The sequence below is a fragment of the Diadema antillarum genome, unplaced genomic scaffold (genome assembly GCF_040938485.1).
Source record: "Diadema antillarum isolate AM-2024a unplaced genomic scaffold, OU_Dant_1.0 scf00000158, whole genome shotgun sequence".
NCBI classification, from domain to species: Eukaryota; Metazoa; Echinodermata; class Echinoidea; order Diadematoida; family Diadematidae; genus Diadema; species Diadema antillarum.
In genome coordinates, this window is record NW_027271047.1 from 315551 (window position 1) to 438210 (window position 122660).

Here is a 122660-nt window from a genome sequence, read left to right on the forward strand (position 1 = left end):
CTAAGTAAACATGGGGTGTAGCTTTCCATTATTTAGATAGGTTAGAAAAGGAAGTCCATTTGTTTTGAGGTATAAGACACATAATTTTAAAGCTTAGAGTCTGCTGTGCTTATAGAATCTGCCCTAAACTGAAATTTATGTCTGGCAACTTTTTGGTGGTTTAATGATGTTGGGTCACAAATGGTGATAATTCTAATGTTGATGGCTGGTTGGTGGCTGAAAATTATGCGTCAAGTCCCTTTACAAATAAAAAACAACAAACAAACAAACAAACCGAACCACATTAAAAACTGTGTGTTTGGAACAGATGTTAAATAACGTTGAGTGGCACAAAAAAAAAAAATCTGTTTGCTGTACTGATTCAAATCAATTTGGAAATGTCTTCTTGATAGACAATGGCTTGAGAAGGGTCCTGTGATGTAATTTTTGGACTGAGAAAAACCAAAATTATTTCAAACACGGATGAAATCATGATTTCAGAAATTTATATTTTGTAGATTTGTAGACTGAACGGGGCATTGTGATTAGGGATGGAAAATTCATGGCAATTTTCTTTAAGCCGTCAAATTTTAGCTTAAGATTGTGAAATCCAATCGAAAACTGAAATAACGTAATAAGATTAGTACAGTATCTGGGCGAAATCCTGTCATGGGTTACATCTTGCGACTACCACTAGACTGACCAGGTATTCGTGAGGAGACACAAATTGTTTAGTTATGAAAAACCTGTTAATGGCTGAGTTTTATCAAACTAAAGCAAGGAAATGATTAAAGGCAGATAGTTCTTGAATTAACAGTGATAACTTGGAATTTGAATAGGAAAGTATATGATACCTTATTGCATACCTGTAAAAATCATAATGAAAAGGTGGGAATATTAATCAAGCAAAGCGACGTCCAAAATTCAACAGACATAACCATGTGATCTACAATATCACTGTGATGTATGTGATATTGTACAGCCTATATGAAATATGTCACCGTGATGAAAATTGTTGAAATTGTTGGAAATGGCCATAGTGTGCAATACCATGTGAATAATTCTGTTTGATGATATTGCTTGGGGGAAAAAAGAAATTGTTCAGTTATGACATACAGAGAATAACTAAATCAAATAGGAGTAATTCAAAATAAAAAGTGAGGTGAGTGTGCCGGCCTACTCGACGGTGTTGACCTACCTGACATGAAAATCTTGCACTCTTTGAAAAAGAAAATGTTGAGGAGCTGCTGAAAATAATATTGTTTCAGTAATAACAGACGGACGAAACACTGCTGTGAGGTGGTTATAAAATGACTTTTTTAACAATTCATTACAGGATTAGTGTAGAAGAGTCAAGTGATACAGATTCCCTTCTAAGAGCCATTGCCACTGATATCACTGACAATGAAGCCATCGAGGCCCTTGGGAAAGAGTTGGGCTTCTCCATGGGGCAAATCAAGAGATTCATACAAACCAACAGCCGTCATCATGAAATTACAAGTGATGGAACTACAAGCATGCTTTGTAAGTGGAGATATAAGGTGAGCCCATCGTCACTTAGATCGGACCTAAGGGAAGCTTTGACGAGAGCCAACCTAGTCTGGATTGCTGAGACACATCTACCATCAGGTAAGTCATCACACTCTTTAATACCCGTTTAAAGATTAGAAGAGATGAAAAGTATGCAATCGTACCATGGTTCCAAAAAGGCCGTCATGGTGCAATTGTATCATGAAAAGATCTGTAATCAGGATTGTGTTTGAACTTTTTGAAGTTCACAAGCTCAATATCGTAGCATCATTTCATACTCGTCTGCCTGAGCTAATTTCAAATTTCCAGCATAAGAAGGCACGCAACAAATAATATAAATGCTTCATATCATATCATATAACTTGTGCCTGAATGAACATGGAGAAGAAATTACCAACACTACAGCTTTGACATGTTTCCTGTTCACTAAAAAATCAACTTAATAATATTCTTATTATGTAAAGCGGATATTAATGTATCGGCGATCCTTTATAGGGTATTTCACTCAAAGTTTTACATCACAATTAGTATGCGGGATGGAAAACCCCCTTTTATGCTAATGAACTGAAATCCAATAGCAAGTTTTTGGTTGAGTGTTGACGTGTACTTCTCTTGGTCTTATTTTATTTTGGTAAAAATCCCGATGTGTTACACTTCAGTGAGCACAGAGATGAGCAATATAATCCAAATTAAAACTCGGGAACTTTGATCTATTGCTAATGAATGTTGATTGGGGGATCAGTTCCTGCTTTTAATCATGAATTCAATTGTGGTAAATATCAAAAGGATGTCAAATTCCACTTCTGTTAAACATCGATATCAGCCGTTGTTGAAGATACGCTCTGACAGTTAAAAGGCAGATATTTGATGAAATTTTCACCCTTTTGTATGTGAAAAACCAAAGAAAACATGCCCAGAACTCGGGTAGTATAATACATAACACATTAAACACGAATAACATGAACAAATGTAGTCAAATGTCTAAATTTTGTCCACATTGAATAAAAGATTAGAACGTATTGAATCGCTGGTTGACTATTTTGTGATGATTATGGCAATGCGACATATATGATATTATATATCATTGACACCTCTTCATAAATGATGAGTTGTCGTGGCTGATTGGATAAGAGCGCTCGTCTGTGAACGACATGAGCATAGTATGGTGCGTGGGTTCGAGCCCATGCCAAGCCCGACACGTTTGCCCTTCAGCAAGGCTCTTTATCCACATTGCTGCTCTCCACCCAGGAGTATAAATAGGTATCCGGTAGGATGTGAAAGCTTATGTTGGTTGATAGCATGTGCGCGCCTGTAAAATGGCTGTGACTGGCTGGAATGCTCCCCAGAGAGTAGAGAAAGAGCACTGTTAGTGCAGGTTGGAAATAATGTATCCAGTGACCGGGGTAATAATAGTCTGTTAAGCGCATTGAGATACTTAACAAGTGTGAAATGCGCTATATAAAAAAACCAGCTATTATTATTATTATTATCATCATAAAAAAATGACATAAACCTTGTGCACTCAATTCGTTCAAAATTTCATCAGTAATAATCTGTCTCACACACGACACAACTTACTATAATGCAAGAATAAAACCCCCTTTTTACTATTGAATTTTGTCATTTTCACAATGACTTCTACGCAACGAAGCGATTAAATTTAGTACAGAGGATAAAGAAGGGGTTTTTCCTCACCATGTGCTCATTGAAGCGTGAAATATTGACTAACAGGCAAGAGGATCACTGTACATGCACATTGGTCCTAAGCGTAATATAAAGATATTATTTCAGTTGAACTAAGTGCGCAAAATCAAAGCTTTGCTTTTAAATGCGATTTTTGGTTTTATAGATTTAAAATAATTATGATTTAGTTTTGTTTTGTAATGTGCTCATTTAACCGTGATATAATTCATATTTTATACAAAAGTCGGAAATGGCTTAGCAAAACATAAATTCTATCTTTGGGGATACATTTACCACAGGAAACGTGTAAGAACTGCCATTACAGCAATTTTCATTCTATGGTCACTCAAGTGTGAAATTTTCAGCACATTTTTTTTTTTTACGGTACGTTAAATAGGAAGTACGTGAATTGATTGTTGCGGGCATTCTAATGCTGGAAATTTGAGATTTGCTCGGATATCATAGAATCAAAATTACAAAATTGAGCTTGCGAACATAAAAACTGACCAATACACCTTTAGGCCATCCTCACTGAAGCGTGACCCAGTAATATCTACTGAATCTCACATGAAATGTAGCTAGGAAATACAGCTATATCGTCGGGGATTTCACGAACCGACGCTATTTCGATTTTTATCAAATTTTGCAGAATTGAGATATTGGTACCAAATGAAAGTGCTTTCAAAACTCTACCAAATCACAAAATTTCAAATAAAAAAATTAATATCAAGCTAAATATCAAAGAAAGAAAAAAAACGACGGTACCAGAAATTGTCGATATTTGAACAAAGACAGTTTCACGAACCGACGCACAGTATGCCAGAGAGATACCAAAGTGCGCCAAAAGTTATTTTGGGCACTTGGGATTTTTTAATTTTTGACATGCGCTCTTGAGAGGAAGTACTTTGAAGCATATTTCCTTCAAATATTGAAATCAGATATGTGACCGTGCACCTCAAAACGAACATAACGTCGCACACACTGATTTTGCGTGAGGACTGAAAATAAGTGAAATGGCTCAACCTAGCCGAACTTGACTTTTTCATATTTTCTGAAAGAGTAGGTCTTCTTTTACATTATGCTAAAATTTGGTATTATAAAACGGGCAGGAAAGTGTGTTTTCTTTAGCAGTTTATGTCGAACAATTTTGGTAGAATAGTGTGATTAGGTGTGTCTTTAGAATCCCTTTTTCATTTCTGAAAAACCTTGTCCACACTCTTCACTTTCAACTCTAATAAGTTTTGAAAGGATAGTGCTACTGCTTTGAAAGTTGGCATTAATTATGGACAGAATGTGTTAATGAGGCATAATTAATTTCAGCTTAATCTGATAATCCCTTCATTGTTGTTACTCTGGTGGTTTACTTCCTGTTTTTTGTCCCATTCATGGCACAGCCAGCACGGTTTAGTAAAGATTAAGCGCTTGAATAAACACTGTACTTCAGAGCCTCTTTTCTCAGTTCACACTTTTCCTGAGTTTGTGCTTTCTTTCCAATATTTAGACAGGTTAGGAGAGTCCATTTGATTTGAGTTATACATCATTTTAAAGCTTAAAGTCTGCTCTTTCAGAACATGGTCTTAACTAAAAATTCATGTCTGGCGACTTTTTGTTTGTTTTGAGGTGCAGGGTCACATATGTACATTAAAGGGATATATTTCCTACCTGAAGTAGCAAAATACAAAATTTTAAGAGTTTCAGAGCAAACTGGAACCTCTTTAATAAATAAGTAATTTCGACATGTAGTTTTTGAGATATCAACCTGTAATTTCTCCCACATATTTCTCGGCGTTTATTTTACGTTATGAATGCCGTAAAAATGCAAAGAAACTTAATCTTCATGAATATTTTCCAGTAAATATCCTTGAAAAGAGGGTAATTATTTGTCGTTTTTTTAAATATCCAAATGAAAAGTTTAGATTTCCACGGATTTCCAACTCAATTCTATTACCACCACATTCCCTGATGTCTCAGCTTTAAGCTGCAAATACCAGATTTGGCTGCCACCTTTTGCCACTTTTCGTGTTAGAGCCGATTTTCCGCGGCACATTACGTCTATTTTGGATCTGGCAGCCGCTTAGGAATTCTGTTATCGTACGGTGCCGCAGGAGGGCGGCATTATATTTTTATTCATTATTTTTTTTTCTTGCACGTTAAAGGCCCAGAAACATGATTAACACTGGATAAGAGGTAAACAGAGTTATGGAATACATGAATAGGGCTAGTTCCGGCACCTAAAAGACCCCTCTTCCAAAGATAAAAGAGTACATAATTGCACATAGCCAAGGTCATGACCATATTGTCCATATTGTCATAGCCACTACTGTAAACAAGCTATTCCCTCTGCGATACATACTGTATGGACACCTAAATACTTAGATCCTACTCTTGACATATGCAGATAGAATGTTATACACCTAAACACAGATATTTTATTCTCATCGGTTACTCTATGGAAGCAAAGTCTGTTGCTATCCGGCTGCTCACCAAAGTGTATCGGATGGCAGTCTGATGAATCCGACTGTGTCGGTCGACTATCAGGTCAGAGTCAGACATTGCTCGTGTGATCCTCATCAGACGATCTTGCCTCATCTGATCATGCCCGACCTGTCTGACATTGACCTGATAGGCGACTAATTGAGCATAAACACACCCTTAATATAAGTCGGATTCATCAGACTGTGATCCCATATACTTAGGTGGGTTGCCGGAAGCAAAACAAACAAAAAAAAAAATGCTTCCGACGACTGACTGATGAGAAAAAAAAATCCTTGTGGAACGGGGATGAATTTATAATTTCACATGATGGTGATTCCGATAGATTTGCATTACAAAATCTTTTATTATAGCTTTTTCAAGTAAAGTAAACTTTCATACACGGCAGACTCATTCTTAGTATTTAAGTCATAACCTTTCATTTGATTAGGCCTACTGACTTCACAATAATCTTTCCAGTAAAATTAGACAAAATGTTTTTTCGAATGTTGCGCTTGTATGAATTGATATGGCATAGACCTAAGGTTATAAAGTAGAGAGATTGAATTTTATATCACGCATTTATGTCCTGTTAGAATAGAGTGAAGAAATTCACCCAAAACTACAGAGTAAATCATAAACTTATATTCTAATTTACACGGGCCAACGGCGTAAATCCGTACTGAGGAGTGGGGGGATGGTCACCATCACCACGATTACAAGCCCATAACCGGACCGGCGCAGCCTTGGGGGGGGGGGGGGGGGGGGGGGGAAGCTTGGTGTCCCCCCCCCCCCCCCCACACGCACACTTTACAGGGATCGGATGTCCACTCTTTTGCATGAAATATAAAGTGGAAGGAAAGTGGCAGCAAAAATATGAAGACTTTTTGTTCTTGTTGTTGCTTTTTTTTTTGCTTGTCAGATGACTTGCGGGGGAAAATCAGACCTTAAAAGCATGAAGACATTTTTTTTTTGTTTTTGAAATATCTGTGAGAGAGAGCGGAGCGACCGGGTTAACGGGGGGGGGGGGGTGTATAGGGGGGGGGGTGTCCCTCTCCCACACGAGGAAGATTTTGCATTTTCAGACCTGAAATTCAGCGATCTGGTGCACACTTTTGGTGAAATTTTTGTTTGTTTTTTCTTTAAAAAACCAATAGAAAATGAAATATTCACAATATGTTATTGAATGACTAAATCGTGGTATTTCAGCTCTTGCTCCGCCTGTGCGACATCACTGCGAAGGCCTACTAAATAGTGGGGCCTATCACCGGCGTAGACAGGATTTGATCTTGGGGGAGCGGTTATGAGATCGTGAGGGAGCGAAGCAAGCGAGAGGGGGGAGGGTATGGTCAGGGGGGTTTCTCCCTCCCACGGTGAAATCTTTTACATTGAAAATTTTGACATTTTACAGTCCAAAAACTGCCGTTTGTAGCTATATTCTTCGCTTTGGAAATTAAGGGGGGCACACCGTGCGCAACTGCTGTCAATCACTGGCAGCAACACCAGGAGAATGGCCTGTGATAAAACGTTATCCGAAAGTTTGTGCGCTCTTTTCTCACGACGGTGATTATACTCTTGTCATGTTAAATACAATTTAAGTAAATAATGAAGCAATCAGCGAATAATCGCTATCATTTCAAGGGAATTTTCTCATCTATGAGCAAAGCTCCTGAGAGAGAGGTCATGTGCACTCTGCTTTTATATCGCAATGGAACAAATCATTTCTTACCGTTTTGCCAGTGATATTACAGAAACACTAAAAACAACAACAACAACAAACTTATGGGTTCAAAGAACTTTTTTTCACGGAGTTTCGGCAGTGTACTCATATGACTCTCCTATAGCTCCTACAACAACATTTCTTTTCATGTTCGTCTTCTATCGCAGCTTGTCCGAAGGACAAGGTGAAAAGTATGATGCCCAAATTGAGATGCTTGGGCGGCCCTATAGCGTCGTTAAATGTCTTCACGTTTGTCTAGGCAATAATTTAAAGCGGGATCTCCGGGGAGTTCGCGGGATGCAAGACGACAAATTAAAACATTTGCGATACAGAGGGGCGTGCTATGGGTGACATGGAAAGAGTAGAGAAGGTATAGCGAAAGAGAAGAAGCGTGAGCTGGAGAGATGAATAAATGGAGGAAAAGGGAGGAGGAAGGGGCGAGGAAGAACGATATGAAAGAGAGTGTTAACCCTTTCTGTGCCAGGGACTGTGGGCAGTGTGTAAAACGCCAATTTAAGGGGTTTTCTGCGCCGACCAGTACTCAAAGCACACAATGGGTTGAAGGGTATCTTGGAATTTATGATGAAAATAAATTGTATAGGCCCTGGATTGAAATTGGTAAAATCGATGTTGTTGAGTTGATGCAATTTGGGCAGAATCAGACGAAAAGTACAAAGACAACAAGAAAAAAACACCAAAACAACAACAACAACAACAACAACAACAACAACAACAACAACAACAACAAAGTGGATGTCATTGTCATGTTATGACATGGCATCATCTTATGCGAAGTAGGAAATACAGTCTTTAACTCTGATCACGTGACCATAATGATATTTTGAATACATTCACTTTGAGTCTGTGTGTGTGTGTGTGGTACTGCATGTTATGTGTGTGATTGCTGTGCATCTGTTTATTGTGTATGCGTGTGCGTGAAGTGTGCACGGAATCAACTCGACCACAAGCAGTAGTACCGTAGCAAGGGGTGACATTCGATCGGAAGAGCTATCTTATACGAAAGGGAAATGACAACGTATGGCACGGAGAAAACCTAGACGGATCAGAAGAAACGCTAGTGGCGTGACATAAGAAACGCACGCTATACATCACGTCTGAAGTGAAGAATATCGGTGTCCTTAATTTCGAAACTAATTTCCTCGCACACTCACGTCGCCTGTTCCTAGCATGTATGTCTTGGATTCCTCATTTAGCAGCCTATCTAATCCCCAAGCAAGTACAACATGCCGTGAATGTGTGGTACTGATGTTGTAATACCCCCCTCCGCACCCCAATCCCTGTTTGAAGTTTTCCGTGAGGTTCTTGTCCTATCGTAGGCGTCACTGTCCTCTACACATCGAGCTGGGGAATGGATCGTGGCGGGAAGAAGATGGATAGAAGCTCCTGAAAGTAACAAGACACTGTGATTGACCAAAGTGGGTATCGATTTTAGGGGAAAAAAGGAAGTAGCGATGTCTCTGGGAGGGACAATTTTCGTTTTCTTGATATTCATAACAAGACAATTCATCTCCAACCATTGACCAATTAAATTCATTTTATCTTACAAAAGTTGATTTAATTCCTGTATAGTTTTCGAACGAACAATCATCAGCATACAAACACATCTTTGAATCATTTCCCAAATCAACTGTACAAAGTAAAATGTCATTTACAAATATTGTGAAAAATAATTGACCTAACAGGGAGCCTTGAGGTATCCCAATAGAAACTTTTCTAAACGCAGACTGGGCCTCATTGATACAAACACACTGTTCCCTATCTCGGAAATAATCAACACACCACTCTAATTCTTTACCACCAATACCATACCTGCTCAATTTTTCAAACAATATAGTATGATTCACTGTATCAAAAGCACGTTTTAAATCCAGAAATATCGCCCCAATAGCATAGCTTTGATCAATACACCTTAACATAATTATATTCATTCAAATCAAGCAAACAATACTTGTTGAATGCAGTGGACGAAATCCCGATTGACAATCGCTTAACAAATTATTATCGTTCAGATAACGATACAATATTGTCCATGAACTAATTTTTCAAATGTTTTCATTATGACTGATACCACAGAAATGGGTTGGTAATTTTCTGATTTTGTCTTTTCACCTGATTTATGTACTGGTGTGACTCTCTTCCGCTTCCATTCACAGGGTATACCTGTTTCAATGGATGCACTTAACAAATGAGTAAGAGGCTGTGTGACAAATGGATGCCCTCTTTTAACAGCCGAGGATGAATGTCGTCTAATCCAGGTGCCTTGTGAATAAGTGAAGTGCTCATTGAAAGCATTGCACTGTAAAAACATGGGTGTTAGATTTAACACCACGGGTGTTAAATCTAACACCGATCAAACTTCAATAAAGGACCACACCCACAGGTGTTGAAAATGCACTGTGATGGTGTTGAAAAGTGTTCACCTGACACTTCGTGATGTTATTTTGACACTGTACCTGGTGTTCTTTTGACACTGTACTGGTGTTAATTCAAAAATGACACCACATGGTGTTGATTTGATATTTGTTGGTGTTGATATCAATGGCTTAACACCCGTCCAGCTGCAATAAGAGACCACACCAGCTGGTGTTACTGTGGTGTAAATTTATTTTCACATTTTTTCAAAAATCTAGTATTTTAATGTAAAATTCTTGATCGTCTTGTTTAAATTAAAAATCAACAAGAAGTGCAGTTACTAAGAAACTCTTCAAAAAACAGTTTAAAATTTTGAAATGACACCCGGAGGTGTTAATTTAACACCAGAAATGAGCACCGAAAATTTAACACCAGCTCGGTGTTCACTATTTAACACCGGACTTTTTGCAGTGTGGCAACGTCACTTGCATTCGATGATTTGGTACCATTGACATTTAGCTCAACCTGTCTAGTCTTTGAACTAGTCGTAAATGACTGCAACGCTTTCCATGTCTTTCTAGAATCGTGGCTGCAAGAGTGAAATTCATCAAACTAATATTGCCGCTTTAACTTCTTATTCATGTTATTAAGTGAATTACGGACCCTCTTATATTTTTCCCAATACATTGTATTACCAGTGTCATCAAATTTCCTTTTCAAAAAATCATTTTCTCTAGCCAATTCAACATATGCATTATTTATCCAAGGCGAATATTTATTCCGTTTTCTTATAGATATCTTAGGGGCATGCTTATCACATGACTTCAAAAAAGATTCCTTAAAAATTTGACATAGTTGATTTACGTCACGTTTCTCACAATATGAGGACCACGACAGCTCATTGCCGTCGGAAAAAAAAAAAGTTCTCTGTCAAACTTTTTAAACGAACGAAATATGCAACTCTGAGAAATATCATGAGGTACTTTGATTTTTAAATTTACATAATATGAACGAATGATCACTGAGCCCCATTGAAATAACGCCTGACTTTACACTTATTGCTGTTCCCATTTGGTACAAGAATAAGGTCAATGCATGTGCGACTACGATCAGTAATTCTCGCGGGCTTGTCAACAATCTGTTGCAACTGAAGGTAAGTACATAGATTACATAGATTATGAATCTTGTCTGACATTGCGTTTTGACTTAACATGTTGACGTTAAAATCACCAAGTATTACAACATTTCTGGAAATATCTAACACTGTTTCTATGCGTGATTCTAGCTCATCAAAAAACTGTGCTGTACTATTTGGTGGTTACTGGTCGATATACCACTCCGACATACCATGGCTGGGATTGTTTTATATGAATCTGTAACCACAGACTAGGAGCTCCAGTTGCTCACATTCTAAATCACATCGTCTTGAATACAACAAATTTGAATTCATATAACAGATCACTCCACCACCACAGAGGTTTCTGTCTTTTCTTTCCAAATCATAACCATTCACTTGCAATTCATCGTCAGATGAGTGTCATCTAACCAACTTTCCGAAATGGTTAGCACGTTAATCGGGTTGTGTGATAAAAAATATCTTATATGATCTATCTTATTTCTTAAACTTCTTACATTCAAATTGCCAATCTTAAAGGGAACCCAAACCCAAAGAGCAATGTGGATTGAGTAAAAGCAGCAAATTTAGTAGAACACATCAGTGAAAGTTTGAGGAAAATCGGGCAATCGATGCAAAAGTTATGAATTTTTAAAGTTTTGGTTTTGGAACCGCTGGATGAGGAGACTACTACAGGTTATGACGTATGAGTGGACAACAATATAAAGAAAATATAAAAGGTAATTCCACAAAAATGCACTTTTCTAACATAATAAAAGAGCACTTAACTAACCGCTTTCAGAAAGCAAGGGGAATAATTGCTACTCTTAACATTGTTTGTCATATCAAGTTGATGGAATATGTAATTTTCAGGCCCGTGCCTTTTAATTCACTGATGACAGAACTTTCATCCATCTCAATCAGAGGACTAACATTTCTGAAATTATTGCTTGAAATCGGTTCAAATTCATATTCTTGATGAGCAACATCAACAAAACGAAGCTCCTTGCATGCATTACAAATCCAATCCTGATCACTCTGATATACGTCGAGCATTATGTCGAGTGGAACATTACGCTTTACTGAATGACACCATTGTATACACAATTCACACAGAGTATAGCATTCTGATTATTTTTTACAGGTATAAAGCTGCATACAAGACGTGGGTACTTAACGTATAGGTTGAGAATTAAGTTGGATACTTTGAGGAATCGACATTATGAAAAAAAAAAAAACCATACCTATCTCTGTATCACAAACTGCATAAATCCATTCAGAGACGGTCAAGATCACGTGTGTTTGCGATGTTTATTACTTTATTCTGCGAGGTGGGAGCACGAAGTATTCTTTTTTATAAAAGTTATGACCTGCCAGTATAGATTCAGCCCGTTTTTGCAATGTTTTAATACTTGTATACAAGCTGCAGTTCTGTTGGCCCATTGAAAGTGGGTGAGAAGGGTACTTTCGTGAACCGTTTATCTCAGTTGAAATGTCGCCCGTTGTTGTTGTTGTTTTTTGTTAGATTTATAAATTCAGTTGTTGTTCATTATTCTTAGTAAGATTAAGTCTAAAGAAATTGCATTTTGGTCTGGTATCTTAATTTCAAAAATCCATCGTATATTATCCGCGGTATAGGGGCCTATAAAAGAGTGGGAAAGAAAACATTACTCTTTTAAAAAAAAATCAATTTAATATGAACAAAATTTCTGGTTGAGCAAACACAATGCATTCATACGATGTAGGGATAATTACCACTAAATTCAACGTTTATTTTGATGCTATAGGCCTTCGATACATTGTATGCCCGCAAAAAAAAAAAAAATAATAATAATAATAATGATAACGATCGCTAAACATGCGATCTTGGCAGATGTCATTACGCTGACATCGAAAATCAACATCAAGGGGAAATAATAATTATATTTTTCATGATAATAGTAAGAAAAAAAAATGTTATTTTTGACCCCTATAGTGGATCAAGAGTCAACGGTGCTCCTCCCCCCCCCCCCCCCACCCAATCCCTCCATTTCAATCACTCGGACCAAACGAATCTCGGGGCGAAACCCTCGGAAAGAAATGGGTTTTGTTTGTTTGTTCGTTTTTGTTTGCCTGTCATTGTCTGTTTTTGTGTTCTTTTTGCAGGCCCGTAAGTTGGATTTTCATGGGAAGGTTCAAAATTAGAAAAAGTGGACCACTTCCGGGTTTAGTCAGCTGACAAGCAAAACAAACAAACAAACAAACGACTCCCCCAGCATTTTTTCTCTTGCCAATTCACCAGACAAGCAAAAAACAAAAACAAAACAAAACAAAACAAAACAAAAATAAAACAAAATCGAAAACAAAAACAAACAAAAAACACTTTTTAAATATTCTGGTGCCATTGATATACAAGCCCCGTTTCATTTTTTTTTTTCCAAAACGGGGGGTTATTTTCACTTCCCTTAATTTTTCTGTCAGCTGGCAAACAGGGGGGGGGGGGATTCCGCAGAACCCTTTGAACACTCCACTTCCTAGTTACAAGCCTATTTGTGTAAGAGCAAAAAAATTGTGGGGGGCTCCCCCTTGGAACACCAGGACCACCTGGCCCACCTATCCGCTACCCGCCACCCAGTACATGTATCGTATTATTGCTCCCGAGTCGCGCTAGAAAAAAAACAAACAAACAAACAACTCATTTTGTATGAACACACAATAATTCTAGACTAAGAAAAAAAAGACCAACTTACATACAAAATCCCATAATACACAGTCACGTGTCACGACCTAGAGGAGATACAATGCTTTCGTGATTCCACCGAATCTTGTAATTATTATGATCAATTCGGCAATGCTAATATTGCAGTGTAGCATTGACGCTAAATCTATTGGCTGACTTCAACCTGCACCTCCAGCTCCCCACTTAAATTGTACACATGATACAGATCGATCTTTTGCACGATAACATGGCGGTGAGTGGAGAGAACTAATAATCACAGTCATGACAATCGTATCCATCCTAGTGTCATGACAACAAATCCCTCATTACTTTCACCGTTATTCATTTGAAAAATTACTGATTAACATTAAGGATGTTGTATTACTTTCAAAACTGATCCCTTTTCCCGTAAATTGGATGTTGAAAATACCGGTCGGTTGTCGGTGCCAGCAGCGGGTATGTTCCTGACTGCTGTGGCTCATATACAGTAGAGCAGTGTAGCTTTTGGGTCCTCGACTGTGCACATGCGACATGATGCACATTTACCATGTTTACACATTACGGTAAATGAATTTAGAGAACACGATCATAAATCTTGTACATGTACTGAAAACTTTGGCAGGCATGATGGCGTAAAGTTCAAATTGTTAACGGGAATCGGTACATGATTATAGAGATCTCGGATTTCCATAAACTACAAAATTGTACACACGCAACAGATAACCCTATGATGATCATGCCTTGCCTGGCAGCAGCAGCAGGGAAGGTAACGCCGCACTACAGCACCGGCGAGCCTGTGTGTGCGTGCCGCCCCGTGCCGCAGCAGCAGGACAGGGGGCAATCCCACGTGTCATTGCTTATATAGGCCTCTTGGTTTTGTTTGGTATGATGGGGACCAGAGACCAATTTTTATTTTTTTTTTTTCCCCCCATCTGAGTGAGATTCAAGTCCAGTAGAGTCGGGGCGCCAGTTTGCTGCAGGGCCAGGGGTCCAGTTTGTGGCACCCCTTGGCCTTGGAATATCTAACCATATCTCCAAAAGTAATGTCAATTACGGTATGGTCGCCACTGCGGTAAGGTCGCCAGACATTCACATCGCATGTAACGCGCGCCGCGATTGGAGATCAGGTTGGGCGATGGATTTTCATCACTCTCAAAATACATTCGTAATTCACCTTTTTCCTCCGTAAAAACAAAAATAATTTAAATATATTTTACCATATGTAGAATGATCTAACAGGTGATAAAACCATTTTTAATGCGAGGATGTTTTTGATTTAGAATGGATTTCAGGTGGCAGATTAAGGGAGATTTTCAAACGCGGTGACCGACAATGCCTCTTTCATCAAATGTTCATTGAAGCGTATGTACAACACACACGCTAATAATATGTGGCAGGCTTTGGGCGGCGAACTAATTCAGTGCCGATATTAGTTCGCCAGCGCGGACATGTATAAGAATTACACACAAGTGGCGACCATACGGTAATTGACGCTAGAACTCTAGAAGGGTATTTTTTTTTTCTTAATTGTTTCATTTGAAGAGCAACTGAAGAGCTAGACAGAAAGATCTGTCTGTCCGGTGGAGTCTTTCATATTTTTCACGTTATCGCTCTCCTCCGTAGACAGACGGAAGGTTGTAGTACCCATTGCTGTGTGGATGTTCTTAACCACTGTCTCTATGGAAAATTGGGTGAGGTACCTCACCCTTCTCGATTGCGTCTAATTCACGGCCCTAGGTCAGCAAATTTAAGCTTGTATAGCAAAATCAACATTTCAAGAATGCACTATACTCACCAGATTAATGAATAATCCAACATTTTGGTAGAATTTTCAACGTAAAACACACATCAACCAGCCTGTCACGTTGTCACGTTCAAACTGCAGAAACATACAGTATGAATCTATTTTATTATCACATGCGAGGTAGTTTCTACGTGGTTTTTTTACAAAGCACATACCCCGCATGTGATTGGCTTACAGCTGATTCAAAATGGCGACTTACAGCTAGCGAACGGCGATGTTGCGATATGGATAAAATTTCTGTACTGTGAGTATTTCGATTGCACAATATGAGAAATTTACCCCAAATATTGCTGCATATTGCGTCATGTCATGTCAAACTTGTTTGAATGTAAACAAGCTGTCTGAAATTTGGTTTATCGTAACGTTTGATCTGTGCGCGACTGCTCCACGCAGGAGCCGGAATCATTGACTTCGGTCTGTATACGGAGGGGATCCGTGAAGCCAGACGCAGTCTCTGCGGAACATTCCCCAATGGCCAGATACAGACTGATCTTTCGGTCAACTGAAGAGCTTTCTTTTGATACCAGAATCATGAAATAACTCGGATGATGGCCTTCATATGAATCATAATTCTAATTTAAACCGTCTGTGTCACACTGTTTTTAAAAAGTATGACTTTCAACAAAACATTAAGATTTTGTTCTGTTACTAGGCAACCACCATCATCCCTTGTTTGTATCTTTATACAAAATCTTACTATGAAAAGAGGCCTGGCATGGTAAGGATTCCTCGTGTAACTGTGTTAAATGTTCTAAAATTCATTTCCTTTGTCAGTTTTTAGGATTGCAACAGTGACCAAAATGTCGGGGATGGATCCGGTTTGCGGCACCCCTATGGGATTTTCTACACATAGCGCCATTTTAGTTTTTACATGGCAAAATTGGTGGAAATTGATGAAATATATGCGATATTGAAAAACTATGAAATCGTGAAGGATCGAGGTAATGAATCCAAATAAAGTGTTCTAACAAGCTGAAAACTAGTTGGACCTTCAAAAAATATTTGGTTTTTGCAAAATTTTAATGTTTGAAGAAATCAGGGGACATTTTTGTGTGGGGTGCTGCAAACTGGACCCCCCTGCCGCAAACCGGGTCCTCTTGGTCGTTGCAAATTTTCTGCATAAAATTGATTAAATTATGACTAGGGTAATTGTCCACCATACAATTCTACAAAATTGTGATGCAGTGTCAAGAGGCCTTTGAAAGCTCTTCCAATAAAAAGAAAAAGAAAAAGTTAATTTCTGTAGTCCGTTTTACCAGAAAACTACTAAATACCCTTGAAAAGGCCTGAACCTGCCGCAAACTGGGTCCGCTACTCTAGGCCAACTTAGAACACTTGTAGAAATGGAGTTTTCACTGTTTGATGCTTTTCGCTTCTCGCAATATGTTGATGGCAGCTGTGATAACTGCGTTGCACAGGAGCAGACAGCGCAGACGGTGTACAAAACACATTCACGGCAGCAAGCGCGATTGATTTGAATGTAGACTCTGGCTATTTCGGCGATCAGAGCAAGTTCATCTATGGTATCTTAAAAAAGCTAAGAATTATTTCCTGCCTTTCAATTTGGACGGAGTCACGGAAGCGATTGAGGAGGTTGTTCGTGTTGCAAGTAGAGTTCTATCTTATTTAATTTACAGATTGGCTGCAGATTTTTTAAAAAAAAAGAAACTAAAATATCCTGTTTTTTTGGTCATTGATCAGTGTGATACTAAGCCATAGATCCATCAACAGGTGTACATAGCAGGTTTGATAAAGTTGCCCTGCTGCCCTGGCAGGTAGTGTTTGGGCCTCCAGTGCCATTGGAGGGCAGGATCTACAGCAAAGCTTTGCTGGAGCATTTCCATTATTGAGGCAGGTGGAAGAGACAGCATTCTCTATCGTCTCTACACTTGTTTACCCAAAGATATGTCTGGAATGTAATAAGAGGCTGACTGTACATACCACTTTAATAAAACAAGAGGCTGCCAAACTAGAGGCAGATTTCATCAGTCAAGGAAAACCAGTGTCATTGTGTGAGGATCTTTGATCTCATTCTTCCTAGTCTAGACACGAACATAGCATGCTGTCTGCCACCATAAGTCACTTTTCAGATCAAGAATGTATTTCTTGATCTAATTAAAATTGTATGACTTTCATTTTCAACAGGACAAAGACAAGGAGAAGAAGAATGTGATGCGTGAGCTGCGTATCCGCAAGCTCTGCCTGAACATCTGTGTGGGGGAGAGTGGAGACAGGCTGACCCGAGCAGCCAAGGTGTTGGAAGCCCTCACTGGACAGTCCCCAGTCTTCTCCAAAGGTGGGTTAGTAGGACTGGCTCACTAAACAAGTGGTCTCTTGAGCTGTTTATTTGTTTGTTTGTTTGTTTTTAAGGAGCATGGTACTGTGTATATCTATCACCAGGTACCTTTGGGAGCAGTGATTTTAAAAATGTTCAAGATATCACATTTGATGTATATGTGTAGGTCTGTTGTATCACAAAACATCCTACCGTATGAAATGTTCGTAATAAAGCATAAAATATGAGGAGATATCAGTATTTTTCTCAATAAACCATCTGTAGACGGTTCAGTCTGGAAGCATTCTTCCTATAAGTATAACTATTGTTCACATTTTGTGTATCGGCCTAACAATACTTAACAGCAATTATACGGATTCAAATTTTTACAGTGGTTATTTATCTCCCCAAATCACATTTTAGAACTATTTTAAAGCACTAATGCTGGGTTTTTGTTTCATCTGCAAGTGGTAAATTATACCTTTAAGATTACAGCTTAACAATTAAGTGCAGTCAACTCTTTTTAAGTTGATGGTGTGTACTGTGTGTCAAGAGAGGTGGCACAACATTTGCTCCTGCAATAATTGCTTTTGTCTTATTTTCTCTAAGGACTTACATGTCGGTAAGGGTTAGGATTGTGATAGGGTTTAAGTTTTAGTTAGTTGTGAGGATTAGGATTGAATTAGAGTTTGGGACATGTTTGTTGGTAGGTTTTATTATTTTAGCCCTGTGTGCAGACTTCTTAGGAGTACTGTACCAGTTGTTGCTGGATCAAATGTCATGGAATAGCCAAATAATCAGCTAAGTTGATGAAATTAAAATGTCCCAATTTACATTCATAGCCTTTAATACAATGTACACTGTATATAGTTATTCCTCTGTATGCACACAAGTTTAATATATTGTGTCAATGTGTTTTCCTCCGTCCTGTCAAGATTGAGTTTGCACTAAGTTGTCTGTACAAAACTAGGTTGAGTTACGATATGAGAAACACCATGATACATGGTAGATTTTTATAAGCTGAAGATACAATGTATACAGGGAAAATGACTTTTTGGTCATGATAAACCAGGATTTATGATTCCACAGCTGTTCAGAGAACAGAACGTTATGTTTCACACAATATCTATCCTTTCGTAGCAATAGGCTTTGGAGTGAAACTACCCCTGTACTTGCACGGCATGACATTGGGAAGTACAAATGTACAAATTGTTGATTTATGAGTACATGACTTCAAATTGGATCCTCCCACTGGTTGTCCGTGTCACCTCTTCTTATTCTTCTATGAGAAAGACTACAGATTTGTAGGGAAACTTTGATGAGATATCAAGTAAGCAAACATACATGTGCTACCTGAATCCCTAGACATAGTGTATGCTTTATTGCCCGTGCTTGTTATAAATTCTCTCTTTTTATGTCACGTATTGGTAGTCACATGTATCTCGTGCAAACTGTCGGTGCATTCACACAGTTGTTGGACACCATGTAATGAAGCAATAAATTCACCAGTTGAATGCATGGTGTGTTTTAATGCATTTATCACTACTGAGGTGCTTTAATAATTAGCTGTAAAAGCATGCTGTTTCTATACTGTGTGACATGCAACCCATACAAAGGTATTAATGTGTGCCGGAAACGGCAAGAAAATAATCACAGGTGAATATGAAAGTAATATTTGTTGCAAGGTAGGAAATAAAAGGGAGGGGGGAAAAAGACAAGGGACCCTCAAGGCTTTAAACATTTTCAGGGTTTGGGTCTCGTTCATAGTGTAGTAAATGTAGTGCACATGAAGCGTTGAGGTAGGACTTTTATTTTTACCTCGGCAGTATTAAAATTGTGCACATAATGACTTCTCTGCTGCAACCCATAGCTGTCATTCTCTTTCATGATTGCTGTGGTACTAGTTCAGAGATACAGTCTGTACATTATTCAGAGCAGTTAAATCTCGTGGCTGTAAGAGGCTCCCAAAAAAAATTGAAATCGTATTATGAACTGATAAGTATTTGAAGTTATGTATGTGATATCTTCATAAAAATATGAAAATGAACACTGTTCTTCCTAAGATTGAGTATACATGTAGCATCCTTATACAGGCAACTCCTACTGTTATAAAGTTTCTTGTTCATTAGTTGTCTTTCATTAATATCAAAATTTTGTGAAGCCAAACAAATTACTGTAAGTGTATTAGGTGAGATGAGGATTCAGGTTTCCATTTTTTTTTTCTTTTTTTTTTTTGTGAGATGAGAAATCTATGAAATGTGAACGAGTGTTTATAATTCCTAAAGGAATTCAGAGTTGATTTGATGAAAATTGGTTTGAAATGGCTGACATATCCAAAACAAAGCGATCTAGGTACTCACCTTTTTATTAGGATTGCTTGTTTTACTCAGTTTCTGGATATCTCTAACTTTAATTGTAGAATTTCATCCAAAATGTGATGTTGCCTTCAAAGAATGTTTGTTGGTGTGCATCAGTATGTTTGTTTGTTTGTTTGTTTGTTTGTTTGTTTGCTTGTTTTTTTATCAGAGGTTAGCGGCCATTAATAATAGAACTTACACAAAGTAAAAGCCACCCTGACTTTTTAGGTATTACACACAATTTGATAGGAAACACACAGTAGTCTGAGAGCTGATGCTGTGACTAGGGCCTTCCTGTATGTCATGTAGCTATGTAGCCTTTTGAAATCGTCTGAGACAGAATCTGAATATTTTGTATTGTGTAGATTAAGATGAGAAGTCCAAAGATGTCGTCTCTTTTTATTCCTTTTTCCTTTATTTTCCAGCTCGCTACACTGTGCGCTCCTTCGGCATCCGTAGGAATGAGAAGATCGCTGTCCACTGCACCGTCCGTGGACCCAAGGCGGAGGAGATCCTTGAGAAGGGCTTGAAGGTACGATACCCAACTGTCCAATTTGTGATTTGGAATGCAGGTTGTTCTTAGGTTATGTAGATTAGGGAAGATATCTTATAAAGTCAGTTGGTGCACATTGAAATTCCAACTAATTTTTTTAACCAAACTCAAGACCTTACAACACAATCTCAAGGCAAATATTAATTTGCATGTTTTTGTATCATATGTGTTGTTTTTTTTTTCTTCTTTTTACATAACAAGCCCTGCTTCTAAATTATTGGATATCCCTGGATTCTGTATTTAACTCTAAAGGCCGTGTCACACCTCTCCGGGCAAGCTACGCAGACGAGTAAGGATTTTCCAGCACGCAAGAGAATTTTCTGCAGGCGGACAAGAATGTTTGCGAGTTTCGCGCTTGTGTCTTACCTGCTAGACAAGTGCTACTTACATTCTAGTTGGGTGTATTCCTTATGACCTGCGTGAGAGCTTTGAAACCAATCCGTTTTCTGTTATGAGCGACTTACGGGTACTGCGAAGTTCCTGCGTTGGAGTTGCCTGCGAGGTGCTGCCTGTAAGGATCTCCTACTGGTGTTCTGCGTGTACCTCTGTGGGCAAATCCCCCCGCGAGTCACTCTGAACAAGTTTTAAGCATGCTCAAGGCCTTGTCTTACCGTATCTGGGGAAGTTTTGCGGGTTGACGTGCGGGGAAACAAATTTGCTACCCGGAGCTCTCCGCAGTTGGTCCGCACCTGACAATACCTAGCGCGTATCTCGCGTGTAGTTCCCCAGAGATGTGCACGCAAGTCCGATTTACCCGCAGCCAAGTTTTGAGCATGACCAAAACTTTTTCTGGGTGAGTCGCGGGGATTGTCCTCAGATGTCCACGCAGAACGCCAGTAGGAGGCCCTTAGCAGCAGCAACTCGCAAGCAACTCCCACGCAGGTACACGTACTTTACAGTGCCCGTATGCGGCCAAGATAATGACATTCTGTGGGACTTCTGCCATTCCATAAGAGGAATTCCTTCACTGAGTTGTCAGCCCTCATGTGCCTGGCATGCCGGTCACACAGAATACCCGCAGGTAGAACTTGAGTAGTACGCGCCCAGCAAGTATGACACATGATGCAAAACTCGCCCAAATCCTTGTTCGCCCTCAGAAATTGTCCGGTATGCTGGAAAATCCCCACATGCAACAAGCCCGCGTAGCTTGCCCTGAAAAGTGCGACAGGGCCTAGACTAGGCCGGGCTATTTAAATAGGTTATACAACTTGTATATACATATATATATAGGTTATATAAATAGATGAAAGACCCGGGGGGCGGGGGCCTTCCAGGCCCCCCTCCAGATCTCGGCTGTCGACCGCTTGATCGTGACAAAAATTGGCACTCACATTGCCTGTGACGTAATCTCAAATACCGTGAAGTTAATTTTTCATAAAAATTATCATTTATGCTAAATTATTATAATTTATACATAATGATGCATGAAATCAGACTTTTTGTTATAAACACTTAATCTCAAAACAGGCACATTGTTCGTGTAGATATTCTTTTTAGTGTCCTTATCAAATGTAAGTGAAAAAAAAATTCTGCCATCAGAAAAATTTAAGTATTTCATTGTTTTTTGAATTTCATATTTAGTTTTTGTTTTTCCGACTTTATTGTATGTTTTTCGTTGTTTTTCTTTTTGGTGAAATTTGTCCGCGACACTGTTCTGAACAGGAACGTTATTGGTTGATTTTAATCAATATAACCAAAAAGTAATGATGCTTTTATGAAATTTGCATATCTACGTACGCACAGATTGCATTGAAATTGTACATGAATTCATGTTTTTGAGCAATTTTTGGTCTGACGTGCATACTGATGTACGTATTTATGAGTAACTTTGGAACTGCATGCCCAGGCATAGCAAATTTGGTGTCAATAGATGCGGGAGACTCAAATGAAAAAAGTCATGAAACATCGCGGCGAAAGCTTTGTGATGGCGATACATCGTGCGGAACGTTGTTAGGGTAGGCCTCGGAGGCCCCCCCCCCCCCCCCCCCAGCCAAGTTAGGGTTTAACCCTATTTTTGTCACATACAGTGTACGCCGTAGCCAGACTGCTCAGACATTTTGCAGTGTGCAGACACAAGATTGTTGATGGCCATTTCTGGTTATTATTATCAACATGAATGTGTCATGTTATACATCATTTAAAAGCTTATGGTCTAAACTTTCATATTACATAATAATCTGAGTGAGGGCGCCCTTCAATTTTAAGTAGGACGCCCTCTTATTTCACATAATTATCATTGCAGACTTACTTCTACTTGTTACCACCTCATTTTTTCACACAACATGCTCTTGCATCATAAAAAAGGTCTCACATATGTTGTAGACAATTTATTCAGCTTTCAGATGATATGATTTTTTTCCTCAATAGCATCAGTACTTTTCATTTATGAACAAAAGTCTGTGGCAGTTACAACCTAGATTTCACACATTTTGTGTAATTTCTGATTTAGTGAATGTTGGCCTGAAAGTAGATAAAGCGTGTTTGTATCTTGTCAAGCTGAAAATACAAATTGAATTGTGCTTTTTATATTAAATTTGGATTAATCTTGTCCCATGATATTGCCATAATGATAAGATAGGATAAAAATTGTTATTGAAAATATTCAGACTTTGGAGTGTCCATTCCACTTGATCATAGTATGCTAGTCTACACTATCTGCACTCTCCTTATTGAAACAGAATTATCTATCACAGCAGTCATTTTCTTTATGATAAACCTGCATTGAACTGAAGTTTCGCATAGTGATGGTTTTCCATGTAACGATTATAAACAGTCAAACATACCCCAACATCAAGACTGTACAGCTTCAGGCAGCCAGCAGGAGGCTACTGTAACCCTATTACTCCTTACACCTGCCCCGCTGGCTCTGGCTAATTAGAGACCCATTGCACTGCTGTTAGTGCTGAGTAAACAGTTACAACTGCTGCACTGAATGTGCAGTGTTCATCTATTCTACAGATCATTTATGAGGCCGATATTACTGGAACTACAGTGTGTACATGTGTACCCCTTCACAGAATTCAAAGATGTTAAAATCCCCATCCTGAATGTTTTCACTTCATACTTTGCTATTTTGACTTTATAGATAAAATAGATGAAAACTGACCCATATGTACGATCTTTTCATCGCACACGGCGATCTCTATTAAAGTCCCACATATACAGATTCGTGTAAGTTCTCCACACAAGAAACCTATGGCGAAACTGTACACAATACATTGAATGCAAATAAACATGGGCGGGGCCATCACAATTTCTTGGACTTTGAGAAGGCTTTCCTGATTAGTTGAAGGTGGGGAAGCTTTTTTCAGAGTGGATATCGTTTCTTTACACTATTAGCCAATCACAAATGAGTTTATAGAGTGAAAGTGTCATAGCCTTTGAAGTAATCTGTCAATCAAAATAGGGCCGATGAGATCGGCCCGTGACACAGATAGGGTTAAGTAGCAGGATCATTGATGAAATGAATGGATGATGGTGATTGAAGATGATGGAAACAATGATTAGAGGAACAATTAGAGCATCCATTGATCACATATCATCATTGTACACCAATTTAGAAAGAGAAAAACTCAGCTTCAGCCATTTAGATTTCTATCCATTTTTATGTACCCTCAGAGCCAAGTGTAAGCTGTATGCTTAATATGATGGAAAACGGCCATGTGCATAAATCATTGTTACTTAATACCCAACATAGGCTGGGGAGGGGGGCCTCCGAGCCCCCTCGACGTTCCACGCGATACATCGCTATCGCGAAAAGCTATCACCACGACATTTCATGACTTTTTCTTTCAAGTCTCCCACATCTTTTGACACCAAATTTGCGATGCCTGGGCGCGCGGTTCCGAAGTTGCGCATAAATATACACGTAGGTACGTGCATGTCAGACCAAAAATTGCTCAAAAACGTGAATTTTTGTACAATTTCAATGCAAACTGTGCTTACAGGCAAATTTCCTAAAAGCATGATTATTTTGGGGTTTTATTGATTAAAATCAATTCATAACGTATTTTCTTGAAAGAAATACATAAGAAATTTAAAAAACAATAAGATACTTAAGAAATTTTTTTCAGATGACACAGTTTTTTTCTTACGTTTGCTAAGGGCACTAAAAAGAATATTTACACAAAAAATGTGCCTGTTTTGAGTTTTATTTATTGATTTATACCAAATTTCATGCATCATTATGCATAAATTAGCATAATTTAGCATGAATGATAATTTTTTGAAAAATTAACTTCATGATACCGTAGATTATGTCAAAGGCAATGTGTGTGCCAATTTTCGCGCAGTCTACAGCCGAGATCTGGAGAGGGGGCCTGTAAGGTTGGCTGTGTGTGTTCGATAACTTACTTTGCAATGTACCCACTGCATTTACACTATCTGTGATTTCTCCCAGGTTCGTGAGTACGAGTTGAGGAAAGGCAACTTCTCCGACACTGGCAACTTTGGCTTTGGCATCCAGGAGCACATTGATCTGGGCATCAAGTATGACCCCAGCATTGGCATCTACGGCATGGACTTCTATGTGGTCCTGGGCCGGCCTGGCTTCAGTGTCAGCCACAAGCGACGCAGACGGGGTCGCATCGGCTTCTCCCACAGAGTCAACAAGGAAGAGGCCATGAAGTGGTTCCAGCAGAAGGTATGTCATAAAGGGTCACCCTCTTTTTAGATCTGATGAAACATTCAAACATTGATAGTATAGATCTTCTGTACTTTGTGCAGACAGCTTAAAGGACAAGTTCACCTTCATAGACATGTGGGTTGAGTGAATGCAGCAATATTAGTAGAACACATCAGTGAGAGTTTGAGGAAAATCCGACAATCCGTTCAAAAGTTATGGATTTTTAAAGTTTCTGCTCAGTCATGGCTGGATGAGAAGACTATTATAGCTTGTGATGTCACATGAGTACAACGGTATAAAGAAAGTATAAAGGAAATTCACCTTATTTTCACTCTTCGCGCATAAGAACACTCGACTTCTCTCTTTCAGAAGGCAAGGGGAATAATATTATCCTTAACATACATCAGTAACAAGTCCAAGAAATGTGCACTTTATTCAAAAAGTAAAATTTTGTGAAATTCTCTTTTTATTTTCATTATATCGTTGTATGCATGTGACATCACACACTGTAGTAGTCTTCTCATCCAGCAGTAATTGCGCAGATACTTAAAAAGTTCATAACTTTTGAACGGATTGTCCGATTTTCCTCAAACTTTCACTGACGTGTTCTACTAATATTGTTGCATTCACTCAATCCACATGTACATGAAGGTGAACTTGTCCTTAAATTATAAGTAATCCACTGTTGCCCTACATAGATTGTGCATATAGGCTCTTTGAAGTCTTAGTGAGAAGAAAAAAGTTCCAAGTCTAAAAAATGTCCACAAAGGGCAAAAGGAATAATAGCAGAAAAATTTTCTCAAGATAGGTAGGCCTCAGTGTTGCATCATATGTAAAAATATATAAAGCAAAGGAATCAAAGTCGTACAGTGCTGTTTTGGGAGTGGTCTGGTTGGCTGGTAGACAACAATTGAAACCTTCTATCTTTTCCTTGTTTTATTCAGAATGCATGGTAAGATTTAGTAGGAATTTTCCTTTGGGCTAAAGAATGCAGATTATTCCGATGGCACATGTGGTCTTCTTAGGGACATTTCCTATGCATCCATGAAAAAAACGTTCTTATGACTAAAAATTGCAGTGCTTACTAATGGTTTAGTCAACAAACGTGAAAATTTGGTTCCATTTACTTGAAGTATGAGAATTTTACATCTGAGTCAAATTACAAATTCTTTGTCATCAGATTGTGAGTGGCCAAGTTTACTCCAAATCTCACACCTCAAAGATGAGATAAAACTGCTGCACAACTTTGTGTCCTCTTCTTGTTTTCTGAATGTGTACATTAGCTTATGCACAGAGTTTGAATACAAAGCCTGAAAGTGTGAATTTTTTTATGTAAATGTTTTTCTTCTTTTTTTTTCATGACAAATGAAGCATAGTAAACTACACGTGTATAATATACAGTACATGTACAAGTATAGTGTCACATTTCTTTACAAGATGAATAAAGATAAAGAACAAATTTGAAAAGATAGTACAGTCCACACTGTGTACTAACAAGTTTAGAATCGTCTGCTTACTCTTTCATTTCTGTTTGTTTCTGTTGTCTTTGTTGTCTTGTGTTATCTAGTATGACGGCATCCTCCTGCCTGGAAAGTAAGCCCAGCCTGTCTCCATACCGCCCTCTATGGCTGCTTTGTCAGCTTCCTCCGCATCAGTGCAACACCACTCTTCTCATCATGCCATGAAAGCTGTATTGTACAAATAAACTCAACAACACGCCAAGAATGTACTCCAGTCTCTTTTTATTTGTAGTGTTCGAGTTTGTAGAGCAGTATTCTCTGTCATCTTAGCTTTAAACACTAGCCAGTCTCAGGAAGGCACCAAAAACTTTTTCCTCAAGGTTTATGAGTCGGGAAGTCTGAGTAAAATCTAATTCAGTTCAAGCCTTGATGATGGATTTGCATGGAACATAAACAACCTTTCTCTCAGTTCATAAACACTGATGAAGATTGTGGTCTGAAAAGAACAAACGAACAAACAAACCCACACACACTTACATCCACCCCAAACGAACACAGCCTTGTACACATTGGCAGACGACTAAGGTACTGTATAAGCTGTCATTTTTATGTACAGATAATTTTGCGAATGACGAGGTCACAGACATTTTCACGAGATGTCACTTTCGTAAAATGACACCGAGGCTTTCGCAAGTGCACTACAGTATTTTATTAGCGCATGGCGACATTTCTGAAAATTTGTAGTCTAACTGCAATATACAAAATTTGTAGAAATAACAGTTTTATACAGTATACAAATTACTGTAATTTATATACACTCTGTACATAAACAGTGTTGTGTGAAAGCACAACGGAGGACCTTGGGGGTGTTTCATAAAGTTGTTCGTAAAGTTACGAACGACTTATGAGCGACTGGTGATCAGTTCTTATGCTGAATTATGGAAATTCTGATATGTACAGCACATCAGAACTGATCACCAGTCGCTCGTAAGTTGTTCGTAACTTTACGAACAGCTTTATGAAACAGGGCCCTGGTCATAATAACAGGATTCGACTGTACAGTGTACAGTAATGTACTGTATACAACTGCTGTACTAATTTTAATGTATGTGGTCGAAGTGTGTGTGGAGGGTGTGATTGGTTACAGCTCGTTATTCTGAAGGTTCTTCAGTCCGAAGATTCGTTATTCCGAAGATTCGTTATTTCGAATTTCATTTTCAGATTAACAAATCTTCGGAATAACTCCACAAATGTTCGGATTAACGAACCCTTTCTCATTTTCGGATTAACGAACCTCTAGGTATAGGGAATTTGTGTGTTTCGGATTAACGAACCTTCGGAATAACGAACCTTCGAAATAGCGAACCTTCGGAATAACGAACAGCACCCGTGTGATTGATGGAGCTGGTGGCTAGATTAGCAGATGCGTCAACTCCTGTATGGATGGTAGAAATCTACAAGATACCACAAAATAATTTTATCATTACAAACAAGTAGCCCTCCACTCCCCATCTCTATTCTACACTGTATGTACACTCGGTAAACCTACAAACATAACTAAATACAATACATGTATTTGTACAGTAATGGAAAGTTGAGTTACCGCCCCCATCTATGGAGTGAATCTCCGAATGATATCCTTGGGGGGAAATCACGAGCTCTTCTTGTGTTTTATTTTTCTTTTGAATTTTCTATTTCATTTTTTTTTTTTTTTTAATAACGCCAAAGGGTTGGGTATGCTACAGCCCCCACCTCCCCTGTCCCACGGCCGCTGATATATATGTTACAACCAATGGGCTTCCATTTTAACAATATTTCTTTGTTCAAAACAAAAAATAAAACAAAAAAAAAAATCTCGCTGGCCCGAGTATCTCGTTATAACCAGGTTTGCCTTAAACATGGTAAAGAATGAACTAGAACACTTCAACTGATGAAAACATGCTCCATTTATTTGATAGATCACAATGACGACAGATCATACATTAACAGTACACTTGTATATTCATGGACAAATTACTTATCTCGATTCCCACAACAAATGATTGTATTACATACTATGATTGGGTTATGCAATTATACATGAGGATAAAATCCGTCTAAATGTGGCAAGAATAGCTTTGATATACAATAATTGGTAACATGCATACCTCACAATGTAAATCAATACATAACCAACGATTTAGTCCAGCACTTACTAGCTTGTAACAAACTGAGAATGTACTAAAAAATGTAGATAGGAACATTTACATTATCCCTCTGCGAGATACAAGCTACGACCATCGTGATAGCTGCAAAAACTGGACAAAATGGCGAAACTCTTCCATCAATGAGTGATAGAAAAAAAAAATCTTGCATTTCTAACTGTGCACTCTATACATGCATCATGTTTTCCTGAAGTTTGCGTACCGATTCGTATTCATGAATGTGTACTTCGTGAATAATGCCCCCCCCCCCCCCCGAATTCAAGCTTGCTAAATAGCCCAGGTAAGTTAGGGTTAAGAGCTAGAAGGATCAACTAATCTCTGCATTTCTTTTGTCTTTAACGATAAATAAAGGGGGCGAGCGCCTTTTGCGCCCCCTCTGGACCCTCCACTGATTTTGTGTCAATGCAATCCCTGCTAGACTGATATTATCATCATACAGCGGAATTCAGTCAAGACATGGAGTGGTTTCTCAAAAGACCTATCAGGCTATATACTCGAGAACAACATGGGAAATTTGAAGACATAGGCCTACTTCCCACTTGTAGAAGAAGAGAGAGCTCATTGATGAGGACTACAAATTAGATCGTGTCAGGTCGCAAAGGCGTTGCAAAAGAAATTGAAATAGCAACACAAGAATTATGTAAAACTAATACAAGAGCCTCATTGATATAGCTGGAAATATCAGGTCTTTTCCTACACGATATTAAGGTCCCATCTCGCTGTGTGGTGAAGTGTCTCTCCAACGTGTCTATAGCTGGAAATTCTTGGTCTGAAATTGTGTTACCATATATCCGTTATGCAGTATTGCTGTTACATTACACTATGAGACAAATGACAAGAAAATCATGCTAACATAAAATTATTTATACTTCAATACAAATTTTGTGACACAATTTGCTCGTATGCTTAACTAAACGTTTGAAGCTGATCCTGCACGAAATGAAATCTTAGAAAATGATGAAAGAAGGCTTAGACTCATGATTTAAGTGAAGGCTGCAAGTGAGTAGCAAGTATCAGCAAGTAATAGTGATTAAGATCAGCATTTGAAGTTGGAGTAGATCTCTTAATTGTTTTAAAGAATCCTTGCTCTTAGGCTGTTAGGTATAAGCCTTTCCGCAGTTTGAAACAAATCCCTATATTGTTTGTTTTCATGACAAGGCAGTAACAAGCTAAGAGCGAAAATATAGATGCATATTTACTATGAACGAAGTAGACAAAAAGTTATGCAGATTTATTCATGTTTTTCGAAGTACTGTATATAAATGTGAGGCACTTTGTGTGAGAAAGGTCCGATTCTGATTTTCAAAAATGATAAAACAGCGATGCACATAATTATAGACCTGAACTCTGTTTTCATTATAATTAGTTATGAGTATTATTATGATTATTCTTATTATGACTAATATACAGACGAAAACGTATACAAGATTGCAAAATACAATACAAAACTAGATAACATTAGTGATGCCTACATTCAAATAATTAATATGCAAACAACACTTCGTTTATATTTTGCCATATACCACAACGTATAAACCAGCCATGTTTCCCTGTAAATCCTTGTTAATGATAATTAGGTTATCCCTGTTACGCTGAATTTTTACCGCATTCACATTATCAAAATTGTGCGTCATTTCTTTTCATCTGTGACAATACTGCAAGATAATCAGAAGTGTTATCAATGATGAATAAAATCTTGGGCACATTATACCACACGATATAGTTTGCATTATAACATAATTATGCTTTATTGAGATACCAACACAGTGTCGTAGGCTTGTAATAATTGATAGTATGAAAGAAATGTGTGCCTGTTTAAAAAAAAAAAGTGCAGGGTAAACTCTATTCCATTCAGTAGAACAGCTCATGTACAGATATAAGAATGGAATGGTCTTTGCTAAAACAAAGCGATTTACCAAAGTGTGTGGCGCAAGTAAACTTATAACTCAGTGTTGTGAAGGGACTGTTTGAGATGGGAATATCAAACAAGAAGCCATTATAGACATGAGAACGGTTGTTTCCTTCACATCTGGAGGTATAGAACATTCCATAATTGAAGGGCTGGAAGTTGAAAGAAAAGGGCCCGAGAGCAGGAAGTATAATGACAAAATCTGAGTTCTATTTTTGATATATCTCATAAGCTATGTGGACTTGCTTAGTTTCTCCTTTGTTCTATTAGCGATGCCATGAGACCTATACGTCATTGCTGCCGAGGTGAAACATATAGCTCAACCAAGGAGGTCCTACAGAAAGTGGCAAAATTCACATTGACAGCAGACTTTTTTTTCTGTAGGCCTATACAAGACATTAAGTGTCTCCGTTGATTATTTCACATGAAGAAACGCGTTTACTGCATCATTTGGAGAGGACCTCCCCCGTTCAGGAGGGAGAAAAATGTGATTGTATCATCTTTCTTTACTGCCACCGAAAGGCTGTACTACTAAGTCTCAATTTTTACGTAGATTTTACGTATACAGCATTGTGTCAAAACCTCGTGTTTCTTGTTGAATTAGAGGTGGAAGTACATTGTAGATCTTTTTTAGCTATTACTTATCCTATTGTTTTGTAAATACGTGTTCAGGTCGGATACTGATGTCATATGTTGCACATATAGAGCATTATCTTAGGACAATGTGTGCACACTTTTGCTGCAGCATGACTAATTGTCAATGAGATATTCACGAAAGCAAGGTAATATCAATCAGAGGGGTAAAGGTGTGAATTTTCTTCTGTTTATTTCCCTCTACAAATGAAAAAAAAGAAGAAATTTGTAAGATCGCAACTGCTGATCTATATAGCAGTATAGATGACAGGTTTAATCTCTTGATTCCTTCTTTCCGGTATGATTGTTAGATTATAGACCAGTAGGGAAACGAATTGAAGAAATTCACACTTCAATATCATTCACGTCATGTCTTTATAACGGAGTTGGTCTTTCGTCAGATCTTGTTGTGAATGTGCTTGAAAGTAATTCGATATTGGCTGCATGAATTATGATAAGGGTATCAGATACCGTTCCTATACACCTATCTTCGAAGACCATGATGCCTAGTCATCTTCGTCTTCCCTGATGTTGAAATATGTCAGCTGATTGTCGTCATCGCTCTGATTGCCGGCATCGTCGTCGTTTGGCGCTGAGAGGTTGTTGACCTGTTCCTCCAGGTCACTCAGGTCAAGCTCTCGGATCGTGAATGGCACCTCTTTCCATTTCTTGAAGAGCATCTTGTATCCCTGTTGGTTTATTAACGTGAAATTCTTCACAGCAATGAGGGGCAGCTCGTGTCCTCTGTAGACCACCATGGTCCCCCATTTCTTTTGGCACTTGCCGCAGAAGATCTCTTGACGGTGCTCTATTTCGTCGAAAACCTTCACCTTCTCAAAATCCTTCAGCTGGATGTACTGAAGGAATTGATCGTTGCAGACCACGTGATGGGTATTTCTGAATGATCTAATGTCATCCGAAGTGCAAGGCACGGTCAAACACTTGATGCATTTGAACTTTATGGACATATCGACTCGCCTAGCAGTCTTGGCTTCCAGACTCCGCTTTTTCATCAGGCGTTCTTTCTGGTCTTCCCTCTGCTCCTCTTGTATCTTAGAGAGACAAGACACAATAACGGTTAAAAATAGCATCAGACTACAAACTTTCGAGGACATTTAAGTTAATTTGCTCGCACAATCCGAGAGCTTTGGAAGTATGTATGCAATTTTAGTTTGGTATAGTTTTATGAAGGCGTAATTCGTTTATTTCATTTTTTATAGGGTTTTACCGTGAAGACAGGACAAGTTACCCTATAATGACAGTGGTCATATCATGGCATCATTATTTCGAGGTTATTGCCATAGCTCTGCAAAAAGTTCTCATTATTTATCGTTCCCATGAATGTTTGCGGGCGAATGTCCATCGACTGAGCTGAAAGGAACACCAATCGACACTGGGGTTAAATCGTGCACGTAGTATAACATGTGCTGTCATTTTTGCTAAGGGCCTATACATGTATAGTTATGGTGTGTGTGTGTGTGCGTGTGTGTGTGTGTGTGTGTGTGTGTGTGTATGTGATCGTGTGCTTGCGTATGTGTTTAAAAGCTACAATGGGGGAAGGGATAGAGAGAGTTATATAAGATGAGGAAAAGCGTGTTGTAGTTGTATTGCGTAGAATATTATAGAGACTTTTAATATGTACATTGATGGAAATGTACTGTCTATTCCTTCATTACTGGAAACAAAACGACGCCAGTTTCCGAAATAACTTCTATCGACCCACAAATACGCTGCCCTGCATCATTTTTACAGGATTTCCATTGTTTTTTATTATCAACAGAGAGTGTGCTAAGAAAGAAGTTGGTCTAACAAAAGACGCTTTGGTACCTTTAATCGGTTCGGCTACATGATACTTTAACCTCCGACAACTGTTCATAATTATTCTTATCATTCGGATGAATCATTCTGTATTATTATGTCCCTACCATACCATGAATGTTATCTATCTGACTTTCGTCGAATATGAACTTTGTTCATACATCGATAGTTTAACACTTTCACTACCCTTTGTCTGAATTTCAAAGTCAGAAATTTTGAAATTCGAAACTCTCGATTTCCTTTCATGTAGCAGGTTAGTAACTTTTGAAAAAAAAACAAAAGGAATCCTAAGGTCAAATCTTGTTGCGCCCGATTGCATCCAATGATCTTATTGGCCACTTTTATCAAAATACAGTGTAGCTGCCGATTTCATACCATTTTCGTTTGTCTTAACATACTTATTTTTATACAGAGTATCATTTTGTAATTCATCCGCTCTCATGTAAATTTTGTTTTTAACATGACCCATACGAGAACGCAACCGATAGAGATTTTGAGTTATCTACAACATACACAAAAAGCTAAGTCTTAAATTTGAGAGGAGCATTCAGACGGGAAGTATGACACAGGAGTGGAGGTGAAAACAAACAGAGTAAGTGAGTGAGATAAAGAGAGAACTTACCCGCCTGGCTAAGGCTTTTCGATCCATTTTGGCCAGGTTCTGAACCGAATCTTTCATCATGGCGACCCGCATGATGTTTTGTAGTTCCCGATACTCGAGCTGGAGATCAGCATTGACTACCAGGTACGACTTGCCGTTGAACGCTCGACTTCGACCTGTGGATCACACATTAAGAATTCGGAAAAAATATATACGTATCACACACAAAAACACACACACATACACACACACAAAACTGACTTCAAGGGATAATATCTGTTATCGACATCAATTATGTAGATTGTGTGGATTGTTTTACATTTAATTGTGTATTGAAGTAGACCTACGTGTATATTCAGTCACTTTGATACATGTGTACACTGTATATACACTTATCTAGTGATAAGCCTGTGGATTATGGTGGGAGCATGAGTGATTTCGGTGAAGTTTACGATGATTTCACGTTTTTATTTTATTTTTTAAAGTGCATGTCAAAATTTTCTACAAACTGTATAGCAGGTATAATGACCGCCATTGTGATAGGATATACAAATAGATACGATTCACCCCCTTGACCACGCCCCCTCCCCAATTTACTATGTATGCTCTTCTTCTTCACCCATGGGTCATCGTCTGCAAGAAATGCGTGGAAGGTTAACTTGCGATATTCGGGTGAGCGCAAGACCCCGGGTCTCTTGTTTCAATGGAAAATTGTGAGGTGATCAGCTCATGCACTAATTTGCACATTATATCTACTGCTCGAAAACTTTTTGACATAGATATTAAAATCTTTAGAATATATCATAACTTATTTTTAATCTGATTACGGTAATTTTTTTCAGGCTTTTCCATATAGATTGTTTGCATCTTTTAGATTTATTTCAGGTCCAGAATTTGTCCTCTAACAGTTTTGAAATGATTCGAAGCAAATTCGTCTTAGGATAGATTCTCAGCTTTCAATATTGACTTTCAATTGTAATTTCAACAACGAAAAAACAAGCAAACAAATAAACAAACAAACGTGGCAACATATTTTAGAGGCATGTCCGTCGAATTGGCACTGATGGGTTATAGAAGCATTCAATGGTTCAGGGGCAGCAGAATGGGGTGGGGGAGGGGCAAAAAAAAAATGACTTCCCTAGTGTTGAAGCTTAGTAAAAAAAAAACAACAACAACAACAGTATAGAACAAAATTACTTGCCATGCAGCCACGATCGCTGAACAAAACTGCTTATGAATGGATTATGATAATAGTATATTGATACCATGCAATTACAATCACATCACGAAAGAAAAAAAATCGAAGAAGCCATTTCAGTTTCGATTCTGAAACGCATTCAATCACAATTTTGTTTACGATCGTATCCCGAGTCGTCCAATTACCTTTTGTCTGCACGTGTCCTACGTCACTTGTCACGTAGTTGTATCTGACTACAACGTTGCACTTCTGGATATCGAGTCCTTCTTCTGCTACTGACGTAGAAACGACGATTTTCTTTTCTCCTTCTCTGAACATCTTGAGCAATTCAGCCTGTGCGTTAGAAGTCATTCCTGTTGGAAAGACAAGCAGACAACACAACGTGGTCAATCGGAAGCCTAGAGCTGTGATGACAGCAAGAAAGTATGATATAAAATGAATACATTTTTTTAAATCTATTTTTAGAAAGATAAGAAAGCTGAGAAGGAAAAAAAATAGTCTTCGGAGAATATCAGTCCAGCGTGTATTGTATGCTTTAGCACATTAATTGAGGATTGACATAAGGAGAACATAACAGAAATAATGTATACATTAACCTTTTAGGCATTCCACACGATTTTCATAATATTTCACATGTAGACCCTACTAAAAAAATCGACAGCTCCATGTCTAGATTCGTGGAATTTATTGTTGTCCTAGAGCAGAGAAACCAATAAACTGAAAATCTTGAACAAATTACACTGAACAGTGTTGATGACATCACAGCCTCACATATTATTTCAGAAATGTAGCAGAGTAATTTCATTGCAATACCTGACAAATTCACCTGTGAAGAATATCTATGCATGCCTTATTCTTTTGTTCTGCTTCCTTGACCCCGACTCATGCATTCTTGTGGCGAGGCTGCCATCATCCTCGTTCATTGCAATTTGTTATAAATTTTGAAAACATTCTCATTCCTCGTCCCAATCACTATAAATTCTGAAACTCCATAGTCAGTTTAACTAATTATAGATGCTCAAATGTAAAAGTCTGAAAATCATCTGGAGATCCCCTTTAATATTTTGCCTCATTCATGAGATTTTCAATATGTAGTGTATATATTTCTCCGAGTTGTCTGCCGTGCTGTTAAATGGGACTAGCCTGCGTGTTTTTGGCCAAGGATTACTAACATGCGAAAGTACTAAGGGCATGGTATCATGAAATAATGACCACTTTTGTTTTGTCCATGTGTGCGGTTAACGACAATGAATCCGATGTGCTTTAAAGAGAACATGATTGTGTACCTTGATCACCACTTCCGATAAGGAAACCAGCCTTAAACTTCTTCAGGAACGGTTCCTCATTCAGCCATTTGACCAGAGCGATAGCCGACTGGCGAGTCTTGGTGAAGATGATGGTCAGAGATTCCGGCTCAAGGCGGTATTCGTGCTTTAGCCTTCTCCCCAGCTCGGCCAGCACGGGGTTGCTGCTCAGATGCAGCTCGGAGGACTGCCGCAGTTCGGGGAGAGCGTCTGTGAAAAATCATAACTCTGTGAAACCTCATTTACTTTGCTGAAAAAAAAAAGGGCTGAGGGATAACACCAAATTATACATAAACAGGCAAAACACAGACACACCGACACACAGACATGAGGAACACACGCACACACACGCACAAACTCACACACATTCAAGAATCCATTGTTGTCATATCACCTTAGAAAAATATTGATAGTGAACTGTCTTTCCACACCGAACTCCCCGACCATTCCAAGTGTATCACAATTCTATCGAATATGATATCACATAACATTCTGGCTGTAGAAAATGCCAACCTCTATGGCTTCTTTGTGGCAATTATTGCAGTATACAAAAAAGAGCAAAACAGAGTACTAGTAGTAATCCTTAAATCTTAGTTGGTCTTTTGTTCTTGTTATCTTCGTAATTATCTTTATTGTCTTAATTATCTGTACAGTACTATACATTGTGACTCTACAACACGATGAAAACTTCAAAATGATGTGGGTCCTACCTCTAAACTGCTTGGCTAGAATCACATCAGTCAGGCCCGAAGCTATCTCTCGTTCTGAAGTGGCTAGGAACTCCTCCATGTAGTCGATGGCGTCAGTGGTACGGACATCACGGTTGATGAACAGGCAGTTGTTGTATTTCTGTATATACCACGTGCACAAATTACAAACCTTTAATAATCACCATCGCAGAGTGAAACCAATAATATATTTACAGTCTTTCTCATTTCATTAGTTTTGTCAGTATAAGGAGCTTTTCCCGACATAAACGTGAGTGAATTATACAAATCTTGATGGAAATGCAGAAATTCTGCCCCCATAAAACAATATCAATGGATTGAAGCACGCAATTTTGTCACCTTTCATGTAATTAAACGAAACATGATTATCACGCATTTGTAATGTGCCCACGGTCATTGACGGTGAAATATACAGAGGTTATCTGCAGGTGACGAAGTTGAAATACATGTGATAGCACAGGTATCAATACGTAACCTATGTTGAGATATATTGGTATATTGGTACATTGGTATATTTGTATGTTGGTATGATGGTGGTATATTGGTATGTTGGTAGGCCCTACATTAGTATATTGGTACGTTGGTATGTTGGTATGTCGGTATATGTTGTTATGTATGGACATGAGAACAGCCTGTGCTACTGCACGGATACCCAAGGGTAAGCGGATTACTGGTCTTGAACTACTTTACATGACAATATACCACATTGTGCCTCCGCTACGCTCCTCAAGACTCATTAGGCGTGTCTTCATCAGCCCGAAGTTCAAACTAGCGGGACATTTTGCGGTCTTAGAAAATAGCCCGATACAGCGAATGTGCGTCTTCATCAGCTCGAACAGCCTGCTTCGGGAAATAAGTCCGAAAATTGACGCATGCGCACTTTGCAATATTACTCTGCCTGGCTCGCGGTTCGAAAGTGGATTTCCCCGCTCAAAATCTCCTATATCACCGTATGTACGATTCTACAACAAGGGAGGTGAGCAGTACAGCAAATTCTCTCCAAAGGGATATTAATAACGCTACTCTTTCTTCTGTCCAGTGAGGCATCTTATATGAAATTAACGAATTACAATGTTTAAACAAATCCAAAATGCACACAATCTGCAAGAATCTTCAGCTAAGGTAGAGTGGACCAGAAGAAGAAGTTAAAAAAAAAAACAGCTGGCATGCACGGCACTGAGTTTTAATAGGGAGGTGACAGAAATAACCTCCCTGGTTTTAAAGATGACAACAACAGTAGGCCTATAGTACACACATTGTGATCCTTGAATACACCGTGCGTGTAATGTACTATACACAATCACTAGCTGCTTGTACATGCGCTTTCCATTGCCAGCTGGCTAACCAGAAGCGTGGAGGGATCGAGAAAATTTCGGGCTGATGGAGACGCACCCAAGATAGCGCGCTATTTCACGAATTAGCGCTCTAGTTGACGAACTAGACCAAGATTTTGGGGGAAATTTTCCCGATCAAATAGCGCGCTATCTGCGTCTTCACTACACAGATAGCGCGCTATTTTGACATCGGACTAGTTTGGTAACCGCAAGATAACGCGCTATTTTGAAACTTCGGGCTGATGAAGACACGCCTATTATCTTGTACAAAGGCTCGTCTCGAAACTTGCTATTCACAAGAATCTAGCGCCTTACGTATATCTGCATAGGAATCAAAATGTCGAAATCTGTTCAAATGTCCACCAGACAGACAAGGCAGTCGCAAAGTCAAAACCAAGTGTCAAACGACAAGCCGATGAATGCCGCCACGACAGATTTCTCTCAAAATGATGAATTTCTCACTGCCGTAAAAGACGCAGTCAAACAAGCAGTGCGCGAAGAAATGAAGGAAATCAGACAGGAACTTTCAATGATGACGACGCAGATTGAACTCAACGAATCCAGAATACTTTCTCTAGAAGTTTGCGATGACCAAAAGACAAAGAAAATAGATGAATTGGAGAGAAAACTACTTGAACAAAGAGAGCAAATACAATCACTGGAAAACAAAGCGAAAGAATCGGAGCAATATTCGAGAAGAAACTGTTTGAGGGTATTTGGAATCCCGGAAGTCAGGGGTGAGAATACTGACGATATTGTCCTCAAGCTCGCCAAAGAAAAGCTCGGTATCGAAATCGACATCAATGACCTCGACAGGAGTCATAGAACAGGACCCCATCGAACCTCAGAGCGATCGTATGCCCACAAAAAAGCAGAGCGTCAACAAGCGCACTCGCAAGATACAGCGACATCGACGTCATCATCGTCATCGTCATCGCGCGTGAGTGAAGCCTCGTCTTCTTCCAAGGCGAACAGCAAGCTGTATCATCGGCCCATCATTGTCAAATTCGCAACATACCGTGCACGGCAAGTCGTCATGAAAGCTAGGCGCAAACTCAAACAATCGGGAATCTCTATTGCAGAGGATCTCACGGCATCAAACTACAGAATTCTCAAAACAGCCAGACAATCCAAAAACGTCTCTGCTGCGTGGTCTCAAGATGGCAGAGTCTATGTTACCATTGTTGGGAAAAGTGAAAGGAAGCACGTGACCTCTCTCCAGGACGCGCAAAAGTTGTAAAACATGTTAAAAAAAAATCACGTCAGACACGATGAACAATGAGGGTGCTTGTTGTCATTATAATTATTCCCACTGGCGGCACTTTTCTGTTGTTTTAACTTTTAAATTGATTGATTTTTTTTTTTTGAAGTCATAATTTAGATGTCTTGTAATTCAGTTGAATTTATGGGTAAAGATTTTTTATGTGGTTTATGTAATAAGTCAGTAAGGGTAAATCAAAAAGGTTTGAAATGTACTCAGTGTAAGAAATGGGTTCATATCTCATGTAATGGTATCGCAGAGAAGCTGTACAATGATGTAACAGAGCAGTTTGTAGGCTGGGAATGTCGTAAATGTACTATGAGGCGTATGCCGTTTTACGGTGAACAATATGAATATGAAAAGAAAACTGCAAGTGCATGTAATCAGAAAAGTCATAATTTAGAAAGTGTAAAGAATGAAAGTTTAGAAATTTCGCATATGAGTCCGAATGGACTAAATTGTGCACATTTAAATGTTGTGAGTTTAATGAAGAATTTTGATGAGATCAAAGCTATACTCTGCAGTAATGATATTCATATATTTGCTATAAATGAAAGTCGGCTTGATGAAAGTATTCATTCTTCGGAAATTAAAGTTGACCATTATAGATTGATTCGAAAAGATCGTAATAGGCAAGGCGGTGGTGTTGCTGTATACATTCATGAAAGCTTGAATTACAAAGAAGTATCAGATCCCTCCATTAATGAGTTGGAGGCGATACTGTTATTGATTGATGTTACAAAATGTACACCCCTACTTTTTGCGAACTGGTACAGACCTCCTAATTCAAAATGCAATATTCTCTCTGCGTACGAAGATATGTTGGTTTTTATTGAAGGGTTCGGAACACCTGCGATTTTGATGGGAGACATCAATCTAAATATTATGCAACATTCATTAAGTACTGATTGCCGAAGGTATTGTGAGATAAATGAAATTCATGATCTTCATCAAATTAATACATGTGAATATACGCGTATATCTCCTGATTCACGGTCTCTCATAGATCATATGTTGTGTAGTCAACCTGATAAGGTAATATGTTGGGGTATACATGACATGGGATTCAGTGATCATTCTCTGAGCTATCTCTCATGGAAAGTAAAGCAGATGAACAATACAAACAATTATGCAAATGTGATTATGTTTAGAAAAACTTCTGGTGTTGACATAGATGCAGTTAAAGATGAAATGCGGTCACAAAATTGGTCTGAAGTAGAAGAATGTGGTTGTTTAGATGATGCAGTGTCTCAATGGGAGAAATTGGTAATGGAAGTTGTAGATAAGCATATGCCAGTCAGAGTCAAGAGAGTAAAGAAGAAACACTCTCCATGGATTAATGAGTTTATTTTTGAACTGATGAAGAAACGGGATAAATCGAAAAAGAATGCGAAATTGCACAACAAGGTCGAAGACTGGAGAGAATATAAGAAAATACGAAATAAAGTTACGTTGGAAATAAAAAAAGCAAAAAAGAAATATTACGTTGAAAAAATATGTGACAGTCAAGGTCGTGAGCAATCTTGGAACATCCTCAAATTATTCATGCCTACTAAGTCTTCAGAAATGGTTCATATTGCTGGAGACGGAAAAAATATAGCTGAGGAATTTAACAGTCACTTCTCAAATGTTGCCAACTCTATTCTTTTCGAGGAAAATGAATCGCAAGATATCTTACTAAATTGTATGAATAGAAATGGAAACTCATTTGTATTAAGTCCAGTGAGGGAAATAGATGTATTTAAAGAAATTTCTGCTCTTGCAAACAAAAAGTCGGCAGGCATTGATGGTATAACTTCTTATGTTTTGAAGTCATGTGGCTTGGAGCTTGTTAAAAGTATAACGCACATTATCAATAGATCGATTCGTGAGGGACGAGTTCCGAAGCGATGGAAAATAGCAAAGATCACACCATTGTTTAAAAAGGGAGATAAATCCGATCCCGATAATTACAGACCTATTTCTCTCTTACCATGCGTCTCGAAACTCTTAGAAAAAATCGTCCAACGTCAACTGATCCGATTTGTGTTAGACAATGACATTATCGCGCACCATCAGTCTGGATTTCGAAAATTGCACTCGACAAGCACTGCTGTAATTAAGGTAACAGATGATTGGCTTATGTCACTTGACCATGGCATGTACACTGGAGCTGTTTTTGTTGACCTCCAAAAGGCTTTTGATCTGGTTGACACTGACATTCTACTGAAGAAGCTTGCTTCTACCTTAGGACTTACGGGTAAATCCTCAGACTGGTTTCATAGCTATCTAAAAGGCAGACATATAAGAACTGCTGTTAATGGTACGTTATCATCAGAATTACCGATGACTCATGGGGTACCACAAGGATCTATACTTGGTCCGATATTGTTTTTGTTATTCATAAACGATTTGCCAAACTGCTTCGAGAAATGTTCGGAACATTTTTATGCAGACGACACTGTCATCTACTATTCAAATAGAGATCCGAAAATAATAGAACATGTACTTAATGAAGAATTACAGAAATTAAGCGTGTGGATGAATCATAATAAGTTGAAAGTAAACTGTTCAAAAACTGTTTCTATGTTAATCGGCACAAAACATATGCTTCATAAACATAGTACACTCAACTTAAGAATAAAGAACAAATTTATATCTCAAGTTGAAAGTTTTAAGTATCTAGGTATTATCATTGATTCGCAGTTAAAATGGGACTTACATATTGGGCAATTGTGTAAAAAGATTAGTAAGATGATAAGTTTTTTGGCCAGGGTGAGAGGATTCGTCAACGAATCAACTATGAAATTGCTGTATAATTCAGTAATTTTACCTCATTTTGATTATGGTGATATGATCTGGCACTCAGCAGCCAAATCCCATGTAGAAACGTTACAGAAACTACAAAACAGAGCAGGCAGGATAATACTCAAAGTAAAGTCGTCTGAACATAAATCAATAAGTGAAATTCATGATAATCTGAAGTGGGAAACTTTACAAAGTCGCAGCACAAGGCATGTTTATTTGATGATGTACAAAATTCTTCATGAAATGGCACCTACCTATTTACGTGATAAATTTATTTACAAAGAAACCGGTTACTCTTTAAGACAATGTGAGAAACTGATTTTACCGAAACCTAATTCTCAGAATTGCAAACGTACATTTTTATATCGTGGTAGTACATTGTACAATGATCTACCTTTGTCTATTAGACAGTCGAGCAGCCTTACTGATTTCCACAGAGAAATCAAAAATCGTATGTGTAGATTTTGAACCGTAAAATAGTACAATTATTGAAAATGAATTGATGAATATATGTTGTATGTATTTACATGTATATTACCCTATGTTACCAGAGATCTAAGATGATTCGGGGGGGGGGGGGGGAGGGGGTGTTTGAGGGATTGTTTTGTGATATGATTTTAGATATTATGTTTGGTATGAATGAAAGACATGTTAGTTATTATATGTTTATAAATCTTGGACCCCATGGAAGAACAGATCTATAATCATGTTGACAGATCTGAAATGGGCTATCCACCGTTACATGTTATCATCATTATCACATGTCAACTTGTTTTCATTGTATTTTGATACTTCAATCTTGATTCATGTTTCAGTTATGTCATGTTCAACACTGTTTATCTTGTATATGATTTTATTGTTTCGGAAATAAAAACAAACAAACAACAATGTTGGTATGTTGGAATATTGGTATATTGGTGTTTTGGTATGTATTAGTATATTGGACATCAATGTGAGGAAGAGATTTCCTCTTTATATTGATCCAGGGTTTGTGGGATCTTTCTTGATTTGTTTTGTTTGTTTTATTATACTAAACAATAGGATTGATTGAAAGTTTCCAGTATTTTTGTCGAAAGCAATAGCTATTTCCTTTATGTTGTGATCGCGTACTAAAAGCAGAGATATACAAATGTATGTACTTGATTAAACATCACCTACAAAACCAGTATACAATACATGTAATTCTTTCTCTCATTGGTTTTTTTTTTTCAAGAAACATCATTGCTTTAAAAGTCTGACAAAATTCCCTCACCCTAAGGAACTCAACGTAGGTGAGAAGTTTCTGATGCTCTTCGCCATCGTTCACTCGAAGTCTGATTTGCTTGGTGAAATCGACCACCCAGTTCTCGTAGTGTTGCTGACCTCGCTTTGAGCGTGCCGTTGTCGAGGTGCTGTCAGCAGACAGTAGTCGCGAGCCCTCTACGGTAAGGTAATACAAATCGTGCACATTGCAAAGAATCAGTCAAGTGGCGTCGATGAATCCTAATCAAAGAGATTTTCTCCTCCCCACCACTGGGGAAAATCACTTTGATCCTAATAGGGAGCTTTAGACTTTGACGCGCGGACGTTTGAGACGACGAAGCGCGCTGGACGTTCTCCTCTCCCCTACGTCGTGTTGAAAAATAGCTTTAGATTACGCTGGGACGCAACCGTGGACGCAACGTATAAAAATGAAAATCGCGCCCCCATATGATCGGTGCATGAAGTAGTTCTCTACTTTGCAAACTGTGCGGACGTAAAAATAGGCCAGTACGCGTAGTGAAAAACTCACGCGACGCAAGCTAAAAATAGATCTACTTGGCACGTGCTTCTGCGCACGCTCAGAACATGTTTTTTTCCCTCTGAACGTCCGCGCGACTAAAATCTAAAGCTCCCTATTATATTACTGCTACATTCAAGTATATTTTGTGCGACGAGGGCCGTCCGGTTAAGTGTACGAAATTACATAGGCCTACTGTTTACCACTGGAAATATTCATTTGAAGTTTCTGGCATTTAGCTTTGCACCACAATGATTCCTGCTAGTGAGAGTGTCTTTCATTTTATTTCATTTCATTTTACGACGGAGATAGATTAAGTGAATAATATCACAGACTTTGCCGTAGATATTCTCGACAAATAGGTAAAATTGTTCCCGTATCACAGCCTCCTTTATCATTACTATGTGATATGCTTCCCTATAAAACAAGAATGATGAATGATTACAACTCTCGTTACGATAACCACAAGGATGGCATCACTTTAACAGTTATTCTCATTATACTATTGTTGCGATACGGATACCTATCCTGTTTCACGATACATATACATGTACTGTAGTCAATATAAGCCCTGTGTCGAAAAAAAAAAATGGTTTGCACAAGACTAGTATGTGACAAAATGAACTCCCGTTATAACGAATACAATTATAACAAAATTTTGGCTACAACGAAGTAGAAATTAGGGTCCAAAATTATCAGAAATCTTCATACACTTTATTTGTGTCGGATATTAGGGGATTCCGATATCAACGAACTATCAGTCCCGAGGACATTATAACGGCTGCCCAGTCCCCTGTACATCAAAGCTCACCTCTCGATTCAGCAATCCTCTCCTCGATGTCAGCCATGATGCCAGATATTTTCCTGAAGAAAGGATCTCTGCCGGAGCGTCCTGGAACTATCCTCTGAACTGTTATAGATAGATATAATAAAAGAACCAATTCGCGTCATTCTCATTAATGTAGGATCGCTGATACATGCTAGGATAGAATTTGACCAGCAGATTTCAAACATGCGAAAAAAACCAAAGACGCAAAGGAAATTGTACGCATGGTATGAAAGTTATGTAGTTTCAGACAGGGTGCACGAACCTTAAAGTTACTATAATGACTAGTCATTCAGACTGAGATGCGTCGATTTTGTTACTTTTTGTTCTATACAGGTATTGTTTGTTTGCTAGGCTTGTTTCACTGTAAGTCCAAGCAGCTATTATTTTTCTTTTTCTGCTCTGACCACACACATGTCTAGCTTAACGTGAAGAGAAAGGAGAGAGGCAGAAAATAGACACTTGATTTGACAGTTTATGATGTCTACATCAATAAATAAACTATTTTGGTCAGTCTATCGTTTATTTCGAACGGGTGTCATTGGCTTGATGTAATACTACTCGTCCTAGTTGGCTTCCCGCGGCCAACGGGCATCTTCCAAGCGGTCGAACAAAACAGATGAAAAGGGTCACACCTCCTTTAAAAGGTGTACACAAACTCAAGTTAGCATGTTGAAACGTCAGAACAATGCTGGACACGGACGGCCACAGACCTTAATGGCGGTCCACCCTCATCGCTCGTGAGCTCTCCAGACTCGACATAGACATAGCTGCTCTCAGCGAAGTCCGTCTTGCAGATGAAGGTAATCTCAAAGAACATGGCGCGGGCTACACACTCTACTGGTCTGGCAAGCCTCGATATGAACGTCTATCGAGTTGGTTTATGGTCAAGAATTCCATCGCCTCCAGGCTCGAAAACCTTCCAACAGGCCACTCTGACCGGATTATGTCCATGTGTCTCTCCCTTCGCAACGGTCAATATATCACTCTGTTCAGTGTATATGCCCCAACCCTTCAGGCGGAACCAGCCGAAAAGGATAAGTTCTACACTGATCTGCGCATCTTCTCCCAACAAGTTTGGGAAGACAACAAGTTTATCATCCTTGGTGACTTCAACGCCCGCGTCGGGAAGGACTCGGAAACCTTGTCAGGAATTCTTGGTAAACATGGCATCGGAAAGTGGTATGACAACGGACGCCTCCTGCTGGAGTTCTGCACAGAACAACAACTAGTCATCACAAACACCCTTTTCCATCAGAGGGACATTCTAAAGACTACCTGGATTCACCCCGGTCCAAACAATGGCATCTATTGGACTACAACGTGACGTGCATCACACCAGAGTTATGCCCAGTGCTGAATGCCACACTGACCATCGGCTTGTTCGCTGCAAGTTAAACCTTCATTTCAAGCCTAAGCTGAAATACAGAGGGGCTCATCAGAAGAAATTCAATGTTGGTTACCTGCTGTCAGCTGAAGTGAGATGTAATTTTCAGACGAATCTCCAAACAAGACTTGAAGATAAGATCTACTTCAAGGACATTTCTCCTGTTAAAGTCTTTTGGGCTAGGATGAAATCAGCCATACAACAATCCTATAAAGAGGTACTGGGACTCTCCTCCTGGAAGAACAAGGATTGGTTTGACGAAAGCAATCAGGAAATCAAAAAGCTACTTGTTAAGAAGCGATCTGTCCACCAGGCTCATGTCACGAATCCATCCTGGCCAGTGAAAAAAAGTGTCTTCCGTCTTGCATTCAGCCACCTTCAGCGCAAACTTCGAGAGATCAAGAATGAGTGATGGACAAGCCTTTCCAAACAACTCTACTTTGTGCCGACACTGGCGACCTGAAGGGTTTTTATAAGGCACTGAAGACTTTCCATGGTCCCTCACGCCAATTTCAAAGTCCTCTTCGTAGCGCAGACGGCGAAATTCTCAACGACAAGACCTCCATCCTCACCCGATGGTCAGAGCACTTACAGTCTTTCTTCAGTGCCAACCGCACAGTACGAGAATTTGCCCTGCTCCTGATTCCCCAACAGCTCTTTAAACCTGAGCTGGATGAGTTCCCTACCCTCGAGGAGACACTTAAATCGATCGGACAAATGAAAATCGGCAAAGCAGCAGGTGTAGATGGAATCCCCCCAGAGGTATGGAGGGCTGGTGGAAAGCCCTACATACCAAGCTTTACGAGTTCTTCACGCTTTGCTGGAACCAAGGCCAACTACATCAAGATCTTCGCGATGCAATTATCATCACCCTGTACAAAAACAGAGGAGAGAAATCAGAGTGCACCAACTACAGAGGAATCACGCTGCTTTCCATCGCGGGCGAAATCCTTGCGCGAATTCCTCTCAATAGACTAACGCCTAGTGTCGCAGAAAGTCTTCTCCCAGAATCGCGTAAGTGTGGTTTTCGCGTAAACAGAGGAACTGTTGACATGGTCTTTGCCCTCAGACAGCTCCAGGAAAAGTGCAAGGAACAAAACAAAGGACTTTACAATACCTTTTTTGACCTAACTAAAGCCTTTGACACAATGAGTAGGAAAGGACTCTGGCAAATTCTGGAGCGCCTTGGTTGTCCCCGAAATTCCTCAATATGATTATCCAACTGCATGAAAACCAGCAAGGCCGGGTTAGATATAGAAGTGATTTCTCCCAACCCTTCCCAATTGACAACGATGTAAAGCAAGGCTGTGTTCTTGCACCGACCCTGTTTACCATCTTCTTCAGTATGATGCTCAAACAAGCCATGGAAGAGTTCAATAACGAAGATGCTGTTTACATCCGGTACCGCACAGATGGCAGTCTATTTAAGACGTCTGCAAGCTCACACCGAGACGCATGAGCTACTGGTCCGTGGGCTACTCTTCGCAGATGATGCCGCTCTTGTTGCTCATTCAGAGTCTGCTCTCCAGCGCTTAACGTCCTGCTTCGCGGTTACTGCTAAAGCATTTGGCCTTGAAGTAAGGCTAAAGAAAAGCGAGGTTTTTCATCAGCCGACTCCTCCACAGGATTACCAATCTCCCCACATAACCATAGGGCAAACAGAACTCAAAACAGTTGATCAATTTACTTACCTCGGCAGCACCATCACATCCAACGCAAGAGTCGACAAAGAAATAGACAACAGACTTGCTAAGGCAAGCAGCGCCTTTGATAGACTGCACGACAGAGTCTGGAAAAACAACCACCTGAAGAAACAGACAAAGATCAGCGTGTATAGAGCCGTTGCCTTACCAACTCTCCTGTACGGCTCTGAGTCATGGGCCATCTACCGGCATCATCTACGCCTTCTTGAGCGCTTCCACCAGCGATGCCTCCGCTTCATCTTAAACATCCACTGGAGTGACTTTGTCACCAAATCAAAGTTCTTGAGCTGGCAGAGACTACAAGCATCGAAGCCACACTGATGAAAACTCAACTGCACTGGGCTGGCCATGTCTCGAGAATGGAAGACCATCGCCTTCCGAAGGTCATGCTGTACGGTGAGCTCTCTTCTGATCACCGAGACAGACGTGAATCCAGGAAGAGGTACAAGGACTGCTTGACGAGAACCTTGAGCACCTGCAACATCGATCGCCGACGGTGGACTGCTATCGTCTCCGATCGCACATCTTGGCTCCTTACTGTCCGACGAGCAACAGCCGCCTTTGAGGATGATGACAGAGCCCACCTCAATAGAAACATACAACAGAGGAAAAACCCAACACCCAACACCAACCAACTGATTTTCCCGTGCAACCGCTGCAACCGTGCCTGCCTGTCCCGCATCGGACTCATCAGTCACTTTCGAGCCTGCAGCAGACGTGGACTTCCTTGAATCTTCGTTCGCGAAGCAAAGCCATACATACATACATACATATTACTTGTATCTTTTTATTTTCTGCGTATACAGCACGACGGTTGAAAATAATATTCAAGTTCATCTTTCTAAGGAATAAATGATTTCCACCAAGCAAATATTCATGTTGCAATATTCTCACACGACAAGCATCGCGTTAATTTAGCCGGGCAAGGAACCGCCTATTGGCTCTCGTATTTACATGCTTTAACTTTACCATAAAATGGCGTTGTTTTGCGTCATTGACCATAACGAATATTCCATCCGACATAATGTCCAAGGTGTTCAAGATTATATTGACGCACTTTTAGAAAAGAATCCAACTCTTGGTGGGAGAACGAATGTCGTGACAAACCCGAATGAAATTGAACTGAATTCTGTTACCGAAGACTGTCGAATCGTAATTCCTAGAGGTCAATATTGATGAATTGATATTATACCATGTTTACTGCATCTACCAATCTATGCTACAAGACCAGAAGAAAGTGATTTACAGGTGACGAATATCGAGTATTTCAGACTACGATCAGTATCGGGTATAGCAATTTTGCCAAGGTCCTCTCACTGTATACATTGGTGAAAGAATGTGGGCGAAAGAAGTGAGGACAGCCTACTGTCGCGCTCGGCTGGGCTTGCTTCGCTCTAGTCGCCCGTTATAGCCATCATGCAGCGAGAGGTCCTTGACAAAAGGCTATGGTATAAGTGACACAAAAACAAAGGCGCAAATACTCAATAGTGAATGACGCGCCTCAAACACAACAACAACAACAATGACAAAGTATAGGTAAAGGGCTCTGGAGGGCACCCTACTCACTTTGGCTTGGACCGTCATCTTGGTCATCGAAAGTCACGTCGTTGGTTTCTCGAGGTATAATGGCGTCCAGGTTGGCACACAGCCTAATGATATGCTCTTCTGCTTCCTTCAGGTTCTTCGCGTATCCAACACCAGGAGAAGCTGTTAGGCCTAGAATCTGACCACGAAAAGAATGTTTCATAAGTCGGGAATAAGATTCACTTAAATTAAATTCAATTATTTCTTAGGTTCATGTTCTTTTCGCAGAATATTGTATTAATTTTTTTTTTTAAATGAATAGGGCATAGGGCGTACAGTTCGTACCAGTATACACAAAGAGAAATAAGTCCGTTAGACGTTTTTGTGCAATTTCCCATCGCATTACAGTAGACCTTCGTAGTTCGAGAAAATGCAGACAATTGTATTAGACAAACAAACTGGTGAAAGTCTCATCAAAATCACCCATAGACAATAAAAATTACGGAAGGTTTAAGTGTCATATTTCAATTGATGTAACTTTAATCATAACCTTGTATGAAATGCAAGGTTTTTTTATAACTGATTTGATGCTGTGATGTCAAAATAACCGTCTCGACTACGGTAGTATGGCATGCAGAAAACTCTCAACGTCATTTCCGTCTTTATCTCTCGTTTGACAGGAACTGACCTGAGGTCTTTGAGCCGTTGGTCGATTCAGTTTCAGGTCACGGTATAGAGCCATGAGCACATTGTACGGGTCCGACTTCTGCAGAATGTCAAAACAATGATAGAAATGATCGGGCATTGTTTTATATTGACTGATTGGGCAACGGTAAACATTTTATGTGAAGTGCTACCATAACAATCGAACAGAAGTGATATGTTAAACCTTGTTTCGGTAGGCTTGTTTAGTGGAACTCTGCGACAAGCATCGAAAAATACACATTAAAGACGAAGTAGGCGTGGTTTTGTTTTCTGTTTTTAAACATGTGAACAGATGACTTACAAATAGAAGCGAGGGCCATTAGGAAGAACAATGCTAACACTAGCGAGGCTGCCATAGTTAATTTGTCCATGTATTTCTAAGATAGACTTCTTATAGGTCACGTAGGAGATGAGCTAGGGAAAACGAACCTGACAATGATGGCATTCGTCCAAGACAAGTAGATCGATTTGAGATAGACTAACTCCCGACGTGCTATCCTTCAGTGCGTTGACCAGGATCTGTGCTGTTAGCACGATGATGTCATTGCTGTCAACGACAGTGTCCAGCGGTGCCCCAGCAATCTCTTCCCCACTCACACCGGCCACCCTACACTTACCACGAAGATACTTGAGGCAGCGCTCCTTCTGCTGTATTACAAGGGGGACCTACAAGAAGAAAGTGTCGGACTTTACTCTTGGAAAATGTCCATGAACAGAACATTCATTTTCTGCACCTCTCTTGTGCGCCAATCAATTTTTGTCAGGAGTCAAAGTTCATTCATTATTAGAAAAAAAAGTATTGTAGCAGCCGCAAGAGCACATAAACAACATTTGAAAAAAGTTTCATTTGGCTATGATTTATTATACTTGACACATAAATGATGTGAATCATATCTCCACAAATAAAAGGCAAAATTTCTATTTGTATTCCTCATATGGAATTACTATTATCACTGCCCATCCTAACTTCGTAACATCTGTAAATCCCAGTTTAAGCCAGTTATGTGACCTTTGACTTTAAACCCTGGTGGCTAGCTCTAAATCTAATCCATTGAACATGTTTTTTTTTTAATCCTGGCAACGAGATCTATGTGGACAGACGGACGAACGTACAACCCAAAAGCATTATGCTTCTAGCACCCTTCAGCATAAAAGCCAATAAGTCATTGCTATAAACAGAAGAAAATATGCCACATGTTGCATGTCATATTAGTACGTAAGGGAAGAATAGTAAACTAAGTTAGTTGATGAAGCATAAACATTAGTCTGTGCTTATGTTCGCTATATTATGTGAGAGCGGTTTTCTTCAATAGAAACCGACCCAATACGTACTTTGTTTACCACGAAGACTATCTTCTTGTTTCCATGGCTGCTGCTCGCACCAAGTTCACTGTCTGACGAATGTAAAAACAGTCGCTGGATCACAGCAATGGCAACCTCAGTCTTGCCCTTGCCCGTCGGGAGTACAACCAGTGAGTTCTCACCACGAAGAGATTGAGCTGCAACCTTCTCCTGGTAAGGCCTCAGTATGAGATCCTGGGGTCCCTCATTGACAGCAGTGTCCACATCCATTGTCTTCTCGTCAACCACCTCTTCTGTCTCGGTTGTTTCCATTAGGATTTCTTCATCTGTTGTGCAAGAAATGTGAATTGATATGATTAGATTTGATTATAATTACGAAAGCTTTGCTGGTTTATACATAGTTATCATATACAAATATGAATTTATCTTTCCGTTAAATCTCAAGTTTACACTACAAATACAAGAACAATGCGAAACAATCGACGCTTTATCATAATATCTGGTAGAACGGCAACAACATTTAGTTTGGGTTTTTTCTTGGAAATGTTCACAGCCCTATATTCCACAATGCCCGAAGTACTTGTTGGTGACTTGTTCAAAAGAAGAAAATACAAGAAGAAACGAAAGGGAAAGATTTAACGATTTCGTAAAATTAATAATATTAATAATAATAATAATAACAATAATAATAATAATGATAATGATAACAATAATAATAACAATAATTAGAATAATGATAATGATAATAATGATAATAATGAAAAAAGAGAAGATTGATTTTCGCATCTTTGCTATGTGCTCTGTCTTGGCAAATATATGACACCAATCTGTTCGCCACACCGCACCCATGACAACTTACACCAAAGTGTGTATATCTATTCTGAAAACCGATTTAGGATAGCATTTGTCAAAACGCCTTGATCATATATAACCATACAGTCCCTCCTAGCTGTAGCCATGTCATTTAAACCATTTGAAATGTCACAAGTGTTCAATATGGAAGTATGAACACCATAATTTATTGTAGTAGATCATAGGTAACGAGCATGAAAAAAAAGACATGTCTAATTATTACAGTTCGCCAAGAAAAGAGAAAACGTACACAAGGGTTCTTCTACCACACTTTTAAAGTGTTATAACCTCGGGAATAAAACGGGAAGAAAAAAAAAGTGATAAAGTGAAGGTTAAGTATTAAAAATTGCAATGGTTTTACTTTGGTCAGGGTCTGCATCCTCTATCCCAAGGGCAAAGTTTTTCAACTGACGTAGCTCATGAGCGAGATCTTTCGACCCACTCTCATCAAGTCCCTTCACAAGGCGGTCAAAGAAATCTTCGTCTTTTCGCTGGAGTCTCAACATGAGCTCCGTGCAGGCAGCAATAGGTCCGTAGTTCTCATTCTAACATTCGTTGAGAAAAGTGACGGGAGAACAAAATCATACTTTTATATTCATAATATTATGTCTATGTCTAATGTGACATTGAATGAGGAGACGTTTGCAGAATTCAATACGTGACATAATCATGGGTGTGTATACACATATAATATATTATATAAACATACATATCTAAAAGTAGAGGCTGAAGTGGAGCCACTTAAGTTGAATATCTACAGAGAAAGCGAGCGATAGAGAGACAGATAGGAAAAATAAATAAAATGGCGAATCATCTTTAATGGCCCAAAACTTTGGAATTCTGTAAATACTGACATCAACTAAAACCCAGTGGATGTTCCGAACAAAGTCAAACTTTGTGACAACTTATAGAAATTCCAGACATTATTTTGCGGAAAGGGGAAGCATATCGATAGGTTACTGTTCCATACTGCTTTCCACTCTTTGTGCATGTGCATGCTTAAATAGTTATGAACTCTGTAATAACAATTCTACAGGGATAACCAGACCCCTTTTAATCCTTGAACACTCATTATGCGCACCTAATTCATATACTTTAATCCGTTCCATACTGAATTCTGAAATCCCCATAGACTTAATACACAGACCACAGGTTCCCGTGCGGAATGGGTAAATAATTCATGTACTTCATAGCATCAACGCAGACAATTCAGAGTCTGAGGGAAAATTATGGGTGTATAAAAGTATAAAAACTTATACATTTTGTACTATCAAGCAGGTTTTACTATTCACATGCTTTTTTAATGAGTAGAATAAATGCAAATAATGTTAAGTCTGTAAACTGAATGACCCATATTTTGTGGTGCGCGGTAACAAAAAGGAGTTTATACGAAGTTACGAAAACATATACACGATAGTTACAAAAAGAAAATAAGTAATTGAAGCAGAGAACCAGAACAGTCCGCGTTATGTAATGTTACAGAGTTGTATATTTTGTGCATTCATGACTACTTAAGAATATCAAATTATCATTCATTAACATTCATTTTTTGCAGTAAATCATCGCAGATGTTTTATGTATACGCCCCATCATCTTCATAGTTGAGATATGGAAAATAATTATGTCTTTTCAGATATGTTAAGATTATGCTGTGCGAAAATCCCGCTGAAACTTATGGGTGTTTTTCCTCTTTTTTTCTGCAGATGGCATAGTGTTACCTTTCGTCGAATTTTTTCGATGTCATTTGAATTCAAACAGGATCCTTCTAGATGCTTCATTACATCCATTGTGCTCATGTCTTTCAGCTTCTCCAGGTAAACCTTCATGAGGAACTTGTAGTAGTCTCTTCTCTTCGAGGTCAAATTCGATGTCCCTTCAAGATGGTGGCGAAGATATTCATTATCTGGGAGGGAAAGTATCACGTAGCCATGGTGACAGTTGAATCGACTGGATCGATTTGTTTTCAGTCATTACTCACATAATTTTTAGAATGATATTATTGTATCATCCGTGATCACTGCTTATGCGTGTTGAGATATTGTCATTGTATTTGCGCATAACTGTCTACATTATTTTCGCAAGAATTCCTCGTGTTGAATGACACCTTAAAAAGGCATTCCAGACGATTCATGTAATTTCACATCATGTTTAGTATACATAAATTGATCGTGGCATGTATAGACTTGTGGAATTTATTGTGATCCTTGAGGGGATACACCATTTTAAAAACTAAAATATGATTCACTGTAACAAGGATGATGACATAGGGAGCTCACATATTCCAGTAATATACCAGCGTCATTCCACTACAATACCAGTTGCTAAACAAGATGCTTTTTCTTTTGTTCTGCTTCATTGAGCACCTAACCATGCACGCTAATGCGAAGCTGCTATGTCATCATCCTCATTTATTGTGATTTTTTACTTTTTTAATAGTATTATTCCTCATCCCAAATATTACCTATTCTGAAAATCTTTACCAAGTATGATCATTTATATAGGCCTACAGACGTTCAGATGCAAAAGTCTAGAAATTGATATAAGTCAAGCGCAGGATGTGTGTTATGTTACACGAATCTTTTTCTTTCACCGCTTTTTTTTCAAACCATTCTTTTGCTTTTTTTATGTCACCATTATGCATTATAATTGTGGTAATAAAATATATATACAAGCACACATAATTATATTCGAAGAGACGAGTCCTTATTGAAAGGATATAAACCACTAAGATTGTCATGATGCTGGGAATTGCAAGAGAAGAAGTGCCCATAGATAGTACCTTCATGGTTAGTGGTTTTGAAACGGCTGATATCCAAAACATAGTAAAACAAATCGGTATTAATAAAAGTTGGGACCCTATAAATATCATTGAATAAACGTATCAATTATTAGCAAAAATATAGATATGAGCACAAAAATGTAACAATACGAGATAACTCTGAGTTGTTTCTTTGGTGTATTTATAGTATATCCAAGGACGTTGACTCTGCTTGATGTGTATGGCTCAGTATGATCAGGGAGATATCGTCTCACCTTCCTGATGTGCAATAATTTGAATGTGGCAACATGGTAGTCTTGTAGAATATTTTGAGTGTGAAGTTTGTCGTACAGGTGTTATGTAATTTCCTTAAAACATTGTGATGCCAAGAAATGTCATATTATGCACGTTTAAAACAGTGCTGTATGAATCTGTGTACATCAACATCTCTCCATGAAAATGCAGTATATATACGCAAATCAAACGTAAAATCAACAATTAAATACAAAAATATGAAAATACATAAATAGATGATTCGATGTGATGAGCAAATGGGTAGTTATAAAGAGATATTGTTATCAAAATGTCGTTGAGAAGAAACAAAACAAAGGAACAGTACTAAGTTTAGTTTACTGAAATTAGAGGATTATCTTACTGTGCATGCACAAAAAGGTCATGAATTAAATCATATTCTGACCGAAAGTTTACCAGATTTGTCAAGAGCTTCCATGAAGGCCTGGAAGATTCCTCGTTTATCCCCCACCTTCTCCAGCATGTCTAGGAACTTCTGCACCAGGTCTTCACGAGTAGTGTTACCGTTAAGGCATCGCTGCTGTAGTGCCTCTATGTCGACTGGTGTCAAAGAAAATAGTGTAAAACAAACAAACGTCAAGGGGAGGTTCAGTTTCCGCTGAGATGAGCTTTGAGGTTTCAAACATCTTTTGATTTTTTTTTTTTAGATAATGAGAAACCTATAATGAAATTTGAAAGAGTATGTAATTCTACAAGGAATTCAAAATTAATCTTATTTGATGAAAATTAGATTTAAAATGGATATCCAAAACAAAGCAATCCCAATCAAGTTTGGGACCCACCTTTTGTCATTTATAGGATCCCATTGTTTTACTTTGTTTTTGGATATCTCAGCCATTTCAAAACCAATTTTAAGCAAATAAGATTTAATTCCTTTTAGAATTTTATGCTCTCTCTTTAACATTTCATAGAGTGATTTCTATTAAGTATCTCACAAAAACTTAAAAGCTAAATTCTTACCGAATTCAAAACCACACTATCTCTTGATTAAACAATATCATCACTATGTAGCATCAGTCAAAGTTTGCACTACACGCATTTCTTTCAGCAAAGAAACATACAGCTCTATAAAGAACACCAACAACAAAGAATGAGTGATTTTCAAGTGCTCGTGCTAGTGCTGTGCTATTGGTAGTGCTATGGTGCTAGCCCCCGAATAACAGCGTTAAATCGAGCTCCAACACCGACGGTCAGATTAACGAGGCGATACCGATCAAAATTATCGATCACCAGCACTAAGTGTTGGAATCACAGCACCGCGAGCCCCGCGGGAATTGTCCGACGAAAAAAGTGATTGCGCGTGATTACAGTCAAATATTAAAAGATGTAGCAAAAATTGCTTAGTTTTAGAGACATAATGAGGAAGACAGATTAAAATGCCACAAATCACATCCACTCCCCAAATTACAACTATCTTAATTTTGCTCTCAGGCTCAGATTTATAAAGCCATGTCGAGAGTGTTCGTGTACGTTACGTGGGCGACCATTGTATTAGCATAGACTTAGCACGTAAAACGTGCATCTATTATGGCAGTGAATATGAGTCTTGCACGGCAATGCTAACACCAGCACCGAACTTGAAATGACGAAAATGTTAATCCCTACTGGCTGCTGTTAGTCAATGGCGAAAAAGCACGTAAATCGCTAACACAATCGGCCGAGCTCGGTTCAGCAGACGACATTCAACACCGAGCCCAGCACCAACTAGTACCGGAAATACGTCACAATTTTGAGGTCAACTCCAAACACCGACGTGATTTCAAGTTCGGTTTTATCGCCGGTGCTAGTGTTGAGATAGCACTAGCACTAGCACTATAAAGCACCGAACTTGAAATCACCCATTCTCATTTATCTAGCTTCATGAAGCACACAAACACACACACACACACACACACACACACACACGCACACAAATCGATCCGTGGAGACAAAGGTTAAGATATCCAAAACTCGATTATCACAGTGCTGATTGTTATATACACTCAGCACAAAAAGAAAGTAAACACTTTTTCAAGTTGATATTTTTCATAGAAGACTTTAATGAAAATCAAGGTATTATAAACCATAGCAAGGGGGTTTAATTGGCTATCAACTTAGCAGGTCAATATAAAGGGTGATTTTACGCATGAGTGAACACTTTCATTTTTGTCCTCAAAAGCATAAAAGTAAAAAATTGCAAAGATTGGCATGTTGTCTTTCATTTGCATGTGCCCTTAAAGAAAACAACGATAACAAAAGACCAGTTTCAGACAATGAGAGACATGAATGAAGTAGCAAAAATAGGTTTTCGTTCTCTTTATCTCTTTATGACCTCAAAAAAACTGTCAAAGTGGGAAACATAACAGTGCATAAAGGGAGAAAATAAGAATTTTCTGTCAACTCAAGCTTTAAATGACACAGGGAGTAAAGGCACAAAGATAATGAAGTGAACAATATCTTTATTTCATTCATTTGCTTTAGTATAATCTAAGAATTCACGAGACAAATTCAAGAACCAAAAATTATTTACAATTTTCTTAATTTGAAAAAAAAAAATCAGTTCAAATTTGTATCATTTTTGTTGATATTGCTTCATCTCATTTCATTTGAATTCGGATTTTTCATTTTCCTCCACTATTTCTTGCATTTATTGATCTTTTGGGCTTTAAAGATATTACAGGGATCACAGTTTCATTTACAACCTATTTCATGTTTTGGTTGCGTTAAATGTGTCTTTTTTTTCTCATTGTTACATGTCAGAGCACTTGCGCATGACTGATAACGTGTACGTTTCTGCAACTTGTACTGCTGTGCCTTCAAAGAGAAAAACAAAGGTGTTCATTCATGCCTAAAGTTTCCATTTTTATTGACCTTCCAGGTTGGAAGCCAATTAAATTACTAAGTACTTTTCATATGGTAAAGAACAGGGTCTAGGGCAATTACCCCCTGGGCAATTACCCCGCACCCTTCCCCTGGCCCTAATCCTAATCCTAATTCTGAACCTAATCCTATCCCTAACTCAAACTCCTAACCCTAACCCTAACCCTAACCCTAATCGTTACTCTAAGCTTACCACTAACCAGTATTTAGCCGGGGGGTAATTGCCCTCTCGGGGTAATTGCCCGGATACGCGCTACCTGTATATGGTATGGTGCGAGGTGCAGTCATGCATGTATAGTGTATTTCATAACGTTTGCTCAGAAGGCACAAAATTATGTACAGTGCTAATTAAAACGTGCCACTAAAAACTGCTCCTTCCATCTAGCGGAGCAGGAGATGGTTCACCTCTTCCTTGAACATTAAAGGAGAGGTGCCGTTGATGGCTTGGTCTGGTAGGCTGTTCCATGTATACTTTTTTTTCTTTTTTTTTTCTTTTTTTTTTTTTGGTGAGTGTATATACCACTGGAGTGAGTTCAAGATTTTAAGTGAATGTTGAAAGAAATCTTCTAGGGTGGAGCCATAATAGTCAAGTTTTTGAGTAAGGAGGTACATTTATTGAATCCTGATGTGTGTGTATGGGGGGGGGGGTATGGGATCATGCAGTATACGAAATTTCTGACTGTATTTAGTATTCCACAATATTACACATATCATTATTTTCTGTTAGGGGCGCGGACTCAAGAAATTCAGACGACAATGATAATATACTCTCCACCTCAATTCTCAACTTCCCCACAAGTTTTCTAAAGACATCTATTTTGGTTTTCTCTATTCCATGCCCATCAAAATAACTCTTGAACTTTACTGACTCACTCAGTTCATACACACCCACACACAGCTGCCACAAACACAACTCAGTAGATATTGGTATTCAGTCCTAAATTGTCACTATAGGACAATACCAATATCGACTGAGTACACAGTCATGACGCTGGATGCGGTTGTAATACTGTATGTTTGGAGGTGCCATCACGGCCTCACTACGCTCTAGTCTCCAGTCTAGAAAACTGAGTGAAAACAGGGGGAAGCTCTCACTCGAGATCTCACTCGAACATGACAAGGCATATCGTTCTTTTCGTGTAATTTGATTAAAAAATAACATAAAAACAAGGAAACAAACAAAAATAGATTCCATGCGACGATTTAGTGTGTGCGAACCGGTAATCGCAACGTTTCTGTTTGGAATTGCAGACTACTATAATAACAGTACTAGTATGCGCCGATAGTGAACCGTAACGCGGAAGAACGCATTACTGTGCGACTATATTTTTTATATATATCTAGCACATGTGGTGTGTTGTTGTTGTTTTTTTTTCTCTCTCTCTCTCTCTAATATTTTTTGCACACTTCTTTGTTGAAAACGCACATGAATACTATCGTGTAATGAGGGATTGGTTTTTGCGGCTTAATAAATTCGGATGAATCCGTATACTTTCCCATTCACTTTACTTGAGGAGAGTATGGATCAGATCTGACACACATATACATGTACTGACAAAGTTAAAATACAAATTTTTAATCCTCACCTTTCTCAGGGCCCGTGAACATCTGAGACATGTAGGGCAGGACATCGTCGGGCTCTAAAACCTCCAACAAGACAGGTCTGTAGACTACCGTTACTACTTTGATGTTCCGTTCTCCGTCCTGCTCTCCTCCTTCGGCCATACTTCAAGTCGATTCCGCGTATCTTTTCCGTAGTCGTGTAGATAATAGTGCTAAAACCTCAGCCTTGCTCACACCGAATGATTTGGCCAATGTTGTGGCTCAGTATGATTATTTCCTCTGGTTTTCTATAGAGGCTGGAATGTTACTCTGCACTTAATCATCTTTCTAGCCACTGCACTGGTGTGACGAGTGCATGTCTATGTGCATTCCTGTGGAGATTCCCTCCCCCTCTTTGTTTTTGGAATAGCGAAGGAGCTGGTAGATGTAACCAAGTTGTCGGTTGGTTCAATAGCTGCATAGTACACGAGTGTAGCCAATCAGCTGTGGCGAACTATTCTGCCTGTGACGCTTTAATAGTCAGGAAGTGGGATTCCCACAGGGTAGCTGTAGATGGGAAAGTGGGAATTCCCCACACTCTTGCTCGCTTCGTTTCGCAAGGGCACACACAACGCTCACAGCATTACGACATAGGTGAAATAGCCGCAGCACTCTGCAAGTCAACAATGCAATCATGGAATGAGCCACATGGAATATAGACCATTGAACGCAACAGCAGCATAATGAGAAGAGCTTTCCTTTTCTTTTCTTTCCTTCCTTCCTTTCCTCAGTATACAGTATAACTATTTTGTTACATACGAATATACAACTTATGGCTGCCTCTCTCCCTCTCTCTCTCTCTCTCTCCCTCCCTCATCTCTTTTTCCTCCCAAAGTAGTCCAGGCTAGGCTCCATAGAAAGTGCACCTAACCTTGTTTTTTTATATATACAATATTTTTTGATGGTTTCTTATCAATTCGAGGGTGCTGATTCCAAATCCGATTGATGCCACTCGCGTAACCTTGAGCATTTTCGGCAAAACGCAAAAATACAAAATGGCCGCCAGATATGCTAATTTGACCATGATAATCCCAGTTATGTCAATTTTATGAAAAATTATGCCATCAAAGTTTTTTAAATTTTTGTTCCTTGAGTAATTCTACTTGCACATGCAAGAAATTTTTCATTTGAAGAGGTACATTTAGTATTTTAAGCTTATTTTCAATTCAAAATGGCCGCCACTCCTATACTCATGTACTATATGAATGGCAAAAAAATATGCATAGAAATAGAAGACGAATTTTGCATGTGCAATGCAAATCTGATGAGTGCCACTAGCAAAACAAGCAAACAAACAAGCAAACAAACAGAAAGTTTATTGTTTTTACGCTTATTATATTCTTCTTAATACAAAACTTCAAAATGGATGCCACTCATACCCCTGCACAATATGAACGGCAGAGCGTGTGAAATAAACAAATTTTCTTTTTTTTCTGTCACTCAGGTACACTGTTTACCAATTTGTGTGCTGATTATAAATCAGAAGGTTGTTGCTAACAAAGGCTGTTTTATTTTTTGATGCAAACATCCAAATTTGCTACCTCAATCTGAATTTTTCCCTAGGTATTTAGAAAAATCCACCAAAACTTGAATTGACGCCAACATCAAGATCGTTTATCAGGAATTATTAGATATGAACATTTGATACTTACTTGCCTTGAGATGGTCAACATCAAAATATTCATTCTGATTTACTGAATTAAAAGGCTGAATCCCAGATGATGACACAAATGAAATTTCCAATTAACTGTCCTGTTCTACATTATCTAAAAGCGATATTATACAAACTGTTCAGTCCCCTCATCCGAGAAAGAACATGAGGCAGAGGAAAGTGGAAAAAAGGGACCACCTCACTTCCTGTTGTCAAATCTCTGAAATGAAAACAATGCCCCAAAGTTTTTAATGTTAAGCCAGATGAATTATATGGTAGCTTAATTTTACCACCGTTTTTTCGGAGTGAATGTGTTTGAGTATAGGCCTATGATGTCGAGGGAGACTCTGAGATCTGTACAGTGCTGCCTCATTCTGAAAGCAGTGTTATAACAACTTCACACTGCTTGTCTTTAATCTTCAGCATTTGCAGATTCAGGATTGCTCTCGGTAACCAGACCAGCTGTGTAAGGACTCTGAATGATGGCCTCCTAATGGTGGCTGTAAACTAACTCCACTTGAGGTCTTTTTAACATATATGTGGTGACATTACATTCACTTCACGTATAGGAAGTTTGCAGATGATCTTGCCTTTACGTCTCATAGAAAGTCCTTGGATGACATGAGCCGAGTACTGACCCATCTGAAGACAATAGTGGAGTACTTCATCTTCTGGAGACTTTGCCCCAACCTTTATTAGATTATCATCAGACCCATGTCTTCCATCTTAGTAACCATCTTGCCAACGCTATGTTCAAGGTAGAGCCCTCCGTGGCAAGCCTTCCAAGTATAGGCTAAGGAAGTCCACCCTCCTTCACTGGCACTCGATCACTCTCCCTCACACTGGAAGGAAAGGATGGCAAGTGTCACCAGTGCCGTCAACGCATACCCTGACCCAGTGGCGTATCTAGGGGGGGGGCAAGGGGGGCACGTGCCCCGGGCGCCACTTTTTGGGGGCGCCGAAAACGAAAAAAAGAAAAAAAAAAAAAACGAAGAAGAAAAAGAAAAAAAGAAGGGGAAAAAAAAGAAGAAGAAGAAGAAAAAAAAAAACTCGCCCGGACCGGGAAGGAGGGAGAACGGGGGTGGGGGGGGGGGAGAAAACCAAATCAAACAAGATGAAAACAAAAAATGACAATGTTTATTGTGTTCACACAGGAATTCCATGTTTTGTAAGCTGAAATTTTGGCTCGCTCGTTGCGCTCGCTCGCCAAAATTCATATAAAGAGAAAAAAGAAGATAAGAACAAAACGTGATGATGACGCGGACAAAATGACAATGTATATTGTGTCCACACATGCCATCGTTAGAAGGCAAAATGTTACACGGAGCAGCGGCTGCAATTTTATTTCTTTCGTTCTTAAGCGATCGCCTATTGGATCAAACGAGGGCGCCAAAGGTGTCGAACATAAGGGGGGGGCGCAAAAAACCAAATCAAACAAGATAAGAACAAAACGCGGAAATATACAAATTTCGGCTCACTCGCGCGTACTAATTTAGAGTATTTTTTTTTCAAGTCCTCAGTTTGTTGGTATAAATCGTTATCTATAAGGCCGTCACCATTAATTTTCTTGATTAGAATTGTAAGATTTAACAAGCAAAAAAATGACAAGAATTCCATGTTTTGTAAGCTGAAATACAAAAATTTTCGGCTCGCTCGCTGCGCTCGCTCGTCAAAATTTATCACAAAAAAAACTAAGAACAAAACGTGATGATGACGCGGAAATATACAAAAATTTTCGGCTCGCTCGCTGCGCTCGCTTCGCCAAAATCTATCTACATTTATTACATTTAAATCACCCTCATCTATAAGGCCGTCACTATATCTTTATTAGACTTGTAAGATTTAATAAGCAAAAAATGACAACAATTCCATGTTTTGTAAGCTGATATACAGAAATTTTCGGCTCGCTCGCTGCGCTCGCTCGCTAAAATTTCTCAAAAAAAAAAAGAGATAAGAACAAAACGTGATGATGGCGCGGAAATATACAAATTTCAGCTCACACGCGCGTACTAATTTGGAGTATTTTTTTCAAGTCCTCAGTTTGTTGGTATAAATCGTTATCTATAAGGCCGTTACCATTAATTTTCTTGATTAGAATTGTAAGATTTAATAAGCAAAAAATGACAAGAATTCCATGTTTTGTAACCTGAAATACAAAAATTTTCGGCTCGCTCGCTGCGCTCGCTCGCCAAAATTTATCACACAAAAAAAGATAAGAACAAAACGTGATGATGACGCGGAAATATACAAAAATTTTCGGCTCGCTCGCTGCGCTCGCTCGCCAAAATTTATCTAAATTTATTACATTTAAATCACCCTCAAAAGACCCCTTTTAAGTGCTTGAAAAAGCATATCATGTAGACTTTTTTAAAGTCCCTACCGGGATGGGCTTGGGGTTGAACACTTTTTCAGAAATTAGGGGCGCAATTTTCGCGCTTGCCCCGGGCGCCGTTTTCCCTAGATACGCCACTGCCCTGACCTTCCAAACACGATAGCATTGGGGGGGGGGGGGCATTTCATGAAGCGTTTTGTCTGACAAATTTGCTCTCAGCCAATCAGATGCAAGGAATTTAATAGCTTATAACAGTTTGTCAAAAAGAAAAGATCTGACAAAACACTTCATGAAATGCCTCCTTGAACAACCTGCCATCAATGCGCCTAAAATCCCACAAGCCTAGATTTCCCTACTGTAACTTGAAAGCTTTGACCCCAAAACAGGTTGGTGCAGATGCTGGTCTGATGTCATCTCTGATACCACCCAAGTTACCTACAACACTGTTTCTGGCCTGGCAACAAAGCCATAGGGCTTCAACGGGTGGTGATCAAGCAAGTCTTCATGTCTTCATCCTGTTTCTATGGCAAATAATCGCCCTCTGACCCCTGAGGAAGTGCTGAACATCACCAGATGTGATTGCAATTAAAACAATTGCAGGACTAATATGCATAGCCTGAGAATTCTGCAAATTTGGGGCTGATGTCGCCTGCTGCTAAACATACAATTAAAGGGTTCTTTAAAGACAATAAAAATGACGGTTTTAGTTTTAAGACAAGACTGAATGAGATCATGATGTCAAAGTGTATATTATCAACACCTGGGAACTGTGAGAGAACTGAATGGAAGGACAAGTTCACCTTCCTAGACATGTGGGTTGAGTGAATGCAGCAATATTAGTAGAACATATCAGTGAGAGTTTGAGCAAAATCGGACAATCCGTTAAAAAGTTATGAATTTTAGAAGTTTCTGCTCAGTCACGGCTGGATGAAAAGACTTCTATAGCTTGTGATGTCACATGAGTACAACGATTTAAAGAAAGAATAAAGAGCATTCAACATATTTCCATTTTTCTCCCATAACAAAAGAACACTCGACTTCTCTCTTTCAGAAGGCAGGGGGAATAATATTACCCTTAACATACGTCAGTAGCAAGTCGAAGAAATATGCACTTTATTCAAAAAGTAAAGTTTTGTGAAATTCTCTTTTTATTTTCATACACTGTAGTAGTCTTCTCTTCCAGCAGTGACTGCGCAGATACTTAAAATATTCGTAACTTTTGAACGGATAGGTCAATTTTCCTCGAACTTTCACTGATGTGTTCTACTAATATTGCTGCATTCCCTCAAACCTTATGTATATAAAGATGGACTTGTCCTTGAAAAAGGTATCTCACATTGCTCCTTGGTTGATGTTTAATGAACAGTTTGTACGGTATTGCATTAGGACAGTTTCGTTTATGCCTTCAACAGTTTTTGTTGTTGTTTTAATTCAAGAAGAAAATCAGGTTTGCTCGATAATATCAAGGCGGCACTTCTAAATTAAATCATGTCAAAGTGATGGAGGTTATGATCCATTTAGAACTCGCCTCAGGACTGCTCCCTCCTCCCCCCCCCCCCCCCCCCCAACTCATTGCTGGAAAAAAAAAATCTACAATGTAAAGGGTTTTTAGTTGTGTTTTTGTCTGCAACCATGTATCTCTGCACTTACTGTATAGGATTTTTTTGTACTTTGTTAATATGGTTTCAGGGGAATGCATATTACAAGCTTTGCTTTCTAACTTCCCCTCCATTTTCAACATTATTTGATAAATACCATGTATCTAGGCTCCTTAATATATTGTGTTAGTATTATATTTTTTATATTCAACCTGCATGTAGAATATGATGGTATATTGATTCCTTGCAAGACGTTTAGTGAACTTATATTGTGAGACTTTTGTTGAGACAAAATGAAATATATAAGAAATTGTGTTCAACATCGTAAGGTTTATGAATATTAACTGCTCATATTAATTATGTAGGCCCCTATATATTGTAAGTGACACCCAACATATTGCACATGCAACACTTTATGATAGCGTAGGCACGGGACTGGAAATACAGTAAATTACTTCTATATTTCCATGCATATGTTTTGCCATTCATATAGTACATAAGCATAGGAATGGCGACCATTTTGAATATAAAAAAAGATCTTTGAATGCTAAATGAACCTATATGAAATGAAAATTCGATTGCAAATGCAGATGGAGTAACTCTAGGAACAGAAATGTACAAAGTTTGGTGGAATAATTGGTCATATAATGCACATTATTGTGTTTATCACGGCCGAATTAGCATATCTGGCGGCCATTTTGGATTTTTGCATTTTGCCGAAAATGCTCAAGGTTACGCGAGTGGCATCAATCGGATTTGGAATCAGCACCCTCGAATTGACAAGAAACCATCAAAAAACATTGTATATATCAAAAAACAAGGTTGGGTGCCTTCTAGCCTGGACTAAAGGACTCGTAACACCCTGTGGCATACACGAATTCGATCAACATGAAAATTGTTTGGGAGGGGAACCGTTCTTGTTTCTTGTTTTATTTTAAAGGGGATAGCTAGTAACTGGGAATAATGGGGGAAGATTGTTCCTATTCTTGTAGGATTCATTTAAGTCTTACCAGTAATAGAGTACATTACTATATTTATTGTTGTGTAAAAATTATTTGCTTCAGAATGGTGTCATATTCACGTAATGTGCATTTTAATGTTTCCAGGTTAGCATACCTGTACAGTGACGGGGCATTAAAGTGCACATTACTACGTCACTGTACAGGTACGCTAACCTGGAAACATTAAACTGCACATTACTTGAATATGACACCATGAAGCAAATAATTTTCACACAACAAGAAATATATAATGTACTCTTAAATGAATCCTACAAGGATTGGAACAATCATCCCCCAGCATTCCCACTGATTTCCACTAATCAGTTACTAGCCACCCCCTTTAAAATGATATCTCCTGATATCTCCAATAAAATGCATGTCGGGGAACAGATATTGCTGGCTGAATATGATTTTGTGGGATATCCCTCAGCTTGCATAATGGCTCGCCATTGAAGTGCCACTTAAACTCCTTCATTATTATTTGTTTTGAGTATAAGTATATTGAAAAAATTTGGGGCAAGGGATCAATAAACTCTGAAAAATGGGTGTGGCAAGCTGCTGGTCCTCTTGGGTTGTTATACAGTATGTTCCAGGGAAAAAAAATGACAATCAGATTTTCGCATTGATAACACCCAACAGGGTTGAATTGTCTATAAATGCTACTTCAGGGTCTTAAAAGATAATATTTTGGCTCTATTTTGCAGAAAACCCCATTCAATTTGGTTAAGCGGTCACAGATCAATAGGGATTGTTAGCATGTCATGAGTCTGATTCTTCCAAGTTTAGCACTTCGATGATCTTGTGTGTGAACACATCAGACAGAACTTGGAGGGAAGAGATTTCTGACATCCTCTACAAAATTCCTCATTTCTCTTTGACCACTGAAGCAAATCGAATGGGGTTTTCCTTAAAGGGCAAGTTCACCTTCATAGACATATGGGTTGAGTGAATGCAGCAATATTAGTAGAACACATCAGTGAGAGTTTGAGGAAAATCCGACAATCCGTTCAAAAGTTATGAAATTTTAAAGTTTCTGCTCAGTCATGGCTGGATGAGAAGACTACTATAGCTTGTGATGTCACATGAGTACAACGGTATAAAGAAAGTATAAAGAAAATTCACCTTATTTTCACTTTTCTTGCATAACAAAAGAACATTCGACTTCTCTCTTTCAGAAGGCAAGGGGAATAATATTATTATCCTTAACATACATCAGTAACAAGTCCAAGAAATGTGCACTTCATTCAAAAAGTAAAATTTTGTGAAATTCTCTTTTTATTTTCATCATATCGTTGTACGCATATGACATCACACTCTATAGTAGTCTTCTCATCCAGCAGTAATTGCGCAGATACTTAAAAAATGCATAACTTTTGAACGGATTGTCGGATTTTCCTCAAACTTTCACTGATGTGTTCTACTAATATTGTTGCATTCACCCAATCCACATGTACATGAAGGTGAACTTGTCCTTTAAGATGTGGGCAATGAGTTATCATACCCTGAATTTGTATTGAGATTGATTCAATATTTTAAAGATATCATTGCGGAGGGTACCGTTGTAATTTTCTACTTTTTTTTGGGGGGGGGGGGACATACGACACTGTTCGAAACAGGTGGGAGCCTTTTTTGTTGATTGGCATGCACTGGATTGTAACCTAGTATATGAGCACATTGTTCCATGTGATGACTGTTATTATGAAATATTGACATTGAATTTTCAGTTTTGTTTACAGCCTAATGTGAGATTACATAAACCGTGTATAATAATTTTCCAACTGACTGATTTTATTTGTAGCCTGTTGATTCTGGATGCCTGACCTGGTCGGGGAAGAAGTCCTCGAGCCTTGGTGATTAAGTTTGCCTTTTCCTCCAATGGCAACCAACGGCATGCACCTGGAATCACCACAATCTTTATACCATGTAATACGAGTTTCTACATGTGTTTTTTGTTCAAATGCCGTAGGGATAAATACATGATTTAGTAATGACAATGATAATGATAATAAGAAGAAGAAGAAAAAAAAGAACAAGAAGAAGAACAAGAAGAACAAGAACAAGAAAAAAATTATCTCAGTAGTTTTTACCCGCTCTGACGAGAGTGGACGTACTTTTAGGATCGCTGCGGCGGCTCATTTTTATCCTAAAATATCATCTTTTTACTCGCACATCTTGTTTGCTTTTTATGGAAATCTTGCCTATTAAATGTTTGTCGTCGAAAAGTGCACCGTTTTGATGTCTTTTTTTTTCACTGGAAGGAGAATTTTAACGTCTGAAAACCACCCTCCGTTTTTACCTCGTGCTGTGTCACCACTATTGCCTACAACGGGTATGGTACATCGAGCACCGCGGGAATTTCAACATCCACAATACACGACAAGCTTACCACTGTATAATGGCGAAATTAATGTTCAGAAGTCCAGGTTTCCATGCACTACTTGGATTACTCCTTATTGCAAAACGCATCGTCAGTGGAGATTTACGGGTGAATGAGACAGCCAGCTTTCACGGTAGGAACTTTCCATTTCATACTGATCTTCAGTCGGACACAGCAACTAAATACATTGGTCATTGCCCAAGCCGACATACCTATTCAGACTCGTTTATACCTACAGTATTATATATCGTACCATTGTGCAGCCCACACAGAACGAGCGAGAGGTCTGCAAACTACAGTTGTTATTCCTAAATTACCGAGAGGTTTATACGCCATTGTGCAGATCACTAGCATACTTGCTGGAGATATAGAACTGAACCCTGGCCCCATCATAGGGCCGAAGCGTATGAGTATGAGTAAGAAAAGAGGAAGAAAGCCTAAGTACCCATGCACACTATGCAACTACGCAGTGAAGAATAGGGATAAGGGAATGCTTTGTACAAACTGCAACAAATGGTCACACAATAGCTGTACAGGTTTGACAGATGAGCTGTATGAATACCACATGAGAAATTCCAATGCCATCTGGTACTGCCCAGCATGTGAACTTATGAATAATGTAGCATCGAATCCTGATGACAGTGACTCACATCGAAGTATTAATCAGTTTAGTGTGTTAGATCCAGACTTGAATAATGACAATAGTATTGAACCCCTGGATTCTGAACCACTTTCTTCTTCAAGCCCTAAACGTACTGTTAAACAAAGGAAAGTGGAGAAGAAACGAGAGAGTATCATTACCAGGAAATGCAACACAACTGTTTGTAATCCAGTCAACAGATCAGTGCATTGTAACCCACCCAAGAAATTAAAGAAGAACTGTGTTAAGATAGCTGTAGTTAATTTTCAGAGCATTAAAATCAAAGTATCAGAATTTTATGCATTCTGCTCTGTAAAAAATCCTGATATAATACTTGGCTCTGAATCCTGGCTTGACGGGAACATAACGTCAACGGAGGTTTTCCCTACCAATTTCCAGGTTATTCGAAATGACCGTAAGAATAGTAAGGGAGGAGGAGTTTTCATCGCCGTCGACCAAACAATACCGATAGTTGAGAGACCGGATCTTACCGAGAAAGACAGTGAATTAACATGGTGCCAACTCCTCATGAATGACGGGAGCTTTATATATATTGGCTCCTATTACAGACCACCGACTGATAGGAAAGATTTGGATAACCTTAGTGAAAGTTTGAATAAAATTCAACAGGAAACTAAAACGCCCTATATTTTATTGGGAGGGGACTTCAACATCCCAAATATGTCATGGTCTTCATCTACAACCACCACTCCAACCCAACGGGAAATTTTAGGAATTGCTGACGAGCACAGCCTACAACAACTCGTTAATTTCCCAACCCGTCGTGATTCAAGTGGAACTGAAAACATACTAGATCTGTTCTTCACTACCCACCCATCTTTAGTGAAGAGCATCCATCCCCACCCAGGTTTCTCTGACCACAGCATTGTTATGGTGGAAATCAATACTAGAGCACCCTTACCAGCCAGACCCCCAAGACAGATTCATCAGTGGAATAAGATGGATGAAGACAAGCTTAAAGCAGATGCACAAATATTTTGTGAAAATTTTCTGAGTTCAAACCCCATCAGTAAAACAGTTGAAGAAAATTGGTGTAACTTCAGAGATAAGATGCATGACCTGATCAACCAGCATGTACCTTCAAAAGTCACGTCCGGTAAACCACATGTTCCTTGGCTTACGTTAAGCTTAAGAGACTGTGTCGTAAAAAGGAGAAATGTTATTTAAAGGCAAAAAATCTTGGAGGGCAAGATAGATGGGACAAATACAAGCAGATTAAGAGGACGGTCAATAAGAAACTCAGAAACGCACAACGGGCATACATATCCAAGCTCTCTGAGGCAGGTAGTAAGCAGTTTTGGAAGTATATTAAAACTAGACGGAAGGATAACATAGGAATCCGAAGTCTTAGATCTGGAAACCGCACTGTCACTGATGATCAAGGGAAAGCGGACATACTGGCCGAACAATTCCAAAGTGTCTTCACTAAGGACAGTAAAGAAGTACCCAATCTTTCACCAAGTAATGTACCAGAGATGCCTGAAGTTGATATTACCGTCAGTGGTATTATCAAGTTGATGAATAAATTGGATGTTTCAAAAGCAGCAGGCCCGGATAATATCCCAAATCGTATTTTGAAACTTACAGCCGAACAAGTAGCCCCAGTCCTCCAGTTTATATTCAAACAATCCTATGATCAAGGACAGCTACCCGAAGACTGGCGTAAAGCCAATATTGCTGCTATCTACAAGAAGGGTGACAAGAACGAACCAGTTAACTACCGTCCTATATCTTTAACTAGTGTATGTTGTAAACTGATGGAACATATACTGGACAGCCAACTGATGAAACACCTTTCTACAAACTCAATCATCACTGATTACCAACATGCCTACAGATCAAGTAGGTCATGTGAAACCCAACTGGTAGCTACTATCCATGATCTTGCCTCAAACTACAACAATAAAGATACATGTGACATTGCCGTCCTTGACTTCAGTAAAGCTTTTGACGTCGTTCCACATCAGAAACTACTACAGAAGCTTCACATGTACGGTATCCGCAACAAGAACCTTGCCTGGATGAAATCCTTCCTGACATGCCGTCACCAAAGGACAGTCGTCAACGGTAAATCATCTGACTGGAAGCCAGTACTGAGCGGTATACCACAAGGCACTGTGCTCGGCCCCCACTTGTTCATCTTATACGTCAACGACCTCCCAGAAGCAGCCAACAGCACAGTGAGGTTGTTTGCAGATGACTGCATAGTCTACCGTACAATATCTAACCCCTCAGACGAAAAATCCTTGCAAGAAGATCTCGACAATCTAGTCACATGGGCAAACACATGGGGAATGAAATTCAATGCAACGAAATGCTCCGTCATGAGAATCTCTAGAAAACGCAACCCAGGGCATACCAAGTATACTCTCCTTGGCGAACACCTCCAAGAAGTCGACAATCACCAGTACCTACGGATCTACATAGACAATAATCTGAAATGGGATAAACAGACCCAACACTCCGTCAATAAGGGTACAAGGGCTTTAAACTTCATAAGAAGGAATTTCCATCACTGCTCCAAAGCAGTTAAAGAATCTTTATCACACCTTAGTAAGACCCCATCTTGAGTACGCATCCATAGCATGGCACCCCGGCACCGCCAAGAACACCAAATCACTTGAAATGGTACAGAGGCGTGCAGCCCGTTTCATAACCGGAACCTACTCCAGAGAGTCTAGTGTCACTAACATGATGACCACACTCGGCTGGATCCCCCTGGAGGACAGAAGACAACATCTACGCCTCATCAGCTTTTACAAGCTCATCCATGGTGAACTTGACCTAGATCTCCACAAATACGCCTCAAAGAAAGTAACCAGGCTACGGCGGACACACGACAAGCAGTATGACCCCGTATCGACCTTCATCTCCACAAGTCAGCTAGCACACTCATTCTTCCCAGATGTAATTTCCCTCTGGAACAACCTCCCAAAATAAATAATATTATCCAAGAGCACAGAAGTCTTCAAAACCAAACTAAAAAAGTCAAAGCTCTCATAAAACAAAAGAAACTTGTGCTACCACTCTCGTCAGCCCTGAGTTACCCTTCCTAGCGGAGGTCTTCGGGGATAACAACTACAAGGCTACAAGGTACAAGCCCCCCCCCCCCCCCCCCATGCCATCACCTCTGATCACCCACACAAGTGGTCCACACCACCCATTTACGTCCCATCTAACTAGTACAGTGCACTCTTCGCCCGCAACCTACCATTGCTTCCCATTACCAAGTTATCATCCTCCCGGAAGTACACCACAATCAACGCACTCCAACAACAATAGAGCACCTGGATTCTGGGTCTCATCAACGACCGTTGCGGCAACGCAACACCTCACACGCCAACAGTCGACGCCAGCAGTCAGCTCGCTTCTGCCGACGATCTTCACCTAGTTCCGCATCCACCATTACAGCTGGGCCTCACATTAATGACAAAGGACAGTCAATCTGCCCGAAACGTCAAGTTCTCCGAGTATTTTATACAATAGACTCCCCTTATAACGAAGTCCTCGGGACCGGCAGTTTTCTTTCGTTTTATCGAAATTTCGTTATAACCGAACAAGCCAACAATGAAAATACATGGTGTTGTTAATGTTGCGGCCTAAATTTTTACTTCGTTGTAATCAGAATTTCGTTACAATTGTGTTCGTTATAACGGGAGTGCACTATAGTTATTCTATATCTCGTTCTATCTTAACTAGTGTTCTTGCTCAATCATTTCCACTCCACTTTTTTTTTCTCTCTCTCATACTGTAGTTTGTTTCTCCTCCAGAGACTTCTTTATTTCTTGCTTCCTTAAAGTCTTTTTCAGGACCATCTCATTTTATTACAGTTTCTTTACAGGTAAATTCTCAGTGCCTTCTCCCTCTCAGGACTATCTCCCTTATCCTTTCTCCCACAGGAACCTTTTCAGGACTAAACTCTATTTATTTTCCTCCTCCATAGCATTCATTCCGGCTAGGATCCACACAACCCCCTCACCTTCACTCTCCATAGCTTTCATTCGTTTTTCTTTTTCTCTCTTTCTTTTTTTTTTCTCTCTCTCCCTCCATTGTCTTACTCTATAATAGTCTCACATCTCCTAGACTCACCTCTTTCCTTCCCGATTTATTTGATTTCGCGTTCCATAATCCACATCGTTCTTTTCTTCGCCTTTGTACAGACCTTGGTTTCTTGAATCTTGACCCCTCTCTCTCCTATCTCTATGATTTTCCAACCTTCAACTTCTCCCTGTACCCCTCCCTTCTATTCCACCTTTTTTCCTCCGAACGATGACTGAACCTTTTAACCCGATTTTCACTCTATTCTCCCTTGCGACTCTCTATGTCTCTTTTTTCTAATTCCGTCTCCACTATGATTATGTAACTTCAACTTCCAGCTCATTTCTGCCCCCCCCCCACTTGTCACTATTTTCCTTCCTTACACACTCCCTATGCCGCTTCCTTCCTCAACTTTCCTCTCTCTAGGCTCTTTACCATACTTTTTTTTTTCTTTTTTGCCAAGCGACGATCCCTGCAAGGACTACGTACACATTGTTAAAATTGAAATTGATCTGGTTTATTGCCATCAAAACATGCAGAAAAGTCTAAAGACTTATCAAATTGTACATTGTAAATACCGTATATAAAGATGCCTTATACCATGCATAGAATATCATTAACAAAAAAGAAAAAGATGAAGGTAAAGAAGGATCGCTACATACTTTTTTGTTTTTGTCAATCTTTTATTTTTCTTTCTTTCTTATATTAGCAATATACAAATTAATTGATGACAAGATAACACAAATTTCATTATAACATAAATTTCACATTGTCAAAAAGAACATACGCATGCATACGCACGCACAAACAAAACACACACACGCATCACACACACATACACACACACAAGCAAAACAGGCACACCAACCAACCACAAACATCTCATGCAAGAGACTTATCAATCCCAAACTGAGGCACTCTCTCTCTCAACAAAAAAAGAAACATTTTAATGAAGTGCATTATTAAGAGACTCGTACACACACTCACACAACCCGTCGTAATATGTAAATCCATGAGCAACACTATATAAAAAGAAACAAACACACAACAACAACAACAACAACAACAACACATACACTCCACTCAAAACCATTACAACTTATGGCTTTCAAGACACAATCATTCAAAAATAACAACACAGGCTGTGCAAATTGCATATCATAAGCTATTGGAATTATATAATTATATATATATATATATATGTATATATATATATATATATATATATATATATATATATATTCTATAAACCATACTTACTACATTCACAGTCAGAAATACACAGCAGGGAGCATATTGCTTATGCTCAGAGTTAGGCAGAAAATCTACCCAAAACCTTTACTCTTTGAGTAGAACAGCATCTCTTGCAAACTGTTAGGAGGTCGGCAAACCCTCACTGGCTGTCTCCTTCTGAGATTCAGTTTTATAGTACATTTTATCAGATTTCAAAAATATCCACATACTACCATTAACCTGTATGTGCAACTACCCGTCTGAGTCATGCGTCTGCGATGGCCTGGCTGACCATGTTGCAGTTACAGGCATAATCTTCATGTCATGCAGGTAAAGACTAGTTTGCAGGCACAAACCCTTGTTGGTCGAAAAGGAGTCTGCGTCAAGACTACTACATGCACCACCCTGGCACAGTGACTGTCCCATCATGGACCCTACCACCAAAAAGGGTCCATGGTCCCATAATATAATAGGCCCTGTCAATGCCTGTGTTGTAGCTTCTTGGTGCACGCAGACTCCTTTACGACCAACAAGGAATTGTGCCTGCAAACTAGGTAAAGACAGTATGGTTTTACCGCAAACCTTTTTACCTCATAAAATTCATCTTCTCATAAATTATTTTGGGGTCCTTATATTTGAGTATTACTTAGTCACTAAATAGACACGTATCATCTGCATACAGAGACAATTTGAAATAATTTACCTTCACAGGGAGGTTGTAGTTAAAATAACAAGGGCTCAAGGAAGGACCCTGGGGTATACCTCACATGTTACATTTCTCACAAAAGATGAAATACCATTGAAACGTGAAAATTGTTGTCTTTGACTACAAAGATGATACAGTGTATTCAAACCACTTCACTGCCATACCATCAAAGCATTACAATTCAATTTATGCAATAATAATAGTCCACGATGTCAAACGCCTTTTTCAGTTCTAACAACTATATACTAGTAGTTGAAAGCGAATTACTGTGTTGAAAAAAAAGACTGGTAATTACTGAGTAAATATTGTTCTCTGATTAAATACTTTTGTAGGCTACCTGGCTATAAATATCTTTCTGCATTATCCAGGGGCGGATCCAGGAATTCTGTAAAGGGGGGGGGGGGGGGCAGGGCGTGACTAATATTTCTGGTGCCACTTCCGGGTTTCATTTCATTGCTTTTTTTTTTATGTCTTTTGTTTTTTTACGAAAAATAAAGCGGGGGCGTGCGCCGGTTGCGCCCCCCTCTGGATCCGCCATTGTTATCGACACCACCTTTAGATAGGGATCACTCTAGCTATTTTCAATTGATATGGTTAAATGCCTACGTCAAGAGAATGATCGATAATATGAGTAATAAATGACGCAATAATACGTGATATGGAACGCATAAATTGGCTGGTACACCTTTGGGTACAGTCCTGGTACCGTATAAAAACTAAAATTTGATTCAACCTTTTTAACATGATTATCCAGATTTGTTTTATTATTTAGATTCTTAACACTAGCACGTGTACCGATGTCTGTGAAATTATACAAGATTTCAAAATAGACACGTAAGTTCGAAAGAAAATAAAAAGACAATATTCTTCGTTGGAGAGCACTTTGAATACAACTAACTGTATAGGAAAACGATTTACATACATTGGACTCGTTTCATGTTGAATAGTACGATGTAGATAATTTGGAGAAGTTTTGTGTCAGATATGCATATATATATATATATATATATATACATATATATACATATATATATATATATATATATATATATATATATATATATATATAATTATCCGGAAATTAACACCGAATAAAAGATAGGGAAAAGGGGAAGACTCATACATTGATCCATGAGCTTCTCATGCAACAAGACAGTGCACAAAGTCTGATGTAACAATATGTTCAACTGGTATCGGGATGTTTTGTCTGGATGCTCTCATATACATACAATGTATGAACATACGATAACTATTAGTGTCTGAAAGCGGTCTTATGTACGTCCTGTTAGGTAGGTGGACGTGATGTTGACAGTTATTTTTTTTCCTGTACTGTCCTGATTGATATTTTCTATGCAATTAGTATATTCTATATATTTATTCAAGAAGTGTTTATTGCGTAATTTGTACACAACCTGCGTTCACAACAAAAATAATGTTGATTGCATCCTTATACTTCCGCCATAAAGTCTGTACTACCACGGAGGCAGGAAGGGATCCCCATGCAGCAGAAGTGAGGTTAGAAGAGTTTTAAGATCCAATTTGATAAAACTTATAGGAAGTCAGCATATTTGGCCCAATGTTAAGAATATGGATGTCAGACACGATATTCCTATCCACGAAGACCATGATGCCTAGTCATCTTCGTCTTCCCTGATGTTGAAGTACGTCAGCTGATTGTCGTCATCGCTCTGGTTGCCGGCATCGTCGTCGTTTGGCGCTGAGAGGTTGTTGACCTGCTCCCCCAGGTCACTCAGGTCAAGCTCTCGGATCATGAATGGCACTTTGCTCCACTGATCGATGTGGGGCAATTGGCGTCCCTGCTGGTCTTTCAATGTGAAATTCTCGACAGCAATGAGGGGCAGCTCGTGTCCTCCATAGACCACCATGGTCCCCAATTTCTTTTGGCACTTGCCGCAGAAGATCTTCTGACGGTGCTCCATTTCGTCGAATATCTTCACTTTCTCGCAGTCCTTGCGTTGAATGTATTGAAGGAAGCGATTGTTGAAGACCACGTGATGGGTATTTCTGAAAGTTCTGATGTCATCGGAAGTGCAAGCCAGGGTCAAACAACTTTCGCAGTAGAACATGACGGACATCTCGACTCGTCTAGCGGTCTTCTCTTCCAGACTCTTCTTTTTCACCGAACGTTCCTTCTGGTCTTTTCTTTGTTCCTCCCGTATCTTTGATACACAAGACAAAACGGTTTAAAAAGCATCAGACTACAGACTTTCAATGACATCCAAGTTCACTGTTTAAAGACAATCCTATAGCTTTGGAAATATTAGTGCAGTTTGTGTCTTTTTTTATAGAATTCTAATAAAAATATTTTCCTCATTGCCATCTGAAGATATTGTATCTATTTGAAGTTAAACGTTCTTACGTCCTATGTATTTCCGTATAGGCCCTATGTTGAATGCAATGATTTCATGAATATGTGGTGTCATGGAAAATCATGTTCATGCCTCAGTTCAATATTGTATATTCTTATAAAATACCTGGACTAATTGTGACATTACGTGACATTTTAAAGCCCATATCATATCTTCCCATTTTCACATAATTACTATGGTTTATAATCACTTTAACTCTATGAAGCACAAGGGGAGTACATTGTGCCCCACCATATTTTTATTTGCCACTCCTACGCCTTTTACCCAATTTCAACCATATATATAATTTAGCTATATCCGACATTGCTGGTCACCATGGCAACTGTCGACTGACAACCATATTTGTCAGATATTGCACGTTTTTCTGTTCCAATTTAAGTTTACAATATAATACATGAAATGGAGGATTTCTTGGCTGTACTTTGCTAAAGGACCAAAATGTGAAATAATTATGATCATGAATTACTCAGAAATTGTCTTCTTATCATTTCCTTTATTTTTTATATGACTAGGCATCAAAAATAGATATAATTAGAATAATTGCAAATACAGAATTTTCCAAATCTATTTCATTTTGTGTCATTTTCTCACTAGTTTTGCCTGTCGCATCGTTTCAAATTATCAATTTGCATACTCAAAATTCCATTATTATGGAAATATTAAATGTGATACCAGCATAATTATGTACCTATCCAAAACAATACGTCATAGGTCTCATATATTTCTTTATATTGTAATGAAAAGCATCCCCATGTGATGTCCTTGAGAAATTTCAACCATAACAAGTATTGAAGGTTGACTTGCTTTTGCTTTGTGACAACTATAAAAATGATTTGTATAAAATAAAAACATATATACTGGGATAAAGAAATATAAAGAAAATAAACGACTTCAGTATATTATTTCCTATGTATTCCTTTATATTTTTGTAAATAGCGCCCTCAATGGGTGACCTTGAGAAATTCCAAATGTTGGGTCATGTAGAGTATGAGTTGATTTACCCATGTGCTGAATATGACGGTTATATCATATGATAAAGAAAAGAGAAAGAGAACTTACCCGCCTGGCTAACAATTTCCGATCCATTTTGGAGAGGGTCTGAACCGAATCTTTCATCATTTCGACCCGCATGATGTTCCGTAGTTCCCTATACTCCAGCTGGAGTTCAGCATTGACTACAAGGTACGACTTGCCGTTGAACGCTCGACTTCGCCCTGTGGGTCACAGGTTTAGAATTAAGATAAACGAAAACATGTTTCACAGAATACGCAAAACGGCCTCCCATTGGTTGATATTTATCTTCAACAATTTGATCAACTTGCAGAATCAGACACGGTCATAGTTGCCAGGTTGAACACCTTGAAAGAGTGATGAATTGCGACTGTGATTTAAGAACATAATTTATGTCTCTCCTCATTATTTTGTTAGAATTCCTTGGCTATACTACCGAAGTAATATACCGTTATAATAGCACCAGTGTTTATAACCATCGCTCGCATTTAAACTTAATCCAGCCAATGTGTGTTATTTGCTTCCTGAGACTTTAAAATTCCCGAGTACTTTCACGATGGTAGCAACCCACTTGAAAAAGAACAAAAACAATTTCAACAAAGAACGATACAATTTTAATTGATTGGACAAAAATGACTGCACTTGGTAAAAGACAATTATTACGGAAAGGTTAAACGAAAAGACGTCTACGCATAATTATACATATATTTTTTTAAGTTAGAAGTTGGTACAATTTAGGACATCACGGTATCGATAGACATACTGGTACATACCACGTGATGCGTTATAATTGTATATTTTTATTATCACTGGATAATTTGCCCTGTGAGGTAGCAACTATGAGACTTCGATTCAAAATACACACACACAAACACACAACCACATACATTCATACATAATATATGAATTATTGAATAAATATAAAGAAACAATCAGACAATCAGATTCCTTGTCTTAATCATCCCTTTCCGCTACTACTCAATAAGGCGAAGGGTTAAATAATATAAATGTTTGGGCGTACGAAGTGCCATTGAAATGAATACCTATAATATGTTCAATTCAATTCAATTCAAAATCAACTGAAATCAGTTTCATTTCCAATATCACACTTTTTCCGATACAATTAGAAATACAACTTTATGCACAATATGCGGTAGGGGTCTTCAGTCTCCATATTCTATTCAATTCCTGAAATATTACCTTTATTTCTAGAAGTTCTAACATCCTAATTATTGTCATATTACCTTAAAAGAAGAACCGCTATTTTCCTTTATTAGCGAATCGGTTAAATTTCTATTATAATATGATATGTGAAACACGAATTTGTTGAAAATCTACCTATGTTAACTTTGAGCAACGGGGTAAACAAAAATCCACAAAATGCCTAGCAACCCGCGTAATGTACGCCCCCACTGTGGAGGTGCTATGCTTTAGAATAATGATGAAAAAAAAATCCCATTGTATTAATGTCAAGTTCCAGTACTATAGGCTGAGCAGGAATAGAAGACTATGAAAAAAACACACAATTTAGACCATCCTGAATACGACAACAACATTATGGTGAGAGCAATGTTTCTTATAGGAAACTTACTTTTAAGTATTTTAAGTACATAGAACCAAATCACTTTCCCACAGCGATGGTGAACAATAACTGATTTAATCATATCATGATTATATAAAAAAAGAATACGGATGATGATAGCAACGAAAATTATATACTAGTAATATGCAACTACAATCACAACGTGAGCAACAACAACAACAAAATCGGTTTTAGAATTGATTCTGGGACAAACGCATAGGCTTGCGCAATTTTCGGACGAGACAACAGTAACCGAGTCGTCCATTTACCTCTTGTCTGCACGTGTCCTACGTCACTGGTCACGTAGTTGTATCTGACTACTACGTTGCACTTCTGGATATCGAGTCCTTCTTCTGCTACTGACGTACAAACGATGATTTTCTTTTCTCCTTCACTGAACATCCTGAGCAATTGAGTCTGTGCGTTTGAAGTCATTCCTATTGAAAACAAAAACAAAAACGAGCAGACTAAACGCTGTTTACGATAGCAATGTTAACGTTGGAAGTGTAGAGCAGTTGGCTTGATAATGGCAACAAGAAAAAAAGACATAATGCAGATTGGAATTACAGAAAGATGAGAAAAGGAAGATTTTTTTTTAAATATAGGTAATCAAAGCATGTCATTCCAGGAAGCATTGTACGCTTTAGCAATTGTAGTAGTCGTGACATGAGAGAAATATGTCATTTCACCAAAGAAAGATACATGCATTACATAATTCTTTGCTCCATCATATTGCCGGTAATGAAATCAACCCTGAGTGTTTCTGAGAATCACCTTCAGAGCTTTGATGATATGGGACTGGCCAATTCATGTCTTCACCAAGTACCATTGCCATAGCTTTGCTGTTATATCATCGTAGGTTTGCTGTCAGGCCCCTGGGAGTCGCTGGTAATTGGGGTTGACTTTTGGGGACAGGGGTGCAAAAAAAAAGCAAAAGCACCCCTAACGTCTGTGTGTACATGTATTACCCTGGAGAAGACTATAGGTGACATATGTTCACCATGTACTAGAGTTATATTTTCTTAAATCACATTATTGTCTGTATCTCCATGATAGATCATTATTTTGTAGTGAAACTTATTAGGAATATATTTCATGTAATGAGCTATACCTCCAATGTCGTATTTATGAAACTGAACAACAATAAAAGAATGCCCGCGCAAGCACGCACCCAAATTTCAAAATGCTTCAACTGATCTAGAAATGATGTTGCATACGTTTCAGACCATTTTGATCGTTTCAAAATTTTGCACGCGCGAGCGTTATTTATTTACGCCCTTACACGCGAACGCACAGGGAAACTTACTTATTTCTCCTTTTAGTTTCATGGAATCGGTTTCAAATAACATATAGAACATGTCCACCAAATTTCCGTCTATTCGACTTCATTATGGCGTCATATAGGTCCTTCAACGTTGAAATTCCAGGCGCGCTTCTATATATTATGGCGATATACGGTGCAAAATATAAATGCGTGAAAGAAAATGCACGTCATCAAATTTCAAGTTCACTGGAGCGTATCTCACTTATCCTCGACCAATTTTTATCTACATGTACATCTTCTTTCTGGGAGACAAAAGGCGAGAATTGAGAGGAAAGATACACTCCAGTGCCGAGGCTAGGATGCAGAACCAGCAGATGAACATACATGTCAGGATAGAGATGAAAACAGCTAAGCAAAACTGGAAAGAGGCCAAGTGCAAGAAAATTGAGAAAGGCATGGAAGTATAGGGAGCAGCAATGAAGCCTATAGCACTCTTAAGACCCTCAGTAAGATAAAGACGGCGAGCTACGGACAGAGAGTGAAGAAGTCCTGAGGAAATGGGCGGAATACTGTGATGCCTACTATGATTATCACCTCAACCCTGAAACTTCTATACTGCAGGATGACCTAAGACCTGAAGACAGCGAGAAGAATTCCCAAGTACCAAAGGAAGAGGTTGGGGCCGCAATACAGAATCTGAAGTCAGGGATATCTCCAGGAGTGGACAATGTACCAGATGGGCTTATGAAGCACGGAGAGAAAAAAGACCACACAGAGGCACTAACAATGGTATGTCAGAAGATTTGGACTGAAAAGAAGTGGCTCATAGAGTGAACCCAATCACTGGTGATCGCTTTACCCAAGAAGGCAACCTCAAGTAATACCAAAACTACGGGACTATATAAGCCTTAACAGCCATCAGTCATACTCCGCATCATCTGCTGAGGTACTGCTATCAGAAGAACAAGAAGGCTTTAGAACAGGATCGAGCCCTCATTGAAAAATATCTGCAACACCAAAAGGACCTCTCTCGCAACTTCATTGATTTTAAGAAGGCATTAGATAGGGTGTGTCACAAAATAATGATAATTATAATGAATAGCTGTTTGAAGAGCGCACATTACATCGAAGTTAAGCGCTTTCAGAAAAGAGAAAAGACAGATACAGTACATGTATAAAACACCCAAGAAAAAGGAAAATTATACATGTATATCAACCTAAAAAACAAAACATCATTAAATAGTTTACACAACAATGGAAATTACTTCGAAAACAAATGTGATTTCAATGAAGACTTGAACTGCTCTAGTGATGAACATTCTCTGATATCATTAGAGAGCTGATTGCAAAGATGAGGCATCGAATATTGCAAATTGAAAAGATCGTTGACCATATGAATTTGTCAATACATTATACGGTGTTAATAATTTATTGTTTGGTTCTATGACAGATAGAAGTGGTCTGGAAGGCTGATATTCCTGGAGGAGCTGATGCAAATAATAATGAGGAGCTACCTGACGTTGACATCGTGTATACAGTTAAAGGTAGTTTATAAACTAACTTATCTTTGACTGGCAAACCGTGCAATGTATGTAGAATAGACGAAATATATTCGATGTGAGAGTATTCGAGTAACAAGTCTTGCAGTCGAGTTTTGAATTTGCTGCAGTCCATCCAACATTGAATCTGACAAACCGTTTAACAATCCATTACAGTCCTACTCACTACATAAGCATGTATAAGCCGTTCAGTCGCACTTTGATCAAGATAACTTCTAATTGAACCAATTTTAAGTAGTCCAAATGACGCTGCACGACATATACTGTCAATATGATCAGTCAAAGTCAGCAGATGGACGCCTTGGATCCATGAACATCTAGTAGGAGGAATAATGATCTCGTTTAAAGTTTTCGGAGGAAGCGAACAAGCATGAAGTAATTCAGGGGTTTTTTTTTTCCTTGAATGAGAGGTTGTTTACTGACGACCAATCAGCTACTGCGTGCAAGCATTCCTCAAGTTTTTGAATAATCATTGGCCAATCACACTGTTTTCCTGTCGTGTAGATTTCAGTATCATGTGCATAGATTGCATGACCAAAACCAAATTAAGTTATTAGATCTTCCACTGGTGTGTGAATACATAGTGAACAGAATTGGACCCAACACTGAGCCCTGCGGAACTCCTTGTCGAAGCAAGCAGCTGGCCGACGTCTGCCCGTCGATGACGACAGACTGAGAGCGATTAGTGGTGTAAGATTCAAGCCACTAAAGTGCTGTGCCACAAAAACCAAATCTTATATAAATATAGCCGATGGATTAAAGCGTCGTGACATATCGTGTAAAATGCCGCAGAATAATCAAAAAATAAAAGAATACCTTCTAGACCCTTGTCGATATAGTGATAAAAAGATCATTGGACACCCCAAGTATAATAAGTCTGTAAGTGTTTCAAGAAAAGATGACTACGTACCTTGATCACCACTTCCAATGAGTAAATCAGCCTTAAACTGCTGTAAGAACGGTTCCTCATTCAGCCATTTGACCAGAGCAATAGCTGACTGGCGAGTCTTGGTGAAGATGATGGTCAGAGATTCAGGCTCCACTCGGTATTCGTGCTTTAGCCTTTTCCCCAGCTCGGCCAGCACGGGGTTGCTGCTCAGATCCAGCTCGGAGGACTGCCGCAGGTCGGGGAGAACGTCTGTGAAAAATCATAACTCTATGAAATGTCATTTACCTCACTGACAAAGCTAAGAGAGAGAGAAGCAAAACACACTGACAGACCGTCAGACAGACAGACAGACAGTCACACACACACACACACACACACACACACATTTGCACACGTATACTTGAGCAAAATCGACGAGAATAGCAATTAAATTGAGTTCTACCAGCATATGTGATCTTGGTTTATATTTTGTCCGAGTTGTCTTCCCAATTACCTTCTCTTTTTTCAAGCTGGGTTTTGCAGGACGAAACTATGTTACCACGATAGTAATGTACAATTGTCTCCTTTTCGTTGAGGCACGTTAGGGCCTACCTCTAAACTGCTTGGCTAGAATCACATCAGTTATGCCGGTAGCTATCTCTCTTTCTGGACTGGCCACGAACTTCTCCATGTAGTCGATGGCGTCAGTGGTACGGACATCACGATTGATGAACAGGCAGTTGTTGTATTCCTGTATATGCCATGTCAGCAAATAACAAATTCCAGTATCATCATCGTAAAGTGAAGGCAATGATAATCTTTCCCATTTAGTGAGATTTGTCGAGACAGAATGCTGCGTCGACAGTGAGTAAATTTCGAAATTTGGGAATACAGAAATTCTGCCCAGTACAGTCAGCGGATTTTGACACAATTACGTCACCTCACACGGAACTACACGTTCTCTTATACGTGAATACACACATTTGTGCCAAAGGTGAATGTTGTACAGGTGACAAAATTGAAATATATTTTACAGCACAGTCCCTAGACACTTAAAGGAAAATTCATGTTTACACTCTTATGGACTACGGTCAATTATGAGAGAAGGTTACAGTTCGTTATTCCGAAGGTTTATCAATCAAACAATTTATCAGCGACGTAGAATGCCATCGTAATTTGTAATTTTAGTTGTACATGTATACTATCGAGGAAAGTAGAGGTTCGTTATTCCGAAAATGAAATCAGGTCTGTTATTCTGAAGGTTCGTAAATCCGAAAACGAAATAAGGTTCTTAATTCCTAAAATGCAATAAACTTCATTTAGTGACAAAGTGCGGTGTTGTGAAGTTTTCAAAAAAATATACATTTATTCACTTCCATTCAAATAATACCAGAAACATCAATTCACTTTAACACTACTCTACAACTTTTATTAAGATGACAAATGACTGATACATTTCCATTTTTTAAATATACCAAATAGAATACCAATAATGCAGCAATCACCAATAATGAAAGTTTATATATTATGGCTAGAAAAAAATCCGTCCCCAAATAATTATCCCTATAGATAACCTAACTGCCCTTCCTAATTATTTATACTGCTATAAGCTACCCAAAAATATAAAAAATATCCCAAATCCGCCCATTCTCCACCCTACCCATTACAATTTTACAACCTATTTTAGCACCTAAGCATACCCACTCATTGAATACTCAGTTACTAATACACACAGACAAAAAAAAATATAACTATTTTCAAATCAAAATGATAGACTGCATTCACTTTGCACTTTACCTTTCTTAGTTCTACTACCTCAAAATACTCAATTATATCCTGTCAAAATTCTTTAATTTTAACGCAATTCCAAAAAAAAAATGAGTTTAACAAAAAGAAGTAAAAAAGAACGTAAATCATCAGCAACAAGACCAAATATTGATAACTGCTCCTTATAGCACACCATGAGGTAATTAAAATTGAATTTCTCTAAGATCTCCGATAGGTGTTGATGTTCTAGGCCTCTCTTACATCGCTCTCAAACTTGTTCTTTTCCGGATTAGGATATTTCTGATGCCAATCTCTAATTTCTAAGCAATGATAAGACTGTATAAACCACACAAACACACACACACGCAAAAAAAAAAAATCACACAAATTTACTTCATACCAATTACAAAAATACCATCCCAGCTAACACGTGGACGTTTTCTGACGTTCCTGCAACGTTCCAAATTCGTCATTTGGACGTTTTGTCACAATGTTTTCATAACGTCTTTCTGTGGAAGGTTTTGGACGTATTTAAAACGTTTCAAATAAACGTTATGAAAACGTTTTTTAAACATTTAAAAAACCAATAAACAACCTTTCGGAATTTTTAAGGACCTGCAGAAAACCTTTTGGACGTAAGAGACGTCAGTAAAGCCTTAATAATACCTTAGAATATTCAAAACCTTCGGTGGACGTTCTGCGGACGTCCAGAAAACCTTAAAACCGTTTAGAACATTCAAAAAACGTTTTGAGAATATCTAAAAATTCGTATGATCCGTTTCAGAAAGTTTAGAGATCCTTTCATATCCTTCTTAGAACGTCCAGAAAACTTTTTAAGAACGTATAATGTTTATTTTTTTATTGGGTATTTTAAAAATATATAGTTATGAGATTATACAGGCACAATCTGGGATAAATGTACCCTAATCCTAATCCTATATAATCTTATCTTAATCCGTTCCTAATGTCCTACCATCTATACCATTACTACATCCTATTCCACATTGATGAATTTTTATCACGTTCTTTTATGTATACCAGCAAAATGTTGTAGTGTATGAGGGCATGGTTACTAAAATTAGATCACACATGAATCTTATATTTTCTTATCTGAAAATTCATAAGTATATATAGGCATGAATGTTCATGATAAAGAAACCAATGACGAACACGTAGCGGACCAGATAAAAACGTTTTTAAACGTTCATTAAAGACGAAGTCGACGAAGCAGACCTAATAAAAACGTTTCGTGGACGTTATAAAGAACGAAGACGTAGCAGACATAATAAAAAGGTTTTGTAATGTCCATTGACGTTTTTAAAACGTTTACCAAAAAAAAAAAACTGTGCTTTGCGGTAAATGGTAAGTCCCAACTTTGACGTTTTATGTGCGTTTTAAAAACGTTAATTTTATACGAAGACGTACGGAACCTCAATAAACGTTTAGGAAACGTTCTGAAAACGTTATGCGTTTCCTGGGATACCTTCTCCACTATCAAAAATAGAATCACAGAGACGCCAAATGAATACAATTATTCTAATTGGTTTTACCCAAAGTTTGAAATAAGTGATAAATACAATACAATCTTTTGTCTAACAAATGTTAGAAATGATAAATCTCACGCCTGTAGAAATCTCCATCTAACGCCATTTCCCCCTTCAATAAAAAAAAATATTTTTTTATTAAATGTGATTGGGTTATTTTCTTTTCCTCTTCAACATTCCTGCAGTCGTGTGGATCTTACCAAGCCCGTAGCATTTCTAAATGAATCAATGATGTTTCAATTCATATTTTTTACCGCATAATTGCAGAGAAAAATGCTTCCATCTCTACTGACCTAAAATTGTAATCAAAATATACTTTCCAACTCATATTTCGTTCTCAATACAGGAGTCTTTTCACTCGCATTACCCTTTGAGTTTTCACAAACAATTCGAAATTCACCACCCTCAAACCACCACCTTTATAATCCTGATACATATAACTCGTTTAACCCGACCCTTTCCCTTCCAAACAAAATCGAAACAAATCTATTTAATTTCAGCAAAAAGCCATTTTGGGACAATAGCTATAGATGACAAAAATACATAATTCAATTAAGATAAGGTATATGTTTTAAGTAAATGTATTTTTCCCATTGGTAAGATCTCTATGATTCCACTACCCCTCAAGTCTTTTAATTTCACTCAATATTTCCTATAATTAAATTCATCACTTCTTTTCAAAATTAATGACAAAATAAATGACAATCCCAAAAATCTTTATTTAGTTTTCGGATTTATGAACCTTCGGAATGACGAACCTTCGGAAAAACAGCCTTTATTTCATTTTCGGATTAACTAGCCTTTGGAATAACGAAACGTATTTCATTTTCTGTTTAACGAACCTTCAGAATAGCGAACTGTCAGAAAAACGTCATTGATGTTCGGGTTATATACTACAAACCAACCCTTTTAACGTTTTCGTTACCTCTCTATATAGGGAATTTGTGTGTTTAGGAATAACGAACATCACCCGGAGAGAAGGAGATAAGTTGAAAGACTCCGAAATCTTCTTTAGACTTATGTGCACTACATAGGCAGGCAGCGACCATAAAGATATAAATACTATAACGGTGTTCACAGTGTATATTTCGAATATTTCTGTGGCAGCAACCATTGATGTTCGATATCGGACACCATTGAGTCTAACAGTCTAAGGTTTTCCCTTTTGTTTGGGGTGGTGGAGGGGACTTTATCAAACAATACGGGATGAGGGCTTTCGGACATTTAGTCGAAGCAACCCCAACCACCACCACCACAGAAAAAAAAGCAAAAAAAAAGGAAATAATTCTTCCCATTAAACAAGTGCTAAAGTTGAGTTATAGAATCTGCATGTGAGGGTGTGATTCTAGATACAGCGACAAACTGAGTCTTGTAGATTTGAAATCTTAAGTTGCACTGATTCATTATGGAGCTGCTTGCCCTCACCAAAGTTCACCACAATGGATATCATTTGCATAATGTTATACATTTGCATCTCTCATGTTAAAATCAGCTAACAGAACTAATAGAGGTAAGACAAGTGGAGGAGGTCAATTAAAATCTAAAGATCTAATTTACCAACATTTCTAGTATAAGGAAGCAGGATAAAGACAAATAGCTTTGGTGATTACCTTATACACCCAATGTCAAACAAAAGAATCGGGATGTAAAAATTGAACAAACCTGAATGGAAAAGGAATGAAAATGATGACAGAAACAGAGCAAATGAAAAAGGGTGAGACCTATATACGAACTAAGTTTACCAAACCAGAACTTAAAAGTTAACCAAAAGGAAACGTCGATGACAATTTAGCTGTCTTACAGTACCAGTGACTCTATAGACAAGCACTGCCCTTGAGCCAACCCTCATTTCCCCAGCCGCCCACAGTCCCCCCTACCCCCCCCCCCCCCCCCACACACACACACACACTCACTGGTGGGAAAAGGTTTTGAGGCCCCTGACTTCTTACTATTATCTCATTAGTGGTTGTATGGTTGTGGTTGTGTACTAAAAGACATTCTACATGTCGTAAGTTGATAAGCAACCTTCCACATGTTCATTAATTTTCTCATGGAATTTGCTCACTCCAAATGAGCACTTCAAAGTCTGATGAAGTTTTCTCACCCTCAGGTACTCTACGCAGGTGAGAAGTTTCAGACGCTCTTCGCTATTGTTCACTTGAAGTGTAATCTGCCTCCTGAAAGCGACCACCCAGTTCTCGTAGTGTTGCTTGCCTCGCTTCGGGCGTGCTGTCGACGAGGTGCTGTCCTCAGTCAGTAGTCTCGAGCCCGCTGCGATTGCAACGAGGTGGTAAACATTGAAGGAACAGTCAAGTGACATTGAAACCAGCTACTTGAGTATATTGTACATCCTACATTCTTGTCAACGGAGATGAGGGACCGTCCCATGCAAAGTTTCTGCCTATCTACGGAAATACAAGCTGTATTATGAAATATCTGAGATTCAGCTCCCGGCTTTGTACCATTTGACTCATGCCTGTGGCTGTGTTTCCTTTCATTTTGTTTCATTTCATTTCATTGTCATATTTTGACAGATATTAAAAGCGAATATGACAGCCTTTGCAATAGATAGTCTCCACAAATAGGTAACAATGTTCACTCACAACCCCTTTTATCAGCAAATTATATAGATGATGACTGGCGGGGGAGGGAACATACCGAATGTTCCACCCTCAGGGTTTGAAATGCTATTGAGGGAGGTTAAAAGTCCCGAGACGAAGTCGAGGGACTTATAGCCTCCCGAATTAGCATTTCAAACCCTGAGGGTGAAACGTTTGGCACATGTTCCCGACAACAAAAGTCATCATCTGTTATATTATATGGGTATAAAGTCAAATAAGACAACGTCAACGTCAACCACCAGCACAACGCACTCGATCGCTCGCTCGCGCAGAGCCAAATTTACTGTGCGCGCGATCCTAGGTCTTCTGTCATTTGTTACGTGAAAATGTTTTCCCATGAGAGAGCATTACAACGAATGTTTGCCCACGGGTGAACATAACGAATGTGCCTCCATCACGTGACTGTGTTTAGTTAATCACTAACCGGTATATAACTAACCCATTTATATTATATAATAAGCCTTCCTGTAGAACGAGCATGACAAAATGACTGCAATCAAATTTTGAAACACTTGTAACGCTAACAGTATTTCACTATCCAAATTCCACCGCATTATTTGCTCTAAACGTTCGACTTGTTATTATTCAGCATAATAGTATACCACAGTATACGTATGCATAAAGTCGCAATCTCTGAATATTGTTTCTGTTAAATCTAAAGTGTATGTGATACATCAAGCCTTACTTTCCGATTCAGCAATCCTGTTCTCGATGTCAGCCATGATGCCAGAAATTCTCCTGAAGAAAGGATCTCTGTCGGAGCGTCCTTGGACTATCCTCTGAACTAGATACAAAAAGCAAAAAAAAAACGAATTCCCGTTTTGTTGATAAAGGACCACTGAAAATTGATAGAATATATAGGATAGAAATTGAGAAGTACATTCTAATATACGACAAGTGCGAAAAACAAAAGAAGTAAGCGAAAGTGTACACATGATATGAAAGTCCATCGATTTGGTACGTTTTGTTCTATAATTTATTGTCTGTTTGGTGTTCGTTTGAATGCGGGTCCAAATTAAATAACTTTTTTTTTTTCAACTGAGACGACACACATGTGCAGGTAAACGTTTAAGAGAAACAATCGAGAAAGAAAGAAATAGGATTAGGCGCTTGATTTTACATGTCTACATATTGTACATAATTATTATGTGGTCTATAGGCTTCAGACGAATGTGGAAAAATCGAACCAGTGTCAATGGCTGGTCGTTTTCACTAGTCGTTTCTTTTCTGATGTGCAATATACGCAGCGCGTTGAACGTATGTCATATTTTTCTTCATGATTGAGACCAAGCAAATATACAGTGTTCAATAAATCTCGCGCGACAAGTATCACGTTAAATTATTGCCTCTTGCATCTATGCTTCTAAAGAATCAGAAGAATGCGATTTACAAGAGATGAATCTTGATTTGAGTATATTTGTCAGATCACAGCGTTTAATTAGTCTTGGGTTTTAGAGGGCGCCCTACTCACTTTCATGTGGACCTTCGTCTTGGTCATCGAAAGTCACCTCGTTGGTTTCTTGAGGTATGGTGGCGTCCAGGTTGGCACACAGCTTAATGATATGCTCTTCGGCTTCCTTCAGGTTCTTCGCGTTTCCAACACCAGGAGAAGCTGTTAGGCCTAGAATCTGACCACAATGAGAATGTTTCATAAGACTGAAATAAGATTCACTTCAAGCAAATTCAGTGTATTCTTATTCATGTTTCTTTTACAGAACATGGTATAGAAGGAAAATAGAAATGAGTGCACTTCGTACCAGCACACGAAAGATATAGACGCTTCTGTGCAATTTGCCAACACAATACAGTAGACCGTAGTAGTTTGAGAAAATTCAGAGAAGATAAACTGGTGAAAGTCTCATCAAAATCGACGATTATAGACTATGAAAAATAAGAAAGGTTATTTCAATGGATGGAACTTATAACCTTGTATGAAATGCAAGTTTTATAATTTATATATATATATATATATATATATATATATATATATATATATATATATATATATATATATATAGCTGATGTGATATACAGTATGATGTCAAAAATAATAACCGCAGTAGTATGGTATGTATAAAACTCTCAACGTCTTTTCCTTCTTTATCCTTCATTTGGGAACTGACCTGAGGTCTTTGAGCCGTTGGTTGATTCAGCTTCAGGTCGCGGTAAAGAGCCATGAGCACATTGTACGGGTTAGATTTCTGGAGAATGTCAAAACATTGATAGAAATGATCGCACATTGTTTTATGTTGACTGATCAGAAGACCGGTAAACATTTTATGTTAAGTGACACAATAACAAAAGAACAGAAGTGATATGTTAAACCTTGTTTCGGTATAGGTTTGTTTTATAGTGGAACTCTGCGATAAGCCTCGAAAGAGACACATTAAAGACGAAGTAGATGCGTGTTTTGTTTTCTTTTTTATACAGGTGAACAGATGACAAACAAATAGAAGAAAGAGCCATTAGGAAGAACAATGCTAACACTAGCGAGGCTGCCATAGTTAATTTGTCCATGTAAGATAGCCTTCTTCTAGGTCACGTAGGAGATGAGCTAGGGAAAACGAACCTGACAATGATGGCATTCGTCCAAGACGAGTAGATCGATTCGAGATAGACTGACTCTCGACGTGCTATCCTTCAGTGCGTTGACCAGGATCTGTGCTGTTAGCACGATGATGTCATTGCTGTTAATGACAGTGTCCAGCGGTGCCCCAGCAATCTCTTCCCCACTCACACCAGCAACCCTGCACTTACCACGAAGATACTTGAGACAGCGCTCCTTCTGCTGTGTTACAAGGGGGACCTACAACAAGAAAGTGTGGGATTTTACTCTTGGAAAATGTCTATGAACAAAAGAGCCAATGCTGCACCTCTCTTGTGCCAGTCATTTTTCGTCAGGAGTCAGAATTCACTCATTATTAGAACTTGAATATAAAACTTCATACAACCACGTGTTTGGGTGGTTTTTTTTTAAAGTGTCTCGAATAATTCCGAGTCAGACACGTAGACTATACTGCTTCATGTCTTATTTCATATGATAGATAATATATTATGAAAACAAAAGAAATGGTAGAGCTCTGTATAATGTATACCCATGTTCCTTACCGCTTCAGACAATGAGATCTATGTGGACAGACGGACGAACGTGCAACCCAAAAGCATAATGCTTCTAGCACCCTTCAGAACCAAGATAAATAATAATAACTCATTGCTATAAACAGAAGAAAATACGTCATAGGCATGATAGGGGAAGAACAGTATACTGAATTGATTAAAGATAGACATAAATATATGCTTATGCTATATTATGTGCATGGGCGTCACCAGGGGGGGTGCGTTGGGTGCGAACGCACCCCCCTTCAGACCCTAAAAAAAAATAATAAAAAAAAAAAAACCTCAGTCTGCGAGCGACCTCAACGCCGGACACTAAATGATTATTATTTTTTATCTATTTATTTATCTTTTTGAAATTTTGCATCGGGGACAAATAAAAAAAAAAATCGTGGGCAAAAGCAATTCGCACCCCTGGTTCTGGCAGCACTGATTTTATACATAGATACTAGTGCAAGTGTATTCTATACAGTGTTGACTATAATACATAGATTTTGGACATCCTTCCTATACTTGGTCACTTCGACGCCACCTCACTGGTCATACCTCCCCCAGTCATGAACATAAACCGACACCCTTGACTACCAGTGGCGGATCCAGGGGGAGGGGCGCACCGGGCGTCCCCCCCCCCCCCGCCCCTCTTAATTTCAAAAGCGAAAAAGTATAGCTACAAACGGCAGTTTTTGGACTGTAAAATGTCACAATTTTCAAGCTCGCTCGCTGGCATTTAGTCGTAATGCCATTCTCCTGAAGTTGCTGCCAGTAATTGCCGGCAGTTCCACCCGGTGCGCCCCTCCCCCCCCCCCCTTACTGCAAAAAATATAGCTACAAACGGCAGTTTTGGGACTGTAAAATGTCACAATTTTCAAGCTCGCTCGCATTTAAATTCTCCTAATATTGCTGCCAGTAATTGCCAGCAGTTGCGCCCGGTGCGCCCACTCAATTTCGAAAGCAAAAAAAGATATAGCATCAAACGGCAGTTTTGGGACTGTAAAATGTCAAAATTTTCAAGCTCGCTCACATTTAATCTTTATGCAATTCCCCTGATGTTGCTGCCAGTAATCGTCCAGTTGCGCCCGGTGCGCCCCCCCCCCCCCCCCCCACCTTAATTTCCAAAGCGGAAACATATAGCTACAAACGGCAGTTTTTCTACTGTAAAATGTCAAAATTTTCAAGCTCATTCTCTTCGCTCGCTCGCATTGAATCGTTATGCAATTCACCTGATGTTGCTGCCAGTAATTGCCAGCAGTTGCGCCCGGTGGCATGCGCTCCCCCCTTAATTTCCGAAGCGAAAAATATGGCTAGGAACGGCAGTTTTGGGACTGTAAAATGTCAAAATTTTCAAGCTCGCTCGCATTTAATCTTTATGCAATTCCCCTGATGTTGCTGCCAGTAATCGTCCAGTTGCGCCCGGTGCGCCCCCCCCCCCCCATAATTTCCAAAGCGGAAACATATAGCTACAAACGGCAGTTTTTCTACTGTAAAATGTCAAAATTTTCAAGCTCATTCTCTCCGCTCGCTCGCATTGAATCGTTATGCAATTCACCTGATGTTGCTGCCAGTAATTGCCAGCAGTTCCGCCCGGTGCGCCCCCTCCCTTAATTTCCAAAGCGAAAAAATATGGCTAAGAACGGCAGTTTATGGACTGTAAAATGTCAAATTTTCAAGCTCGCTCTCTTCGCTCGCTCGCATTTAATCTTTATGCAATCCCCCTGATGTTACTGCCAGTAATTGTCTGCAGTTGCGCCCGGTGCCGCCCCCCCCCCCTTAATTTCCAAAGCGAAAAAATATAGCAACAAACGGCAGTTTTTCTACTGTAAAATGTCAAAATTTTCAAGCTCGCTCTCTTCGCTCGCTCGCATTGAATCGTTATGCAATTCACCTGATGTTGCTGCCAGTAATTGCCAGCAGTTGCGCCCGGTGGCATGCGCTCCCACCCCCCCCCCCCTTAATTTCCAAAGCGAAAAAATATGGCTAGGAACGGCAGTTTTTGGACTGTAAAATGTAAAATTTTCAAGCTCGCTCGCATTTAATCGTTATGCAATTCATCTGATGTTGCTGCCAGTAATTGCCAGTAGTTCCGCCCGGTGCACCCCCTCCCTTAATTTCCAAAGTGAAAAAATATGGCTAAGAACGGCAGTTTTTGGACTGTAAAATGTAAAATTTTCAAGCTCGCTCTCTTCGCTCGCTCGCATTTAATCTTTATGCAATTCCCCTGATGTTACTGCCAGTAATTGTCTGCAGTTGCGCCCGGTGCGCCCCCCCCCCCCCCCCCAATTTCCAAAGCGAAAAAATATAGCTAAGAACGGCAGTTTTTGGACTGTAAAATGTAAAATTTTCAAGCTCGCTCTCTTCGCTCGCTCGCATTTAATCTTTATGCAATTCCCCAATTACTGCCAGTAATTGTCTGCAGTTGCGCCCGGTGCGCCCCCCCCCCCCCAATTTCCAAAGCGAAAAAATATAGCTACAAACGGCACTTTTTCTACTGTAAAATGTCAAAATTTTCAAGCTCGCTCTCTTCGCTCGCTCGCATTGAATCGCCCGGTGGCATGCGCTCCCCCCTTAATTTCCAAAGCGAAAAAATATGGCTAAGAACGGCAGTTTTTGGACTGTAAAATGTAAATTTTTCAAGCTCGCTCTCTTCGCTCGCTCGCATTCAATCGTTGTGCAATTCATCCGATGTTGCTACCAGTAATTGCCAGCAGTTCCGCCCGGTGCGCCCCCTCCCTTGATTTCCAAAGCGAAAAAATATGGCTAAGAACGGCAGTTTTGGACTGTAAAATGTAAAATTTTCAAGCTCGCTCGCATTTAATTGTTATGCAACTCACCTGATGTTGCTGCCAGTAATTGCCAGCAGTTCTGCCCGGTGCGCCCCTCCCTTTATTTCCAAAGCGAAAAAATATAGCAACAAACGGCAGGGTTTTTTTTTTCTGTAAAATGTCAAAATAATCAAGCTCGCTCGCTCCGCTCGCTCGCATTTAATTGTTATGCAACTCACCTGATGTTGCTGCCAGTAATTGCCAGCAGTTCTGCCCGGTGCGCCCCCTCCCTTTATTTCCAAAGCGAAAAAATATAGCAACAAACGGCAGGGTTTTTTTCTGTAAAATGTCAAAATAATCAAGCTCGCTCGCTCCGCTCGCTCGCATTTAATTGTTATGCCTTTCTCCTGATGTTGCTGCCAGTAATTGCCGGCAGCTGCGCCCGGTGCGCCCTCCCTCCTTTATTTCCAAAGCGAAAAAATATAGCTCCAAATGGTAGTTTTTTTACTGTAAAAGATGAAATCCTAGCTACGCCGGTGCCCTTTCCCCGCTTGGTTTCCCTCAACAACAGTAAAAGTCTAGGGATTGAGAGCTTCCTATATTCCAAATGTCTGTCAAAAAAAAAAAAAAAAATCTCGTTACATGAGGGTCAAAACGCACCCCCCTTGAAAAAAAGCTGGTGACGCCCCTGATGTGAGTGGATTTTTGTAATAATTGACCTAATTACATACTTTGTTCACAACAAAGACTGTCTTCTTGTTTCCATGACTGCTGCTCGCACCAAGTTCACTGTCTGACGAATGTAAAAACAGTCGCTGGATCACAGCAATGGCAACTTCAGTCTTGCCCTTGCCCGTCGGGAGTACAACCAGTGAGCACTGGCGTAGCCAGGGGGGAGCGATGGGGGCGGTCGCCCCCCCCCCCCCCTAAGATTTGGACCGGGGATTTGGGAGGCGGAAAAAAAATGCGTGTATACTGTATGCATGCACATGAAGCGGGTCTCCTTTGCAACCTTTCATCAAATAAGATATTTTTTTTTAATATTTCACTCAAAGTGTGCACCAGATCGTTGAATTTCAATTCAAAATATGCAAAATCTCTCGTGCTTGGGAGGGGGTATCCCCCTCCCAAACCCTCCCCCTCTGTGCCTCTTTCCCTAGCCAAGTACACTTTTTAGATTTTTTTAAAATTCTGAATAATTCTGAGTGCACAAGACTTATCACTTATATTCCGAAAACTGAAGGTTCCCTCATGTATCATAAGGGGAATTTCCCCTTTTAATCGACCCTTTCCTCCCTCAGCCCCCCCCCCCCCCCAAAAAAAAAATCAGTTTTTTTTTTTTTTTGGTGATTTATCAAATGTTGATTCCATCAAATATGCGTATACAAGATATCTCAATTTCAACCTTAAAAAGATAAAAGCTCCATCGGAAGGGAAGGGTGGAGATAACACTCGCCCACGCCTTCTCCCTGCTCGCCCCCCCCCCCCCCGCCATGCAAAGAAGTAGACTGTGGCTATACCCAGATCGCTTTATTTCAATTCTAAAAACGCAAAAGCTCCGCGAGCGGGAAGGGGAATCCCCCTTCCCCTAAGCTCTATACCTCACTAGACTTTATACATACGCACAGATGGTGCACATTCGGAATAAGAGCTAAATTCCGTGATTTTAACACTTCGATGAAAAAGTATTGCACCAAAAATTTGCACCAGATCGCTGAATTTCAGGTCTGAAAACGCAAAATCACCTTCGTGTGGGAGGGGATATGCCCCTATATCTACACCCTCGTGTGCATGCTTTTTCTGTTTGATTGCTGAACAGACAGCGTTCATGATATTCAGTGTAAGAATTGATACAAGAAGACTAGTGTATTTAAATTATACCATTTTATAGGCAAATTGTTCAATAATAATCTACACTAAAATATACTGCTACCTTAAACAAGTGGGACTGTTTCACGTCGATGAAACACGCAAAAACATGCATCAAATTGCACCATTTGCAACATCAAAATGCAAAAAGTTCTCGCCGTGGGAGGGGGGACACCCCCCTCGCTCGCTCCGCTCGCTCGGGTTCAGTCGCGTTCATAATATTCAGTGAAAAGAATTAATACAAGAAGTGTATCTAAATTATACCATTTTATAGGCAAATTGTTCAATAATAATCTACACTAAAATATACTGCTACCTTAAACAAGTGGGAATATTTCACGTCGATAAAACGCGCCAAAAACATGCATCAAATTGCACCATTTGCAACATCAAAATGCAAAAAGTTCTTACCGTGGGAGAGGGGACACCCCCCTCCCACACCCTCCCCTCCCCCCTCGCTCGCTCCGCTCGCTCGGGTTCAGTCGCGTTCATGATATTCAGTGAAGAGAATTAATACAACAAGTGTATCTAAATTATACCATTTTATAGGCAAATTGTTCAATAATAATCTACACTGAAATATACTGCTACCTTAAACAAGTGGGACTGTTTCACGTCGATAAAACGCGCAAAAACATGCATCAAATTGCACCATTTGCAACATCAAAATGCAAAAAGTTCTTACTGTGGGAGGAGGGACACCCCCTTCCCACACCCTCCCCTACCCCCTCACGCAAAAAGTTCTTACTGTGGGAGGAGGGACACCCCCTTCCCACACCCTCCCCTACCCCCTCGCTCGCTCCGCTCGCTAGGGTGCAGTCGCGTTCATGATATTCAGTGAAAAGAATTAATACAAGAAGTGTATCTAAATCATACCATTTTATAGGCAATTGTTCAATAATAATCTACATCAAAATAAACAGCTACCATAAACAAGTGGGACTGTTTCACGTCGATAAAACGCGCAAAAACATGCATCAAATTGCACCATTTACAACATCAAAATGCAAAAAGTTCTTACTGTGGGAGGGGGGACACCCCCCTCCCACACCCTCCCCTACCCCCTCGCTCGCTCCGCTCGCTCGGGTTCAGTCGCGTTCATGATATTCAGTGAAAAGAATCAATACAAGAAGTGTACTAAATTATACCATTTTATAGGCAAATTGTTCAATAATAATCTACATCAAAATAAACAGCTACCATAAACAAGTGGGACTGTTTCACGTCGATAAAACGCGCAAAAACATGCATCAAATTGCACCATTTACAACATCAAAATGCAAAAAGTTCTTACTGTGGGAGGGGGGACACCCCCCTCCCACACCCTCTCCTACCCTCTCGCTCGCTCCGCTCGCTCGGGTTCAGTCGCGTTCATGATATTCAGTGAAAAGAATCAATACAAGAAGTGTATCTAAATTATACCATTTTATAGGCAAATTGTTCAATAATAATCTACATCAAAATAAACTGCTACCATAAACAAGTGGGACTGTTTCACGTCGATAAAACGCGCAAAAACATGCATCAAATTGCACCATTTACAACATCACAATGCAAAAAGTTCTTACCGTGGGAGGGGGGACACCCCCCTCCCACACCCTCCCCCCCCCCCTCGCTCGCTCCGCTCGCTCGGGCTCGGTCGCTTCGCTCCCTCGCAGACTAACCGCCCCCCCCCCCCTAAGATGAAATCCTGGCTACGCCGTTGCCAGTGAGTTCTCACCACGAAGAGATTGAGCCGCAACCTTCTCCTGGTAAGGCCTCAGTATGAGTTCCTGGGGTCCCTCATTGACAGCAGTGTTCACATCCATTGTCTCCTGGTCCCCCATCTCTTCTGTCTCGTTTGTTTCCATGGGGATTTCTTCATCTGCTGTGTGAAAAATGTGAATTGACGTGATTAGATTTGATTATGATTACCTGGTTTATGTATAATCTTCATGCACAAATACGATTTTATCTTTCCTTTGAATTTCAGGACCTGTACACTTATGATAATACAAAAACAATGCGAACCAATCGAGGCTTCATACATATAATCTTATATATCATAGAAACGGGGAAATACAGAACTAATTGTTTTCGTAAGGAAGATAACGGGAAGGAGTGCTATGTGCAGTCTCTTGGCAAATTTCACATTAATGCACTCACCAAACCCATGATAACTTACATGAAAGTGTGTGTACTGTATTTATTCCTTAAAGAATAGATTTAGGATAGCATTCGTCAAAACTTTTTGATTAGGAAGAGAAGAAAGTTATAAAGTGAGAGTGGGTTAAGCATGAAGAATTTAAATGGATACCTTGGTCAGAGTCTGCATCCTCTATCCCAAGGGCAAAGTTCTTCATGTGACGTAGCTCATGAGCGAGATCCTTTGACCCACTCTCATCAAGTCCCTTCACAAGGCGGTCAAAGAAATCTTCGTCTTTTCGCTGGAGTCTCAACATGAGCTCCGTGCAGGCAGCAATAGGTCCGTAGTTCTCATTCTAACATTCGTTAAGAAGAGTGGCGGGAAAACAATATTGCTTTTATATTGACATGTCAATGTGACCTTTTGGATGCAATTATACACATATTATTACTGTAATATATATTCATACAACAATGAGTGAAGGCAAAAGTGGAGCCACTAAAGTTGAACATCTAATGAGAAAAAGAGCGACAGAGACCGAGAGTGAGGAATAATAGGCCTAAATACAATGGCTAATCATCTTTAATGGCCAAAAACTTTGGAATTCTGTAAATACTGACATATACTGTACAACGGATCTAAGTTGATGTCCCGAACAAAGTCATGCTTTGTGACAACTCATAAAAATTCCAGACATTTTTTTTGCAGAAAGGGCTAGCAAATCGATAGGATACCGTTCACGGACGAAGCGTAATGAGTTTTCACCCTTTGTTGTGTGCGTTCCCAAATTATGGCTTAGAACTCAGTAATAACAATTCCACATGGATTACCAGACCCCTTTTTCAATCCTTGAATATTCATTACGCGCATCCAATTCATTGTATTTTATAGCAGTAACTTGGACAATATTCAGAGTCTTAGGGAAAATTATGGTTCTAAAAAATATAAAATTGTAAAAACGTACTTTTAAACAGGTTTTGCTATTACACACCTATTTAAAGAGCAAAGTAAATGTGAAATAAAAGAAATCAGCATTTTAGACCAGGTCTGTAAATATGTGTATTGATTGACCCATATTTTGTGGTGCGCGATCACAAAAAGGAGTTACGAAGACTAACATGATGGTTACAAAAAAAAAGAAAATAAGTAATTGGTGCAGAGAATCAGAACAGCCCGCGCAATGTAATATTACAGATTTGTATATTTTGTAAGAAGATCAAATTAACATTCATTTGCAGTAAAACATCACAAATGTTTTATGTACGCGACCCATTAGCTTCTTAAGTTGAGATATGTTAAACATAATTTTATTTTCAGATAAGTTATAAGATAATGTTGTGCTGCAAGCCCGCTGAAACTTTTTTCTTCTTTTCTGCAGATGGCATAGTTTTACCTTTCGTCGAATTCTTTCGATGTCATTTGAATTCAAACAGGATCCTTCTAGATGCTTCATTACATCCATTGTGCTCATGTCTTTCAGCTTCTCCAGGTAAATCTTCATGAGGTACTGGTAGTTGTCTCTTCTCTTCGAGTTCAAATTCGATGTCCCTTCAAGATGGTGGCGAAGATATTCATTATCTGGGAGAGGAGAGTATCACGTAGCCATGGTGACAGTTGAATGGACTGGATCGATCTGTTTTCATTGCATTAGTCACATGATTTTTAGAATGATTTATCATCAATAATTACTGCTTGTGTTGAGATATTGTTACCGTATTTGTGTATAAATGTTTATATTTCATGAGAATTCCTTCTGTTGTATGACAGTCATACCTAAAAGGGCATCTCAGATGATTCATAAAATTTCTCATCATAAAGTATATAAATCGATAGTTGCATGTATTATATCAGTGAAATTTATTGCGATCCTTGAGCAGATAAACCGATACTCTGAAAAACACCTTATACAACTTAAATATAACCCTGGGTATATCAAGCTTAATGACTGAATTTTTCATATCTGACCAATTTGCACCGAACTTCCGCGATTAACTTTGCTAAATATGCGAGAAAAAAAAATCAGCATGATTAAATTGAGATAAATATCTGTAAAATACATAATGAATTTTAAATGGATATACCATGACAAAATGAAAAAGAAGTTGAAAACTTTGCCTTTGTTTTCAGAATTATAGGGTTGAACATCATTACAAATTGATTAAAGTTCAAGATTTTCTATGTGTTATGCTTCAGCGAACATTGCAATTTCTCTAATCAATAATGTCACGGCGTTACAGTAAAAACAGCAAATCATGACCACATAATATAGCTACCATACCATAGATACCATTCATTAAAATGTGTCACGATGTTACAGTAACTGTAACACCGTGACCGTAAAACCTTGACTTTCATTGCAATGACATGTAGGACACATACAGGATTTACCAAATGACTCACTGTTGAAGTGAACACCAGATTTCTCTGTCACATTTACTCAAAAGATAGAGGTTTTTCAAGGATTATTCATAACAGATAGGTCAAGCTATATATCCATAAAGATTATCAATTGTACTTGTTGCCAACATCAATCAATCTTAACCATTTCTGTACCAAAAATCTAGTTAACTGTGTTTACAAAGCTTTGGGGTTTGATATGCCAATCAACACTCAGAGCACATGTAGGGTTAAAATGGCAGCAGTCCACTCAGTGTGCCAACCACCAGATTTACAATTCAAGCAAACATATCTGAAGGTTTTGTACTTTCAATTTTGGCAACAGTTTCAGTTGAGTTAATAACCTTAGATTTTTTTTTTTTATCATGATACGTTTATCGTGTGGTTCAATTCTTCTTTTGTAAACTCAATATGCCAAGATGTCAATGGTTCAGATAATGTAAAGGGGCTGGAGGAGTACATGCAATCATCAGAATTTCGTCTTTTTTAAGGAAAAGGGGGCTCTGTTTTTATGTCTTTCAAGAATAAGTTGATGTTATATTCTGTCATAGGTTCCCTTTTCGATCTTTTTAAAATCTTTTTGAATTGCTGCCACAGTCTAATGGTGAATGCCATTGACTGGCAATTTGCTTGCAAACTGATGTTAGTGTAAAGGTATCACGGACTGGTCATTTGTCATGCTTCGCACGCTATTTCAATGTGTTGCTAACACAATAAACTGCATGAAGTCTTGCTGAACCTTCCCTGATATCCTAAAAGAATTACTTAGGGCATACTGAAGCTAAGATCAATGTGTCCATTTATGTTAATCTCCCTGGAATAACTTTCATGTACGCTGTGCGCAATGTTACAAATGTCAATATAAAAATACCCACACTCATTGTTTTTATGTGTACAGATAGGAATTGGCATTGTACACATTTTATATGTTCATCTTCAGTCAATCTTTAAGAATAAGTGGTGTCTTTTGTACAACACAAGTTGCATAAGTTATTTTTTTTTTACTAAAATTCCTAAATTGGTTCACCCTGCTTTGTGACCAAAGTTAAAATCAAAGTTTCAAATTTGCATGTCATCTTTGAATATACAAATTGTACTTTTTAGAGAGATAGTTGTACACTCTAAAAGTTCACTCAGAAATATCTAACAAGCTTTCAATGGTAATAGAGGCAATTTTACTGAAAGAGCAATGTTCCTGACTGTAACGTGTAGAAACGTATATGACATGTAACGGCGTTACTGTGCATAGTTTTCTTTATTTTGTTGTTTTTGTTCACCCGTTATGATTTTGATAATGTTTTGTTTTATTAGTGCACATCAACGTCTCTCCATGAAAATGCAGTATATACGCAAATCATATGTAAATACTCTAATACAAATATATGAAATTATATACTGTAAAACATGATATATTCGCGGCACGAATTTTTCGCAAATTGGAGCCGACTGCCTTTTTTGCGGCATGAAATTTTCGCGAACTGCCACTGACATTCAGTGCATACAGTGTACAAAAGAACTTTCGCGTGCATTTTAATTTCGCGAATCTTTACGCTCGCGAAATTCGTGAAATTAAAATGCACGCGAAAATTTCTCGTTTCACAGTAAATAGATGATTCGATAAAATGATTAATAAATGGGTACCTAAAGTGATATTGTTATGAAAATTTCGTTGAGAAGAAACAGGGTACAGAAATAGTACAATTTGCTGAAATTAGAGGATTTTTCTCACAAATCATGAACTAATTTACATGCTGATTGAAAGTTTACCAGATCTGTTAAGAGCTTCCATGAAGGCCTGGAAGATTCCTCGTTTATCCTCCACCTTCTCCAGCATGTCTAGGAACTCCTGAACCAGGTCGAGACGAGGAGTGCCATAGTCAAAGCATCGCTGCTGCAGTGCCTCTATGTTGGCTGGTATCAAGGAAAATAAGGTAAAACAAACATACGTCAAGACCGTAAAGGGGTGGTACAGCTTCCCTTGAGATGAGGTGTGAGGTTTCACACATTTTTTGATGATGATTTCTTGAGATGATGAGAAACCTCTAATAATATATGGAAAGGTATATAACTCTAAGAAGGATTCAAATCTTATTTGATGAAAATAAGTTTTGAAATGGCTGAGATAACCACAACAATGCAATCCTAATAAAACATGAGACCCACCTTTTATTACGATTTTTGGATATCTCAGCCATTTCAAAACCGATTTCCAGCAAATAAACTTTGAATTCCTTGATTTCCTTTCTTTTGAAAAACTTGATTACCACACTGCTGGTTGTTATATTTTCAACTGCAGTGAGTTCAGGATATTTTAAGTGAATGCTGAAAAGAAAATGATGGGGGCAGTAGGCTCCGGTGTAAAATCTCTGACTGTATACTGTACAAGTATTCACCAATTGTGGGATAACCATGAAGTCAACCCTCATGGAGCGAATTCCCTTAAGATACCTTGTTTTCAGACGTATTTCCCCTACGGACCGTAATACATATTTATATACAGTATATACAAATGTAAATATACATGTATTTATATATATATATACATGTATATATATATATATATATGTATAATGTTATACATGTATATATATGTATATATATATACATATATATTAGGGGAAATACGTCTGAAAACGAGGTATCTTAAGGGAAATTCGCTCCAAATGGGTTTTTTTTAATTCTCGAGGGTTTGACAACGTTTTTCCATGCCTTATCAGTGATGTGGGGCCTATAAGGACTATTCCATAGTAGGACACAGATAATGTAGTGTGTGTAGATTGAGACTGTACCATCAATACACTTTAGGGGAGATTCTCAGCGATACAGAAAATAAAAATGGTTGTATGTATTGGAAGTGTATAGAAAACAGGTCATTGGGGGAATGTAGGTATATCTGTTTTTTCTCTCAAAAAGTTGCATTTTCTCTTTAAAGGGGCTGTACAGTACTGGTTAAGGTGGGGATTCATGTTTTTTTACATTCCTAAGTGAGATAATGAGAAACCTCTTATGAAATATGAAAGAGCATGTAATTTTAAGAAGGATTCAACGTTTATTTGATGAAAATTGGTTTTCAAATGACTGATATATCAAAAAAAGTGATGATGATAAAAGACTACATGCCCCAACTTTATTAGGATCTCTTTGTTTCACCTTGTTTTTGGATATCTCGGCCACTTCAAAACCGATTTTCATCAAATAAACTTTTGATACCCCTTAGAATTGCATGCTCTTTGACATCTCATAGAGTGGTTTCTGAATATCTCGCAAAATGTTAAAAGCTAAATCCTCACCTCGACCAGAACTGTACACACCCTTTAACATACAGAATTTTGTGGTATAAGACGGATTTTGTGCTCTTGTCAATTCAATGCTTCATTGAGGTCATATAAATGCATAATTTTTCAAAAAGGGTAATATTTGTTTTTTTTTTCTGAATATTACCATGCTTTTTATCGAAATTCCCCAAAATATTATCATTCATTCCGCATTTCCCCTTGTGGCGGGAAATAGAGTTATACTTCTTTTTATTATTGTTATATAAATGTATATATATATATATATATACACACACACATGTATATGAATATATATATATATCGATATAATATATCACTCAGCAAAAAAAAGGGAGTAAATATTTTTTTCCAAATTTTTCATAGAATATCTGGTTAGATATTGATGTTTTGTATACATTGCACCATGTTACAGGTACTTTATTGGCTATCAGCCCGGTAGGTCATTATAAAGGGAAATTTTCCGCATGAATGAACACAGTCGTTTTTCTCTTCCAAGGCACAAAAGTAAAAATTGCACAAATGGACAAGTTCTCAATGACGTGTATGTGCTCTTCCATGTAACAATGAGAACAAAAGACAAATTTAACACACAAGGGATACAAATTAATTTGAAAATATCACCCACTGATCTCTGTAATGTCTTTGTAGCTCCCAAACATAAAGAAAAGGAAAAGACAATGGAGTAAATAGAGAATCTTCTGTCAAATTTAAAGATAATATGAAGTTTTGGTACCTTTACAAAGTTTCCCTGAGATTGCCTTGTCTTAGTTTGTGTTTCAGGTTAAAGTACCTTTCATATAACCAACACAGTGAGACTTACTCGCCCCAAAGTGCTCTCATATCTTAGTAATCATGCAATAATGGTTTCGGATATTATCGACGCTGTACAACGTCAATAAATACTAACGGCTCGTTCGAATCGTTCGAATCTTTATATAGCTCCCTCAACGATCATTCTGCGTGTAACTCGTGAGAACCGGATCGCCAGCACAGAACTTGTGTAGAGTTCTGTGACCGCCAGTTATCCGGGCAGTGCCGCAGCGCTAACACTCCTCTGAAGCTGTTTGTGCGATGCGGTAATGCGTGCATGCATGCGAGCGGTATGTACAGTGCCGACAATGCGTGATCACAGATTATGGTACATGAGGCGAGGATGTACGACTAGGACAAGTAGTATGGTACACGAAGACGGGTTTGACATAGAACAGCCATTGCAGGAGGGAAACAAAAACAAATACGAAGACCATAAACAGTGGTCAATCCTGCCGGAGGGGAAAAAAAAGACGAGTATAGCTGCGGCAACTTTGAGGCGATCAGATATGCATCAGTATACTTTGTATACTACTAGGCGCTGCGTTTTACTCACCACCGGCCACCCTGGTTAGATCGAGGCTCGTTATGCAGCGAAGCACGGATTATACATACAGATTGTACGCGCACACAACTTGACAACACTGCGGTGGTGAGAAGTGACTTGCTGTGCTGCCAAATAAGACAGTAGTTCCTACATGATATTTTAATGTAGTTAGATATTTTTAATATTGTCTGAATTCATATGTTGGTAAACTCTCGTGATTTTAGAGGCTCCACCACAGTGCTAGACTATCACGCGGACTTGCTATGAGATAGATGACATCTACCTTGTAAGCAGCCTTAGCATGCCCTGTTGAGCAGTCGATCGTTTTACCAGGGAGGTGGTTTACCGGGGAGACGGGAACTCTCTATTCATTCAGTACTGTACATGAAGGAAGACATTACCTCAACCAGCTCCCAGCCCGACCAAATGCATGCATGAATGCAATACCCGCTCGCGCTGGTTTACGTTTGGAACAGCACACACACACACACACACACACACACACTCACATACACACACTCACATACACACACAGTACACACACACACACACACACATACTCACAAGCACACTGACACCAGGGAGTGTTCCAGTCCACCTGTCTTGACACGGGTACAGAAATAGATCGAACGTTTATTGACCTTGAGTCGGGTCAGACTCACAAAAAAAGAGGAAGAAGAAACCACGCCAGAGATGGAGTGATCAGATTGCAGGGAGAGAGAGAGAGAGAGAGAGAAAGAGGGAAAGACACATTTTCACAAACCTGCCTCGTTATGACGCAATCGTGGAGAACAGTGCCAGTAGCTCCATGATACAGTCGAGGATGGAATCAGAGCTTGAAGCTCCTTGATGGAATAAAGCCCATCCCATACTCACGACTATAGGACTGACAGAGTTTGGATCCTGAACAAGTCACAGCAGCTTCAGCATAAACGAGTTGTTTTTTGTTTTGTTTTGTTTTTTCAAATCCAAAGTCGGTCAGTCATAGTCGTGAGTCGTATTCCAATAGTGTGCGGCGGGCTTAGGATATGTAGGTCACTCTTTGGCCTTTAGTTCGGCCTGCACTAATTTATTCATTTATTTATTTCATTTTATTTTTTTTTTTTGTATTTCAAAGTTACGTTGGTGTTTTCATTATGCAGATGGTGCATTATAGTAGGCCTATGATAAGTGGCCTATTGGCCCCAAAACATGATTTTAGACTGAAAATAATCCGAGTTACGTGTTTGTTCTTTTTATTTTTTATTTTTACATACAGATTATATTCAGATTGACAGTGTAAATCATTAATCGATTGATTTTCAAGGAAAATGGACTTACCGGATTATTTTTTTCTTTCGAACACGCTCTTCTTCCTTCAGAGAAACACAAAACCTCCACATTCAACTCCAAAGGGAGGAAAATCAAGCTGCGCATACCGAGGTTGAGGTAACATAAGTAAATCCAAGTTCTGTGAGTTTCAGAGGAATATCGCAAGATCTTGTGGGTGGTATACTAGTACTTTAGTAAGCTTCAGTTTGATTGTAGTTATGAACTACCTATTTACGACGCCAGTGTAGCCACGGGTATGAGCATGTCGCTGTAATAATATTGTGCGACACAACAGAAGCCTGCAACATTGTGTGCGACATCCTCGAGAATTGGCGACATGCATGTTCTAACTATATAAGTGTTATCAAATTTGTGAAAAACACGTGTAAAACTTGTGGGACGACAAACTCATATGTTGGCTGAACTCTATTTCATTTTTTTTAAAGAATATTTTATTCTCCATCAATGGTATTTCGTTTATGCATCGATACAAGGTACTCCATCATCTCTTTATTGTTTTAGGGGGTTTCGTGTTGACAAAGTCGAGTATTTGGCTGCAAAAATTGCGGTGAGCTACCTGTGGTGTATGGCTGGTGCGTGTTCCACGTGTTTATAGGGCATAGTGAAAATTCAAGGAAAAAAAAAACCTACAACCCAAACGAATTGAAACAGAACGCGCAGTGGTACGGGGAAAAGACACTGCGTGCGAACATCTTCATAAAAAAAAAATAAATAAAAAAATAAAAATAAAAAATGTCGCTACGGCGACAGGTGTATGCCTCCGCAATAATGCAGGTCTATAGTACAATGTCTTGACCATGTGTGATGACAGTTTCACACAATTGGCAAGATATTAAAATGACAGGTTTGCCACAAATGTGCTGAATGTTCACTTTCCTAGAACTATCAATTGGATGAATGATTAAAACGTCAGAGTGCAGGTATTTGGGGGAACTGATGATTTTTACTGGACTTTTGACCCTTTTATAAGTTTATGCATTGAGTAATTTTCAAGGTATTGAGAAAAAATATAAATTCAGTATCAAATGGTAAAATATTATTATCTAAACCTGGCCTTTGACCTTTGACCTCACAGTTCCAAAGAGAATCACTGTTAGGTAGAATATGCATAAATATGTAAGTTTCATGATAATACCTTGAGTTACTTTTGAGATATGGAGGAAGAAGTGCAATTTAGCACTTTCACTTGACCTTTGACCTTTTGGCACGAAACTTCCCGCAGAATATATATTGGGTTATACATGCATACATCAAGTTAAAAAAATCCTCCAGGCATTGCATAAATATAAGAAAAGTAGTGATGTTTTGAGGAGTTGACCTTGAACTTTGACCCCTGACCTTTGACCCATGATCCCCAACTTCCCTAGATAATCACTGCCCATCGGTTCATATATATACTAAGTTCCATGAAGATACCTTGAACCATTTGCGAGATATGGAGAAAAACATGAAATTTCAACCTTTTTTCACAAAATAACCTGTGACCTTTGACCTTTGACCCCGTGACCCTAAAATCCAAACAAAGTATTATCCCCCAGGATATACCCTCATACCAAGTTTGATGCAAAACCACCTCACGGTTCTTGAGATATTGACAAAAACAAAACGGGACGGACGTACGGACGGACGTACGGACGGACGGACGCCCCGAAAACAATGCCTCCGGCCACTTCGTTGGCGGAGAAAAGAGAAAAGAGCAAAATCCCACGATAGCAAGGTGCCACAGACTTGGCAAAGAGGGGGGGGGGGAGGGGGAGGGGGAGGGGGAGGGGGAGGGCGGGGGGTAAACCACAAATCCGCGCGGTGGCGCATTCCTGCTGAGGTCATAAACAGTCTGGGGCCTGCGGGAATGAAAAGGATGTTTCGAAGCGAGCTCAAGTCGAAGACTCCGGGGAAGACCACTGGCAGGATTGCAATCGTTACCTGATTCTACATTTCTTTCAATCAATTGACGTAAAATAATGTCATTTTTTCTATTTTCTTTATATCTTTCCTGAAATATATCCCACTGCCCTCCAAAGGGGGAAGATTCTCTATCATTATTCTTTCTTTTCTGACGGTGACTCAGAGGTGCTTGATTATAAAAAGGGAAAATCATGTTACTGTTCGTCACTCTGCAAGTTCGTTGTTCTGAGAGAGAAACACTTTCGTTATTTTTATGGTTCCTTGATTCGAACACGGGTGTTCGTTCATCCTGAAACGAAATAAATTTCGTACCACGTATAGGACCTAATTCGTTTTCAGAATAAAAATGTTCGGATTATAACTAACGCCTTCATATTCGGAGCAACAAATGGATCTGGAACAGGAATTTGGGGACCCGGATTGACGAACCTTATACATGACGTGTACTTATCCCCCAAAGTAATGGATACCGTGCAAAGAAATTAACGATGTCAAAAAGGGAGATTAGTTTCCCGCCAATTCCCCCTTCCGTCAATACTAAGGCTCCTACTTCGGAAGTATAGGTCTGTCTCTCGTTGCTCCATAAAGAAAAAGAAAAAGAAATGAACAACGTCAAAATAAACAAGAACAGAATAAACGCATGTTCGCCTATCGTGGGGCATCTATGCAATACTGTTACCTTGGATGATATCCTCACCCTCACCATCGTGTAATTCCTATATAAGAAAGCAATTAATAATTATGTTTTGCACTGGATGTTATGAAAATGTATGTGATCTGGTATCCCGACGTAATGTAAATGATTATGTTACATGAAGAGGGCTGTTCGTGGGTGGTATTCGAATACTGTTTTGTATAATTGTGATTTCGTTATGTGTAGATTATGTGCGTATAATAAGAGTTTCATTTTAAATGGAGTTTCAATCAATTTTATTATTCATGTCAAATTGGATTCCTCGGAAGACCATCACGACCATGAATGCCGAGTTGCGAGCAGGGCAATCCATACGTTTACCTTTGGTTATAATACCATGTTATTATAGTTGAAATGTATCATTGTTACCTTGGGACTTTACGGTGAATCATTTATTAACAGACAATCAAATATCTCCCACTGCCCAAGGGGAAACATATCAAACTAAGAATGACATTCATTTTTGCTTTTAAGATTTCCCCTCCCGTCTGACAATAATTTTCTGAAACATCCACCAGTGCCGGATGTAGAATGTTTATTCCGAAGGTGATATCCGACAATGAAGTACAAAGGCTTGATACTCCGATGAATTAGAATCACAAGCTTACGCAATGCTATTTTACGAAGAACACTCTTCGGATATAATAATGTTGAAGATTAGTGCCTAAACATTACCTATAAACCAAAACAATCGTAGCATATGTATACTAGCTAGGCCTTCTAAATAACCAATAAAACATTTAAACGAATTAATAATTGCCTATAAATAATCGGCAGCACCCCTCAAGTATTTCAAGAAACAACTATATGTCTTGTGCAAAACAATTCCTGCATATTTTTTGAATGTGGCAAGATATAATGCGAACATGAGATTGTGAGTTATAAGAACAATTTCAATATTGAGCTGAGTTCAGCAGATGTCATAAAATATCTTCGGATCTCGTTCATGAGGACATGCCAGCAGAATTTGGGTAAATGAAATGCAGCCATTTCCACTGGAACTAATGGTAGATCAATGTTATTGCCGTATCCTTGGAGTAAAATGTCGCCGGGGCGCGGGACAATTCATTGTGGTGTCTTCGAAGGAAACATCACCGGAGCAAGTGTTGGTGGTTCAGTCGTCGGCGGAGCAATCATTATCGACGGAGCAGATGTCGTTGGGGTGATGTTGTGGAGCACATTCTCGCGGAGCGAATTAATGTCAGTGGAGCATAAAGACTGACCTCTCTTTGATACATACGTATACTCTGGACACAAAAGAAACATTAGCCAATTTTGATAAAGGGTATAGTGGTCGGACATTTCCATCGCCTTGATGTTACCATTTTACAAAGAATCTACAAATTTTAGTAACATACATTCACCAAAATTAATGTCATACCGTACATTTCTGGATGCTGAAAATAATTAGAAGCTGACCTATTTCACTCAGCGTGACAAAGGTGAAAAGTTTACGTTTTCTCTGTTGTTCCGGATTAAAGAAAAACAAAATAACGTCACCATGATTAATTTCCTATTATGACAATGTGTGGGAAGGGATAATGTGTTATTCATATTTTTTGCGGTACATCAATGATCATTGATGCGACTTGACTTGACATCATCTTGAAGTTCATCAGGACGTGTTTCCAGTGACGTTCATTTACTGGTGCTATATAGGGACAGCATGTCATGTTTTTACGGAGCGTTGTTCAATCTGTTAAAAACAATATAAAAAACATACATAACGATATGTGCACAGGAAATTACAATCCTCTGATAATTTATGACAATAATAATGAGATGTGATGTTTATGGCTTATTTGCAATACATTGCACTCCCGTTACAACGAACACGGTAATAACGAAGCAAAACTTCTGTTCCCAAAATGTTCGCCATTAGAGTCTGTGTTAAAAAGATTCGCTTATAACGAACACGTTTATAGCGAAATTTTCGTTATAACGAAGTCTTTTCCGAGCGCCACTGACAAAGAAAAACAAAAGAAATGTGCTCTGTTATAACGAAATGCGGATCGCTTCCGAAAATACGTAGCGGAACAAGCATTTATAGCGTCTCTGCGTGGGCGAATGCTTCACAATACTGCGTTTTCGATCCGTGTGTCACGCACAAGTTTTCGAGGAGAACTTGCATTATTGTTAAACAATCTGACAATAATCTGAAATTGAGTAAGGTTCCTTATTACAAAACACAAAGATTCTGATACACCTAAATGTCCGTTAGTTCGGAAATGAAACAGTGTTTGTTCACGAACATTTTGGCGTTATTCCAAAGATTCGTTATTCCGAAAAAAAAATAAAAATATGGTTCTTATTACGACGGTGCGTTTGTCCGAAAATGATAGGAATTCCAAACATTCATTAATTGGAACATTAAAAAAACAACAACCTAAAACAACAACAAAACAAAAAAAAACCCAAAAACAAACAAACAAACAAAAAACGTTTCGTTAATCCAGAAAAGAAAAGGTAAGTCCACTAACAAATCTTAGGAATTGCAAACCTTATAATCGTCTTATAAGAAAACTGAACCTTCGAAATACGTAACCTGTGTCATTTTTTTTTTTTTAATTAACAAACCTTCCACGGAATGACAAACTTTATTACATTTTCGGATTAAAAAACCTTCGCAACAACGAACCTTCGGAATAGTGATCCTTTCTCAGTTAGTAAATTACAAACCTTTGGAATGACGAACCTGATCATTTTAATTTCCGATCGACGAACCTTCGGACATTACAAACAACTTTATGCTCTCTTTTAATTGTAATATTCAAACGAAATTTAAAAGGTCCCATTCCATATTACATAGCTTTCCAGTGTATTCAGCAAACAGAACATCATAATTTATATGCGTGGTTTCCTTGTTTTCGTGTAATATTGTATTTGTTCGGTTATAACGAAACTTCGTTATAACGAAAGAAAACTGCCCCCATGCCCCCTATAGGGTATAGTTAGTTCTCTTTTCTTTTAAAATGTATATCATCAAGGTTCTGCAGTGACCACGGGTATATTATTTTTTGATATTTGTTTTTAGGAAGGAAACAACCCCGTAACGAGGGGGCATTGGTGGCACGAGAAACTGAAGGGGAAAAAATGCATGGGGGAGCCTTTTTTTCCTATTCAGCCGATTAATCCCGAGTGGGGCACCAGAAAGAAATAAAAAAGAAAGGATGCAATATATATATCTTATATATATACTTATATATATATATATATATATATATACGTGTGATACATACCTGATGGCATACGTGTAGAGCTGTCCACCGTTGCTTGTTATACCGGTCGAACACGAAGCCACCTCGATCACTACTGATTATAGCTTACTATAACACGAAGCCCCCTCGATCTCCATTGGGATTGTGTTATGTGAAAGAGATTGCATAAGATTATGCTCTTGTCATGACATTTGTCATCATGAAAAAAGGGAAAAGACGGTCGCACAATCACAGATGGAAGAGGTCTTTGATTTGCTTTGTTGTTGTTGTTGTTGACAAAATTGTCTCACAGAATCACCTGATAAGCAAACAAACCAGTCCTCTTCACATTAATTTTTTTCTGCCAATTCTCTCCACAAAATTGGCCGCTAAGCAAAAACAACAACAAAAAATAATACAAACAGAACCAGCACATGACTGTGGTAATCAATTCCATCAAATCACCTACCCAAACAACAAGCAAACATGTTATACATAAAACGCATATTAGGCCCTACTAATTGTAAAAACAAACAGTCAGTAAAACAACTAGAAAACATAACATTTCGGAATACGTCTTTCTTGGTCAATCAGGCCTGCGCATACTACGCTACGAAAAAAAAAAAAATAAGAAAAAAATGTCCGGCATAAAATGCTACATGCCAAGCGTCAATATCCATGATAGGCCTATGCCTACTCTGATGGCAACGTTGACCATGTAGATAATCGTCATTAACAATCGGATTTTCTATATTATGTTAGTTAGCGATTTTTTTTTTCTTTTTGACTAGACAGCCCATTCATTGTCAGAATGAGCAAAAAAAAAAAAAAAAAAAAAGGCTGTGAAGACTTTTTTTTTAAAAAATAATTTCTTTCATTTTTTTGTTTAAATCTTGACCTGACAGCACATATGTCGAGAGAAGTGTTTTTCTTCGATAAGCATATAAACATATCAATTGAACATTATTCTAGAAGAACGCTACATGTATACCATCTTGCAGCACAGGTCCATTACACACTCTTTGACTGCACACAGTACACAGGTACCACGTGAATGGAGCAATGAAGCAAAAACAAACAAAAACGAAAACAAAAACCCGAAAACAATAATAATCTAAACAGGATTAGCATTTCTGTACAATCTGTCGACAAATCATCTGCTCAAACAAAAAACATTGTCGCGTTCTGCACAAAACGCATATAGGCCCTACTAAATCTGTAAAACAACAACAACAAAATAAATAACCCGAACCTTTCGGAATCCATATAATTCTTTGACACTCAGACCTATGCTATTTACGCTAAGAAAAAATGGACAAATGGAAAAATGTCAAGCATAAATGCTACGTTGCAACTGATATACGTCGATGTAGGGCAATTTGTCAATCAGCTGCAATGAAAACATCTCGACGGAAGAATTTCATGAATTTGAATAAAATTAATACTTCGTGCCAAGCGTCATGTACTGCACCAACTCTGGCAACGTATAGTGTATAGACGATCATCAGTAACAACCGAGCTGGGTTTGTTTTTGTTGTTGTTGGTTTGTTGTTGATGTTTTAGTTAGGTTTAGTCGGCGATTGTTTTCTTTTTTTACTTGACAGCTGATTTATCGACATAATCGGCCAAAAAAAGGAAAAAAAGTGCAGACAATTTTTGATTTCAAACAACAAAACCCAAAATAATATTAATAGTAATCAAAACAGGATTAGTGGTCATCAATATTATTCTGTCAACAGATCGCCTGACAAAACAAAACAAAACAAAACGAAAACACAATTAAACACGTCTTCCATAAAACGCATATAGGCCCAACTAATTTAAAAAACAATCAGTAAAAGTACGCTGAGAAAAAAAAGAAGAAAAGGAATGAAATTAAGAAAGAAATGCTCAGCATATACAGGCTGAAGCGTCAACTATGGCAACGTTGACCGTGTGTAGATCATCAAGCTGTTTTTACTTCTGTAGGTTTAGTTGACGATATTTAGTGCATTTTTTTTTATTGGACTGCTCATTTAGGCTATGGACAGAGTTGGCAAAAACGATGCAAAGATTGTTATTGATTTTTTGATTTGGCTTGTCAGCACTTACGGCGAGAGAATTGCTTTTCTTTCATCATAAATGATATGTGTAAAAACCATGGCAAATTGAACAAGACCCTGTCGCCATTACACGCCGGCCGCAGTAACTACGCACAGAACACAGGTAGGCCCTACCATGCTGGACAAACAAATAAAAAAAAAAAAAAAAACAAGAAAACCCTAAAACGACAATAACACAAACAGGATTAGCAAATTTGGTTGTCAGTTCTCTCGACAAATCACCTGACCAACAACAAACATGTCCTACAATCGCAAAACGTATCTCAATAGGCCCCACTAATTTGAAAATTACAAACAATCAGTAAAAAAAAAAAAAAAAAACAGAAAAAAGGCAAAACAAAAATCCTTTCGATTTCGGATTATGTCTTTCTCTGACAATCAGGCCTATGCAACTAAAAAATTAAATAAAAAAATTAAGATTAGAAATGAACAGCATGTGGTACGTGCGGAAGCGTCAACATCTACCGACTGCATGGCAACTTTGGCTGTGTAGATGATCATCAGTAATAAATACATGAGAGCTGTTGTTCTTTCTTAGGTTTACTTGGCATTTTTTCTTTACTTGATTGTGTGATCATGTATCGTCACTAACAAAAGGATCGTTTCCCTCATTTCAGTCTTGTTTTGCAGATGTGCCTTTTTCAGACAGAAATGTCTTTGAATAGATACAGATGATGAGGAGCAGCAATACCTGAGATCATGAGAAATTTTGTGTCAATCATGCACGGCCACCTGTAGGCCTACATCTCAAAAGCGTCTCAAAGACAGTTTTAGCATGCTTTAGGGTACTGCTTTGATCCCATGATTGTCACCGCAAGCAAGCCGGGAGAAGAACAAGATGGAGATTCGATAAATCTAAAACTATATGCGCAGAAGAAAATAACGCAGAAAAATCAAATGAAGTGAATGTGCAGTCTTGAGGTGTATGTTAGGAAATCATACCTCAAAGCAAACACTTTCGCTAGGGAAAAGCAGGCAGTTTTTAAAAGAAATGATGGAAGAATGATTGTCACTTGTGATCTCAATATTTCACTTTTCCGTAGCATATTCCAGAGCACAAAAAAAAAAAAGAAGGAAAAAAAAAAGGGATCGGTATTCGTAGAGGACAGGTATATCCTGTAGGGAAGGTATTATGCGTGTGCAAAAATGTGTACGATGAATGTCCTTGTACTAGTAGGCCTATATTAGGTCCATGGCCTGTCAACAAATCACCCGACGAACAACAAACATGTCCTTCACAAAACGTACAGGCCCACTATTGTTTACTCTTTTTTTTTTTTTTTACTTGGAAGCTCATTTATCGACAGAATAACAAAAACAAGAAAAATGGGAGGGCTACCTTTGATTGTTTGTTTCAGTTATTTTATCTGCTCTTGTCAACACATAATATGGCGAGAGAATCTTATTGTTTATTATAGCATGAAAACATGGCAATTGAACATGCATTTCGGACCGCCTCTATATAGATCTGCAGAACAGTCCACTAACACGCAGCTCGCAGCTGGTCGTATGAATACTAACAGTACCCAAGTACATAATACGTGTAATACGTTAGTAGCTTGCAACGGGGCGAACGAACGAAGCCAGCTCGCTTGCCATGGCCACGCATGTACCATCCACTAGTACAGTGATTGGCATTGTCATAGCGAACGGAAGCCAGTACGATATCGCCACGGACTACATTGTTCAGTGGACTGAATCCACTCTTTGGTGGAAGCATGACTAGCAAAGAGTATCGACTTTTTGGTGGAAGCAGGGAGGTCTCACCTCCCTGGTGGAAGGCAAAGAGTGGGGAAAGCGCGTGGGGCATGTGTACAATATGGGTACTAGATAGCATGCTCATGGCCACCCACGTGCACAGTATACGGTTGGCCCATCCATGCCCCCATGATACGTACACACAACATACACCGCACAGGGGTATCGTTCGATCGTACACTACTGGACGTCGGACATAAAACGCACACAGTGGCTATACACACAATGTACGCAGTTGTCGACAGCTTGCTCTGCTATAAACGGATCGCGGATCGTAGCCTCTGGGATGCGGTCGCGCTTGTGTACAGTACACTTCAGTAGTATATCACAGAGCTCTCTCAAGACTTCTGTAAGTAGTATAGTATCAGTAGTATCCGAAAACCGACTTTCTTCTCGGGACCGCAAGGGGGCGTTGTGAATCATGCGCTCGAGACCAAATCCTTCCGTTTTAAACGAGCCGTTATTTTGCGAGAGTCACTACTGCATTTCTCATCTAAATTGACGTTCTAGTAATCAAACATGAGTTATAATGCTCCCTAAGCATCATACTGACTAGCAGTTATATCCTGATACTTTGAATCATGGTTTCACTCGGTGAAATGCACCTTAACAGGAACTCCATTTTATCTTTAAATTCACATGACATTAGAGAAGAGGCAATATCAACAAAATGGTAGAAATTTGACATGTTATTTCAAATCATAAGTTAATTAAATGGATATTTGTTCTAAATTTTGTCTCATGAATTTTTAAATTCCTAAATCAAACGAATGAAATACAGAAATTATTTAAATTCTACCACTTTTTCGGCTTACTCCCTATGTCATCTGAATGTGAGTTGATAAAAAGAAATATTATATTCCTCTTTAAGTTCCCCACTCTGTTTTTGTTTGAGGAAAAAAGGATAAACAAGGGAGTAAAACTTTTTTTTGCTTTTATTCATGTCATTGTTTTAAATTGGTTTTTGTTAACAATGCTGTTCTGAAGGGTATTTGCAATTTAATAAAAAAAGGAAATTTCTGCATCATTTATTTTTGTGCCTTGGAAGATAAAAACAAAAATATCAACTCTTATATTTACTTAAAATTTCCCTTTGTATTAACGTACCTGTTTGATAGCCAATTGAATAACCGTTGATATGGTAGATAATACAAAAATTTTTACCAAAATCGTCTCTGAAAAATATGTATTGAAAAAGTGTTAATACTTTTTTTCGCTGAGTATAGATAGATATATAGATATGGATGGAGATATAGAAAGATAGATAGAGATATTGATGTTTATCAACAATATTTTAGGAATCTTTTGTTAATCCAGTATGCTTTGACTCACTGCCCTCCCCCCCCCCCCCAAAAAAAAAAACACACACACACACACACAGTGTGAAACTCTCTCTCTCTCTCTCTCTCTCTCTCGATTTCATGGCAAGGTATATCGATTTATTCGTTTAATTCAATACAATAATAAAACAAAAAAAAACACATCCATGCGACGGTTTAGTGTGTACAAACAGGTAATTGTCGTGTTCCCGTTCGGAACAGCAGACTACTTAAATTATCCCCTGATCATGCGTTAACACAGTGAAGAAGAGTGCATTATTATGCGAGACCGATATTTTGATGTACCAGGTCAGCTTTGTGTGTTGCTTTTTTTCTCTAATATATTTTTGGCACACCTATACTCTTTGCTGAAATGAACATGAATAAATGAACTGAAATTTACTCGTATATTAAATAGATTGGCTTTTCACAGATTACTTTGGATGAATCCGTACTTTCCCATTCACTTTACTTGAGGAGAAGATGGATCAGATCTGTCACGGTTAACCTGTCAGACTGACATAGTTAAATACAAATAACTAATCCTCACCTTTCTCAGGACCTGTGAACATCTGAGACATGTAGGTCAGGACATCGTTGGGATCCAAAACCTCCAACAAGACTTCTCTGTAGACTACCGTTACTACTTGGATGTTCCGTTCTCCGTCCTGCTCTCCCACTTCGGCCATACTTGAAGTCGATTCCAGGTATCTTTCCCGTAGCAGTGTAGATGATAGTGCTAAAACCTCAGCCTTGTTCACACCGAATGACTTGGCCAAGGTTGTGGCTTAGTAAGATTGTTCCTCTGGTTTTCTCCTATAGACGCTGGGATGCCACTCTCTACTCAGTCAAAATAGTATTTCTAGCCACTGTACTGACTGACGGGTGCAGTTTACTTGCATTCCTTTATACTGAAGTAAACGCTGGAGGTTCCCTCCTCCCTCTTTGTTTTAGAATATCAAAGGAGCTGGTAAATGTAACCAGGTTGTCTACTGGTTCAAAAACTGCAGTGTATATAACTTAAGCCAATCAGCTGTGGCGAACTATCCTGTCTGAAACAGCCGATATTAGTCAGGAAGTGGGATTCTGACAGAGCTATGGGGAAAGTGGGAATTCCCCCAAGCCTACTCGCTTCGTTTCGCAAGAGCAAATAGATCGCTCACTGCATTACGACATAGTCTGTTGAAATAGCCGCTGCACTCTGCAGGTCAACAATGCAATCATGGAACGAGCCATTTATGGTGTTAGACCACATAACGCAACAGCAGCATAATGAGAAAAGCTTTTCTTTAGAACTATTTCTATTGGAAGATACAACTTATCGCTGCCTCTCTCCGAGCCCCCCCCCCCCTCTCTCTCTCTCTCTCCTTCTCTCTCTTATCTCTTTTTCCCTCCCTACGGAGTCACATTCAATTTAAAAACACAGTCCTACTGTGGCATAAATATAATAATCATGGTTTACACGAATACAACGTGGATTCTTGAGGGGGTACGTTTCTTATACCTCGTTTGATTCAACGTGGGTTTTTTTTTATGACAAGTTGAGTTTGAAATGATAAGATCGTCTCAATATCTCCTAATTGAATTTTACTCCCTTTTTTAATGACAACATTGCCATCACTTGAAACAGCATTGTACCTCGTATTAAGAGGGTATAGTTCCCAAATACAGGCATAATGTCATGAATTCAGTGAATGCAAAAAGACCAGTTTCAGTTCAGTTTTAGTTTCACATTGGTTTCATTTCTTTAGTTTTAACATTCCAGTATTATGCCTGATAATATGTCAATGTTACTGACAGCAGAACACATGAAAAACAGAAATTGCAATTTTGCTATAAACGAAGATTAATTAATTGAAGAGAAATATACAGCAGACCGCACATGGTAAGCCTATGCTTAAAGAAATGGCTTGAGGATTCCGCTATTAACTTTTTGTGAGATACCTAGAAACCAGTTTATGAAATGTTAAAGAGCATACAATTCTAAGAGGAATCTAAGGTATCTTTGATGAAAATCAGTATTGAAATGGCTGAGATATCCCAAAACACAGTAAATCAAAGCGATCCAAATAAATTGCGGGTCCCGATTAGGGTTACTTTGTTAGATGTTGCGTTTATCTAACTCTAGAGAGAGAATCAGTCATTTCAAAACCAATTTTTATCAAAGAAACTTTGGATTCCTCTTAGAATTATATGCTATTTCATATTTCATAAGAGGTTTCCCATTATCTTTAAAAAAAAAAATCTCAAAAAAAGTTTGAAACCTGAAGCCTCATCTCAGCCGAAACTGTTCCATCCCTTTGTGGTCTGGGAATTGGATAATCGTATTGGATAAGGGGAATCGTACTGTGTGTGAGTGTGATTGAGTCTCTCAAAGTTACTTAGTTATTTTGTTACATCAATGATAATTATCACATTTGAATATAGGCATTTAGGTAATGACATTATCATACGCGGTATAGCATGAATATGCTGCAAGCAATCTTTTAATGAAGTTTATTATAAAATGCCTGAATGGTCATGATGGTGGGTGAATTGCAGCGGTGGTGAGTAGGACTGGCGATCATTGAACTGTTCGCCATGCATGACCAACACGACTGCAAAGCAGAAAAACATGCTGAATTATCATGCTCGGCTGAAAGTATACAGCGGATACAGAGAATTGGTAACCGCTACACACAGGGTGTTTGAAGACCTTGTAAAAGTGCAATGTTCTTCTTTAAATCGGAAACTGTTGTAAAGTGACTCTTCATTTTCGAGACGTGATGTGAAAGAAAAGATGAAGTTTTTCTTTTCTTTTCTAAAGCTAGAAATAGATTGCATGATTAGTTTTAACTGGCTCATGACATTAAACTGCACATGTCCTTCCAAGTAAAACTTGTGTTACTGCATGTTACTCCTAGCTTCTTATTACTGACCACGATATAGATTATCGTGTAATCATCATCATATGTACGAGAGTAAAAAGTGATAATGCGCTAACTCCACCCAGTATAATAAGGAGAAACCAGAAATCAAGAAAATGGTGATATAACGTAATAAAGGCAATTGATTCGTTCCCTTCAGTTTCTCTTCGACAGACTTCTTCCTCATTCAACCAAGGTTAAGAATAACTACAGGTGTATTTGATAACACAACATTCTTTCTTGTGCAAAATCGACTCCAAAAACTCATTAAATCTAAAACATCCCACAGGCACTGACAGGGTAGTCAATTTTCTAGAAC

General features: G+C 38.7%; 3 protein-coding genes across 3 annotated transcripts; 1 reads left to right on the plus strand and 2 right to left on the minus strand.

The window, feature by feature from the left end:
* The first annotated feature begins 13807 nt into the window (after positions 1–13807).
* Positions 13808–26907, plus strand: LOC139722139 (large ribosomal subunit protein uL5). Its single transcript, XM_071633452.1, has 5 exons — positions 13808–13822; positions 17519–17669; positions 20431–20537; positions 24958–25200; positions 26750–26907. Exons 1-5 carry the CDS (start codon positions 13817–13819, stop codon positions 26777–26779), a joined length of 537 nt encoding a protein of 178 aa, XP_071489553.1. The 5' UTR covers positions 13808–13816; the 3' UTR covers positions 26780–26907.
* A 3413-nt stretch (positions 26908–30320) lies between these two features.
* LOC139722143 (ATP-dependent RNA helicase DHX58-like) lies at positions 30321–60308 on the minus strand. Its single transcript, XM_071633455.1, has 15 exons — positions 59993–60308; positions 55944–56087; positions 54196–54380; positions 52839–53022; positions 51656–51951; positions 50753–50989; positions 50307–50384; positions 49661–49817; positions 44990–45088; positions 43672–43838; positions 37020–37158; positions 36292–36519; positions 35191–35358; positions 33829–33983; positions 30321–32440 (listed from the first exon to the last, which is right to left on the minus strand). Exons 1-15 carry the CDS (start codon positions 60129–60131, stop codon positions 31895–31897), a joined length of 2922 nt encoding a protein of 973 aa, XP_071489556.1. The 5' UTR covers positions 60132–60308; the 3' UTR covers positions 30321–31894.
* Positions 60309–77236: 16928 nt separating this feature from the next.
* Positions 77237–120124, minus strand: LOC139722141 (ATP-dependent RNA helicase DHX58-like). Its single transcript, XM_071633454.1, has 16 exons — positions 119986–120124; positions 104243–104386; positions 101472–101656; positions 100250–100433; positions 99660–99820; positions 96816–96962; positions 92781–93017; positions 92335–92412; positions 91683–91839; positions 90897–90995; positions 89695–89861; positions 84892–85030; positions 84322–84549; positions 80858–81025; positions 79055–79209; positions 77237–77785 (listed from the first exon to the last, which is right to left on the minus strand). The coding sequence occupies exons 1-16, from the start codon at positions 120122–120124 to the stop codon at positions 77237–77239; spliced, it is 2937 nt and encodes a 978-aa protein (XP_071489555.1).
* Positions 120125–122660: the final 2536 nt, after the last annotated feature.

Bases quoted from the DNA above. Each gene is read 5' to 3' on its own strand.
- LOC139722139 (XM_071633452.1), top strand. The intron at 17,670-20,430 runs GTGGGTTAGTAG...TTTATTTTCCAG, and splicing joins GTCCCCAGTCTTCTCCAAAG to CTCGCTACACTGTGCGCTCC. The intron at 25,201-26,749 runs GTATGTCATAAA...TGTGTTATCTAG, and splicing joins TGAAGTGGTTCCAGCAGAAG to TATGACGGCATCCTCCTGCC.
- LOC139722143 (XM_071633455.1), bottom strand. From the start codon at position 60,131: ATGGCCGAAGGAGGAGAGCAGGACGGAGAACGGAACATCAAAGTAGTA. The intron at 35,359-36,291 runs GTACACAATCAT...TCTTTCCAACAG, and splicing joins TATCGGAAGTGGTGATCAAG to GAATGACTTCTAACGCACAG. The intron at 33,984-35,190 runs GTAATTGGACGA...TGTGATCCACAG, and splicing joins AGGACACGTGCAGACAAAAG to GTCGAAGTCGAGCGTTCAAC.
- LOC139722141 (XM_071633454.1), bottom strand. From the start codon at position 120,124: ATGGCCGAAGTGGGAGAGCAGGACGGAGAACGGAACATCCAAGTAGTA. The intron at 93,018-96,815 runs GTATGTAATTAG...TTCTTGTTGTAG, and splicing joins CAGTCTTTGTTGTGAACAAA to GTCCCCCTTGTAACACAGCA. The intron at 77,786-79,054 runs GTAAGTTCTCTT...TGTGTATCAAAG, and splicing joins GGAAATTGTTAGCCAGGCGG to ATACGGGAGGAACAAAGAAA.